Genomic DNA, 144,179 nt, shown 5'->3' with positions numbered 1-144,179 from the left:
ATTAATTGCTTCTATAAATGATAAATACCATGAAGTTCTTTAAGGTTATTCTTCATAACTCTTTAAGTGTCTCAAAATAATCAAGGTTTGTTTCTCTGATATTCTCTGCTGGCAGTTTCGTGCTTACTTCAGTATAACAGATATGGAAATTCTTTAAAAAACTAGAATCAAAGCACAGCAATTGTTTTTCAAATAGCCTACTGAGAAATGTGTGTTCTGTTTGCATTTAGTGCTTCAGCATCTTTTTATTTCGATTTTTAAAACTATTTGTCATTTTTTCCCCTTTAGTAAGGAGTACATATATATATATATATATATACATATATATATATATGTATATGTATATATATACAGTACAGACCAAAAGTTTGGACACACCTTCTTAATTAAAGTTTTTTCTGTATTTTCATGGCTATGAAAATTGTACATTCACACTGAAGGCATCAAAACTAAGAATTAACACATGTGGAATTATATACTTAACAAAAAAGTGTGAAACAACTGAAAATATGTCTTATATTCTAGGTTCTTCAAAGTAGCCACCTTTTGCTTTGATGACTGCTTTGCACACTCTTGGCATTCTCTTGATGAGCTTCAAGAGGTAGTCACCGGAAATGGATTTCACTTCACAGGTGTGCCCCGTCAGGTTTAATAAGTGAGATTTCTTGCCTTATAAATGGGGTTGGGACCATCAGTTGTGTTGTGCAGAAGTCAGGTGGATACACAGCTGATAGTCCTACTGAATAGACTGTTAGAATTTGTATTATGGCAAGAAAAAAGCAGCTAAGTAAAGAAAAATGAGTGGCCATCATTACTTTAAGAAATGAAGGTTAGTCAGTCCGAAAAATTGGGAAACCTTTGAAAGTGTCTCCAAGTGCAGTTTCAAAAACCATCAAGCGCTACAAAGAAACTGGCTCACATGAGGACCGCCCCAGGAAAGGAAGACCAAGAGTCACCTCTGCTTCTGAGGATAAGTTTATCCGAGTCACCAGCCTCAGAAATCGCAGATTAACAGCAGCTCAGATTAGAGACCAGGCCAATGCCACACAGAGTTCTAGCAGCAGACACATCTCTTCAACAACTGTTAAGAGGAGACTTTGTGCAGCAAGCCTTCATGGTAAAATAGCTGCTAGGAAACCACTGCTAAGGACAGGCAACAAGCAGAAGAGACTTGTTTGGGCTAAAGAACACAAGGAATGGACATTAGACCAGTGGAAATCTGTGCTTTGGTCTGATGAGTCCAAATTTGAGATCTTTGGTTCCAACCACTGTGTCTTTGTGCGACGCAGAAAAGGCGAATGGATGGACTCTACATGCCTGGTTCCCACCGTGAAGCATGGAGGAGGAGGTGTGATGGTGTGGGGGTGCTTTGCTGGTGACACTGTTGGGGATTTATTCAAAATTGAAGGCATAGTGAACCAGCATGGCTACCACAGCATCCTGCAGCGGCATGCTATTCCATCCGGTTTGCGTTTAGTTGGACCATCATTTATTTTTCAACAGGACAATGACCCCAAACACACCTCCAGGCTGTGTAAGGGCTATTTGATCAAGAACGAGAGTGATGGGGTGCTACGCCAGATGACCTGGCCTCCACAGTCACCAGACCTGAACCCAATCGAGATGGTTTGGGGTGAGCTGGACCGCAGAGTGAAGTCAAAAGGGCCAACAAGTGCTAAGCATCTCTGGGAACTCCTTCAAGATTGTTGGAAGACCATTTCCGGTGACTACCTCTTGAAGCTCATCAAGAGAATGCCAAGAGTGTGCCAAGCAGTAATCTAAGCAAAATGTGGCTACTTTGAAGAACCTAGAATATAAGACATATTTTCAGTTGTTTCACACTTTTTTGATAAGTATATAATTCCACATGTGTTAATTTATAGTTTTGATGCCTTCAGTGTGAATGTACAATTTTCATAGTCATGAAAATACAGATAAATCTTTAAATGAGAAGGTGTGTCCAAACTTTTGTCTGTACTGTATATATACATACAGTGGGTACTGAAATTATTCAAACCCCTTTAAATTTTTCACTCTTTGTTTCATTGCAGCCATTTGGTAAATTCTAAAAAGTTCATTTTTTTATTAATGTACACTCTGCACCCCATCTTGACTGAAAAAAAACAAATGTAGAAATTTTTGCAAATTTACTAAAAATGAAAGCCTGAAATATCACATGGTTATAAGGATTCAGACCCTTTGCTCAGTATTGAGTAGAAGCACTAGTGTTGAGCCACCCCCGTAGTGTTCGAGTTCGGTTCAGTTCGTCGAACACCCGTGTGTTCGCCGAACTGTTCGTCGAACACCTTCGAACACCGTTAAAAACAATGTCAGGCAAACAAAAACACATAGAAACACATAGAAAACACCTTCAAAGGTGTCCAAAAGCTGACAAACTGCTCAGAAGACATAACTAACACATGGAAAAGTGACAAGTACATATAGTCATGCGAAAATAAAAGAGGTGGAGGAGTAAAAGGAGGGGGAGACACAGATATAGGCATGTCATGCCCTTCTAAAATCCAAAAAGTGAGAAGCCGACACGGCCAGTCCGCTCCTGCCCGTGCCACCTCCGTGTCGCCGGGTTTGTGCCAGAGCCGCGGTGAACCCTGACGGCCAGCCCCCCTCTCCCAATACTGGTGCCTGTCCGCTGGTGGGTCGAGCGAGCCCCCCTGTGGTGGAGGCAGCTCTAAGCTTTTTAATTTAAATTGTCTCTCTAATTTGAATGAATACACTTTAAATCCATTTACAAGGATCTATTGGAGGGCAAGTCTCATGCCAGCAGCCGCGTAATTCCAGCTCCAGCAGCGTCCACTAAAGCTGCTGCAGTTAAAAAGCTTTTATAAGGATCGAGCTCGGCTGTCCACCGCAAGGCATCCTAATGCCAGTCCCAGCCCCTATGCCTTGGGGTGCCTCCTGATGCTCTTCACTAAGTATCCCATGGTCCCGAATCATTTCCTTTGAAAAAATTAAGTGTCTAAACTACAGGTGGTGTAGCTTGCTTAACAGCCGGGATAATCCGCTGACTAGCAGACACTGCTACTAGGCACAAAGTATTTCCTGGGCTAGATGCAGTTAAAAATTTGTAATTAGATACTCTCGTTGGATGCTGAGAAAGCATTCCATAGAGTCTCCTGGCACGCCATATATGATTCTCTTAAAAAGCTTGGGGTAGGGGTCTAGGGGACCCTTTTATAGCCAAAATCACGGCCCTGTATCGCAATACGTCACCTAGGCTGAAGATAAATGGAACTGTAGCACCCTGAGGGCTCGGTTGCTACAGACGTATTGCACCTCATCCAGAGGTGTGATATCTCACTCTCAGGTAAGGATGGAGTGTGGATCAGGACCCGACACCTGCATGCATTACACCACATTGCCGTGGGGCAGGGCGACCAATATGCCCCTGAGATGGGCACGACAGTCCCTGTCCCTGGCTGGAGTGGGGGGAGGGAACACTGAGGAAGGGGAACCCTGTTGTGCAGGAGCAGGGAGGAAGCAGTTCCTGGGTGCATTGAGAAGGGAGTATAAAAGGTGGGCACCATCTTAGTTCAGTGCAGAGAAGTCTGAGCAGAAGTGGCAGGGAGCAGGGGCTCTGCATGAGCTCTGCTCCGGAGGCGGGCCTAGTAACAGAGGCCCAGGCCTGGAAGAGGGAGAAGGAAGGAAGAGGAGCGGAGAAGGCTCCAGGAATGAGGAATGAAGGGATCCCAGGGGTGCGCACGGGCGAGTCGCCACCGCACGCCCGAATCCCCGAACTAGTGGAGGCAGGAAACGACCCTCAGCTAGAAACCGGAGGCTCTGACATTTTATGTGGCGCAGCCCCTCGCTACACCCGCTAGGAAGGCACCACATAGGGTCAGGGAAACTGGCGCCAAGTTTACCAAGAGGAGGCCCGAGGCAGCCGGACAGAAGTGTTGGTAAGAAAGGCCAGACAAAGGACACACAAAGGGGGTCCTGTGAAGTGCTCCAAAGTTATCTGGGAGTTGTCTGAGCCCCTCACCTGGTGAGCACAGTACGACGTGGGCAGCCGTTACCTGCAGACGTGGTCTGGATAATAAGAACTGTGAGTAAAGGCCCTGGACTGCATCACTGACTCCGTGTCGTTACTGCTGCTGCCCTGCACCATCACCCCCATCCTCCGCATACACTGCCCTGAGGCTCTACTCCTCCCGTGGGGAGTTATGCTACGCTCTGCTGCACCCACAACACCAGCCTCAGCGGTCTGCCCTGGAGCGGCGGTTCACTCTGACCGCAATCCACGGGTGGCATAGTCAGACATTTAAACATCAAAACCACATAAATAGTTCCGCCACTGGTTTGACCGCCCTGAGCCACGGAACCGGATTGCCGCCACGGAGACTACAACCACCAGCATCCACCAAAAAGGGTCCGGCTCCGGGTGTCCCAAGGCCCAGGGGGCGCGTCAGAACATTTTCATCACCTTTCACAATCACCAATGGGACAAGGCAGGGATGTTCTCTGTCCCCTCTCTTATACATCCTAGTGACGGAGCACCTGCTCTCATCAATTCGCCATAACCCCAATATTAGGTGGATTGAGGTGGGAGGCACCGAGTACAAGTGCTCTCTATTTGCTGATGATGTCCTAGTATATATCACTCAATCACATATATCCATCCCTGCTGTTATGGCTGAAATAGATCACTTTGTTACATGGTCAAATTTTAAAATCAATGCAGCGAAGTCTGAGGCCCTCAATGTCTCCCTCCCCAAATCCATATAGGATTCCATCCAGTCCAACTTTCCCTTTGCCTGTCCCTCACAGGGTATCAAATACTTAGGAATTCCTATTCATAGAGACCTCTCCCATCTATGTTATCTTAATTTTGGGCCCTTTATTGAACAACTCCATACAGACCACGGTTGGCAAGTTAGAACTGTAAGATTCACTACGTGAACTGCTGGTGTTTTGTGGAAAAGCACATGTACACTGCGTTCCAAATTATTATGCAAAAAGTGTTTAGGAGTGATAAGGGAAGAATTTGTTTGTTTGTCAGTTAAACTCATTGATGGTGATGTGTGTCAGGGCTCTTTATATCACTGTAAGCAATTGCAGACACCTGTGCTAATTAGTTTGGCAGGTGTGTCCAATGAAAGGCAAGACTACTTAAGAAGGCTCTCTCACATTATTAAGCAGCCTACATTTTCTGCCAAAATGGGAAAGAAAAAGGATGTGTCGGCTGCTGAGAAGCAACAAATTGTGGAGTGTTTATGTCAAGGCATGACTACAATCAACATTGTGCGATGATCAGGATGAAGTGTCTTGGCAATCAAGAAGTATGTAGCTGATTCACAGTACACACGTGTGCGTGCTGATAAGGGCAAATTGAGGACTCTTTCCTACAGGCAATTACGTCAGGTTGAAAGAGCAGCGGCCAAAAAGCCTTGTCATAGCAGCAGACAAGTTTTTGAAGCTGCTTGTGCCTCCAACGTCCCCCGAACAACAAGATGCAGGGTCCTTCAGAGGTTTGCAGCTGTGCATACGCCATCCTGTCGACCTCCTCTTTCCACTTCACACAAGCAGAAACGGCTCCAGTGGGCCAAACATTACATGAAGACTGATTTCAAAACAGTTTTGTTCACGGATGAGTGCCGTGCAGCGCTCGATGGTCCAGATGGATGGAGTGGAGGATGGCTGGTTGATGGACACCCCACGCAAACACGGCTACAGCGCCAACAAGGAGGAGGTGGAGTAATGTTTTGGGCTGGAATCATGGGGAGAGAGATTGTCGGCCCCTTTAGGATCCCTGAAGGCGCTAAAGATGAACTCCATAATGTATGTGGATTTTCTCAAACAGCACTTCCTGCCATGGTTCAAGAAGAAGAACCGTGTATTTCACAGCAAGATCATTTTTCTGCATGATAATGCACCATCTCATGCTGCACATAAAACATCTGCATCTCTGGCTGATATGGGCATAAAAGGGGACAAATTTATGGTGTGACCCCCATGCTCCCCTGACCTCTACCCCATTCAGAACCTTTGGAGCATCATTAAAAGGAGTGTCTATGATGGCGGGAGGCAGTTCACATCTAAGCAACAGCTCTGGGAGGGTATTCTGTCCTCATGCAAAACAATTGAAGCAGAAACCATCCAAAACCTGACAAATTCAATGGACGAGAGAGTTCAGAAGCTCCTTTCGAACAAGGGGTCCTATGTGAAAATGTAACATCACCTAGAATAAAGTTTTGAGTTGAAAACTGTTTGATTTCAGTTTCTAACAACCTGCTAATGCTTATAATTTCAAAAATGACCATTTTTTTGGTCTTTATTAAAATGAAAAGGTTGATCGAAAAGTTTGGGGGATCTAAGAGTGTGGCAACCCAGTAGTCATGATTACTTCGAATTCTGACAATATGAGGGTCATGCTGCAGGTAGTGCAGCAAGAAGGCACTTATGTGTCTTGCGCATCTCGGAGCCCCAAAATTATTTTCCGGGCTAGATGCAGCTAAAAATTATTTTAAATTTTAAATCTGGTGAAGCTTTAGTATAGATGGCCTAATAGGATCAGTGCTGCACACTGCTACAAAGCCCAAATTATTTTCCAGTCAAGATACAGATAAACATGATTAGTAATTTGAAAGCTTAAAACGGTTGGTAGGGTGATTTTAACCAATCATCAAGCTTTTACTCTCCCCAGGATGACACAGGGGTAGAAAAGTCGTTTCGGATCCATGATTTGTTCATCTTTATGAACGTGAGTCTGTCTACATTATCAGTGGAGAGCCGCGTGCGCTTATCTGTCAGCACACCACCAGCAGCGCTGAACACACGTTCAGACAGAACGCTGGCTGCGGGGCATGACAAGATCTCCAAGGCGTAAGTGGCTAGCTCCGGCCATTTATCCAGATTGGAAGCCGAAAAAGAGCAAGGGTCCAGTGACACAGTCGTGGCTTCAATGTTTACTTGGAGATACTCCTGTACCATCGTCTCTAGGCGTTGACTATGTGTCAGACTTCTTGTCTCCTGTGGCCTTGCAAAGGATGGGCTAAAAAAGTGGTGAAATGATTCCGCAAAATTGATGTTACCAGCAGATACTGTGGTTCTGTTACGGTTTGAGTGCTGAACACTTGACGGTCCCACGGTTGGCAAGTTGGAACTGTGAGATTCACTACGTGCACCACTGGTATTTTGTGGAAAAGCACATGTAAGATTCTGCAACAGTCTCTGCTGATACTCCTGAATGCGTGCATCCCTTTCTATGGCAGGAATAATTTCTGTAAATTTACTTTTGTACCGGGGATCTAACAGTGTGGCAACCCAGTAGTCAGGATTATTTCTAATTCTCACAATTCGAGGGTCATGTTGCAGGTAGTGCAGCAAGAAGGCACTCATGTGTGTTGCGCATCCAGGAGCACCAAGTCCCTGTTGTGTTGGTGGCGAGGTAACAATCATGCTTCCTTCCTCTGTCCTCTCCCCCCAACCTCGCACAACAGAAATGTGATCAAGGTCTCCCTCATCTGATGAGTCTTCCATCAGTTCGTCCTACACTTCTTCCTGGGCTCCTGCACCTTCCTCACTAGTTTGGCTGCTACCATGCGCCCTGGTAAAACCATCTCCCCCACCCTCACATGCCTGCCGCCTTGGTGCTGCCGACCGTCTGGACCTTGCAGATGTTAGCCCTTCCGCATACAACTCCTCCTCCTCTACTTCCTCCACCTCCTCTTGTGCCACCACCTGACTCCGAATTCTGTTTAACATGTGCTCCAGCATGTAAATCACCGGAATAGTCATGCTGATAATGGCATCGTCAGCACTAAACATCTTCGTCGCCATTTCAAAACTGTGCAGAAGGGTGCATAGGTCCCTGATCTGAGACCACTCCTCCAGCGTGATTTGCCCCACCTCTGAATCTCGTTGGCCCAGGCTATACGTCAGAACGTATTGCACCAGGGCTTGTCGGTGCTGCCACAGTCGCTGCAACATGTGCAGAGTTGAATTCCACCGGGTAGGCACATCGCATTTTAGCCGGTGAAGTGGCAGGCCCAACGACTTCTGTAGAGATGTAAGTCGCTGAGCTGCGGGATGCGAACGGCGGAAGTGAGCACACAGCGACCGTGCCCTCTGCAGAAGGCCATCTAGTCTGGGATAGTGGGCTAAAAATTGCTGGACAACCAGGTTCAACACGTGAGCCATACAAGGCACGTGTGTGACATTGCCCCGGCGAAGGGCCGCACCCAGGTTTGCAGCATTGTCGCACACGGCCTTCCCTGGTTTCAGGTCCAGTGGAGACAACCATTCATGAAATTGGTTCTCCAGAGCTGACCACAACTCCTCAGCTGTGTGACTCACATTTCCCAGACATTTCAATGTAAAAACCGCCTGATGACGTTGAGCCCTACTGCAAGCATAGTAAGGAGGTGTGCAGGATCCCTTCTGCGCAATTAGAAAGCTTGTGGCATGACCAGACAGGCTTTGGGTGCAGGTGGAAGACCGAGAGGAGGTTGAGGACGCAGAAGCAGTGGAGGAACTTTGACATAAAGAGGATTGACGCACAACTCGTGGGGACGGCAAGACTTGGACAGCAGCCCCTTGTCCTGCTGTTACCATAGTTACCCAGTGCCCAGTCAGCGACATGTAACGCCCCTGTCCATGCCTACTCGTCCAAGTGTCTGTGGTGAAATGCACCCTGTCACACACAGAGTTTCTCAAAGAAGCGGTGATGTTGTGTGCGACATGCTGGTGGAGCGCAGGCACACCTTTCTTTGAGAAGTAGTGCCGACTGGGCATCTGGTACTGGGGCACTGCGACGGACATAAGGTCTCAAAAATCCTCTGTGTCCACCAGGCGGAAAGGCAGCATTTCTGTAGCCAAGAGCTTGCAGATGGTGAAATTCAACCTCTTAGCTTTCTCATGGCTAGGAGGAAATGGTCTTTTACTTGTCCACATCTGAGGGACCGAGGGCTGGCTATTGTGCTTAGACGGGGTTGATAAGGGTGTCCCCGGCAAACTGCCGGTCTGTGAGGAAGATGCAGGCGGACATGTTAGGTTGCCTTGATCCAAAGGTGGTGCTATCGATGTCGGACAGCGCTCAACACCAGCTGGTGTTCCCACCTCCAAAGAAAATGATGACCTGCCAATCACGCTGGCTGTTGCGGGTAAAGAGGTGGCAGGTCTGTGCCCCAAAACAGGTGTGACTGCTGTCCCCCCAGTCACAGAGGATGAAGAGGCCGCGGATGCACAAGATATGGCAGACGGTGGTTGGCCCGGCCGGCTAGGCCGCATTGTAGCACACTGAGCTTCCCACTGCAACTTATGCTTCATGTCCATGTGCCGGTTCATGCATGAAGTACTCAAACTATGTATTTTTTGGCCTCTACTTAGCTTTTGCTGACAAATGTTACAGATAACACGAGTTGGGTCATCTTTATCGATCTGAAAAAATGCCCAGGCTATGCAAGGCTTAGCACCCATGCGACCTGAAGAGCCACCACGACTTGTGGTGAGAGGCAGAGTTGTGTTTGAGGATGCAGTTGTTGACGTGCTTCCAGTACTACGTCTCTGTCCAGGAAGGCGCAACCTGACCTCGTTGTCACTAGCATCTTCCTCCACCTCCTCTGCTGACCTCATCTCTTGGCTGACTGTGGGTTGACAGTAAGTGGGATCTCCAACCTCATCATCATCACCCTGTGTGTTATCACACCCGTCGTCCTCAGAGCCATCCCGTTCCTGCCCTGACAAAAAACTAAAGTTGTCGCTCCAATCAGGTATTTGAGTCTTATCATCGTCTTCCTCATTGTCTCCACCAACAGGAGTTACAGTTTGGGAATGAGGGTCTACATTTTGGTCAGAACCTTCTGAGTCTGGTCCTGGATCCGACTCATAAAGATTCTGGGTATCAGTGCAGATCATTTCCTCGTCTGGATTCACAGAAGCGCTGGAGTCGACCTCTGATTCCCAGGCTATAGTATGAGTAAACAGCTCTGCAGACTCAACCATCTGTTCTACCTCATACTCAGACGGGCAGCTGGAGATTTGGGAGCTGTGAGGAAGCAAGTGCGATTTGGGTGACACCTTTGAGGACTGGAGTATTTGTGATGTTGAAGTTGATGTGGAGGAGAGCCCACTTAAAGGAGCACTTGATATCCGTTGAAGCACCTGCTGTTTTTGTGCCTCATCTGGAATTTGTAGCGATTGGCGTGGCCGTAAGAAAGGGATCTTATCACATTGTCCGCTAAAAGAAGTAGACATTTTAGTTTGGCTGGAAGATGGTCTTTCTTCTGCAGATGTTACTGTTGCTTTAACACCTACCCCACGGACACAACCTTTTTTCCCCTTCCCAACTAGTGTTGAGCCACCCCCGTAGTGTTCGAGTTCGGTTCGTTTCGTCGAACACCCGTGTGTTCGCCGAACTGTTCGTCGAACTGTTCGTCGAACACCTTCGAACACCGTTAAAACCAATGGCAGGCAAACAAAAACACATAGAAACACATAGAAAACACCTTCAAAGGTGTCCAAAAGCTGACAAACTGCTCAGAAGACACAACTAACACATGGAAAAGTGACAAGTACATATAGTCATGCGAAAAGAAAAGAGGTGGAGGAGTAAAAGGAGGGGGAGACACAGATATAGGCATGTCATGCCCTTCTAAAATCCAAAAAGTGAGAAGCCGAGACGGCCAGTCCGCTCCTGCCCGTGCCACCTCCGTGTCGCCGGGTTTGTGCCAGAGCCGCGGTGAACCCTGACGGCCAGCCCCCCTCTCCCAATACTGGTGCCTGTCCGCTGGTGGGTCGAGAGAGCCCCCCTGTGGTGGAGGCAGCTCTAAGCTTTTTAATTTAAATTGTCCCTCTAATTTGAATGAATACACTTTAAATCCATTTACAAGGATCTATTGGAGGGCAAGTCTCATGCCAGCAGCCGCGTAATTCCAGCTCCAGTAGCGTCCACTAAAGCTGCTGCAGTTAAAAAGCTTTTATAAGGATCGAGCTCGGCTGTCCACCGCAAGGCATCCTAGTGCCAGTCCCAGCCCCTATGCCTTGGGGTGCCTCCTGATGCTCTTGACTAAGTATCCCGTGGTCCCGAAGCATTTCCTTTGAAAAAATTAAGTGTCCAAACTACAGGTGGTGTAGCTTGCTTAACAGCCGGGATAATCCGCTGACTAGCAGACACTGCTACTAGGCACAAAGTATTTCCTGGGCTAGATGCAGTTAAAAATTTGTAAGTAGATACTCTCGTTGGATGCTGAGAAAGCATTCCATAGAGTCTCCTGGCACGCCATATATGATTCTCTTAAAAAGCTTGGGGTAGGGGTCTAGGGGACCCTTTTATAGCCAAAATCACGGCCCTGTATCACAATATGTCACCTAGGCTGAAGATAAATGGAACTGTAGCACCGAGGGCTCGGTTGCTACAGACGTATTGCACCTCACCCAGAGGTGTGATATCTCACTCTCAGATAAGGATGGAGTGTGGATCAGGACCCGACACCTGCATGCATTACACCACATTGCCGTGGGGCAGGGCGACCAATATGCCCCTGAGATGGGCACGACAGTCCCTGTCCCTGGCTGGAGTGGGGGGAGGGAACACTGAGGAAGGGGAACCCTGCAGTGCAGGAGCAGGGAGGAAGCAGTTCCTGGGTGCATTGAGAAGGGAGTATAAAAGGTGGGCACCATCTTAGTTCAGTGCAGAGAAGTCTGAGCAGAAGTGGCAGGGAGCAGGGGCTCTGCATGAGCTCTGCTCCGGAGGCGGGCCTAGTAACAGAGGCCCAGGCCTGCAAGAGGGAGAAGGAAGGAAGAGGAGCGGAGAAGGCTCCAGGAACGAGGAATGAAGGGATCCCAGGGGTGCGGACGGGCGAGTCGCCACCGCACGCCCGAATCCACCTGCGTGGAGGGGTCAGGCCAAAGGGGGAGACCGGTCCCCGAACTAGTGGAGGCAGGAAACGACCCTCAGCTAGAAACCGGAGGCTCTGACATTTTATGTGGCGCAGCCCCTTGCTCCACCCGCTAGGAAGGCACCACATAGGGTCAGGGAAACTGGCGCCAAGTTTACCAAGAGGAGGCCCGAGGCAGCCGGACAGAAGTGTTGGTAAGAAAGGCCAGACAAAGGACACACAAAGGGGGTCCTGTGAAGCGCTCCAAAGTTATCTGGGAGTTGTCTGAGCCCCTCACCTGGTGAGCACAGTACGACGTGGGCAGCCGTTTCCTGCAGACGTGGTCTGGATAATAAGAACTGTGAGTAAAGGCCCTGAACCGCATCACTGACTCCGTGTCGTTACTGCTGCTGCCCTGCACCATCACCCCCATCCTCCGCATACACTGCCCTGAGGCTATACTCCTCCCGTGGGGAGTTATGCTACGCTCTGCTGCACCCACAACACCAGCCTTAGCGGTCTGCCCTGTAGCGGCGGTTCATTCTGACCGCAATCCACGGGTGGCGTAGTCGGACATTTAAACATCAAAACCACATAAATAGTTCCGCCACTGGTTTGACCGCCCTGAGCCACGGAACCGGATCGCCGCCACGAAGACTACAACCACCAGCATCCACCAAAAAGGGTCCGGCTCCGGGTGTCCCAAGGCCCAGGGGGTGCGTCAGAACATTTTCATCACCTTTCACAATCACCAATGGGACAAGGCAGGGATGTCCTCTGTCCCCTCTCTTATACATCCTAGTGAGGAAGCACCTGCTCTCATCAATTCGCCATAACCCCAATATTAGGTGGATTGAGGTGGGAGGCACCGAGTACAAGTGCTCTCTATTTGCTGATGATGTCCTAGTATATATCACTCAATCACATATATCCATCCCTGCTGTTATGGCTGAAATAGATCACTTTGTTACATGGTAAAATTTTAAAATCAATGCAGCGAAGTCTGAGGCCCTCGATGTCTCCCTCCCTAAATCCATATAGGATTCCATCCAGTCCAACTTTCCCTTTGCCTGGCCCTCACAGGGTATCAAATACTTAGGAATTCCTATTCATAGAGACCTCTCCCATCTATGTTATCTTAATTTTGGGCCCTTTATTGAACAATTCCATACAGACCACGGTTGGCAAGTTGGAACTGTGAGATTCACTACGTGCACCACTGGTATTTTGTGGAAAAGCACATGTAAGATTCTGCAACAGTCTCTGCTGATACTCCTGCATGCGTGCATCCCTTTCTATGGCAGGAATAATTTCTGCAAATTTACTTTTGTACCGGGGATCTAACAGTGTGGCAACCCAGTAGTCAGGATTATTTCTAATTCTCACAATTCGAGGGTCATGTTGCAGGTAGTGCAGCAAGAAGGCACTCATGTGTGTTGCGCATCCAGGAGCACCAAGTCCCTGTTGTGTTGATGGCGAGGTAACAATCATGCTTCCTTCCTCTGTCCTCTCCCCCCAACCTCGCACAACAGAAATGTGATCAAGGTCTCCCTCATCTGATGAGTCTTCCATCAGTTCGTCCTCCACTTCTTCCTGGGCTCCTGCACCTTCCTCACTAGTTTGGCTGCTACCATGCGCCCTGGTAAAATCATCTCCCCCACCCTCACATGCCTGCCGCCCTGGTGCTGCCGACCGTCTGGACCTTGCAGATGTTAGCCCTTCCGCATACAACTCCTCCTCCTCTACTTCCTCCACCTCCTCTTGTGCCACCACCTGACTCCGAATTCTGTTTAACATGTGCTCCAGCATGTAAGTCACCGGAATAGTGATGCTGATAATGGCATCGTCAGCACTAAACATCTTCGTCGCCATTTCAAAACTGTGCAGAAGGGTGCATAGGTCCCTGATCTGAGACCACTCCTCCAGCGTGATTTGCCCCACCTCTGAATCTCGTTGGCCCAGGCTATACGTCAGAACGTATTGCACCAGGGCTTGTCGGTGCTGCCACAGTCGCTGCAACATGTGCAGAGTTGAATTCCACCGGGTAGGCACATCGCATTTTAGCCGGTGAAGTGGCAGGCCCAACGACTTCTGTAGAGATGTAAGTCGCTGAGCTGCGGGATGCGAACGGCGGAAGTGAGCACACAGCGACCGTGCCCTCTGCAGAAGGCCATCTAGTCTGGGATAGTGGGCTAAAAATTGCTGGACAACCAGGTTCAACACGTGAGCCATACAAGGCACGTGTGTGACATTGCCCCGGCGAAGGGCCGCACCCAGGTTTGCAGCATTGTCGCACACGGCCTTCCCTGGTTTCAGGTCCAGTGGAGACAACCATTCATGAAATTGGTTCTCCAGAGCTGACCACAACTCCTCAGCTGTGTGACTCACATTTCCCAGACATTTCAATGTAAAAACCGCCTGATGACGTTGAGCCCTACTGCCAGCATAGTAAGGAGGTGTGCAGGATCCCTTCTGCGCAGTTAGAAAGCTTGTGGCATGACCAGACAGGCTTTGGGTGCAGGTGGAAGACCGAGAGGAGGTTGAGGAGGCAGAAGCAGTGGAGGAAAAATGACATAAAGAGGATTGACGCACAACTCGTGGGGACAGCAAGACTTGGACAGCAGCCCCTTGTCCTGCTGTCACCATATTTACCCAGTGCCCAGTCAGCGACATGTAACGCCCCTGTCCATGCCTACTCGTCCAAGTGTCTGTGGTGAAATGCACCCTGTCACACACAGAGTTTCTCAAAGAAGCGGTGATGTTGTGTGCGACATGCTGGTGGAGCGCAGGCACACCTTTCTTTGAGAAGTAGTGCCGACTGGGCATCTGGTACTGGGGCACTGCGACGGACATAAGGTCTCGAAAATCCTCTGTGTCCACCAGGCGGAAAGGCAGCATTTCTGTAGCCAAGAGCTTGCAGATGGTGAAATTCAACCTCTTAGCTTTCTCATGGCTAGGAGGAAATGGTCTTTTACTTGTCCACATCTGAGGGACCGAGGGCTGGCTATTGTGCTTAGACGGGGTTGATAAGGGTGTCCCCGGCAAACTGCCGGTCTGTGAGGAAGATGCAGGCGGACATGTTAGGTTGCCTTGATCCAAAGGTGGTGCTATCGATGTCGGACAGCGCTCAAGACCAGCTGGTGTTACCACCTCCAAAGAAAATGATGACCTGCCAATCACGCTGGCTGTTGCGGGTAAAGAGGTGGCAGGTCTGCGCCCCAAAACAGGTGTGACTGCTGTCCCCCCAGTCACAGAGGATGAAGAGGCCGCGGATGCACAAGATATGGCAGACGGTGGTTGGCCCGGCCGGCTAGACCGCATTGTAGCACACTGAGCTTCCCACTGCAACTTATGCTTCATGTCCATGTGCCGGTTCATGCATGAAGTACTCAAACTATGTATTTTTTGGCCTCTACTTAGCTTTTGCTGACAAATGTTACAGATAACACGAGTTGGGTCATCTTTATCGATCTGAAAAAATGCCCAGGCTATGCAAGGCTTAGCACCCATGCGACCTGAAGAGCCACCACGACTTGTGGTGAGAGGCAGAGTTGTGTTTGAGGATGCAGTTGTTGACGTGCTTCCAATACTACGTCTCTGTCCAGGAAGGCGCAACCTGACCTCGTCGTCACTAGCATCTTCCTCCACCTCCTCTGCTGACCTCATCTCTTGGCTGACTGTGGGTTGACAGTAAGTGGGATCTCCGACCTCATCATCATCACCCTCTGCGTTATCACACCCGTCGTCCTCAGAGCCAACCTGTTCCTGCCCTGACAAAAAACTAAAGTTGTCGCTCCAATCAGGTATTTGAGTCTTATCATCGTCTTCCTCATTGTCTCCACCAACAGGAGTTACAGTTTGGGAATGAGGGTCTACATTATGGTCAGAACCTTCTGCGTCTGGTCCTGGATCCGACTCATAAAGATTCTGGGCATCAGTGCAGATCATTTCCTCGTCTGGATTCACAGAAGCGCTGGAGTCGACCTCTGATTCCCAGGCTATAGTATGAGTAAACAGCTCTGCAGACTCAACCATCTGTTCTACCTCATACTCAGACGGGCAGCTGGAGATTTGGGAGCTGTGAGGAAGCAAGTGCGATTTGGGTGACACCTTTGAGGACTGGAGTATTTGTGATGTTGAAGTTGATGTGGAGGAGAGCCCACTTAAAGGAGCACTTGATATCCGTTGAAGCACCTGCTGTTTTTGTGCCTCATCTGGAATTTGTAGCGATTGGCGTGGCCGTAAGAAAGGGATCTTATCACATTGTCCGCTAAAAGAAGTAGACATTTTAGTTTGGCTGGAAGATGGTCTTTCTTCTGCACCTACCCCACGGACACAACCTTTTTTCCCCTTCCCAACACGCCTATTCCCCTTTCCACCAGCAGCAGGCCTTTTTCCACTCATTTTGGTGGTTAACTAATTCACAACTCTGGAGTTGTTTGCACAAAAAAACAATGGATGGTAACCGAGCAGAGCTGAGTGGCCAAACTGTGGTATTAGGCCAAAACTATTGGCTGGGTTAGATGCAGAAAAAAATTATTTTTAATTTGCAACCTGATGGAGGTCAGTATAGATGGACTAATAGACCAAGTCCCACACACCGCTAGAAGCCCAAATATTTTTTCAGAGCTAGATGCAGAAATTTTTTTTATTCAATTTGCAACCTGATGGAGGTCAGTATAGATGGACTAATAGACCAAGTCCCACACACTGCTAGAAGCCCAAATATTTTTTCAGAGCTAGATGCAGAAAAAAATTATTTTTAATTTGCAACCTGATGGAGGTCAGTATAGATGGACTAATAGACCAAGTCCCACACACTGCTAGAAGCCCAAATATTTTTTCAGAGCTAGATGCAGAAAAAAATTATTTTTAATTTGCAACCTGATGGAGGTCAGTATAGATGGACTAATAGAACAAGTCCCACACGCTGCTAGAAAGCCAAATATTTTTTCAGAGATAAATGAAGAAAAAAATTATTTTTAATTTGCAACCTGATGGAGGTCAGTATAGATGGACTAATAGACCAAGTCCCACACACCGCTAGAAGCCCAAATATTTTTTCAGAGCTAGATGCAGAAAAAAATTATATTCAATTTGCAACCTGCTGGAGGTCAGTATAGAAGGACTAATAGAACAAGTCCCTCACACTGCTAGAAGCCCAAATATTTTTTCAGAGCTAAATGAAGAAAAAAATTATTTTTAATTTGCAACCTGATGGAGGTCAGTATAGATGGACTAATAGACCAAGTCCCACACACTGCTAGAAGCCCAAATATTTTTTCAGAGCTAGATGCAGAAAAAAATTATATTCAGTTTGCAACCTGATGAAGGTCAGTATAGATGGACTAATAGAATGATGCTATGCCCAAAAGATTTTACTTCACTAGGTGCAGTAAAAAAATTGGTGTTCTATACACAGGTGGTATATCTTGCAACACAGATAGGCTACTCCACTGACTAACACACTCTGCAATAGGCCAAAAAGGATTAGCTTTGCTAGATTCAGCCAAATGCTGTGAAAAAAACTTGCACAGCACTGGCACAGACCTGCCTGGCAAAAACTGATAGGAACTGATGTAACCTAGTCCTGAAAAGGACTCTAATTACAATTAGTCTTTACTCCCACAATCTATCTATTTAAGAGCACAGACCTGCCTGATAAAAGTCGTAGGAAATGCTGTAACCTAGTCCTTAAAAGGACTGCAATCACAACTATTCCCTACTCCCAAGCTATCTGTATATTTGTGCGAAAATTGGCTTGAAATTAACAAGGTATAGCGCACACAGCAACAGCGGTGCCGTCTAACACGCAGCTGCAGCAGTGAGAAAATGGTGGCGACGGGGAAAATGGCTTGGTCTTATAGGGCAAGGACATGTGACATACACTGCCAATCACACATGCCCTTGCTTGTGTGAAAAAAAGCACTTCGCTCCGTGTGTGCGCTGCTGATAGGCTGACAGATTGCACCTCCCCACTGCAAATGCGGGAAAGAGAAAAAAAAATGGAGATCTTCATTGTTCCTGCAGAGATCCATCCCCTGCCCCTCCCCCCGCCCCGCTGTACACTCAAACTGCGTATTAACATTAATTTTCATCATTACTGAGAAAAAATCCAGTTATGATCTTGGTGCACGAACAGTTATCGAACATAACCTCGAACAGCCGAATTTTTCTCAAATTGTTCGTGTTCGCCGACCGGCTCGAACACCGCCCAAAACAGCTCGAATTTGAGATTGGCGAACAGTTCGAGTAGAACAACGCTCATCTCTATTCCCAACACGCCTATTCCCCTTTCCACCAGCAGCAGGCCTTTTTCCACTCATTTTGGTGGTTAACTAATTCACAACTCTGGAGTTGTTTGCACAAAAAAACAATGGATGGTAACCGAGCAGAGCTGAGTGGCCAAACTGTGGTATTAGGCCAAAACTATTGGCTGGGTTAGATGCAGAAAAAAATTATATTCAATTTGCAACCTGATGGAGGTCAGTATAGATGGACTAATACAACAAGTCCCGCACACAGCTAGAAGCCCAATATTTTTTCAGAGGTAGATGCAGAAAAAAATATATTCAGTTTGCAACCTGATGGAGGTCAGTATAGGTGGACTAATAGAACAAGTCCCACACACTGCTAGAAGGCCAAATATTTTTTCAGAGCTAGATGCAGAAAAAAATTATATTCAGTTTGCAACCTGATGGAGGTCAGTATAGATGGATTAATAGAACAAGACCCACACACAGCTAGAAGCCCAATATTTTTTCAGAGCTAGATGCAGAAAAAAATTATATTCAGTTTGCAACCTGATGGAGGTCAGTATAGATGGATTAATAGAACAAGACCCACACACAGCTAGATGCCCAATATTTTTTCAGAGCTAGATGCAGAAAAAAATTATATTCAGTTTGCAACCTGATGGAGGTCAGTATAGATGGATTAATAGAACAAGACCCACACACAGCTAGAAGCCCAATATTTTTTCAGAGGTAGATGCAGAAAAAAATATATTCAGTTTGCAACCTGATGGAGGTCAGTATAGATGGACTAATACAACAAGTCCCACACACAGCTAGAAGCCCAATATTTTTTCAGAGGTAGATGCAGAAAAAAATATATTCAGTTTGCAACCTGATGGAGGTCAGTATAGGTGGACTAATAGAACAAGTCCCACACACTGCTAGAAGGCCAAATATTTTTTCAGAGCTAGATGCAGAAAAAAATTATATTCAGTTTGCAACCTGATGGAGGTCAGTATAGATGGATTAATAGAACAAGACCCACACAGAGCTAGAAGCCCAATATTTTTTCAGAGCTAGATGCAGAAAAAAATTATATTCAGTTTGCAACCTGATGGAGGTCAGTATAGATGGATTAATAGAACAAGACCCACACACAGCTAGAAGCCCAATATTTTTTCAGAGCTAGATGCAGAAAAAAATTATATTCAGTTTGCAACCTGATGGAGGTCAGTATAGATGGATTAATAGAACAAGACCCACACACAGCTAGAAGCCCAATATTTTTTCAGAGCTAGATGCAGAAAAAAATTAGATTCAGTTTGCAACCTGATGGAGGTCAGTATAGATGGACTAATAGAATGATGCTATGCCCAAAAGATTTTACTTCACTAGGTGCAGTAAAAAAATTGGTATTCTATACACGGGTGGTATATCTTGCAACACAGATAGGCTACTCCACTGACTAACACACTCTGCAATAGGCCAAAAAGGATTAGCTTTGCTAGATTCAGCCAAATGCTGTGAAAAAAACTTGCACAGCACTGGCACAGACCTGCCTGGCAAAAACTGATAGGAACTGATGTAACCTAGTCCTGAAAAGGACTCCAATTACAATTAGTCTTTACTCCCACAACCTATCTATTTAAGAGCACAGACCTGCCTGATAAAAGTCATAGGAAATGCTGTAACCTAGTCCTTAAAAGGACTGCAATCACAACTATTCCCTACTCCCAAGCTATCTGTATATTTGTGCGAAAATTGGCTTGAAATTAACAAGGTATAGCGCACACAGCAACAGCGGTGCCGTCTAACACGCAGCTGCAGCAGTGAGAAAATGGTGGCGACGGGGAAAATGGCTTGGTCTTATAGGGCAAGGACATGTGACATACACTGCCAATGACACATGCCCTTGCTTGTGTGAAAAAAAGCACTTCGCTACGTGTGTGCGCTGCTGATAGGCTGACAGATTGCACCTCCCCACTGTAAATGCGGGAAAGAGAAAAAAAAATGGAGATCTTCATTGTTCCTGCAGAGATCCATCCCCTGCCCCTCCCCCCACCCCGCTGTACACTCAAACTGCGTATTAACATTAATTTTCATCATTACTGAGAAAAAATCCAGTTATGATTTTGGTGCACGAACAGTTATCGAACATAACCTCGAACAGCCGAATTTTTCTCAAATTGTTCGTGTTCGCCGAACGGCTCGAACACCGCCCAAAACAGCTCGAATTTGAGATTGGCGAACAGTTCGAGTAGAACAACGCTCATCTCTAAGAAGCACCCTTTTGAGCTAGTACAGCCAAGTCTTCTTGGGAATGATGCAACAAGTTTTTCACACCTGGATTTGGGGATCCTCTGCCGTTGATGGACAGCCATTTTCAGGTCTCTCCTGAGATGCTGAATTGGATTTAGGTCAGGGCTTTGGCTGGGCCAGCCAAGAATGGTCACAAATTTGTTCTGAAGCCACTCCGTTGTTATTTTAGCTGTGTGCTTAGGGTCATTGTCTTGTTGGAAGGTGAACCTTCGGCCAAGTCTGAGGTCCAGAGCATTCTGGAAGAGGTTTTCATTCAGGATATCTCTGTACTTGGCCGCATTCATGTTTCCTTCAATTGCAACCAGTTGTCCTGTCCCTGCATCTGAAAAACACCTCCATAGCATGATGCAGCCACCACCATGTTTCACTGTTGGGATTGCATTGGGCACGTGATGAGCAGTGCCTGGTTTTCTCTACACATACCGCTTAGAATTATCACCAAAAGTTCTATCTTCGTCTCATCAGACCAGAGAATCTTATTTCTCATAGTCTGGGAGTCCTTCATGTGTTTTTTGAGGTAACTCTATGTGCTCTTTCATATGTCTTTCACTGAGGAGAGGCTTCCGTCAGGCCACTCTGCCATAAAGGCCCGACTGGTGGAGGGCTGCAGTGATAGTTGACTTTGTGGAACTTTCTCCCATCTCCCTACTGCATCTCTGGAGCTCAGCCACAGTGATCCTGGGGTTCTTTTTTACCTCTCTCACCAAGACTTTTCTCCCACGATTGCTCAGTTTGGATGGACGGCCAGGTTTAGGAAGACTTCTGGTGGTCCCAAACTTCTTTCATTTAAGGATTATGGAGGCCACTGTGCTCTTAGGAACCTTGAGTACTGCAGAAATTATTTTGTATCCTTTGCCAGATTGGTGCCTTGCCACAATTCTGTCTCTGAGCTCCTTGGGCAGTTCCTTTGAGCTCATGATTCTCATTTGGTCTTGAGGTCTTATATAGACAGGTGTGTGCCTTTCCAAATCAAGTCCTATCAGTTTAATTAAACACAGCTGGATTCCAGTGAAGGAGTAGAACCATCTCAAGGAGGATCACAAGGAAATTAACAGCATGTGACTTAATTTTGAGTATCTGAGTAAAGGATCTGAATATTTATGACCATGTGATATTTCAGTTTTTCTTTTTTAATAAATTTGCAAAAATGTCTACATTTCTATTTTTTTCAGTCAAGATGGGATGCAGAGTGTACATTAATGAAAAAAAAATGAACTTTTTAGAATTTACCAAATGGCTGCAATGAAACAAAGAGTGAAAAATGTAAAGGGGTCTGAATACTTTCCGTACCCACTGTATATATCTATAGTTTGTTTAGAGGAAAATTAGATCGGAGTCACATAATGTATATAGTTTTTCATTCATCTATTTTAACCAAAATGGTTGTGGTAATAGAATACGATTGGGGTATCTTGGGCCACCTGATCAAATGATTCTAAATATGCACTAGATTAAACAAGATGTAATAAAAAAAATATGTATTAGCTAGCTATTCCTTTAAATTTTGTCATTTCAATAAACTTATAAACTTAGGCTCATCTGATGGCCAATGAAGTTAATAACAAAGTTGGAAAGTGCTATTATTTATCTAAAATAATGTTTCAGCCCCTCAAAAACCACTCTAAAAGGCTGGCCACTATGTGCCACCCTGCTGTCTATCTTGCTGTCTATTGCCTGTTACCCACTGTAATCTGCCTCTTGCAGCTCTGATTTCATTGGCAATCCCATAGACTATGAATTGAGCAAAGGTCGGACATGCACACCTCCTTTCCATTCATGATGGAGCTCTACAAAGCCCTGTTCCTAGATTCCACAGCCATGGTCTTTTCGAGATCTCGTGGAATCCCAGCAGTCAAACCCCCAGCAATCAGTAAATTATCCTCTATCCTATGGAGGGGTAAGTAAACATTTTAATAATAATCCCTTAATAAAACATACAATGAATCATACCGTGATTTGTTTTCCAGGGTGCTATATGAATCAGTTAAAAAATCCTTTGTGTAAATTCTTATCAATAAAACACAGATCTGTAAAAGATCTGTACTTATCGGCCCTGCCCATCACAACTCCAACATGAAAGACAGTTGCATGATTATTAAATTTATGCTAAATACTGGACTGCTATTGTTTTGCATATTTCTGTAGCTAGAAGAAGTAAACCATATGCTAGCAAAATAAATTACCTCCTTAGTAAATTTTACAGAACTCCATTTTCTTTCAGACAGTGCAAAGCAAAAACAAAGTGTGGTCATGGGCCTGATGACAGGTAACCTTTGCCTGTCAATAATAAGTAAACCATGATGATCACTGTCAATGATAATTAATATTTTAGGATTCTGTTGCTACTGTACATAGTTTCTTGTTCTCTCTTTGAAGTATATTGTCAGTACAATAGGGTGGGGACTAAAAATTCCACTTATGTAAACAAGACATGCATAGTGTAACAATCAGTTATCTATATAAAACCTGTCAAAACATTTCTAGGCGTTTACTTGCATAAAAACATCTATAAAACAAAAATAAAAAGTCAAAATAAAAACAATAAAAATTAGGAAGATATGTTAACTCCACAGAAGAGTGAATCAATTTGAAACCAATTATTTTTGACAAAAAAGTTGTATTTGGCAGAATCTGAATTTTTTTTTGCTATTAGATTCGCTTGAATACAGCAAAATGCCGATGTCTCATTACCTTTAGTCAGTGCCTGAGGTGGCTAAGAGTGAAAACTAGAGGTGATTAAGTCTTTTGAAAATTGAATATACTGGGTTCAACAAAGTCTTCCAAAAAGTTAGATACACAGCGAAGTTATTTGCTGCAAATCCCGATACTGGAAAGCTTCTAATTGTCCTGGAAAGACATCTTTAAGGGTACATGCCCACGATCAGGAATAGCTCACCTGCGCTGCGTCCAAAATGCTGCATTCTACAGTACAAGCACGGGTTTATGAGCCGCAGCATGTCAATTTATGCAGATTTTGACTGATTGAATGTCATTACATGCAGTGGATCCACTTGTACTGTCAAAACAAGTGCAGCATTAGTATTTTAAACGCAGCGAAAATTCGCTGCTTCCAAAGCGCTGCTGGTTCCTGATCGTGGGGACATAGCCTAACACTGATGTTTCCTAGGACAGTATCCAACCCATTTGAAGTGCTTTAACACAAACACAGCCTTTGTAATGTCAAAGTAAACTTTCTATAGAAATGGATGGTAACATGGTAGTAGGTATGGCTTATACAGTTTTCAAATTGGATGAGTATAACATGTGGGCAAAAACAGACATGCACAAGCAAATGTCTACATTTAAAAAAATTCTATATCACATTTTCCCAAAAATGATGAAATAAGAAATGCTAGGTAGGCACACATTCAAAAAGCCAACACCTGCAACAGAGTGCTGTATTGCTGTTGTGTGTATGGACAGAAAATTTGTCTAGTAAAACAGATGTGCAAAAAAAAATTGTTTGTGACATGCATACTTTGTGTGATAGACCATTAAGTACCTGGATGTTACCAAACTTTCCTTTGCATTTTTAAAAAACAATTATTCCCCTTTTTAGAAAAAATCGATTGAACAAGAAATGCAAAAACTTTTCAACAACCAAGCATAAAATTTCTGACTGAAATTGATTTAAGAATTTTTCCTGTAAAACATATTGTGCTGTCATGCTGCTGCTTTCTAGTGCATTAAGTGTGAAGAACCCTTCAAACCTTGGTTCTTTGGCTATATCTATTTTTTTTCAACTAGAAACATACATACATATATACATACAGTACAAACATTTTAAAATCTTGCTTGAGTTCCTTAAACACAAATTTGTGTGGTTCTGCAACAAAATTTACATAGCCAGTATAGTGCTTACCTATGTGCCAAAAGTGAATATCAACTAAGTAGTGAAGGACAGAAGAAATTGTCTATTTTTTTAAATGAAAATTGGCATTATAGTTTCAGTATTAAAAAGTCTTCCATTCTATTTTGCCATATAGTGATTAGACCATTAAATGACTTGTCTTAAAAAGAGAAACAATTTTGTATATTTATTTATACTATTGAAATTGCAACACCAAGAATGAAAATATGTGGGATTATGGAAATTACAGGAACAATAGACATGTTAATGATATGCAAATGATGGAAAAATAATAGCAAGATTTTAAAAACAGCTCAATCAATTCAGCATTGAGTATAAGTGGTGATGAGCGAATTTGTTCAAAATCTGAACTTACAACTTAAATTCAACACAAATATGGCACATTCAGATTCGTGATCGGAAATGCGAGCAAAATTCCTGAATTCGGGAAAAATCTGCAATGTTCGGCGAATAAATGCGGGAACGTGATTGTGGGGAAACTACAGCGTTTTTAACAGTTTTGCTAGTATAGTGCTTGTGTATGATGACCGGGGGGACGTGGTAGATGAATGGGGGGCTGGTGATAACTCAGAACAGATCAGATCAGCGGCGCGTTTGTAATTTTTTTCTTCCTGTAGGTGGTAACTTTAAGTCAGGAAAGCACGGCTAGCCAATCAGAGCGCAGGAAGCATCCAGACTGTCCAGACACAAGGGCTTCTTCAATTGGCTGTTAAAATCACATGTCCTATAAAAAGCGCTCATGTTCCCTCAGTGCCATTTTATGCATGTCACTGCTGGAGACAGACGCTGCTGAGTGTGCGCCTTTGTACTGAGAGATATTAGCTAGATAAATGGGCACTTGTGTGGAAGTCAGATAGTGTAGATAAGTCCTGTGCTGTGTACCTGTTCAATCGACCTTGCAGCACATTTTTTTTTCTTGTGCTATTACTGAGATTCTGACAGAAAGAGCAGGGCCCATGCCATAGAACAGTGTTGTGCACCGGTTGTATTGTGCTCCATGCAGGAGTATACCTTCAATCAATTTTTGCACTTGCTAAAGTGATAAAGCAAGCAAGCAAGCCCTATTAGGCCACTTTTTGATTTTGTGGGGTTGAAATTCAGCTATCAGCAGAGCTTGTCAGTGCAGAGCTTCTGAGTACAGAGCACAAAAACCTTCTTTTTCATTTGCTAATGGGATAGTGCAAGCTGTTTTAGCCCAGTTTGTCATTTTTTTGGTGGTTGAACTTCAGCTGTATGTACAGTAAAACAAATATATTTTTTTCTGTTGGCAGGCAGAGCCCTCAAAAAAAATTTTTGTGTCGCAAATGGCGTTACATCTCGCTGACTGGGCACTGGGTGACTTTGGTGGTTGTGGGGGCAGGAAGGGAAGGGGTCCACTGTTTCTGCCTCCTCCACCTCCTCTAGGCCCTCCACCTGCGCAATCAACCTCTGCCTTAATGAGACAGGCGTTCCAACAGTGCAGAGTGAATCCACACCACCTCCATACTGCACAGCCAGGGCTCACTGCAATCAGGCAGTCTTCAAATTAATATGTCTTCGAGATCGCAGTCATACAGCTAAAGAGTTGTGGACAGTGCTCCACGTTTCAGCAATGGCTGTCTTCACTGAACCTGGAGCCACGGAAGGCCGTGTGCGATAACAGTGCGAACCTGTTGGCGGCCCTACGCCGAGGCGAGCTCACATATGTGCCTTGCATGGCTCACGTTATCAACCTGGTGGTACATATCGATTTCTCTGCCACTATCCCGGCCTGGATAAACTGCTTCAGAAAGTACAGAAACTGTGTGCTCCCTTCCGCGGTTCGCACCCCTCATGTCATTGACTTGCATCGATACAGAGGTCTTTCTCCATGCCAGTTAACAGGTTGATAATGGATGTGCCGACATGGTGGAATTCCACTGTGCACATGTTGCAGCGACTGTGGCAGCAGCAACGAGCCCTGACGCAATATGTCATGTCGTGTAGCCTGGGCCAACGCAGTACGGATGGGATGCATATCACGTTTATAGAGTTGGAACAGATTAAGGACCTCTGAACCCTTTTGCACAGTTTTGAAATGGCTATTAAATTAGTTAGCGCTGACTATGCCATCATCAGCATCACTATTCCGGTTATCTACATGCTGGAGCAGACTTTGAATAGCGTGCAGCACGAGGTGGTTGTACCAGAAGAAGAGGAGGATGCGGAAGGGATAAGAATGTCTCAAAGTTCCAGACTGTCGTCAGACACGCGGATGTCAAGTGACGGTGGATTCCTTCGATTGAGGGGGTTTGATGACACCAGACATACTGTTAGTGAAGGTGCAAGAGCAGAGGAACATATGGAGGAGGAAGAGGTAATGGGCAAGCAACAGTCATAAGATGAAGAGGATGATCATCACCTCTCTGTTGAATGTGGTTGGCAGGAGGGGAGGGAGGAAACATGCATCAGTGTTATGCAGCCAACAATAGATCCTGGCCTTGGACCACCTGGAAGAGCCCGACATATGAGTGCCTTCTTGATGCACTATCTGCAACATGATCCCCGTATTGTTAGGATTCGAAATAATGCTGACTACTGGGTTGCCACTCTGTTAGATCCATGTTATAAGAGTAAATTTTTCCAGATGCTTCCCGCCCTGGAAAGGGACCCGCTAATGTTGGAGTATCGAAACAAGCTTTTAAGCAACTATAATAGAGCTTTTCCCCAAGATAGGAGTGAGGAACACAGTGAGCATTGCAGCTGTAGTCTTTCAACCTCCGACACGTCAGTTAGTGAATGCCAAAACATTAGCAGCAGCAGAGTAATTGGCAGCAGCGATTTCTGTGAGTCCTTTCACACATTTTTTAGACCAGCTTGTGCAGTAGCACAATAGAGTACAAGTATGACATGTGGTGAACGACTGGAGCGGATTGTGGAGGAGTATCTAGAGCTCAATATGAATACCATCAGGGAGGATTATGACTCTTTAACATTTTGGTCTTCAAAAATGGATGAATGGCCTGTGCTCGCCTGTCATGCCTTGGAGGTTTTATCATGCCCGGCAGCCAGCATTCTCTCAGAACGTGTCTTCAAGCTGCTGGTGGTGTCCTGATGGATAAGCGCAGTCAGCTATCCCATGAAAGTGTTGACCGCCTAACTTTCATCAAGATGAACAAGTCATAGATCTCAAAGGACGTTTGCACCAAAATTGCAGACTGTACAGAGTAGGCGATGTTGCTGTAGTTTTTATTGTGCTGCAATGATCTTGCAGAATTGCAGTCTGTGATATGGCTTGTGTGCCTGCTCTTGCTGCTGCTACAGGTTTTAGGCCCTAATTTTTTGAAATGTGGAGAATACTGATTTGGTCTCTCAATCCATTGAGTTGGCTGTAGTGGAAAAGGTGTCATTCCTAATTCTACAATTTCTACTGTACTCAAATTTATGCCACTTTGTTGGTGTTAAGCCCTAATTTTGGGAAATGTGAGCACTCCATGTTAGGTCTCCATCTCCGGATTGACTGTAGTGGGAGAGGTGTCATTCCTAATTTTACAATTTCTACTTGTAATGGGTCTGGGAGGCGGAACCTCTGAGCTACTATACAAGGGGGCGGTCCTTGTAAGGAAGCGGGTGGCGACCAGGGTAGACGGGCAGGCAGTCACAGCAGGTGACTGGGACAGTCTCTGAATGAATGGACAGGAGGTCACGGCAAGTGACCGGGGCAGTCTCTGGATGAACGGGCAGGAGGTCACGGCAAGTGACCGGGGCAGTCTCTGGATGAACGGGCAGGAGGTCACGGCAAGTGACCGGGGCAGTCTCTGGATGAACGGGCAGGAGGTCACGGCAAGTGACCGGGGCAGTCTCTGGGTAAAGGATTGGTACGACCTGTGGCGGCAGATGATAGACGTGAGCTCCCAGGTGAGCAGGCGAGAGTCTCTGGATAAACGGGTGGTCACAGCATGTGACGGCGGAGCCTCCAGGAAGACCAACAGACAGGTAGCAGATGAGCGCTCCCAGGTGAGCGAGCAGGAGTCTCTGGACAGGCGGGTGGTCACAGCACATGACGGCAGAGCCTCCTGGTAGGCTAGCAGACAGGCAGCAGATGAGCGCTCCCAGGTGAGCGGGCAAGCTGGTCCTTAGACAGACTGACAGGAGTTGGAAGGCAGACCGTCGGACTTCAGGCAAGCAGGCAGGTAGAAGATGTGCGCTCCCAGGTGAGCGGGCAAGCTGGTCCTTAGACAGACTGACAGAAGTTGGAGGGCAGACTGTCGGACCTCAGGCTAGCAGGCAGGTAGCAGGATATCAGGCAGGAATTAGACAGCAGACTGGCAGGAATCTGGCAGGTATCTGGCAGGTAACTGGCAACGGGACCTGAGGGCTGAAGCAGAGTAGTGAACAGTGCTACAACATTGCTCGGGCACCTCCATTTTGGAGGAGGTGCCTTTTATATGGGAGGTCCTCCGGCAATTGGCCGGGGACTCCTTAGGACGGCGCGCGCGGTCCCTTTAAGAGAGGGGGAGCGCGCGCGCCCTAAGCACACTGCCGGGGAAGGAGCGCGTGCCGGAAGCAGCGGGGAGAGAAGCGCTGGAGGACGCCGCGCCAGGAGCGGGGAGGTGAGAGGGACGGCGTCTCTGCCTAGAACGGGGCAGAGACGCCGATGCTACACTACTGTACTGAAATTGATGCCACTTTGCTTGTGTCTGCCACTAGTTTTTGGAAATGTGGGGAATCCTGATTGGGTCTCCATCTATTGGGTTGGCTGTAGTGGAAGAGGTGTCGGTCCCCTTTATACTGCTTATATTCTAGTGAAATTGATGCCATTTTGGTGGTTTTAGGCCCAAATGTTTTGAAATGTGAACACTCCTGATTGGGTCTCCATCTACTCGGTTGGATGTAGGGGAAGAAGTTTTGGTCTCCATTACAATAGTTATACTCTAGTGAAATTAATTTTTTGGTGCAGATATTCTTCTCCACACAGTGGTACACAGACCTGATAAACTCAAAATTGGTATATAAAGCAGACTACATCACAGCTTAAAATTGTTTGGGCGAGATATTGGTCTCCACACAGGGGTACATAGACCTGATAAACTCAAAATTGGTATATAAAGCAGGCTATATCTCCACTTAAAATTGTTTGTGGCATATATTCTTCACACAAGGGTACACAGACCTGATAAACTCAAAATTGGTATATAAAGCATACAACATCACAGCTTAAAATTGTTTGGGCGAGATATTGGTCTCCACACAGGGGTACACAGACCTGATAAACTCAAAATTGGTATATAAAGCAGGCTACATTTCTGCATAAAATTGTTTGGGGCAGATATTCTTCTCCACACAGGGGTACAAAGACCTGATAAACGAGTATATAAAGCAGGCTACATCTCCGCTTAAAATTGCTTGGGGCAGATATTGCTCTCCAGACAGGGGTACACACACCTGATAAACTCAAAATTGATATATAAAGCATGCTAAATCTCCTCTTAAAATTGTTTGGGGCAGATATTCTTCTCCACACAGGGGTACACAGACCTGATAAACTCAAAATTGGCATATAAAGCAGGCTACATTTCCACTTAAAATTGTTTGGGGGAGATATTCTTCTTCACGCAAGGGTACACAGACCTGATAAACTCAAAATTGGTATATAAAGCAGGCTACATTTCCATTTAAAATTGTTTGGGGCAGATATTCTTCTCCACACAGGGATACACAGACTTGATTAACTCAAAATTGGTATATAAAACAGAATACATCTCCACTTAAAATTGTTTGGGGCAGATATTGTTCTCCATACAGGGGAGAAAAAAAGGTTGGGTACGAGCAGCTTCCTGACCTTCGACGGTACTGTGCTGTCAGGGCAAGAAGAAGAGGAGGGTGACTCTGTGGGCGAGGAATGGGATAACACATTGGATGATGATGAGCTTGAGTAGCTCATCTGAGGAGGTGGAGGAGGAGGAAGACAAGTAGGTTACGTTGCGTCCTATGGTGCAGACACGGAGTGATGCAAGCATGAGTAGCACTGCATCCTTAGCGTCAACCATGGCAGTAGCCAGCAGCGATCACGGGTCTGCAGCTCATAGGGGCGGCAAGGGTGGCCTAGCCTGGGCCTTTTTTGAGACCGCAAAGGATGAGCCAGCTCATGTTATTGCAAACTTTGCGATAAAAAACTCAGTAGAGGGAAAAAGTGCAATAATTTGACTACTACATGCATTAGTCTTCACATGCGCAATCAACATGCATTACTCTGGCAATCTCACTGCAATAAAATGTGGACCTCAACAAACCTCAGCCGCCCCATCAACCGCATCCGCTGCTTCTTCCTCCTCCTCTCTTACTGTGCCAAGTATTGTCATGCAGGTCTCCCACTGCAGAACCTCTGCTTCTCTACCTGCTCCAGTCAGGCTGAGTGAGAGCTTGTCAGCTGTAATGGAAGCAGACATGCCTGCTGTTTTTTTTTCACTAATCACACCACATGTTTCTCAATCCACCGTAATATCTGTGCCTGCACCTCACTCACGGTCCAGCAATTTGTTTGTTTCACCATACTCGGCCCTTAGAATGTTCGCTCATCTCTAAGTATAAGCACAACGAAAAGAAATATACACACTTACATGTCTTGGCATGCCATCAATGAGGTTATTAATAGTTGTGGAATAGGGAATGTTTTTCCATGCTCAATAGTGCACCTGGGCATACACATCATCAAGATCTGCTGCTGGCAGTTCCGTTTGCAATTACTGACCAATGACGTCTCAGATTTGCCCAATGGAACACAAGTCCGGAGATGCTGCAGGCCACGGGAAACACTTAGGCCACACAGACTGCTCAGAGTAGCACCAGCAAAATGCAGCCTGGCATTGTCATATTTAAAAATGGCTTCTGGGACACTTTGTAGAAATGGCCGTACCACTGGTTGTACAAATCAATGAATACTGGAGGTTTTCAGCTATATTATGGTATCTCACACCATAATCCTGGGAACATGACTAGTGTGACGTTCCCTTCTGAATGCCTATTGATGGCGTAACACATGTGGTCTCCAAACCAACCTCCCGATATCATTGCTTCCACTAAAGCATAATTCATCACTAAAGAGAATAGACCTTCATTCAAACTTCCAATGCTGTTCTTCTTGGCACCATGATAGCTTTTGAGAGCGATGGCTTGAAGGAACATCTGTAGCTGGATGTCAGGCTGGTAGCCTCGTGGCTTGCAAGCACCTTCTTATGGTTTGTGTACAAACTGTTTGATGCCTTAGGCTTTGTATGTGACATCCAAATCACTTTCAGCACAGAATGGATCAATTGTGGGACCAGTGGTTCGGCCATTTCTCTAAAGTTTTCCAGGAGCCGTTTTTTTCAGCGCATATCTTAAAGCACCACTTCTGCATTTTTTTATCATTTCATTATGGAAGTGGTATCACTAATGTAAGTTTTCTACCCCTTGTAATATACTTACCAGCCGTAGTCTTCTGTTGCTATTGGCACAGATCCGGTTGTCTTCTGCAGCTTGTGACCTGCCGAATTGCTCTAGTGATTACTGTGTGAGCCAAAGGTTACTTCTCAATGTAAGTCAGAGCCAGAACGAGGCCAGAATGAGGTTCTTAGTGACTTACCTTGAGAGATTGTGACTGCTGCCTCTGACTTCGTCAGTTAGAAACTATGGTAAAAAAATATCGGATCGGGACCGTAGTTACGCCAGAAGAAGCAAAATACGGCAGCTGGTAAGTATATTACTAGGGGCAGGCAATTTACATTATAATTGCCACTCCAGTGGTGAAATAAAAAAATGCTGGAGTGGTTCTTTCAATGTGCTGCCATGGCTTGCAATATCTCTGGACATTTCTAATATCAAGCATATCTGGGATGTCATTGGTTGACAATTGCACAGAGAGCTGCCAGCAGCAGATCTTGTTGGTTTGCGTGCCCAAGTTCTTTAAGTGTGGCAGAACATTTCTCAGACAACCCTTAATTTTCTGTTTTAAGAGCCAGCGCTAGAGTCAAAGTTGGCACCCTCTTGTTCCATTTGGTCTTGTGCTGTTAAGAAAGGCAGTGAGGCATTTGCACTGTGGCTTGCATTTTCATCTTGTCATGATCAACATAATAATGGTTAAAGGAGCTGTATTTAAATGAGTAATGGGATCACTGGATCTCGTGATCCTTTTAAATACCTTTTTTGTGGAGTGAACTGCAGATAACTTAGTGTGTGGTCATCCACACTCAAGCCCAGTTATGTACACTACCAGGGCAAATCAATGCAGAATGCAAAGATCCCTTCCTAGATTTTCATCTTAGAGTGGTACAGATATGTTCATCTGTTCATATGTTGTCTAGTGGGGAGTAGATAAAAAAAATGCAAAAGCTGTACTTGCTTCACCAATTCCCTGCCACTTCTGTCTTGATTCTAGAGTTCACATCTGCCAGTCTTGCACATTCTTTATTCATGTTTATTCAACTTATTGAGCCATACATCTTGAGATGTCTTGGGTAGAGATGAGCGTTGTTCTACTCGAACTGTTCGCCAATCTCAAATTCGAGCTGTTTTGGGCGGTGTTCGAGCCGGTCGGCGAACACGAACAATTTGAGAAAAATTCGGCTGTTCGAGGTTATGTTCGATAACTGTTCGTGCACCAAAATCATAACTGGATTTTTTCTCAGTAATGATGAAAATTAATGTTAATATGCAGTTTGAGTGTACAGCGGGGCGGGGGGAGGGGCAGGGGATGGATCTCTGCAGGAACAATGAAGATCTCCATTTTTTTTTCTCTTTCCCGCATTTGCAGTGGGGAGGTGCAATCTGTCAGCCTATCAGCAGCGCACACACGGAGCGAAGTGCTTTTTTTCACACAAGCAAGGGCATGTGTGATTGGCAGTGTATGTCACATGTCCTTGCCCTATAAGACCAAGCCATTTTCCCCGTCGCCACCATTTTCTCATTGCTGCAGCTGCGTGTTAGACGGCACCGCTGTTGCTGTGTGTGCTATACCTTGTTAATTTCAAGCCAATTTTCGCACAAATCTACAGATAGCTTGGGAGTAGGGAATAGTTGTGATTGCAGTCCTTTTAAGGACTAGGTTACAGCATTTCCTACGACTTTTATCAGGGAGGTCTGTGCTCTTAAATAGATAGGTTGTGGGAGTAAAGACTAATTGTAATTGGAGTCCTTTTCAGGACTAGGTTACATGAGTTCCTATCAGTTTTTGCCAGGCAGGTCTGTGCCAGTGCTGTGCAAGTTTTTTTCACAGCATTTGGCTGAATCTAGCAAAGCTAATCCTTTTTGGCCTATTGCAGAGTGTGTTAGTCAGTGGAGTAGCCTATCTGTGTTGCAAGATATAACACCTGTGTATAGAATACCAATTTTTTTACTGCACCTAGTGAAGTAAAATCTTTTGGGCATAGCATCATTCTATTAGTCCATCTATACTGACCTCCATCAGGTTGCAAACTGAATATAATTTTTTTCTGCATCTAGCTCTGAAAAAATATTTGGGCTTCTAGCGGTGTGTGGGACTTGGTCTATTAGTCCATCTATACTGACCTCCATCAGGTTGCAAATTAAAAATAATTTTTTTCTGCATCTAGCTCTGAAAAAATATTTGGGCTTCTAGCGGTGTGTGGGACTTGGTCTATTAGTCCATCTATACTGACCTCCATCAGGTTGCAAATTAAAAATAATTTTTTTCTGCATCTAGCTCTGAAAAAATATTTGGGCTTCTAGCAGTGTGTGGGACGTGGTCTATTAGTCCATCTATACTGACCTACATCAGGTTGCAATTTAAAAATAATTTTTTTCTGCATCTAGCTCTGAAAAAATATTTGGGCTTCTAGCGGTGTGTGGGACTTGGTCTATTAGTCCATCTATACTGACCTCCATCAGGTTGCAAATTAAAAATAATTTTTTTCTGCATCTAGCTCTGAAAAAATATTTGGGCTTCTAGCAGTGTGTGGGACTTGGTCTATTAGTCCATCTATACTGACCTCCATCAGGTTGCAAATTAAAAATAATTTTTTTCTGCATCTAGCTCTGAAAAAATATTTGGGCTTCTAGCGGTGTGTGGGACTTGGTCTATTAGTCCATCTATACTGACCTCCATCAGGTTGCAAATTAAAAATAATTTTTTTCTGCATCTAGCTCTGAAAAAATATTTGGGCTTCTAGCAGTGTGTGGGACTTGGTCTATTAGTCCATCTATACTGACCTCCATCAGGTTGCAAATTAAAAATAATTTTTTTCTGCATCTAGCTCTGAAAAAATATTTGGGCTTCTAGCAGTGTGTGGGACTTGGTCTATTAGTCCATCTATACTGACCTCCATCAGGTTGCAAATTGAATAAAAAAAATTTCTGCATCTAGCTCTGAAAAAATATTTGGGCTTCTAGCGGTGTGTGGGACTTGGTCTATTAGTCCATCTATACTGACCTCCATCAGGTTGCAAATTAAAAATAATTTTTTTCTTCATTTAGCTCTGAAAAAATATTTGGGCTTCTAGCAGTGTGTGGGACTTGGTCTATTAGTCCATCTATACTGACCTCCATCAGGTTGCAAATTAAAAATAATTTTTTTCTGCATCTAGCTATGAAAAAATATTTGGGCTTCTAGCGGTGTGTGGGACTTGGTCTATTAGTCCATCTATACTGACCTCCATCAGGTTGCAAATTAAAAATAATTTTTTTCTGCATCTAGCTCTGAAAAAATATTTGGGCTTCTAGCAGTGTGTGGGACTTGGTCTATTAGTCCATCTATACTGACCTACATCAGGTTGCAAATTAAAAATAATTTTTTTCTGCATCTAGCTCTGAAAAAATATTTGGGCTTCTAGTGGTGTGTGGGACTTGGTCTATTAGTCCATCTATACTGACCTCCATCAGGTTGCAAATTAAAACTAATTTTTTTCTGCATCTAGCTCTGAAAAAATATTTGGGCTTCTAGCAGTGTGTGGAACTTGGTCTATTAGTCCATCTATACTGACCTCCATCAGGTTGCAAATTAAAAATAATTTTTTTCTGCATCTAGCTCTGAAAAAATATTTGGGCTTCTAGCAGTGTGTGGGACTTGGTCTATTAGTCCATCTATACTGACCTCCATCAGGTTGCAAATTGAATAAAAAAATTTTCTGCATCTAGCTCTGAAAAAATATTTGGGCTTCTAGCGGTGTGTGGGACTTGGTCTATTAGTCCATCTATACTGACCTCCATCAGGTTGCAAATTAAAAATAATTTTTTTCTGCATCTAACCCAGCCAATAGTTTTGGCCTAATACCACAGTTTGGCCACTCAGCTCTGCTCGGTTACCATCCATTGTTTTTTTGTGCAAACAACTCCAGAGTTGTGAATTAGTTAACCACCAAAATGAGTGGAAAAAGGCCTGCTGCTGGTGGAAAGGGGAATAGGCGTGTTGGGAAGGGGAAAAAAGGTTGTGTCCGTGGGGTAGGTGCAGAAGAAAGACCATCTTCCAGCCAAACTAAAATGTCTACTTCTTTTAGCGGACAATGTGATAAGATCCCTTTCTTACGGCCACGCCAATCGCTACAAATTCCTGATGAGGCACAAAAACAGCAGGTGCTTCAACGGATATCAAGTGCTCCTTTAAGTGGGCTCTCCTCCACATCAACTTCAACATCACAAATACTCCAGTCCTCAAAGGTGTCACCCAAATCGCACTTGCTTCCTCACAGCTCCCAAATCTCCAGCTGCCCGTCTGAGTGTGAGGTAGAACAGATGGTTGAGTCTGCAGAGCTGTTTACTCATACTATAGCCTGGGAATCAGAGGTCGACTCCAGCGCTTCTGTGAATCCAGACGAGGAAATGATCTGCACTGATGCCCAGAATCTTTATGAGTCGGATCCAGGACCAGACGCAGAAGGTTCTGACCATAATGTAGACCCTCATTCCCAAACTGTAACTCCTGTTGGTGGAGACAATGAGGAAGACGATGATAAGACTCAAATACCTGATTGGAGCGACAACTTTAGTTTTTTGTCAGGGCAGGAACAGGTTGGCTCTGAGGACGACGGGTGTGATAACGCACAGGGTGATGATGATGAGGTCGGAGATCCCACTTACTGTCAACCCACAGTCAGCCAAGAGATGAGGTCAGCAGAGGAGGTGGAGGAAGATGCTAGTGACGACGAGGTCAGGTTGCGCCTTCCTGGACAGAGACGTAGTACTGGAAGCACGTCAACAACTGCATCCTCAAACACAACTCTGCCTCTCACCACAAGTCGTGGTGGCTCTTCAGGTCGCATGGGTGCTAAGCCTTGCATAGCCTGGGCATTTTTTCAGATCGATAAAGATGACCCAACTCGTGTTATCTGTAACATTTGTCAGCAAAAGCTAAGTAGAGGCCAAAAAATACATAGTTTGAGTACTTCATGCATGAACCGGCACATGGACATGAAGCATAAGTTGCAGTGGGAAGCTCAGTGTGCTACAATGCGGCCTAGCCGGCCGGGCCAATCACCGTCTGCCATATCTTGTGCATCCGCGGCCTCTTCATCCTCTGTGACTGGGGGGACAGCAGTCACACCTGTTTTGGGGCGCAGACCTGCCACCTCTTTACCCGCAACAGCCAGCGTGATTGGCAGGTCATCATTTTCTTTGGAGGTGGTAACACCAGCTGGTGTTGAGCGCTGTCCGACATCGATAGCACCACCTTTGGATCAAGGCAACCTAACATGTCCGCCTGCATCTTCCTCACAGACCGGCAGTTTGCCGGGGACACCCTTATCAACCCCGTCTAAGCACAATAGCCAGCCCTCGGTCCCTCAGATGTGGACAAGTAAAAGACCATTTCCTCCTAGCCATGAGAAAGCTAAGAGGTTGAATTTCACCATCTGCAAGCTCTTGGCTACAGAAATGCTGCCTTTCCGCCTGGTGGACACAGAGGATTTTCGAGACCTTATGTCCGTCGCAGTGCCCCAGTACCAGATGCCCAGTCGGCACTACTTCTCAAAGAAAGGTGTGCCTGCGCTCCACCAGCATGTCGCACACAACATCACCGCTTCTTTGAGAAACTCTGTGTGTGACAGGGTGCATTTCACCACAGACACTTGGACGAGTAGGCATGGACAGGGGCGTTACATGTCGCTGACTGGGCACTGGGTAACTATGGTGACAGCAGGACAAGGGGCTGCTGTCCAAGTCTTGCCGTCCCCACGAGTTGTGCGTCAATCCTCTTTATGTCAAAGTTCCTCCACTGCTTCTGCCTCCTCAACCTCCTCTCGGTCTTCCACCTGCACCCAAAGCCTGTCTGGTCATGCCACAAGCTTTCTAACTGCGCAGAAGGGATCCTGCACACCTCCTTACTATGCTGGCAGTAGGGCTCAACGTCATCAGGCGGTTTTTACATTGAAATGTCTGGGAAATGTGAGTCACACAGCTGAGGAGTTGTGGTCAGCTCTGGAGAACCAATTTCATGAATGGTTGTCTCCACTGGACCTGAAACCAGGGAAGGCCGTGTGCGACAATGCTGCAAACCTGGGTGCGGCCCTTCGCCGGGGCAATGTCACACACGTGCCTTGTATGGCTCACGTGTTGTACCTGGTTGTCCAGCAATTTTTAGCCCACTATCCCAGACTAGTTGGCCTTCTGCAGAGGGCACGGTCGCTGTGTGCTCACTTCCGCCGTTCGCATCCCGCAGCTCAGCGACTTACATCTCTACAGAAGTCGTTGGGCCTGCCACTTCACCGGCTAAAATGCGATGTGCCTACCCGGTGGAATTCAACTCTGCACATGTTGCAGCGACTGTGGCAGCACCGACAAGCCCTGGTGCAATACGTTCTGACGTATAGCCTGGGCCAACGAGATTCAGAGGTGGGGCAAATCACGCTGGAGGAGTGGTCTCAGATCAGGGACCTATGCACCCTTCTGCACAGTTTTGAAATGGCGACGAAGATGTTTAGTGCTGACGATGCCATTATCAGCATGACTATTCCGGTGATTTACATGCTGGAGCACATGTTAAACAGAATTCGGAGTCAGGTGGTGGCACAAGAGGAGGTGGAGGAAGTAGAGGAGGAGGAGTTGTATGCGGAAGGGCTAACATCTGCAAGGTCCAGACGGTCGGCAGCACCAAGGCGGCAGGCATGTGAGGGTGGGGGAGATGGTTTTACCAGGGCGCATGGTAGCAGCCAAACTAGTGAGGAAGGTGCAGGAGCCCAGGAAGAAGTGGAGGACGAACTGATGGAAGACTCATCAGATGAGGGAGACCTTGATCACATTTCTGTTGTGCGAGGTTGGGGGGAGAGGACAGAGGAAGGAAGCATGATTGTTACCTCGCCACCAACACAACAGGGACTTGGTGCTCCTGGATGCGCAACACACATGAGTGCCTTCTTGCTGCACTACCTGCAACATGACCCTCGAATTGTGAGAATTAGAAATAATCCTGACTACTGGGTTGCCACACTGTTAGATCCCCGGTACAAAAGTAAATTTGCAGAAATTATTCCTGCCATAGAAAGGGATGCACGCATGCAGGAGTATCAGCAGAGACTGTTGCAGAATCTTACATGTGCTTTTCCACAAAATACCAGTGGTGCACGTAGTGAATCTCACAGTTCCAACTTGCCAACCGTGGGACCGTCAAGTGTTCAGCACTCAAACCGTAACAGAACCACAGTATCTGCTGGTAACATCAATTTTGCGGAATCATTTCACCACTTTTTTAGCCCATCCTTTGCAAGGCCACAGGAGACAAGAAGTCTGACACATAGTCAACGCCTAGAGACGATGGTACAGGAGTATCTCCAAGTAAACATTGAAGCCACGACTGTGTCACTGGACCCTTGCTCTTTTTGGGCTTCCAATCTGGATAAATGGCCGGAGCTAGCCACTTACGCCTTGGAGATCTTGTCATGCCCCGCAGCCAGCGTTCTGTCTGAACGTGTGTTCAGCGCTGCTGGTGGTGTGCTGACAGATAAGCGCACGCAGCTCTCCACTGATAATGTAGACAGACTCACGTTCATAAAGATGAACAAATCATGGATCCGAAACGACTTTTCTACCCCTGTGTCATCCTGGGGAGAGTAAAAGCTTGATGATTGGTTAAAATCACCCTACCAACCGTTTTAAGCTTTCAAATTACTAATCATGTTTATCTGTATCTTGACTGGAAAATAATTTGGGCTTTGTAGCAGTGTGCAGCACTGATCCTATTAGGCCATCTATACTAAAGCTTCACCAGATTTAAAATTAAAAATAATTTTTAGCTGCATCTAGCCCGGAAAATAATTTTGGGGCTCCGAGATGCGCAAGGCACATAAGTGCCTTCTTGCTGCACTACCTGCAGCATGACCCTCATATTGTCAGAATTCGAAGTAATCATGACTACTGGGTTGCCACACTCTTAGATCCCCCAAACTTTTCGATCAACCTTTTCATTTTAATAAAGACCAAAAAAATGGTCATTTTTGAAATTATAAGCATTAGCAGGTTGTTAGAAACTGAAATCAAACAGTTTTCAACTCAAAACTTTATTCTAGGTGATGTTACATTTTCACATAGGACCCCTTGTTCGAAAGGAGCTTCTGAACTCTCTCGTCCATTGAATTTGTCAGGTTTTGGATGGTTTCTGCTTCAATTGTTTTGCATGAGGACAGAATACCCTCCCAGAGCTGTTGCTTAGATGTGAACTGCCTCCCGCCATCATAGACACTCCTTTTAATGATGCTCCAAAGGTTCTGAATGGGGTAGAGGTCAGGGGAGCATGGGGGTCACACCATAAGTTTGTCCCCTTTTATGCCCATATCAGCCAGAGATGCAGATGTTTTATGTGCAGCATGAGATGGTGCATTATCATGCAGAAAAATGATCTTGCTGTGAAATACACGGTTCTTCTTCTTGAACCATGGCAGGAAGTGCTGTTTGAGAAAATCCACATACATTATGGAGTTCATCTTTAGCGCCTTCAGGGATCCTAAAGGGGCCGACAATCTCTCTCCCCATGATTCCAGCCCAAAACATTACTCCACCTCCTCCTTGTTGGCGCTGTAGCCGTGTTTGCGTGGGGTGTCCATCAACCAGCCATCCTCCACTCCATCCATCTGGACCATCGAGCGCTGCACGGCACTCATCCGTGAACAAAACAGTTTTGAAATCAGTCTTCATGTAATGTTTGGCCCACTGGAGCCGTTTCTGCTTGTGTGAAGTGGATAGAGGAGGTCGACAGGATGGCGCATGCACAGCTGCAAACCTCTGAAGGACCCTGCATCTTGTTGTTCGGGGGACGTTGGAGGCACAAGCAGCTTCAAAAACTTGTCTGCTGCTATGACAAGGCTTTTTTGCCGCTGCTCTTTCAACTTGACGTAATTGCCTGTAGGAAAGAGTCCTCAATTTGCCCTTATCAGCACGCACACGTGTGTACTGTGAATCAGCTACATACTTCTTGATTGCCAGGACACTTCATCCTGATCATCGCACAATGTTGATTGTAGTCATGCCTTGACCTAAACACTCCACAATTTGTTGCTTCTCAGCAGCCGACACATCCTTTTTCTTTCCCATTTTGGCAGAAAATGTAGGCTGCTTAATAATGTGAGAGAGCCTTCTTAAGTAGTCTTGCCTTTCATTGGACACACCTGCCAAACTAATTAGCACAGGTGTCTGCAATTGCTTACAGTGATATAAAGAGCCCTGACACACATCACCATCAATGAGTTTAACTGACAAACAAATTCTTCCCTTATCACTCCTAAACACTTTTTGTATAATAATTTGGAACGCAGTGTACATGTGCTTTTCCACAAAACACCAGTGGTTCACGTAGTGAATCTTACAGTTCTAACTTGCCAACCGTGGTCTGTATGGAGTTGTTCAATAAAGGGCCCAAAATTAAGATAACATAGATGGGAGAGGTCTCTATGAATAGGAATTCCTAAGTATTTGATACCCTGTGAGGGCCAGGCAAAGGGAAAGTTGGACTGGATGGAATCCTATATGGATTTGGGGAGGGAGACATCGAGGGCCTCAGACTTCGCTGCATTGATTTTAAAATTTTACCATGTAACAAAGTGATCTATTTCAGCCATAACAGCATGGATGGATATATGTGATTGAGTGATATATACTAGGACATCATCAGCAAATAGAGAGCACTTGTACTCGGTGCCTCCCACCTCAATCCACCTAATATTGGGGTTATGGCGAATTGATGAGAGCAGGTGCTCCGTCACTAGGATGTATAAGAGAGGGGACAGAGGACATCACTGCCTTGTCCCATTGGTGATTGTGAAAGGTGATGAAAATGTTCTGACGCACCCCCTGGGCCTTGGGACACCCGGAGCCGGACCCTTTTTGGTGGATGCTGGTGGTTGTAGTCTTCGTGGCGGCGACCCAGTTCCGTGGCTCAGGGCGGTCAAACCAGTGGCGGAACTATTTATGTGGTTTTCATGTTTAAATGTCCGACTACGCCACCCGTGGATTGCGGTCAGAGTGAACCGCCGCTACAGGGCAGACCACTGAGGCTGGTGTTGTGGGTGCAGCAGAGCGTAGCATAACTCCCCACGGGAGGAGTATAGCCTCAGGGCAGTGTATGCGGAGGATGGGGGTGATGGTGCAGGGCAGCAGCAGTAACGACACGGAGTCAGTGATGCAGTTCAGGGCCTTTACTCACAGTTCTTATTATCCAGACCACGTCTGCAGGTAACGGCTGCCCACGTCGTACTGTGCTCACCAGGTGAGGGGCTCAGACAACTCCCAGATAACTTTGGAGCACTTTACAGGACCCCCTTTGTGTGTCCTTTGTCTGGCCTTTCTTACCAACACTTCTGTCCGGCTGCCTCGGGCCTCCTCTTGGTAAACTTGGCGCCAGTTTCCCTGACCCTATGTGGTGCCTTCCTAGCGGGTGTAGCGAGGGGCTGCGCCACATAAAATGTCAGAGCCTCCGGTTTCTAGCTGAGGGTCGTTTCCTGCCTCCACTAGTTCGGGGACCGGTCTCCCCCTTTGGCCTGACCCCTCCACGCAGGTGGATTCGGGCGTGCGGTGGCGACTCGCCCGTCCGCACCCCTGGGATCCCTTCATTCCTCGTTCCTGGAGCCTTCTCCGCTCCTCTTCCTTCCTTCTCCCTCTTCCAGGCCTGGGCCTCTGTTACTAGGCCCGCCTCCGGAGCAGAGCTCATGCAGAGCCCCTGCTCCCTGCCACTTCTGCTCAGACTTCTCTGCACTGAACTAAGATGGTGCCCACCTTTTATACTCCCTTCTCAATGCACCCAGGAACTGCTTCCTCCCTGCTCCTGCACTACAGGGTTCCCCTTCCTCAGTGTTCCCTCCCCCCACTCCAGCCAGGGACAGGGACTGTCGTGCCCATCTCAGGGGCATATTGGTCGCCCTGCCCCACGGCAATGTGGTGTAATGCATGCAGGTGTCGGGTCCTGATCCACACTCCATCCTTACCTGAGAGTGAGATATCACACCTCTGGGTGAGGTGCAATACGTCTTTAGCAACCGAGCCCTCAGGGTGCTACAGTTCCATTTATCTTCAGCCTAGGTGACGTATTGCGATACAGGGCCGTGATTTAGGCTATAAAAGGGTCCCCTAGACCCCTACCCCAAGCTTTTTAAGAGAATCATATATGGCGTGCCAGGAGACTCTATGGAATGCTTTCTCAGCATCCAACGAGAGTATCTAATTACAAATTTTTAACTGCATCTAGCCCAGGAAATACTTTGTGCCTAGTAGCAGTGTCTGCTAGTAAGCGGATTATCCCGGCTGTTAAGCAAGCTGCACCACCTGTAGTTTAGACACTTAATTTTTTCAAAGGAAATGCTTCGGGACCATGGGATACTTAGTGAAGAGCATCAGGAGGCACCCCAAGGCATAGGGGCTGGGACTGGCAGTAGGATGCCTTGCGGTGGACAGCCGAGCTCGATCCTTATAAAAGCTTTTTAACTGCAGCAGCTTTAGTGGACGCTACTGGAGCTGGAATTACCGCGGCTGCTGGCATGAGACTTGCCCTCCAATAGATCCTTGTAAATGGATTTAAAGTGTATTCATTCAAATTAGAGAGACAATTTAAATTAAAAAGCTTAGAGCTGCCTCCACCACAAGGGGGCTCGCTCGACCCACCAGCGGACAGGCACCAGTATTGGGAGAGGGGGGCTGGCCGTCAGGGTTCACCGCGGCTCTGGCACAAACCCGGCGACACGGAGGTGGCACGGGCAGGAGCGGACTGGCCGTGTCGGCTTCTCACTTTTTGGATTTTAGAAGGGCATGACATGCCTATATCTGTGTCTCCCCCTCCTTTTACTCCTCCACCTCTTTTATTTTCGCATGACTATATGTACTTGTCACTTTTCCATGTGTTAGTTATGTCTTCTGAGCAGTTTGTCAGCTTTTGGACACCTTTGAACGTGTTTTCTATGTGTTTCTATGTGTTTTTGTTTGCCTGCCATTGGTTTTAACGGTGTTCGAAGGTGTTCGACGAACAGTTCGACGAACAGTTCGGCGAACACACGGGTGTTCGACGAACCGAACCGAACTCGAACACTACGGGGGTGGCTCAACACTAGTCTTGGGTTTAAAAACATGTTAAAGGGGTGGTCTGTAGTCCAAATTAATTTTCATCCTAAAATCCTATCTATTTAGTGCCATAGTCTAAGCTAATTTCAAGTATACTTGAATTACAAATTCCCTACCTTCCCTAACTACACTATCTAACTGTTTATTTTTATTGCACTTGCTTTTGATGATGCTTCGTTTGAGAATCCCAGTGCTTGCTGTGATACTGAAATGAAGCATCATCAGGGAGTAAAGGCTGAGGTCACTGCCGCAGTCCCTGCTCCCTCCCTGAAATGTAGCATCATCAGTGACACTAATTTCAGGGCCTAAGCTACTGCACTGTGCACAAATACAGCTCACTTTCTGTTGCTGGCTCAGATCAGCAGTAACGAGCCAGCAACAGAGCACATTGCTGGAATACCCGGCGTTCAGACACAAGCGCTGTCCGCAAGTGATGTCACTGGTCTCTGCATGTCAGGTATTCTGACAATGTGCTCTGTTGACTGCTTGTTACTGCTGATCTGAGCTGGCAACAGAGCGCGCTGTCATTGTGCACATCATACAGTGCACAGAGCCCCTGAATCTAGCGTCACTGATGACACTTCGTTTCAGGGAGGTGGCAGTGGCTGATGATGCTTCATTTGAGTTTTCTAGCATGCACTGAGATTCTCAAACAAAGAATCATCAAAAAGGAAGTGGTGATTAAACAAAAAGAAAAGCAGTTAGTGTGATTAGTAGTGATGAGGGAACGAGATGCTCGAACGATGATGCGAACGAGATGCTCGGCACTTGACAAGTATTTCCGGGTTGCTTGAACGGGAGCTTGGGTCCCTGCATGTTTGAGCTCTTTAGAGAGCCAATGAACATGCAGGGATTACCTGCCATGCACTGTAATGCCAAAGCCATGTTGGTTGTGGGCATTACAGTGATTTGCTGGCAGCACAGCATCATCAGGTGTACATAAGACCGGGCGCCGCCATGCTCGTCACATTCTACCCTGGAATAAGGCTGAGTAGGGGGAGGTGCTGCTGCGCCAGGGAGAGATTTGCTTGTTTAGAGTTAGTATAGGTATTCCACAACATTTATCTTTAATATTCATCTGAACTAACAGTCCTTCTGAGTACTAATCCAGCTGCATATGAACAGTGCTAGGCAGGCAGACAGTGTATATGGCAGACTGCATTGCATATAGTGCAAGCGGGTCCACTGAACGTTCCTGCTGCTGCTGTTCTTACAGATATTTGTAGACATAGCCCCAGATATCAGGGGCCAGGGAAAATTTGTTTTTTATTTTAATCCTGGTTATTTGCTTAAAAAGCAATCCAGAGTACACCATTTTTCTGCTCCATTTACTTGTTGACACTACAGAATACAGCCAGATCCTTTCCATATTGCAGCGATAAAAACCCAGAAATTTGTAGTGAACGTGGAAAATATTGGCCTCCATTTAAATGTTGTTGCAGTGTGTCAGTGAAGTTATTGACACGAGGTCGCTGTGAAAAATCGTAACCTACAGGCCAGCTATTTAAAACTGTGGATTTCCTTCACACGTATCATATATCACTGCGGTTCAAATCCAGCCATTTGTAGTTAACTTGGAAAATATTGTCCTCCATTTAAAATGGGCAAGGCGCGTGGCAAGGGATGGGGAAGTTGACGTGATGGTGATGTTGCATGTGACTCGCCCCCTGGGCCGTGGGGCACTCGGATCCGGGAAGTAGGGGAACGATGGGAGTAGTAGTGGCAACCCGGTTCCGTGGCTCAGGGTGGTCAGGCCAGTGGTAGTCCGTTATGTGCTGATGATTATGTCCGACTACGCCACCCGCGGATTGCGGTTATTAGGAACCGCCGCTGCATGCAGACCGCTGGGGCTGATGAGGTGTGCAGCTAGGGTAGTGTGACTCCCCACGGGAAGAGTGCGGCCCCAGGGCAGTATAATGGATGTTGGGAGTGATGGTAGTGAGAGTCCCAGTGCTGATAGTGCTGGAGGAGCAAGGAGCACGCAGACAACAGGTTGCAGTCCAGGGTCTTTACTAGAACAAGTAAACTGACCCACAAATAGTCCCAGCTAGGAGGGGACCTGGATGTCTGAGAGCAACGGGGAAATTGGCCCTGGTCAGGGTGAGGGTGTAGGCCTACCGTGCTTTCTGTGCTCCTTCTGGCTATCTCCTCGTTATAGGGTAACAGCCCACGTTTTCGAGCTTTCTGTGTATTCTCGCCTGTATGGCCTGCGACGTGGGTTCCTTTCTGCTCCCAGCCTTGTACAGCTTTTCTGGTCCCTTCTGGTCCCTTCTCCTGATGAGTGTCGCCTTGCTACACTCATCAGGAGAGCTTTAAACTAGAACAATGTGGGAAGGGAAGCAAAAGGCCAGAAAAAGCCATACAGCTGACAAATACTATTGAGATCTCTGCTACTGGAAGTGGAAAGGAAGAACAAAGACAAAACAATTTAAATAATAAAAATATGGGAGGAAGAGAAACCAATCACAAACTAAAATGTTTTTATACAAATGAACAAAGCATGGGCAACAAACAAGGAGAATTGGAACTACTAATGCAGGAAAAGAAATATGATGTCATTGGAATCACTGAAACTTGGTGGGACGATACACATGATTGGAATAAAAGGCTAAAAGGATACAACTTATTTGCAAGAAACAGACTTGATAAACGAGGAGGAGGTGTCGCATTGTATGTTAGAAAAGCGTATATCTGCACAGAGATTGAAGCTTCAGAGACTGGGAGTTCTGTGGAAACTGTTTGGGTAAGAATACAAGGAGAGAACAACGGAAAGGACACCATTGTAGGCATTTACTACAGGCCACCTGGGCAAGCTGAAGATATGGATGAACTCTTTATGTATCAAATGACCAAGTTCTCAAAAAAATATGACGTAGTGGTCATGGGAGATTTCAACTATCCAGACATTTGTTGGGAATCTCTCTCAAGTAAAACTAACAGGTCAAGCAAATTCTTATCCTCTCTTGCTGACAACTTTATCTTCCAAAAGGTAGGGGAGAAAACAAGGTGATCTGCTACTTTGGATCTAATCCTTATAAACAGGGATGAAATGGTTGAGGAGGTAAAGGTGGCTGGGACCCTAGGAGGCAGCGATCATGCTATTATAGAATTTTCGATAACTAGAGGAGGAAGACATGTGAAGACTCAAACTTCAAGGTTAGATTTTAGAAAGGCAGATTTTAAGAGACTCAGAAAGAGAATAGGAGGGATCCAATGGCTGGATGTCCTTAAGGACAAAAATGTCCAGGAAGGATGGGAAATTTTTAAAACTGAGATTCTCAAAGCACAATCGTTAACAATCCCGAAAAGTAGGAAGAATGGGAAGCATTTAAGGAAACCAGGATGGATGAACACAGAACTTAAACACATGCTAAAAAGAAAGAAAGAAATGTTTATTAAATGGAAAGAGGGAGGCATATCTAAAGAAGATTATAATGCAGTCTGCAGATCCTGTAGGGCACGTATCAGGTTAGCTAAAGCTGACAATGAATTAAGGCTTGCAAGAGATGTCAAAAGCAACAAAAAAGGATTTTGGGGGTATGTCAAAAGTAAAAGAAAAGTCAAAGATGCTATAGGATTTTTACAGGATGAAAATGGAGAAATGGTAAGAGAGGATGTTGAGAAGGCCGAACTTTTTAATTCCTATTTTGCATCTGTTTTCTCTCAGAAAGAAAATGTATCATCAACTGATCTTCACTGTCGTTTTAAAGGAATAGAAGAATCCAAGTTATCTGTAAACAGAAAGATTGTGAGGGAATATTTAGCTAACATAAATGAGTTCAAGTCTCCAGGTCCAGATGAATTACACCCCAGAGTACTGAAGGAGATCGTAGAAGAAATTTTAGAACCACTCTCCATAATCTTTGAAAATTCTTGGAGAACAGGAGAAGTCCCAGAAGACTGGAGAAGAGCAAATGTTGTTCCTATCTTCAAAAAGGGGAAGAAGGTGGACCCAGGGAACTATAGGCCGGTGAGTCTGACTTCTATACCAGGAAAGATCTTTGAACAAATTATTAAACAACATGTAGGTAAGTACATGGATAAGAATGAAGTGATTAACCAGAGTCAGCATGGGTTTGTAACTAACAAGTCATGTCAGACAAACTTAATTTCCTTCTATGACAGAATCACTGACTGGGTGGACCAGGGAAATGCTGTAGATATAGTATATCTTGACTTCAGCAAAGCATTTGACAAAGTATCTCACACCATCCTTATTGAAAAAATGACCAAGTATGCAATGGACCAGGCAACTGTTAGATGGATTCATAACTGGCTTAGTGATCGGACTCAAAGGGTGGTTGTAAATGGCTTCACATCCAGCTGGATGAATGTCTCAAGTGGGGTACCACAGGGCTCCGTCCTGGGACCTGTATTGTTCAACATCTTTATCAATGATTTAGATGAAGGAATTGAGGGTAAACTGATTAAATTTGCTGATGACACAAAGCTAGGAGGGATAGCTAATACTAGAGAAGAGAGAGAGAGGATTCAAAAAGACCTAAATAAACTGGAGCAGTGGGCAGCAACCAACAGAATGGTTTTTAACAGGGAAAAATGCAAAGTACTACATCTGGGCAATAAAAATGAAAAAAGCATATACAGAATGGGAGGAATAGAGCTAAGCAACAGTACATGTGAAAAAGACTTAGGTATACTAATAGATCATAGACTGAACATGAGTCAACAGTGTGATGCAGCAGCAAAAAAGGCAAATACAATTCTGGGATGTATTAACAGAAGCATACAGTCTAGATCACGTGAAGTCATTATCGGACTTTACTCCTCTTTGGTCAGACCTCATCTGGAATACTGTGTACAGTTTTGGGCACCACATTTTAAAAAAGACATAGACAAACTGGAGCAAGTTCAGAGAAGAGCGACCAGAATGGTGACTGGTCTGCAAACCATGTCCTATGAGGAACGGTTGCAGGATTTGGGAATGTTTAGCTTGCAAAAAAGAAGACTGAGAGGAGACTTAATAGCTGTCTACAAATATGTCAAGGGCTGTCACATTGTAGAAGGATCATCTTTATTCTCATTTGCACAAGGAAAGACTAGAAGCAATGGGATGAAACTAAATGGGAGGAGACACAGATTAGATATTAGAAAAAACTTTTTGACAGTGAGGGTGATCAATGAGTGGAACAGGCTGCCACGAGAGGTGGTGAGTTCCCCTTCAATGGACGTCTTCAAACAGAGGCTGGACAGACATCTGTTTGAGATGATTTAGTGAATCCTGCTTTGAGCAGGGGGTTGGACCAGATGACCCAGGAGGTCCCTTCCAACTCTACATTCTATGATTCTATGATTCTATGATTCTATGTTGTGGCAGGGCCTCCAGGCTTCTTAGGCCAAGGAATATATAGTCCCCTGCGGACTGGTTATCTGCTGGGGGATGTGGAATCCTCCCAACCTCAGACACTAAAGTCTGGTAAATTAAGTCCGTTATCTGCCAAGACAGGCTCTCTTTGCCTCTTGTCTCCGGCTTGTGGCTCTCCTCCTGCCACACTTCCTCTTAGGTGCAATACAACTGTCTCTCTCTGCTCTGGGACCTGAATCCTGAGACAGGTCGTCCAGCTTTCACTAACCCTGCCCCCAGTACCAGCTTTTATAGGGGCAGCCAGCTCCCCCTACTGGCCTGAGACAGGAGGCATTGCATGCTAATGTTCCCCTGACTAGAGAACCTCCCCCTTGCTCTCAGACACAGCTTTAATATATTTTGTGGCATCCAGGCCAGGGTGACACATTCCCCCCTAGTAAAATTTAGTACTCCGGGACTAAACAATAAACAAAAACATTATGCATAACCATAAAACATTAACAGACAGACGACGCACAGCTTGAGTTCTTAAGGTCACAGTGTGGTCTGTGACCGTGTCCATATCACCAGCACAACGGGGAGCCTTAACCTGGTGGGGGTCTGTCCTACCCCAAGTCCTTTACAGTCTTAGTTCATTCCTTGGTTAGGCTCCGAATGCAGTCCATACAAGGTCCCGGTTATAAAAAGTCTATAACCTTTGAGTCCTTACGGTAGCTGCAAGAAACTGAAACACAGAATTACCAAACATGCATGTAACTTTGCAAACATTTCAACATTTGGCAACAGGGTTATTTACAATTTTAGTGCACTCTATATTTTCCAGCAAGCGGGTATCTGCCCCATTGTGCTCCTGGTTGACCTCCTTAACCCACTGTCTGGTGGTGGACCAACCTGGCTTTCCCCACTAGCGTTAGGGGTACAGCTACCAGCTGGGTGTACAGGTAGGGCAGGCAGCTGTCTGCGGGTCCTTTGGCTTACCTCAGGCATGGCAGGCTCACTGTCAGCAGAGGGTTGACTCTCCTGGGCTGCTGGTACAGGCTCTTCTGCCTCTGGAACCGCTTGCTCCTCTTCACCTTCCGGCTCTGGTGTTGGTTGTTGCTGTGCCGGTTGCAGGAAATGCAGGACGGGTACCACTATGGCATCATTTATTCGAGTCCAGGACTGAGGGAACTCTCCGAGAACGGTGCTGATCATTTCTTCCATGTCCTCTGCGGGTTCAAGGTCACTCTGATCCTCTTCTGCACTACGGAGTTGCTCGGGGCACCTTTTGAGGTGGTCTCTGGAGACGGTACTAGTAGTTTCTCCTCCGTCCTTGGTGATCACGCACACCTTCGGGTTGTCGTGGTCAGACTGCAGTACGGTGTAGGGTTCCCTTTCCCACTGGTCGTCCAACTTATGTAGCCTTCTCTTCCGCTTCAGGACTTGCTCACCAGGTTCTAGGGGACCAGCAGGGGCGTGTTGGTTGAAGAGTTTTTCTTGCCTCTCTCTCACCTGGGCCAGGCTCTTCTCCACACTCTCCTGTACCTTCTTGTACTGCAGTTGCCTTTCCGTATCCCAGTCTGCATCCGGGGAGGTGTCTTCAGGTGTTAGGATTCCCATCTCCAGGTCTACGGGCAGCTTACCTGGTCTGGCTCGCATCAGGTAAGCCGGGGTGCAGTTGGTAGCATTCACCGGGATATGATTGTATAAGTCTATCAGGTCCGGCAGTTTTTCTGGCCACAGGCTGCGTTCCTCCAGGGGCAATGTCTTCAGGAGATCAATAACTATATTGTTCATCTTCTCACACATCCCGTTGGTTTGTGGGTGGTAAGGCATTGTCCGAATCTTCTTACAGCCATAGAGGTTGCAGAACTCCTGGAAGATTTCAGCCTCGAACGCTGGACCCTGGTCTGTCAGGACCTGTTCCGGATACCCGTGTGGACCGCAGAAGTATTGCTGGAAGGCTCTGGCCGCTGTTTGGGCTGTCAAGTCCTTTACCGGGACCACCACAAGAAAACGGGAATAGTGGTCCACGATTGTCAGGGCATAGATGTATCCTGACCGGCTGGGAGCCAATTTGACATGGTCCAGAGCTACCAGCTCAAGAGGCTGCGTGGTGACGATGGGCCTCAAGGGTGTCTTCTGGCTGGCACGATCCTTCCTCCTTAGGTGACAAGGGCCACAGTCTCTGCACCATTTTTCTACAGCTCCTCTCATGCCGACCCAAAAGAACCTTCCTCTTAGCAGGAACTCCAGTTTCTTCCAACCGAAGTGTCCCGCTCTGTCATGGTAAGCCCCCAGGACCATAACTGCATAACGCCTTGCGACCTCGACTTGCCAGGTCAGCTCGTGCGTCCGGTGGTTGACAATCCTTCTGCATAACTTGCCTTCGTAGAGGAACAGCTTGCTCTTCTCTTTCCATAGCTGCTTGGCTTCCTCTGGAGCATCCGGATCTATGCGGGCATCTTCCTGGGTCAGCAGATCTTTCACCAGGCGGATGGCAGGGTCACTATCTTGGGTCTCGGCCCAGCTGTGGTGAGGTAGGGGATTTATCATCACGGTTGTTAGATCCTCCTCCTTCACGCGGTGGGAGTATTGAGCGGCTCCATACCGGTGAAACGCGGGGAGTTCTACCTCCTCCAGCTCTTCTGGGTCTTCGTCACCTTCAGGTAAGTGAGGCACCCTCGATAGGGCGTCAGCGTTGGCATTGGTTTTGCCGGCCCGGTACTTGATCACGAAGTTATAGTTGGAGAGACGGGCCATCCACCGCTGGTCTAGGGCACCCAGTCTTGCATTGTCCAGGTGTGTCAACGGGTTGTTGTCCATGTACACGGTGAACTTTGCGGAGGCCAGGTAATGCTTGAAGCGTTCCGTCACGGCCCACACCGCCGCCAAGAATTCTAGCTTGAAGGAGCTGTAATTCTCCAGGTTCCTCTTGGTGGGCCTCAGCTTCCTGCTGGCGTACGCGATCACCCTTTCTCTGCCCTGTTGGTTTTGGGACAGTACGGCTCCCAGTCCCACATTACTGGCGTCTGTGTGGAGAATAAAAGGCTGGCCATAGTCAGGGTAGGCCAGGATCTCATCCCCCGTGAGGGCCATCTTCAACTGGCGGAAGGACTCCTCTTCCGGTTTATCCCACTTGAAGGGTGGCTTTTGACTCCTGGACTTAGATTGTCTGATCAGGAGGTCCTGCATAGGAGCTGCCATCTTAGTGAACCCGGGGATGAACCTTCGGTAGTAGCCTACCAACCCGAGAAACTGTCTCACCTCTTTGATATTCGAGGGGCTTGGCCAGCTCTTGATTGCCGTAACCTTGTCAGGTTCGGGGGCTACTCCTTCCGCGCTTACCATGTGCCCTAGGTACTGGACCTTTGGTTTCAGCAGGTGACACTTCGATGGTTTCACCTTCAGGCCATAGCCTGCCAGGGCTTCGAACACCTCGGCCAGGTGCTTGAGGTGGTCCTCGTAGGTCTTCGAATAGACGATCACGTCGTCCAGGTAAAGGAGGACCGTCTCGAAGTTTCGGTGCCCTAGACAGCATTCCATCAGTCCCTGGTGCGTTGCAGAGCCCGAAGGGCATACAGTTGAACTCACTCAGCCCCATCGGGGTGGTGAAGGCGGTCTTTTCCTTGTCAGCCTCTGCCACAGGAACCTGCCAGTACCCGCTAGTAAGGTCCAAAGTAGAAAAGAAGTTAGCAGATTTTAGTGCGGCTAATGACTCCTCTATTCTAGGCAGCGGATATGCGTCTTTGAGGGTGATACGGTTGATTTGTCTATAATCCACGCACATTCTCATGGTGCCGTCTTTCTTTTTCACCAGAACCAAGGGGGCTGCCCAGGGGCTACAGCTATCTCTAATGACCCCAGCTTCATTCATTTCTCTTAGCATGCCCTTTGCGTTCTGATAATGTGCAGGGGGTACAGGTCTGTGTCTCTCTTTTATTGGTGGGTGGCTCCCTGTGGGGATGTGGTGTTCTATCCCTTTTACTCTGCCGAAGTCTAGCGGGTGCTTACTAAAGACTCTCTCGTACTCCTGTACCACCCGGTAGACTCCTTGTTTTTGGTGCAGGGGAGTGGAGTCAGCACCCACGTGGAGTTTCTGGCACCAGTCCTCCTTTTGTTTCTGGGAGCCATTACCCTCCGCCTGTGGAGATGGAGGCAAGGGTTCCACGGCCCTGATAGCTTTGTGTTCGACGACAAACAGTTTGGCGAGTGTAGCGTACCTGGGTAAGTGTACTTCCCTCTCCCCAATGTTGAGGATGCGGACGGGCACCCTCCCATGACGGACATCAACCACCCCCCGGGCTGTCAAAATGGTGGGCCTGCTGTCTGAGTACACGGGTTCTACCATGGCTTGGTAGTCTCTACCTCTCAACCCGATTGCAGTCCGACACCAGATCATCATTTCAATTTTGGGAGGCATGGAAATGGGGAATGGGTCACTCAGTCTTACGCTACCGATCTCACCACCAGACAGTTCTACCTGCTGCCGTCTCATCAGGGCTTTTATCTCCTTATTGAGGACTCTCTGTTGGCTGGAACTAGCATTCACCGCCACCTGTTGTAGAATTACAATTACCTCTGAAAGACAATTTTCAATTACATTAGTACCCACAGTTATTTTAGGGTGACTTTCACGACGGTCAATGTCCACAATAATTACTCCCTGTGCCGGTAGTTCAACTTTACCAATTTTAATGGTCATCTCCTTGAACCCCATCTGCGGCACGGGTAAGCCATTACTGGCGATGATGCTCAAGTTACTGTCCGGATAACGTGTGATATCAGCATCAGTCCAATACTGCTTAACAAGTAAATAAGGGATAGTGGTTACTTGCGACCCAGTATCCAGCAAGGCGCTCATGGGGATACCGTCCAGCACCACGGGTAAAACCGGGCGCCCCCCAACGTACTTATTACGCCAATTATAAGGGCCTGGTGATCTTATGCCTGGGGGTTGGCCCTCTGCCCCAGGTTGGACCCGTTTAAATTACAGTACCTGGAAATGTGTCCGGGCTGGTTGCATCGACGACAAATGGGCTGTCCATCCTCTGCGTAGCGGTCTGTGGGCCTCCCTCGGAATGACGGGATCCTCCTCTGTCGACGCCACGGGACATCCTCCGGACTTGAAGCCTGCTCGATGGGTCTTGACGGGTCCACTCGTAACGCCTGGACGGTCCTGGTCAACGCTGCGACGCTCCTGGTCAGCTCCTGGACTTGGTGGTGCAGATCTTTCGACGGGGCTTGGTTCAGGGCTTGTGCATCAGCCCCCACGGAGTCCATAGAGGAGGGCGCCGCCTCCTGGTGGTAGGTGATAGCAGGGCGCCGGGGGTTTATAGCGCCACTGGTTGCGGATTCATGGAGCACCCTTATGGCCCTGTCCTTAAATTGGGCAAAGGTCAGATCAGGGTTCTGAAAGAACATGAGGCGCAGTTGGGCCCTGTGGGCGCTAGACAGCAGACCTTCTATGAATTGTTCTGTTAGCAGCTTATCCGTTTCCTGCACACTGCCAGGGTCAGTTTGTTGAATAGCCCTCAAGGCTTCCTGCAGATTTAGGGCATAGTCTCTGATGCTGTCCTGTGCCCGCTGCTTACATCCATAGAACCTCATTTTAATCTCAGCGGAGGTACGTGTGTCAAAGGTACCCTGCAGCCGGGCCAGAATACCCTTCACAGTCCTTTTCTCCTCAGTGGGCCATGATTTTACCTCCCATTGGGCTGCGCCAGTTAACTGCCCTGTTAGTATGCTGACCTTCTGTTCCTCTGTCAGGGGGTAGACTTGGAACAAACTGTACAGCTTTTCCTTAAAGTCAGTTAGGGCATGGGGCTCCCCTGAGTACTTGGGCAGCCAGGCCGCTCCAGGGATGTAGGGCAGGGAAAAGGGCATCACCGCTGCTGCAGCTGCGTTGGTGGTAGTGGGCGCCTCCGTGTCCGACATCTTCCTCCCCCTAGTTAAGCGTGGCCTACCTTCCGACGATCCTCTTCTGTAGGCCGCGGCTCCGCTGCTGCTGCTCTGGACGAGGCCCTTGCGTCGCGTCCTGATGATGTAAGCGTCGCTCTCTCTCCCTTCCAGAACCTTGCGCAGCGTCGGTGCGTGGGGCGGAGCTTCGGATCTCGCGCGCTTTGGACGTCCACACCCCTCTTCTTCCCGCGCGGCGTCCTGAAGATGGCGTCCGATGGCGGGAAAGCGGCTGAAGATGGCGGGAACCGATGGAAGATGGCGGGAGACGGCTGGAAATGGCGGGAAACGGCTCCAGATGGCGGGAAACCTCTTTTCAGGTAAGTGCAAAGTCTTTTCTAGGCACGCAATACCCGTTTGTGGCGGGTTGGTTGCAATCCTGCCGACTACGCCAAAGCTGACTCGCCCCCTGGGCCGTGGGGCACTCGGATCCAGGCAGTAGGGGAACGATGGGAGTAGTAGTGGCAACCCGCTTCCGTGGCTCAGGATGGTCAGGCCAGTGGTAGTCCGTTATGTGCTGATGATTATGTCCGACTACGCCACCGTGGATTGCGGTTATTAGGAACCGCCGCTGCATGCAGACCACTGGGGCTGATGAGGTGTGCAGCTAGGGTAGTGTGACTCCCCACGGGAAGAGTGCGGCCCCAGGGCAGTATAATGGATGTTGGGAGTGATGGTAGTGAGAGTCCCAGTGTTGATAGTGCTGGAGGAGCAAGGAGCACGCAGACAACAGGTTGCAGTCCAGGGTCTTTACTAGAACAGGTAAACTGACCCACAAACAGTCCCAGCTAGGAGGGGACCTGGATGTCTGAGAGCAATGGGGAAATTGGCCCTGGTCAGGGTGAGGGTGTAGGCCTACCGTGCTTTCTGTGCTCCTTCTAGCTATCTCCTCGTTATAGGGTAACAGCCCACGTTTCCGAGCTTTCCGTGTATTCTCGCCTGTATGGCCTGCGACGAGGGTTCCTTTCTGCTCCCAGCCTTGTATGGCTTTGCTGGTCCCTTCTGTTGTGGCAGGGCCTCCAGGCTTCTTAGGCCAAGGAATATACAGTCCCCTGCAGACTGGTTATCTGCTGGGGGATGTGGAATCCTCCCAGCCTCAGACACCAAAGTCTGGTAAATTAAGTCCGTTATCTGCCAAGACAGGCTCTCTTCGCCTCTTGTCTCCGGCTTGTGGCTCTCCTCCTACCACACTTCCTCTTAGGTGCAATACAACTGTCCCTCTCTGCTCTGGGACCTGAATCCCCCAGTACCAGCTTTTATAGGGGCAGCCAGCTCCCCCTACTGGCCTGAGACAGGAGGCATTGCATGCTAATGTTCCCCTGACTAGAGAACCCCCCCTTGCTCTCAGACACAGCTTTAATATATTTTGTGGCATCCAGGCCAGGGTGACACACATGCAGAGGACGAGACCGAGGCCGTGGGCAAGGTGAAATTGTGCCACAACAAACACCCACATCTTGTTGCTCGACCTTCATGTCCCAATTAATAGGGGATCGCAGAACACCACTATTGAACACAGAGCAGTGTGAAAAGGTTATTGGCTGGATAGCAGATAATGCTTCCAGTCACTTAGCCACCACCACTATCCTGTCTTCCACACGGTCAAGTCTCAGTAGCCGTGAGTCTGGACTGCATATTCCTCACCCTGATCCTCCTTCCTCCCATCATGCAGAGTGCCCGGAGATAACTGATATCACACTTGTACACTCCAAAGAGCTGTTTAGTTTTCCATTTATAGACTCGGGCCTCTTGCCCAGTATACTTGAAGTGGGGCAAGAGGAGATTGCATGTAGTGATGCCCCAATATTTGAGCAGCTATGATCACATGAAAGCGACAGTGGGAAACTGTCACAAGAGGTGGATGATGATGAGACACAATTGCCAGAAAGTCAGGAGGAGGACAAGGCTGCGGAAGTGGAAGATGAGGTGGTGAATGATGAAGTCACTGACCCAACCTGAGAAGGTGACATGTAGAGCGTGGACAGCAGCTCACAGGGGGAGGGAGGCGTAGCACCACAACAGGCAAGAACAAGCAGTGTGGTGGCCGCAGACAGAAGGCGTGCAACCGTTTGCTGTAACATCAACACGATGGAAGTTGCCAGTACAACTGTTAGGTTGTAACCCCAAAAAGGCCATTTGCATGACCTGCCAAGCCAGCATCAGCAGGGGTAGCAAAACAAGCAGCCTGACCACCACCAGCATGATCAGGCACATGGCAACAAAGCACCCGACTAAGTGGGCCGAACCCCAGGGTCCAGCAACAGTGTCTGTGGGTGACACCACTGCTTGTTCCGCTGTTGTTCATGCACGCCAATCCCCTGTCCATGGTGCATGTGAAGATGTCTCCTGCCCTGCACCTGTTGTTGAACACTCTCAACTAGCACCATCAGCAAGCACGTCCACTTCCTTGCCCCAGCGCAGCAATCAGTTGTTCTTACCCCAGTCCTTGGAATGCAAGCGCAAATATGCAGCCAACTCCCCACAGGCCACACTACTAACTTCACACATTTCGCGAATGCTTGGGCTCGAAATTTTGCCTTTAGGCTCATGGAGACGGAAGCTTTCTGCAACCTGATGGCGGTAGCCATTCCTCGGTACTTGGTCCTCAGCCGCCACTATTTCTCCCAGTGTGCCATCCCCGCATTACACAAGCACGTATCCCACAACATTAGCCGTGCCCTCAACAATGCAGTTACTAGGAAAGTCCACCTAACCACGGACACGTGGACATGTGCTTGTGGGCAGGGATGGTACATCTCGCTGACAGCACATTGGGTTAACATTGTGGAAGCTGGGACCCAAGGCCGAGGATTGCGGGCCCTAGGTCAATCAGGGTTCCCCCACATTCTGCAGCTCTTGCACCTCATCCTCCTCTTCAGCCTCCATCTCTGAAATGACCACATCAGTCACAAGCTGGAAGCACTGCAGAACTGCCTCAGCCAAGCGGCAACACGCTGTGCTGAAGCTAATATGCTTAGGTGACAAACCCCACAATGCTGACGAGTTGTGGACAGGTCTGAAAGAGCAGGCAGATCTGTGACTCACACCGCTGAACCTACAGCCAGGCATGGTCATGTGTGACAATGGCCAGAACCTGGTGGCGGCTCTGAGGCAAGGTGAGCTCACACACGTACCATGCCTTGCCCATGTGCTTAACCTCGTGGTTCAGCGGTTTCTCAAAACCTACCCGGATCTGCTTGTCAAAGTACTCCGCCTGTGTGCCTATTTTAGAAAATCAACTACAGCTTCCTCCGCCCTTGCCGAGCTTCAGCAGCATTTGCAGCTCCTGGCTTACCGACTGGTGTGTAATGTCCCCATGCATTGGAACTCTACATTGAATGAGAAGGATTTGTGAGCAGAAGAGGGCAGTTGTTGAGTACCAGCATCAACAAGGCAGTCGGTATTCAGGTCAGACTCCACACATAAGACCTCAGGAGTGGACATGGATGTCAGACATCTGTATCATCCTCCAAAATTTTGAGGACTCCACCAAGATGGTGAGCGGCGATGATGCCATAATTAGCGTCACCATCCCACTTCTCTGTCTTCTGAAACGCTCTCTGCTTTCAATTAAAGAGGATGCATTGCAGGCAGAGCATGATGGGTTGGAGCAAAGAACCATACAGGGTGATTACACACATCCCAGCCTCATCTCATCCCAATGTGGATTGGCTGACAATGAAGAAGAGGAGGAGTAAGAACAGGAGCTAGTTTCCTGCGCTATAGACTACTACCTGCACAACTGTCATACCGTCTGTTCAGCGTGGATGGCCTGAGGACAAGGAGGAGGAGGAAGAGGAGGAGGATGAGGAGGAGAACATGGTCAGTTGTCCTCTTGGTGAAAACACGGAAGTCTTGCCTCTTTGCAGTCTGGCACACATGGCTGAGTTTATGTTATGCTGCCTTTCCCGTGACTCTCGCATTGTCCAAATTTTGGGTGACAGTCATTACTAGTTGGTGACGTTTCTAGACCCATGCTACAGGGAGAACTTTATTTCTCTTATTCCTTTGCAGGACAGGCCTAATAAAATGGTGTAGTACGAGAAGGCCCTTGTTGTGGAATTATTAAAAAAAATCCCATCTGAAAACGCTGGCGGCAGAGGTCACAGCTTGTTGGACAACCAAGGAGTACAGGCGAGAGAGCCACAAATGCAATCCAGCAGAGGCAGGGAAACACTGTGAAAGTTCTGGGACAGTTTTATCAGACCCTCCCATCTTTCAGGCCCTGAGGCATGGGGCATTCTCCCAAGGAGTGCAAAGTTTCGGCAGATGGTGAGGGAGTACATTGCCGACCGTACCAACATCCTCCGTGATTCCTTTGTGCCTTACAATTATTGGGCATCCAAGCTGGACACGTGGCATGAACTGTCTCACTACGCCTTGGAGGTCCTGGTCTGCTAGCTTTTTGTCAGAGCGTGTTTTTAGTGCCGCTGGTGGAATTATAACCAATAGGCGCATCCGCCTGTCAACTGAAAATGCTGACAGGCTGACTTATAAAAATGAACAAGGGCTGGATTGGACCAGACTTCTCAACACCACCGAATGATAGCAGTGTAACATAAACTCAAATACATTGACTTTTTTTGGGGAGGTCTAACTCTATTCCTATGCACCTCTGTCTTCACACCCAGACATGGGTATATGCTTCCTGATTTTGTCTTTTTGCTCTTGTCCCTCTCCTTCTCCGTATCCTCATCCTCCACCACCATATTACCACTATATGTACCATATCAACATATCTACGTCTCTTGAAAGGGTGATTTGGAGTTCCTCCAAATTTTTGCCAGCCGTTGCTTCAGTGCATAGGCAAACAGTATGGGAGACCCACTTCCTAATAATGGGAAAATTGTTTTCAGGAGGCCCTCCGACCTCTACGTCTCTTGCAAGGGGTATTGGAATTCCTCCAAATTTTTGGCAGCTGTTGATGATTCACTGCATAGGCAAACAGTATGGGAGACACTCTTCCTAATAATGGGAACAGTTTTTTCAGGAGACCCTCAAACCTCTACGTCTCTTGCAAGGGGCATTGGAGTTCCTCCAAATTTTTGGCAGCCATTGCTTCACTGCTGTAACATCCCTGGTGGCGTGCTGGCATGGCTTACCACCTCCCACCATGCCAGACCGCCATCTTATCTATCAGTCCAGGCTGCACACTTTGCTCCAGTACCTGCTGTGTGCATGTCTCTTGTCTGATTGCTTAGGGCGGCGGCGTGGTTACTGCCTGATTCTTATAGTTACTGTGTGTGTGCACTCCTAATGCGTCCCCAGCCTATTGTTGTGAGTCACTGGATACTTAAACCCCCTCCACCCAGTAGGAGGTGCCTGAGCAACACTTTCTTTCAGTGTGTTCCTTGCAACTGAGTTGCCAGGTCCTGTCCTGTATCGTGTCTGTTTCCGCCACCCTGGGGGCTGTATACCGAGGCATGTTGCCTGTATCTGTGACTTCTAGTCTGTTTCCGCCACCCTGGGGGCTGAGTTCCCAGGCTCGTTCCTGTATCTTGTTCCTGGTTCAGTTCCTGTCTGAACTGTGTCCTAGCCCGTTACCTGTTTGTCTCTATGTCCGTATCTTCCCTTTTCCTGCACCTAACTCCAACTCGTTGTCTCTGTACTTCTGTTTGTGAGTTTAGTGTCCACTCTACTTCATTGTAAGTACCTTGTGTGTATCTGCTCTGCTTGTCTGCCGCACCTGCAGTTTTGCTCTGCTCTGCTTGTCTACCGCACCTGCGGGCTTTGTACTGCTCTGCTTGTCTACCGCACCTGCGGGTTTTGCTCTGCTCTGCTTGTCTTCCGCACCTGCGGGTTTTGCTCTGCTCTGCTTGTCTACCGCACCTGCGGGTTTTGCTCTGCTCTGCTTGTCTACCGCACCTTCGGGTTTTGCTCTGTTCTGCTTGTCTACCGCACCTGTGGGTTTTGCTCTGCTCTGCTTGTCTACCGCACCTGCGGGTTTTGCTCTGTTTGTCTACCGCACCTGCGGTTTTGCTCTGCTCTGCTTGTCTACCGCACCTGCGGATTTTGCTCTGCTTGTCTACCACACCTGCGGGTTTTGCTCTGCTCTGCTTGTCTACCGCACCTGCAGGTTTTGCTCTGCTCTGCTTGTCTACCGCACCTGCGGGTTTTGCTTTGCTCTGCTTGTCTACCGCACCTTTGGGTTTTGCTCTGCTCTGCTTGTCTAGCGCACCTGTGAGTTTTGCTCTGCTCTGCTTGTCTACCGCACCTGCGGGTTTTGCTTTGCTCTGCTTGTCTACCGCACCTTTGGGTTTTGCTCTGCTCTGCTTGTCTAGCGCACCTGTGAGTTTTGCTCTGCTCTGCTTGTCTACCGCACCTGCTGATTTTGCTCTGCTTGTCTACCGCACCTGCGGGTTTTGCTCTGCTCTTCTTGTCTACCGCACCTGCAGGCTTTGCTCTGCTCTGCTTGTCTACCGCACCTGCGGGTTTTGCTTTGCTCTGTTTGTCTACCGCACCTGTGGCTCTGTTCCTGTATCCCAGTCTGTACTGGTCCCTATCCTGCCTGCGTTCCTACCTGCCAATACCCACCTGTCTGCATACCAGCCATGCCTGCCAGTACCCACCTGTCTGCATACCAGCTGTGCCTGCCAGTACCCACCTGTCAGTATGCCAGCCTAACCTGCCTGTTCCTGCATTCCCTGGTGTGGGTCAACAGCTGTGACCGGGGTCTGACCTGGAGTAGTACCTGGTCCCTCTGCTCGGTTCCTTCCTGTTTCACGGAGTCGATTGAGCGGCTGTACGACCTTGGTCGGACCGAGTTGATACTTTGTCATGCCCCTCGAGGCACTCCTCTGTTCATGGTCCAGTGGGATCACTAACCACGCTCACGCCAGTCAGTCCGGGCATGTGCGTAACAACTGCATAGGCAAACAGTATGTTAGACACACTTCCTAATAATGGGAACATTTTTTTCAGAAGGCCCTCCGACCTCTACTTCTCTTGCAAGGGGCATTGGAGTTACTCCAAATGTTTGGCAGCCGTTTCAGTCACTGCATAGGCAAACAGTATGGGAGATCCGCTACTTTCTAAAGGGAATATGTCGTTACCGTGGCCCTGCTCTATGTGTCTTTAATTTGGTATTGGGGTTTTTCCTAATTTTTGGCAGCCGTTGGACTCACTGCATACCCTATAATTGTATAGGAGACCCTCTCCTTTCTAATGGGAACATGTCATCACTGTGGCCCTGCTCTATGTGTCTTTAATTTGTTAGTGGGGTTTTTCCTAAATTTTGGCAGCGGTTGGACTCACTGCATATCCTATAACTGTATAGCTGACCCTCTCCTTTCTAATGGAAACATGCCGTTACTGTGGCCCTGCTCTGTGTCTTTAAATTGTTAGTGGGGTTTTTCCCAAATTTTGCCAGCCATTGCTGTCACAGCATGGTCATTACCACTATAGGAGACCTGCTCCTTTATAATGGGAATATTTTTTTTACTGAGACCCTCCTCTATGTCTCTTCAAAGGGGTATTGGGTTGCGTCCAAATTTTTGGCAGCCCTTGCAGTCACTGCATACGCAATAACAGTATAGGGGACCCACTCGTTAATAATGGGAACAACAAAGCATAGTCAGCTGATGGCTCTCTAACAATAGTGAGGGCCGACTGCTGGCCCTTTAAAAATAGTCTTTGTGACTTTCAGAATCCCTTCATCATAAATGAAGCAGGATGTGTCTGATGATGTGTCACACACCACATGATCAGATAAGGTTGTAAAATGTTAAAATTACATTTCCCGGTGAATGCATTTGTCTTAAAAAATAACGAAAAAAAAAAAAAAAATAAATAAATAAAAACACAGTAGGATATTTGTTTAATCTAAAAACCAGACTCACCAATGTAACCTCAATGTAATCACATTGTTCAGCTCCTGCACCTCCTCCTCCAGTTCAGCCTCCATCTCCGAAATGAACACATCAGTCACAAGCTGAAAGCACTGCAGCACTGCATTGGCCAAGCGGCAACAGGCTGTGCTGAAGATAACATGCTTAATACTTAGGTGATAAACCGCCCACCGCTGCAGAGTTGTTGAAAGCTGTAACACAGCAGCCTGATCTGTGGCTCTCACCACTGAACATACCGCCAGGCATGGTCGTATGTGACAATGGGCAGAACCTGGAGATGGAGAAATGACAGCAGGAGTAGATACGGTTTTCCTCTATGAAAGTCTTTTCACCGAGTTAAAGAATATGGCTGTGGTGAAATACAACTCCCACTGAGAAGCAGTTTCAAACTGAAAAACATTGGGCCCACCAGAGGATTTGATTCTGAGGGCTCACCTTTCTCCCCCGCTCAAGAGCCCCATAGCTGCTGCAAAGTTTGTGCTATCATGAACTCTCCTGATGGAGAAGCCAGGGCCCACCCGAGGATTCTCTGGTGGGACCGTCCAACCCTGTTGAGAAGCAGTCCTGGCTAAGAAAAATGTGTGGGAAGGTTTCCGCACACTCTATGGCTGCTTTTTTCAATGTGGATTGGACGTGCTTAATTGCATGTTATTTCTGAAATCACATTGCAGATCAGGCCATTGCCCAACTCTGTAGTCATGAAATTAAAGGGCAAAGAAAGATGTTTGTGTGTCGAAGCACCACCGAGAAGTGCGAGCTGATGTTGGATGGGATGCCATTGCTTATACGCCAAGCTGCATTAGAGAGCTTCCTGGGAGAAATGACAGCTGGAGTAGATATGGTTTCCCAAGTCAATCCTTTCACCGAGCTAAAAAATATGGCTGTGGTGAAATACAACTCTCACAAAAAGTTGTGGACTGGCTCTGTACCCTCCCTGGCCACATTCACTTGTCCACGTGTTTGTAGCTAGGTGGTCCTTCCCAGTAAGTGCACTGGGGAGGGCACGGGTAATGTTGTAGGACCCGTGCTTGTGGAAGGCAGAGATGACACCGGGACAAATAGTGGTGACTGGGGACCGAGTATGGACACCCGGACGACGACACCATAAGGTTGTAGACAGCTTCCGCCTCCACGAGTCTAAAAGGCCACATTTCAAGTACAAGCAGCTGTCAAAAATTTGGCAGTATAGTATTGCAGCCTGTGGGTTTGTGGGTGGCTGGCTGCATACTTGTGCTTGCATTCCAGGGAATGGGGTAGAGGCAACTGAACGCTGCACTGGGACAAGGACGTGGACGGTGATTGTTGCAAGTCTGCAATGACAGGTGCATGGCGGGAGGCATCTTCGCATGCGCCAAGGATCACTTATGATGGGCACACTTTTAGGCAGGGACCTGGGAGTCAGAGATGCTTCCAGGGGTCTTCCCCATGCTGTTCCCATGTCTTTTCAGCACTGTATGCATGTGTCTGATGATGTGTCACACACCACATGGCCAGATAAGGTTTTAAAACGTTAAAATGACATTTCCCAGTGAATGCATTTGTGTTGGTTGAAAGCAATGCAAAAGTGCAAACACGCATCAAGAATGCTACGTGTGAACATAGCCCAAGGTGTTGTGGAGCATTTTTGGTTTTGGTTATTTATTTTGCCTTATATACAAGTCATTGCCCTGGAAAGGATGTTCCTTAACATATTTCCCAGGAAAATCCATTTTGGTTTCATTTTTGTATGTTTTCTTGTGAGTCTGTAAAAGTGGCGTAATACCTCTGACAATGTTGTTGACAGCAGTGACCTGGGAATCAGAAATGCTTTCAGGGGTCTTTCCCATGCTGTTACCATGTCATTTAAGCACTGTTCCCATCGATTTGGGCAATTTTTAGGCCCTCTGCAGACCGCCGGGGGGAACCGCCTGAAAAATGCTTGAGTTTCCTATAGACTTACATTGGGCTCGTTACTCGGACCAAGCACTCGAGCATTCCAATTTGCTCGACTCGAACAATGGGTACCCGAGCATTTTAGTGCTCGCTCATCACTAGTAGTTAGGGAAGGATATGGAATTTTTAATACAAGTATATTAAAAATTAATTTAAATTATGGCACTAAGTAGATAGGGATTTAAGATGAAAATTACTTTGGACCACCCCTTTACAGATGTATACATCTGTACTATAGTGAAAATAGAGGCAGGAGGAATAGTTTACAAAATTAAAACCTATGAACTATGGTGATTTCTTCAAATATGTTATTTAATTATTAATTTGACATTAACATAAATATCATATCATGCAACCTTGTATAAGTAAATGTTTAATATTATTTTAACTATTCTTTTCTGATGACAATGTGATTCAGAAATATCTACAGTAATTCAATTAGGTTTGGTAATAAAAGTAGACACAGATCTATGAATAGTGCATTGCTTCCTACATATATTACATGTATATGCACTTTGGAAATTTCCAGCTTTGGCTCAATGATGCTTATAATTGAAGAACTTGTCTAGTTTTCTAACCTTGGTGCCATTACAATTGATTATTTAAATACTTTTTATTTCATGGAGAAATACTGATTTTGGCTGGATTATTGAGTTGAAGTGTAGCCAAAAGAACAAACACTGGAATTACTGGATTTGAATGTTGGTCATGTTACACAATGACTTATTTCTCTTTCTTGAGAGGAATTTGTAGAGGAAAGGAGTACATGAGCCTGTGAAAATGGAGACCCCAATTCAAGACCAGCGCAAGCCCCATTGACCTTGGGCAAGTCACTTTATTTCCTCTAGCCCCAGGCACAAAATAGGCATTTGTGATCCTTGTATCATGACTTGTTTTGTTCCAAAGAGCAGAAATTTACACTAGTGCCATTATATAAAACGTAGGAAAATATATTGAATTCCTAACAATAATTTCATTTTATAGCACTGCTTTTGAGCAGTTATATGGCTGGGAAAATCTGTCTACTATTCTCATTTATAAAATAAGATTCTTGTAATTGTTGTTGTTTTCAGAAGCCACAAATGTTTTGTTGAAGCATAAAAAACATTCCATCAGTAATGCAATTTCTCCTGGAATCTCTTAGCATGACCTTGTCCGAGTGAAATATACAGGACCCTATTCAGTATTTAGTGTCTGGAAATGCTGATAACAGCACTGATTCCTATCGAAAATTCGAAGGGAATCACCTTATTGTCAACATTTATACATGATGCAAAAATCCAAGGACCTTTAAAAATCTACTGTAATTCACATATAGATTATTTTTGACAAATAATGCCTCATGATAAATAAGTGCTTTTATATAGTTATTTATAAAGTGACTGAGACTTTCATAAAATCTTTAGATTAGTTTTGCACAGTGTATGAAACATGGACACATATGAAAGTAATACAAAATGATAAACATTCCTAACTTTAGATTGATAAAACAATGCTATTATATTAAAGCTGGCAGAATGATTAACAGACTTTGCTTACAACCACACATTTATATGAAAATTAGTTTACAATATCATAGGATTATGGAGTGAAATCCCCTCCAATTGTCAAGTATAATTTTTGTAGACGGGTACTAGGAACCTCAAGTTTCAACTGCTTTTCATTACCTTAAATAAACCTTATTAACTTGCTTTTAATTTAAAAAAATTTGCATTGGAAACTGCACCCACTAAATAACCTCCCAAACAATGACTTGGAAGCAAACTACCATGCACTGCCTCTTGCTATTTCCCTTAGGCCAGTCGGAAGTCATGACAGGGTTCAAATATAGCCTCTTCATTGTTGTTTCTACTAGGTCAGAAAGTGTTTCAGACATCTTAATGGGATATTCCGTTGGGCCACTCAATTCCTTTCACTGAGTGACAGTGATCAGAAAGAGGATGGACATTCTGTATACATATAGCAAATACTTAATTATGAACCTGTGATCTGCAGTTTAGAGAAGCTATAAAACTCTATCTTTAATATTTAAAGGGGTTTTCCCATGAACAAAGTTAATTTTCAATCAATATATCTTGGAATAACAATAAGTTCCACAATTGGATGTGATTAAAAAAATGTTCATGTGCTGAGATAATCTTATAAATGTGCCCCTGCTATGTACTGTATAATGGCTGTGTCTGACCGTGCAGGAACATGGTCTGATCATACCACATTTCCTGGGCAGGGGAGGAAGCAAAAGAGAGTATACAGATAGCACAGCATGGGATCGCAAGGATTCTTTCTTTGAAGTAAAATGTTGTTTAAAAACAGGCAGGAAATTGTTTTAACTCACAAAAAGAATCAGCCTTGATCCCATGCTGTAATGTCTACATACTCTTTTGCTTCCTCCCTGGCCAGGAGCTGTGGTATGATCAGACCATGTTCCTGCAAAGGCAAAGCCATTACACAGTATTTTTTTTAATCATATCCTTTTGTGGAACTTATTATTATTCCAAGATCTATTGATTAAAGTTAACTTTGTTCATGGGACAGTCCATTTGAATACTTAGTGATTACAGAGTTTATTTTGAAGGACTAGATGACAGTAAAAATGAACATATCAGCCTGGGCTCAAACTCAGCAAATCACATGAATTTCACAGGGATATAAAATTTGCAGTGAAGTTGTGATAGTGAGGAAGAGTGCAGCCTTCCCCTAGGACTGAAGTAGTTAGAATTACATATCCCCATAGCAAGGCACTCTCTGAACTGCTATTAGGTCGTTACGGAGTTAATTTCAGTGGCGCAGGCAGTGGAGTAAGGGGGAAACATAGTGATAGAGCTAGACATTGGGCATGTCTAGAGGTTAGATATAATTCCTTGTGGGACTGCAGTACTTTTCATCAGCCACAAGATGCCCTTCTGGGCACAATTGTCAGTGAGAGGCAAGGAAGTTGCTAAGCAGATGGCTTAGTGGGTGGAGCCTCTGGGTGTGCTAAAAATTGCTGCAGCTGTTATTTTTGAGTCAGTTGAAGCCCTGTCAGGGATGTGACAGGAACTCTTACGTACAGACAGTCAGGGAAATTGGCTGCTAGGGTAGATGGGGACTCTCTACCCTCAGACAGTGAATCCATAGTGTGAATATCTCCTCACAAAGGAGTCCCATTAGCCGGCTGGAGAAACTCAACGAAGGTATTGAGGACCCGGGGCACTTCTAGACTGCAGGTAGCAGAGGAAAATAGAACTCCTGGATAAGCCGTGAGGGAGATAAAGGATCTGGGCACACTGTCACTGGTGAGGAACCGTCTCTTAGGCTAAGGAAGAGAAACAGAGAGATGCTTCAGCTAAAGAGAGCACCAGGGCTGAAGATTATTTTAGCACCTGAATTGGAGGCAAGAACCTGTTGTACCTTTTCCAATCTACCATACTGTAAATATTGTAATTACTCCTTTCTCCCAAGTAAAACCCCAGATATGGTTAATAACTTTGTGTCCTCTGAAATTATTATTGCCCTGGTCACAGAATAGAAAGTCTGGAGACAGCCGCGACCGGATGGTGTGAAGTAAGTGAAGAAAGTCACATGCACAGCCACATATCAGAGGGAGGACACAAATTGTCTGTAAGGTGTCAAAGCGAGCAGGGGCTACAACTTGCCCACGACTAACTAGCAGACAAAGTGATGCTCTGCGAATTGAATATTCCTTATTAGGCTCTGGAACAGTCACTCGTCTGTCGTGACGTTCTTGCAGCCTACTGACACTTATTTTTCTCTTCACCCGTCACACACATTCTCTTCTATTTCTTCACTATAGGTCTTGGTTTCTAGCATTTCAAGGACTTCTATGCTATGCCATCACTATGGAGGCACACACTGTAATGTTGTGATGGCACGGTGCACAGGGACATTATAGGCCTATTCATACCAAAACTTCTGGCCTGGAGTTAGAGGTTGAACAAGATGCAAGTAAAAGGGAAGAAGAAAAGAGGAGGCATAGATGATCACCTGTCCAACGTGATGAAATAATCCAGATTGTTCCATGATGATCAGATCATTGATAGAACAGCCACATCCGGAAATGTGACTGCTCTTCCTGGCAGCCAGCGATACACTGACAGAAGGGTCATTGCTTCTGCAGTGTATAGCGCTGAGCTATCATGAGAGAGGTCACTTGAGTTCATCAGATGATAAACTCCTGTGACCTCACTTACAGCACCACCGCTGCGTGAGAATTTTCTATATATACAAATTAGAGTATTTCGTAAATCTTTTAGGGGTTATCTCCCAGTTCCATTTGATGAGTTGTAACGCAATCACACTAGACTAATATGGCTGCTGGATTCCCTAGCCAGTTTTTATACAAGGTCTGATAATTTCCCAAAGCATAAAAAACATATGTAAAAAATATTTAAAAAATTACCTTACTTCTCACCTCTCCAGCAACTCTGCTCCTCATTATCACCTGTCTGGTCCTAGTTGCATCTTCTGATCACTGCTGCAAACGCAGAAATGCTCGGAACTCTCCTGTTAGGCTTGGACTTCCGGCTCTGTTGAGATGCAGGAGGGTTCTGCATAAGCGTGGGAAAGGTCATGACTTCATGTTGTTATGTTGTACACTGTGACTCTGCATACGCATGCACAGAACCATCCTGATTTTAGTGCTTGCGACAGAAAGTGCAACGAAGACTGGACCAGTGATGAGGCCAGAGAGTTGAGTGATTAAGTGAGTATGAATATTTTTTTTCTTTTTTAATCTTTTAATGGTCATTTGTGGGTCAGAAAAATGGTGACCAGCCACCATGTTTCTGAATACACGCGGATGTGAATTACAAAAGAATCTGTATTTTGACAAGCATGGATTGTTGTAACATTTTTGTAGAATTCAATCCCACTCAGATATATTCATTCAACTCCAGTAACAATTAAGTGGCTTAGTGAACAAAATATTGAAATTTTGGTTTCATATCCAAGAAACTCACCAGATCTCATTCCTATTGAGTACCAGGGTCAATTTTTCAAAAATCGAGTTGACAAACAAAAACACAGAAATTGTGATAAACTCCAAGCACTGATTAAGCAAGAATGAGTTGCCATCAGTGAGGCTTTGACACAGAAGCTCACATACAGCATGCCAGGGCGAATTACAGAAGTCATGAAAATATTGTAAATATTGAGTCTTTGCATAAACTTGAACTAGATGCACTTGTCAATAAAAGTTTAAAAACTTCTGAAAAATGTATAAATGTAGTTCAGTAACCACGGAAGCATTTGACTAAAAGATCTAAAAACACTGAAGCAGCAAACTCTGTGAATACCAAAATCTGTATCAGTTTCAAAACTATGGCACTTGACTGTACAGTACAAATTTAGATAAAAGTAAATCAAGATAGAGAACAAGAAGTCATAAATAAAAAAAATAATTCAAGCAATAAATCCCACTATAAAACAAATGGTGGATATTTTAGAGGTAAACAACTTTTTAATTATACACAATTGGCCATTGAGTGGGTACCTTCATATAGTGACTCATCTACAAATATATGACCAGCATAGCTTAACAAGCATTGGAAGCATTGACACGTCCAGCTGACCACTTATACTTTCCTGATGAAATAGTATAGCAGTTCTCAGCTTGCATTAAGTAAACTGCCATGTACATGGAGTATATACATGTAGTAAAAAAGCCATGGCACTCTCCAATCATGATTGGGACCAGGAATAAGCATATTTAGTGCTACAGCTGTCAATCATGTTCTGACAGTTAATATCCACTGCTCTGTTGACTTTTTAAAGAAGTGGAATATAAGAAAATGTTTTTATGGAACGGTGAGTTCTGCAGCGTTTCTTCTACAACAATGTTTCACAAACTCCAGTCCTCACGGTCCCCTTATGTTTTCAGGATTGTTTTCAGGATTTCAGGTGAGAACTCCTGATGTCTTGATGATACTTCCACCACTTGTGCAATACTAAGAAAATCCTGAAAACATGACATGCTGGGAGACGTGAGGACTGGAGTTTGGAAACACTATTCTTCATGCATGGATAATCATCACGTGACAAAACAGAACACCTATTGGACCTATTATTTCTACAGGTTCTTCTACAACTGTTTACTAGAAATCAGTTTCTGGACAATTATTTACTGTAAAGACTCATCATGTACACTTTATAGACAGCTACTGTCTATATTTCACCCAACCTGTCAGCTTTAGAATACCTGCTGCTACGCTCATTGTCTTTGCTCCTGTTTAGTGGGGAATCTGCTGTGTACCCTGGGGAAATAAATGCCAGGATCTGCTTTGCATTTTTCATTAACTCTGCAACTTCGCCCTGCCCCAATTTTCTGTTTGCTTCAAATTTGCCTCTGTTTTTAAAGTGTAAGATTGTAGGTAGCGTATACTGCTATGTTTATTTCCATTTGTGCAGAATTGTACATAGAATATGCACATATAATTGTGCCATTAATAAAATAATTTCTAGTTAAAAACTAAGACATTATATTAACATTATATCAAAAGTTCAAAAAGAGTTAATTTCAAGGTACAGTCTATTTTTTTTTGTATGTTGCTTTTATCTTACAGCTAGATACTAGCAGTATACAAAAAAAAATGTTTGCATGTCTAAAACCCCCATAAAAATAATGATTTTATTGAATATGAAAGAATCCACAATAAAGTCACTTCTCAAACAATTAAAAATAATTACACCACACCTAATCTATACTACCAGTTGCATACCTACTATATATAATGGATTGGAACCATAGCATGAAAATCCTAAATTGGATAGCTCACAATAAGAGCATGTAAATGACCTAGAGTGGATATAAAAAGTTTACATACCCCTGATAAAATGTCAGGTTTTTGTCATGCAAAAAATCTTATTAAGAAGAATAATTTCAGAATTTTCTCCTTCTTTAACATCACCCATGATCTGTACAAATCCCTGTAGAGATAAAATGAAATCATCTTGAGGGGGGAAATAAAAATAACTAAAATAAAATAGCCAGGAATTGGCTTAATTTTGGCACAATAGTGACATTACCTATAACTGGATGTAGCTGCAAAAATTAATGAAAAGACAATAAGAAAATTGGTCTAGGAGGCTGCCAAGAGACCTACAGCAACATTAAAGGAGCTGTAGAAACTTCTGGCAATTATTAGCTGTATACTGCATGTTAGAACAATCTCCCGTATACTTTATATATCTGGATTGTGAAGTAGGGTAGCAAGATAGAAACCTTTTCTTACAAAGAAAAACATCCAAGCCTGGCTATGTTTTGGCAAAACCTACATCAACTCTGCCAAAAGCACGTGGTAAAATGAGTTATGGTCTGATGAAACTAAGGTTCAATTTTTTGCCATAATTCCCAAAGGTATGTTTGGCTCAAAACCAACACTGCACATCATCGATAGAACACCATACCTACGGTGAAGCATAGTGGAGGCAGCATTATGGTTTGGGGTTGGCTTTCAGTAGCTGGAACTGGGACTTCAGTCAAGTTGGATGTATATCAGTCAATTTTACATTAATACCTACAGGCCTCTGCTAAAAAGCTGAAGATGAGGAGGAATTTATCTTTGCAGCAAGACAACAACCCTTACCATTAGTGTTGAGCAATACCTTCCGATATCAGGAAATATCGGATCGGATTGGATCGGGCCGATACCCAAAAAGTATCGGATATCGATGATTCCGATACCGAAAACCAATGCAAGTCAATGGGACACAAATATCGGAATGAAAATAAACCCTTTCTTTCCTTGTAGGTTAATTCTACATGAAGGAAAACAACTAACAATAATGTAGAATGTATTGGGGGAGGTGGTTGCCCAAATCGATGGGAACAGTGCTCACAGTGAAACATGAAAAGCCGGCAATTGAGCAGCGGCATATACCAGTACCCGACAATTTAGAACAGAAAGAATAGAGCTTCACACATAGATTAGATAGATAGAAACATGTCAGTCACATATATAATAAGTACAGTGACAGTGTTGGTTACTGTACTTGTCATTTAGTGTTAAAATAAAGGATTTATTTAAAAAAAAATTGGCGTGGGGTTCCCCGTAATTTTAGTCTCTAGCGGAGGTTAAGCAGATGGCTGGGGCAGATGCTTGAAGCCTGGGAAGGGGGTAATACCCACGGAGCTTCCCAGGCTACAAATATCAGCCCCCAGCTGAATACCTAGCCTTTACTAGCTATTAAAATGGGGGACCCTCCAAAAAAATGACGTGGGGTCCCCCCTATTTTAATAGCTAGCAAAGGCTAGGCAGACAGCTGGGGGCTGATATTAATAGCCCAGGAAGGGTGCCATGAATATTGGCCCCCTCCCAGGCTAGAAACACCAGCCGTCATTTTAAAAAAATTGCCGTGGGGCTTCGCACTATATTTCTGTCCAGCCAGGTACAGCAGGCAGGAACGGACTGCCCCCAACCACCAGTTGCCTATTTGTACCTGGTTGGACACAACAATATAGGGAAGCCCTTTTTTTCTTAATTATTTCATGAATTTCATGAAATAATAAAAAAAAAAATATGTGGGGCTTCGCCTTATTTTTATGTCCAGCCAGGTACAACTAGGCAGCTGGGGGCTGGAATCTGCAGCACAGGGAGACCCAAGCTTTCTGGGCCCCCCCTGCTGCAAATTGCAGTCCGCAGCCACCCCGGAAAATGGCGCGTTCATAGAAGCGCCATCTTATGGCGCTGTACCCGACTCATCCAGGGCCCTGGTGCGGTGGCTCACTGGGTAATAAAGGGGTTAGGGCCAGCTTGGTATTATCAGCTGGCCCTAAGCCCGAAATTCATGGGGTCACGCCAATATTAGACATGACCGCCATGAATTTCTAGTAAAGTATTTAAAAAAACACAACACCCAGAATAAAGTCCTTTAATTGAAATAAACACACAATTCTTTATTGTTCTAAATTAAACCATACTTACCGTCATGCCCATTCCAGCTGAAGCCAATGATCTCCTGCAATAAAAGAAAAATAATAAACCAACATCATCCTTACCTTTCGATGGTTCCCAGGACAGCTCCAGCTCTGCTACATCGAGATGACAGGCTGGATCGCAGCATCCAGCCTGTCATGCCTCAGGCAGACACTGAGAAGCGCAGGCATGCTTGCGCTCCTCAGTGTCAGGCTGTGACGGCATCCAGATGAGCCGAGTCTCTCACGCTCACCGCATGCGCAGGAGAATTCTCCCACGCTGTCAGTGACGTACATGAGGTGAGCTGAGTTCATTGTCGGCTCATCTGGATGCCGTCACAGCCTGACACTGAGGAGCGCAAGCATGCCTGCGCCTCTTAGTGTCTGCCTGTGGCATGACAGTCTGGATAGCAGCTTTCTGCTGTGATCCAGCCTGTCATCTCGATGTAGCAGAGCTGGAGCTGTCCTGGGAACCATTGAAAGGTAAGGATGACGTTGATATATTATTTTTCTTTTATTGCAGGAGATCGTTGGCTTCAGCTGGAATGGGCGTGACGGTAAGTATGGTTTTTTTTTAACTTTGACAATGGGGTTAGTAATGGGGGTGCCTTATAGACGCCTCTCCATTACTAACCTGGGCTTGATGTCAGCTGGCATTATAAGCTGACATCAACCCCAGCCCTATTACCCCACTGCCACCGCTACAGGGCAGTGGGAAGAGCGAGGCTAAGTGCCAGAATTGGTGCATCCTATAGATGCGCCATTTCTGGGGCGGCTGACGGCTGGTGTTTCTAGCCTGGGAGGGGGCCAATATTCATGGCACCCTTCCTGGGCTATTAATATCAGCCCCCAGCTGTCTGCCTAGCCTTTGCTAGCTATTAAAATCGGGGGGACCCCACGTCATTTTTTTGGGGGTCCCCCATTTTAATAGCTAGTAAAGGCTAGGTATTCAGCTGGGGGCTGATATTTGTAGCCTGGGAAGCTCCGTGGGTATTACCCCCTTCCCAGGCTTCAAACATCTGTCCCAGCCGTTTGCTTAACCTCCGCTAGAGACTAAAATTACAGGGAACCCCACGTCAATTTTTTTTTAATAAATCCTTTATTTTAACACTAAATGACAATTACAGTAATCAACACTATCACTGTACTTCTTATATATGTGACTGACATGTTTCTATCTATCTAATCTATGTGTGATGCTCTATTCTTTCTGTTCTAAATTGTCGGGTACCGCTGCTGAATTGCCGGACGGCTTTTTTAAAGAGACGGTGCATGAAAACACTATTATTTTTTTAAATAAATCCTTTAACACTAAATGACAAGTACAGTAACCAACACTGTCACTGTATTTATTATATATGTGACTGACATGTTTCTATCTATCTAATCTATGTGTGAAGCTCTATTCTTTCTGTTCTAAATTGTCGGGTATCGGTATATGCCGCTGATGAATTGCCGGCTTTTCATGTTTCACTGTGAGCACTGTTCCCATCAATTTGGGCATCCACTGTAATGCCACAACCACCATGGCTGTGGCATTAACGTCTTAAAAAAATATTAATTCCTGCTATTCCATTTAATTGTAATGTAAGGGAGATAATGTAATGTCAGCGCTTGAGCAGGAGAATTCTCCCACGCTGGGATGGCATTCTGATGACAGGCTGGATCGCAGCTGAGCGCTGCCATCCAGCTTGTCATCCTTCAGAGACACTGCAGAGCGCAGGCATTATGTGAACTTCCGATTCCGGTATTCGATATTGTAAAAGTATCGGAACTCCGATACCGCGAATATCGGTCGATACCCGATATTTCAGTATCGGAATGCTCAACACTACTTACCATACTTGCAAATCAACAAAAGAATGGCTTTGTCAGAATAAGATCATAGTTTTGGAATGTCCTACTACAAGGAAGAGTGGCCAATTATAGATGTGCCATGCTGAATGACTCCTACCCAGAAATGACTGAATGCTGTCATAAATTCAAAGGGTACTTCAACAAAGTATTAGTTTAAGGGTGTGCATATTTATGAAATCACATTATTTTAGCTTTTTATTTTTTTTTCATCCAAAAAGTTTTCAGTTTAATTTTAAATTGAATTGTACAGATTCTAGGTGATATTAAAGGTACAAAACAATTCTGAAATAATTCTTCTTGGTATGATTTTTTTGGTTAATAAAAATCTGTAATTTTAACCGATTTAATACACTGATTAAAAATATATATATTTTATTGGGGGGGGTGGGGGTCGCCAAATTCTGAGAGCTATGACTTTCATATTTTTTCATCAGTGGACCTATATGAGGGCTTATTTTTTTCATAACAAGCTTTAGTCTTCATTTTTGACACTTTATGGTACATGCATTTTTTTGATCACTTCACTGGCATCTTAACAGGGGTGTGTAGATTTTTTTTATATCCACTGTATATATTGAGGAAATAGATATAAAGCAAAGCAGCAATACATACTAAAATATGAACGATGGGTGTAATATCAAACCAATAAATAAGGAATTGTGTGAAGGTTTCCAGAAAGAATAATAATACTAATAATAATAATTATAATAATGTGACATCCAAATATGGAAAAGAGAATAACAAATCCAGCAGCAGAAACGACTTGATATGAAAATATGTCTCCTTGGAGCAAATACGGTAGCTGCAAAACTTGGGGCTTCATCAAGGATGTTTCTTTTTTGCTATGGCAATTTTCGGTTAAAAAAATAATTATCTTGCATTATTATTCTTGTAAGAATTTAATTTTAATTTTTGAGGGTTCTGATTCAATTCTTGTCTATGATTCTATTAGGGTATGTGCCCACGATGCAGATTTGAAGCAGAAATTTTCTGATCATTTCAGCATCCCTTGGCAGAAAAAACGCATGCGGATTTTACATGTGTTTTTCAGCATTTTTACATGAATTTATGCATGCTTTTTTTTCAAGCGTTTTTCCAAGTGATTTTGAGCATCACTTGGAAAAGGGCTTGACAAGTTAGTCACACTATATAAATCCATGCAACTGGCATGGATTTATATTGTGTGACCAACTTAGATGAAGTTTCTACTATCAATTGCTGCATCTAAAGTAAAAAAAATAATTAAAAAGTAAAAAGAAATAAAAAATTTTTATATTCACCTAACCGGTGGCCCCCGGTCTCCTCCCGGCAGCGTCCTCTGTCCTCGGCGTCCCGTGGTGTACTGGCAGGACCTGCGGTGACGTCATTTAGTCAGCTGATGGTCACGCGACCATCACCTGACCACTGATGTCAGCGGTTGCATCACCGTCAGCTGACAAAATGACGTCACCGCATGTCCTGAATAGAGATGAGCGTTGTTCGACTCGAACTGTTCGCCAATCTCAAATTCGAGCTGTTTTGGGCAGTGTTCGAGCCGTTCGGCGAACACGAACGATTTGAGAAAAATTCGGCTGTTCGAGGTTATGTTCGATAACTGTTCGTGCACCAAAATCATAACTGGATTTTTTCTCAGTAATGATGAAAATTAATGTTAATACGCAGTTTGAGTGTACAGCGGGGTGGGGGGAGGGGCAGGGGATGGATCTCTGCAGGAATAATGAAGATCTCCATTTTTTTTTCTCTTTCCCGCATTTACAGTGGGGAGGTGCAATCTGTCAGCCTATCAGCAGCGCACACACGGAGTGAAGTGCTTTTTTTCACACAAGCAAGGGCATGTGTCATTGGCAGTGTATGTCACATGTCCTTGCCCTATAAGACCAAGCCATTTTCCCCGTCGCCACCATTTTCTCACTGCTGCAGCTGTGTGTTAGACGGCACCGCTGTTGCTGTGTGCGCTATACCTTGTTAATTTCAAGCCAATTTTTGCACAAATCTACAGATAGCTTGGGAGTAGGGAATAGTTGTGATTGCAGTCCTTTTAAGGACTAGGTTACAGCATTTCCTACGACTTTTATCAGGCAGGTCTGTGCTCTTAAATAGATAGATTGTGGGAGTAAAGACTAATTGTAATTGCAGTCCTTTTCAGGACTAGGTTACATCAGTTCCTATCAGTTTTTGCCAGGCAGGTCTGTGCCAGTGCTGTGCAAGCTTTTTTCACAGCATTTGGCTGAATCTAGCAAAGCTAATCCTTTTTAGCCTATTGCAGAGTGTGTTAGTCAGTGGAGTAGCCTATCTGTGTTGCAAGATACACCACATGTGTATAGAATACCAATTTTTTTTACTGCACCTAGTGAAGTAAAATCTTTTGGGCATAGCATCATTCTATTAGTCCATCTATACTGACCTCCATCAGGTTGCAAATTGAATATAATTTTTTTCTGCATCTAGCTCTGAAAAAATATTTGGGCTTCTAGCAGTGTGTGGGACTTGTTCTATTAGTCCATCTATACTGACCTCCATCAGGTTGCAAACTGAAAATAATTTTTTTCTGCATCTAGCTCTGAAAAAATATTTGGCGTTCTAGCAGTGTGTGGGACTTGTTCTATTAGTCCATCTATATTGACCTCCATCACGCTGCAAATTCAAAATAATTTTTTGTCTGCATCTAGCTCTGAAAAAATATTTGGCCTTCTAGCAGTGTGTGGGACTTTCTCTATTAGTCCATCTATACTGACCTCCATCAGGTTGCAAATTAAAAATACTTTTTATCTGCATCTAGCTCTGAAAAAATATTTGGCCTTCTAGCAGTGTGTGGGACTTTCTCTATTAGTCCATCTATACTGACCTCCATCAGGTTGCAAATTAAAAATATTTTTTTGTCTGCATCTAGTTCTGAAAAAATATTTGGCCTTCTAGCAGTGTGTGGGACTTTCTCTATTAGTCCATCTATACTGACCTCCATCAGGTTGCAAATTAAAAATCATTTTTTGTCTGCATCTAGCTCTGAAAAAATATTTGGCCTTCTAGCAGTGTGTGGGACTTTCTCTATTAGTCCATCTATACTGACCTCCATCAGGTTGCAAACTGAATATATTTTTTTTCTGCATCTACCTCTGAAAAAATATTGGGATTCTAGCTGTGTGTGGGACTTGTTCTATTAATCCATCTATACAGACCTCCATCAGGTGTGTGGGACTTGTTCTATTAGTCTATCTATACTGACCTCCATCAGGTTGCAAACTGAATATAATTTTTTTCTGCATCTAGCTCTGAAAAAATATTTGGCCTTCTAGCAGTGTGTGGGACTTTCTCTATTAGTCCATCTATACTGACCTCCATCAGGTTGCAAATTAAAAATATTTTTTTGTCTGCATCTAGCTCTGAAAAAATATTTGGCCTTCTAGCAGTGTGTGGGACTTTCTCTATTAGTCCATCTATACTGACCTCCATCAGGTTGCAAACTGAATATATTTTTTTTCTGCATCTACCTCTGAAAAAATATTGGGCTTCTAGCTGTGTGTGGGACTTGTTCTATTAATCCATCTATACAGACCTCCATCAGGTTGCAAACTGAACATAATTTTTTTCTGCATCTACCTCTGAAAAAATATTTGGGCTTCTAGCTGTGTGTGGGACTTGTTCTATTAGTCCATCTATACTGACCTCCATCAGGTTGCAAACTGAATATAATTTTTTTCTGCATCTAGCTCTGAAAAAATATTTGGCCTTCTAGCAGTGTGTAGGACTTTCTCTATTAGTCCATCTATACTGACCTCCATCAGGTTGCAAATTAAAAATAATTTATATCTGCATCTAGCTCTGAAAAAATATTTGGCCTTCTAGCAGTGTGTGGGACTTTCTCTATTAGTCCATCTATACTGACCTCCATCAGGTTGCAAATTAAAAATATTTTTTTGTCTGCATCTAGCTCTGAAAAAATATTTGGCCTTCTAGCAGTGTGTGGGACTTTCTCTATTAGTCCATCTATACTGACCTCCATCAGGATGCAAACTGAATATATTTTTTTTCTGCATCTACCTCTGAATAAATATTGGGCTTCTAGCTGTGTGTGGAACTTGTTCTATTAATCCATCTATACAGACCTCCATCAGGTTGCAAACTGAATATAATTTTTTTCTGCATCTACCTCTGAAAAAATATTTGGGCTTCTAGCTGTGTGTGGGACTTGTTCTATTAGTCCATCTATACTGACCTCCATCAGGTTGCAAACTGAATATAATTTTTTTCTGCATCTAGCTCTGAAAAAATATTTGGCCTTCTAGCAGTGTGTGGGACTTTCTCTATTAGTCCATCTATACTGACCTCCATCAGGTTGCAAACTGAATATATTTTTTTTCTGCATCGACCTCTGAAAAAATATTGGGCTTCTTGCTGTGTGTGGGACTTGTTCTATTAATCCATCTATACAGACCTCCATCAGGTTGCAAACTGAATATAATTTTTTTCTGCATCTACCTCTGAAAAAATATTTGGGCTTCTAGCTGTGTGTGGGACTTGTTCTATTAATCCATCTATACAGACCTCCATCAGGTTGCAAACTGAATATAATTTTTTTCTGCATCTACCTCTGAAAAAATATTTGGGCTTCTAGCTGTGTGTGCGACTTGTTCTATTAGTCCATCTATACTGACCTCCATCAGGTTGCAAACTGAATATAATTTTTTTCTGCATCTAGGTCTGAAAAAATATTTGGCCTTCTAGCAGTGTGTGGGACTTTCTCTATTAGTCCATCTATACTGACCTCCATCAGGTTGCAAATTAAAAACAATTTTTATCTGCATCTAGCTCTGAAAAAATATTTGGCCTTCTAGCTGTGTGTGGGACTTTCTCTATTAGTCCATCTATACAGACCTCCATCAGGTTGCAAACTGAATATAATTTTTTTCTGCATCTACCTCTGAAAAAATATTTGTCCTTCTAGCTGTGTGTGGGACTTGTTCTACTAATCCATCTATACAGACCTCCATCAGGTTGCAAACTGAATATAATTTTTTTCTGCATCTACCTCTGAAAAAATATTTGGCCTTCTAGCAGTGTGTGGGACTTTCTCTATTAATCCATCTATACAGACCTCCATCAGGTTGCAAACTGAATATAATTTTTTTTCTGCATCTACCTCTGAAAAAATATTTGGGCTTCTAGCTGTGTGTGGGACTTGTTCTATTAGTCCATCTATACTGACCTCCATCAGGTTGCAAACTGAATATAATTTTTTTCTGTATCTAGCTCTGAAAAAATATTTGGCCTTCTAGCAGTGTGTGGGACTTTCTCTATTAGTCCATCTATACTGACCTCCATCAGGTTGCAAACTGAATATAATTTTTTTCTGCATCTAGCTCTGAAAAAATATTTGGCCTTCTAGCTGTGTGTGGGACTTGTTCTATTAGTCCATCTATACTGACCTCCATCAGGTTGCAAATTAAAAATAATTTTTTGTCTGCATTTAGTTCTGAAAAAATATTTGGCCTTCTAGCAGTGTGTGGGACTTTCTCTATTAGTCCATCTATACTGACCTCCATCAGGTTGCAAATTAAAAATAATTTTTTGTCTGCATCTAGTTCTGAAAAAATATTTGGCCTTCTAGCAGTGTGTGGGACTTTCTCTATTAGTCCATCTATACTGACCTCCATCAGGTTGCAAACTGAATATATTTTTTTTCTGCATCGACCTCTGAAAAAATATTGGGCTTCTTGCTGTGTGTGGGACTTGTTCTATTAATCCATCTATACAGACCTCCATCAGGTTGCAAACTGAATATAATTTTTTTCTGCATCTACCTCTGAAAAAATATTTGGGCTTCTAGCTGTGTGTGCGACTTGTTCTATTAGTCCATCTATACTGACCTCCATCAGGTTGCAAACTGAATATAATTTTTTTCTGCATCTAGCTCTGAAAAAATATTTGACCTTCTAGCAGTGTGTGGGACTTCCTCTATTAGTCCATCTATACTGACCTCCATCAGGTTGCAAACTGAATATATTTTTTTTCTGCATCGACCTCTGAAAAAATATTGGGCTTCTTGCTGTGTGTGGGACTTGTTCTATTAATCCATCTATACAGACCTCCATCAGGTTGCAAACTGAATATAATTTTTTTCTGCATCTACCTCTGAAAAAATATTTGGGCTTCTAGCTGTGTGTGGGACTTGTTCTATTAATCCATCTATACAGACCTCCATCAGGTTGCAAACTGAATATAATTTTTTTCTGCATCTACCTCTGAAAAAATATTTGGGCTTCTAGCTGTGTGTGCGACTTGTTCTATTAGTCCATCTATACTGACCTCCATCAGGTTGCAAACTGAATATAATTTTTTTCTGCATCTAGCTCTGAAAAAATATTTGGCCTTCTAGCAGTGTGTGGGACTTTCTCTATTAGTCCATCTATACTGACCTCCATCAGGTTGCAAATTAAAAACAATTTTTATCTGCATCTAGCTCTGAAAAAATATTTGGCCTTCTAGCTGTGTGTGGGACTTTCTCTATTAGTCCATCTATACAGACCTCCATCAGGTTGCAAACTGAATATAATTTTTTTCTGCATCTACCTCTGAAAAAATATTTGTCCTTCTAGCTGTGTGTGGGACTTGTTCTACTAATCCATCTATACAGACCTCCATCAGGTTGCAAACTGAATATAATTTTTTTCTGCATCTACCTCTGAAAAAATATTTGGCCTTCTAGCAGTGTGTGGGACTTTCTCTATTAATCCATCTATACAGACCTCCATCAGGTTGCAAACTGAATATAATTTTTTTTCTGCATCTACCTCTGAAAAAATATTTGGGCTTCTAGCTGTGTGTGGGACTTGTTCTATTAGTCCATCTATACTGACCTCCATCAGGTTGCAAACTGAATATAATTTTTTTCTGTATCTAGCTCTGAAAAAATATTTGGCCTTCTAGCAGTGTGTGGGACTTTCTCTATTAGTCCATCTATACTGACCTCCATCAGGTTGCAAACTGAATATAATTTTTTTCTGCATCTAGCTCTGAAAAAATATTTGGCCTTCTAGCTGTGTGTGGGACTTGTTCTATTAGTCCATCTATACTGACCTCCATCAGGTTGCAAATTAAAAATAATTTTTTGTCTGCATCTAGTTCTGAAAAAATATTTGGCCTTCTAGCAGTGTGTGGGACTTTCTCTATTAGTCCATCTATACTGACCTCCATCAGGCTGCAAATTAAAAATAATTTTTTGTCTGCATCTAGTTCTGAAAAAATATTTGGCCTTCTAGCAGTGTGTGGGACTTTCTCTATTAGTCCATCTATACTGACCTCCATCAGGTTGCAAACTGAATATATTTTTTTTCTGCATCGACCTCTGAAAAAATATTGGGCTTCTTGCTGTGTGTGGGACTTGTTCTATTAATCCATCTATACAGACCTCCATCAGGTTGCAAACTGAATATAATTTTTTTCTGCATCTACCTCTGAAAAAATATTTGGGCTTCTAGCTGTGTGTGCGACTTGTTCTATTAGTCCATCTATACTGACCTCCATCAGGTTGCAAACTGAATATAATTTTTTTCTGCATCTAGCTCTGAAAAAATATTTGGCCTTCTAGCAGTGTGTGGGACTTCCTCTATTAGTCCATCTATACTGACCTCCATCAGGTTGCAAACTGAATATATTTTTTTTCTGCATCGACCTCTGAAAAAATATTGGGCTTCTTGCTGTGTGTGGGACTTGTTCTATTAATCCATCTATACAGACCTCCATCAGGTTGCAAACTGAATATAATTTTTTTCTGCATCTACCTCTGAAAAAATATTTGGGCTTCTAGCTGTGTGTGGGACTTGTTCTATTAATCCATCTATACAGACCTCCATCAGGTTGCAAACTGAATATAATTTTTTTCTGCATCTACCTCTGAAAAAATATTTGGGCTTCTAGCTGTGTGTGCGACTTGTTCTATTAGTCCATCTATACTGACCTCCATCAGGTTGCAAACTGAATATAATTTTTTTCTGCCTCTAGCTCTGAAAAAATATTTGGCCTTCTAGCAGTGTGTGGGACTTTCTCTATTAGTCCATCTATACTGACCTCCATCAGGTTGCAAATTAAAAACAATTTTTATCTGCATCTAGCTCTGAAAAAATATTTGGCCTTCTAGCTGTGTGTGGGACTTTCTCTATTAGTCCATCTATACAGACCTCCATCAGGTTGCAAACTGAATATAATTTTTTTCTGCATCTACCTCTGAAAAAATATTTGTCCTTCTAGCTGTGTGTGGGACTTGTTCTACTAATCCATCTATACAGACCTCCATCAGGTTGCAAACTGAATATAATTTTTTTCTGCATCTACCTCTGAAAAAATATTTGGCCTTCTAGCAGTGTGTGGGACTTTCTCTATTAATCCATCTATACAGACCTCCATCAGGTTGCAAACTGAATATAATTTTTTTTCTGCATCTACCTCTGAAAAAATATTTGGGCTTCTAGCTGTGTGTGGGACTTGTTCTATTAGTCCATCTATACTGACCTCCATCAGGTTGCAAACTGAATATAATTTTTTTCTGTATCTAGCTCTGAAAAAATATTTGGCCTTCTAGCAGTGTGTGGGACTTTCTCTATTAGTCCATCTATACTGACCTCCATCAGGTTGCAAACTGAATATAATTTTTTTCTGCATCTAGCTCTGAAAAAATATTTGGCCTTCTAGCTGTGTGTGGGACTTGTTCTATTAGTCCATCTATACTGACCTCCATCAGGTTGCAAATTAAAAATAATTTTTTGTCTGCATCTAGTTCTGAAAAAATATTTGGCCTTCTAGCAGTGTGTGGGACTTTCTCTATTAGTCCATCTATACTGACCTCCATCAGGTTGCAAATTAAAAATAATTTTTTGTCTGCATCTAGTTCTGAAAAAATATTTGGCCTTCTAGCAGTGTGTGGGACTTTCTCTATTAGTCCATCTATACTGACCTCCATCAGGTTGCAAACTGAATATATTTTTTTTCTGCATCGACCTCTGAAAAAATATTGGGCTTCTTGCTGTGTGTGGGACTTGTTCTATTAATCCATCTATACAGACCTCCATCAGGTTGCAAACTGAATATAATTTTTTTCTGCATCTACCTCTGAAAAAATATTTGGGCTTCTAGCTGTGTGTGCGACTTGTTCTATTAGTCCATCTATACTGACCTCCATCAGGTTGCAAACTGAATATAATTTTTTTCTGCATCTAGCTCTGAAAAAATATTTGGCCTTCTAGCAGTGTGTGGGACTTCCTCTATTAGTCCATCTATACTGACCTCCATCAGGTTGCAAATTAAAAACAATTTTTATCTGCATCTAGCTCTGAAAAAATATTTGGCCTTCTAGCTGTGTGTGGGACTTTCTCTATTAGTCCATCTATACAGACCTCCATCAGGTTGCAAACTGAATATAATTTTTTTCTGCATCTACCTCTGAAAAAATATTTGTCCTTCTAGCTGTGTGTGGGACTTGTTCTACTAATCCATCTATACAGACCTCCATCAGGTTGCAAACTGAATATAATTTTTTTTCTGCATCTACCTCTGAAAAAATATTTGGGCTTCTAGCTGTGTGTGGGACTTGTTCTATTAGTCCATCTATACTGACCTCCATCAGGTTGCAAACTGAATATAATTTTTTTCTGTATCTAGCTCTGAAAAAATATTTGGCCTTCTAGCAGTGTGTGGGACTTTCTCTATTAGTCCATCTATACTGACCTCCATCAGGTTGCAAACTGAATATAATTTTTTTCTGCATCTAGCTCTGAAAAAATATTTGGCCTTCTAGCTGTGTGTGGGACTTGTTCTATTAGTCCATCTATACTGACCTCCATCAGGTTGCAAATTAAAAATAATTTTTTGTCTGCATCTAGTTCTGAAAAAATATTTGGCCTTCTAGCAGTGTGTGGGACTTTCTCTATTAGTCCATCTATACTGACCTCCATCAGGTTGCAAACTGAATATAATTTTTTTCTGCATCTAGCTCTGAAAAAATATTTGGCCTTCTAGCTGTGTGTGGGACTTGTTCTATTAGTCCATCTATACAGACCTCCATCAGGTTGCAAACCAGACCTCCATCAGGTTGCAAACTGAATATAATTTTTTTCTGCATCTACCTCTGAAAAAATATTTGGGCTTCTAGCTGTGTGTGGGACTTTCTCTATTAGTCCATCTATACTGACCTCCATCAGGTTGCAAATTAAAAATAATTTATATCTGCATCTAGCTCTGAAAAAATATTTGGCCTTCTAGCAGTGTGTGGGACTTTCTCTGTTAGTCCATCTATACTGACCTCCATCAGGTTGCAAACTGAATATATTTTTTTTCTGCATCTACCTCTGAAAAAATATTTGGGCTTCTAGCTGTGTGTGGGTCTTGTTCTATTAATCCATCTATACAGACCTCCATCAGGTTGCAAACTGAATATAATTTTTTTTCTGCATCTACCTCTGAAAAAATATTTGGACTTCTAGCTGTGTGTGGGACTTGTTCTATTAGTCCATCTATACTGACCTCCATCAGGTTGCAAACTGAATATAATTTTTTTCTGCATCTAGCTCTGAAAAAATATTTGGCCTTCTAGCAGTGTGTGGGACTTTCTCTATTAGTCCATCTATACTGACCTCCATCAGGTTGCAAATTCAAAATAATTTTTTGTCTGCATCTAGCTCTGAAAAAATATTTGGCCTTTAACCAGTGAGTGGGACTTTCTCTATTAGTCCATCTATATTGTTCTCCATCAGGCTGCAAATTAAAAATAATTTTTATCTGCATCTACCTCTGAAAAAATATTTGGCCTTCTAGCTGTGTGTGGGACTTGTTCTATTAGTCCATCTATACTGACCTCCATCAGGTTGCAAACTGAATATAATTTTTTTCTGCATCTAGCTCTGAAAAAATATTTGGCCTTCTAGCAGTGTGTGGGACTTTCTCTATTAGTCCATCTATACTGACCTCCATCAGGTTGCAAATTAAAAATAATTTATATCTGCATCTAGCTCTGAAAAAATATTTGGCCTTCTAGCAGTGTGTGGGACTTTCTCTATTAGTCCATCTATACTGACCTCCATCAGGTTGAAAATTAAAAATATTTTTTTGTCTGCATCTAGCTCTGAAAAAATATTTGGCCTTTTAACAGTGTGTGGGACTTTCTCTATTAGTCCATCTATACTGACCTCCATCAGGTTGCAAACTGAATATATTTTTTTTCTGCATCTACCTCTGAAAAAATATTGGGCTTCTAGCTGTGTGTGGGACTTGTTCTATTAATCCATCTATACAGACCTCCATCAGGTTGCAAACTGAATATAATTTTTTTCTGCATCTACCTCTGAAAAAATATTTGGGCTTCTAGCTGTGTGTGGGACTTGTTCTATTAGTCCATCTATACTGACCTCCATCAGGTTGCAAACTTAATATAATTTTTTCTGCCTCTAGCTCTGAAAAAATATTTGGCCTTCTAGCAGTGTGTGGGACTTTCTCTATTAGTCCATCTATACTGACCTCCATCAGGTTGCAAATTAAAAATAATTTATATCTGCATCTAGCTCTGAAAAAATGTTTGGCCTTCTAGCAGTATGTGGGACTTTCTCTATTAGTCCATCTATACTGACCTCCATCAGGTTGCAAACTGAATATATATTTTTTCTTCACCTACCTCTGAAAAAATATTGGGCTTCTAGCTGTGTGTGGGACTTGTTCTATTAATCCATCTATACAGACATCCATCAGGTTGCAAACTGAATATAATTTTTTTCTGCATCTACCTCTGAAAAAATATTTGGGCTTCTAGCAGTGTGTGGGACTTGTTCTATTAATCCATCTATACAGACCTCCATCAGGTTGCAAACTGAATATAATTTTTTTCTGCATCTACCTCTGAAAAAATATTTGGGCTTCTAGTTGTGTGTGGGACTTGTTCTATTAGTCCATCTATACTGACCTCCATCAGGTTGCAAACTGAATATAATTTTTTTCTGCATCTAGCTCTGAAAAAATATTTGGCCTTCTAGCTGTGTGTGAGACTTGTTCTATTAATCCATCTATACTGACCTCCATCAGGTTGCAAACTGAATATAATTTTTTTCTGCATCTACCTCCGAAAAAATATTTGGGCTTCTAGCTGTGTGTGGGATTTGTTCTATTAGTCCATCTATACTGACCTCCATCAGGTTGCAAACTGAATATAATTTTTTTCTGCATCTAGCTCTGAAAAAATATTTGGCCTTCTAGCTGTGTGTGGGACTTGTTCTATTAGTCCATCTATACTGACCTCCATCAGGTTGCAAACTGAATATAATTTTTTCTGCATCTAGCTCTGAAAAAATATTTGGGCTTTCTAGCAGTGTGTGGGACTTTCTCTATTAGTCCATCTATACTGACCTCCATCAGGTTGCAAATTAAAAATAATTTTTTGTCTGCATCTAGCTCTGAAAACATATTTGGCCTTCTAGCAGTGTGTGGGACTTTCTCTATTAGTCCATCTATACTGACCTCCATCAGGTTGCAAATTAAAAATCATTTTTTGTCTGTATCTAGCTCTGAAAAAATATTTGGCCTTCTAGCAGTGTGTGGGACTTTCTCTATTAGTCCATCTATACTGACCTCCATCAGGTTGCAAACTGAATATATTTTTTTTCTGCATCTACCTCTGAAAAAATATTTGGCCTTCTAGCTGTGTGTGGGACTTGTTCTATTAATCCATCTATACAGACCTCCATCAGGTTGCAAACTGAATATAATTTTTTTCTGCATCTACCTCTGAAAAAATATTTGGGCTTCTAGCTGTGTGTGGGACTTGTTCTATTAGTCCATCTATACTGACCTCCATCAGGTTGCAAACTGAATATAATTTTTTTCTGCATCTAGCTCTGAAAAAATATTTGGCCTTCTAGCAGTGTGTGGGACTTTCTCTATTAGTCCATCTATACTGACCTCCATCAGGTTGCAAATTAAAAAAAATTTTTATCTGCATCTAGCTCTGAAAAAATATTTGGCCTTCTAGCAGTGTGTGGGACTTGTTCTATTAATCCATCTATACAGACCTCCATCAGGTTGCAAACTGAATATAATTTTTTTCTGCATCTACCTCTGAAAAAATATTTGGGCTTCTAGCTGTGTGTGGGACTTGTTCTATTAGTCCATCTATACTGACCTCCATCAGGTTGCAAACTGAATATAATTTTTTTCTGCATCTAGCTCTGAAAAAATATTTGGCCTTCTAGCTGTGTGTGGGACTTGTTCTATTAATCCATCTATACTGACCTCCATCAGGTTGCAAACTGAATATAATTTTTTTCTGCATCTACCTCTGAAAAAATATTTGGGCTTCTAGCTGTGTGTGGGATTTGTTCTATTAGTCCATCTATACTGACCTCCATCAGGTTGCAAACTGAATATAATTTTTTTCTGCATTTAGCTCTGAAAAAATATTTGGCCTTCTAGCTGTGTGTGGGACTTGTTCTATTAGTCCATCTATACTGACCTCCATCAGGTTGCAAACTGAATATAATTTTTTTCTGCATCTAGCTCTGAAAAAATATTTGGCTTTCTAGCAGTGTGTGGGACTTTCTCTATTAGTCCATCTATACTGACCTCCATCAGGTTGCAAATTAAAAATAATTTTTTGTCTGCATCTAGCTCTGAAAACATATTTGGCCTTCTAGCAGTGTGTGGGACTTTCTCTATTAGTCCATCTATACTGACCTCCATCAGGTTGCAAATTAAAAATCATTTTTTGTCTGCATCTAGCTCTGAAAAAATATTTGGCCTTCTAGCAGTGTGTGGGACTTTCTCTATTAGTCCATCTATACTGACCTCCATCAGGTTGCAAACTGAATATATTTTTTTTCTGCATCTACCTCTGAAAAAATATTTGGCCTTCTAGCTGTGTGTGGGACTTGTTCTATTAATCCATCTATACAGACCTCCATCAGGTTGCAAACTGAATATAATTTTTTTCTGCATCTACCTCTGAAAAAATATTTGGGCTTCTAGCTGTGTGTGGGACTTGTTCTATTAGTCCATCTATACTGACCTCCATCAGGTTGCAAACTGAATATAATTTTTTTCTGCATCTAGCTCTGAAAAAATATTTGGCCTTCTAGCAGTGTGTGGGACTTTCTCTATTAGTCCATCTATACTGACCTCCATCAGGTTGCAAATTAAAAATAATTTATATCTGCATCTAGCTCTGAAAAAATATTTGGCCTTCTAGCAGTGTGTGGGACTTTCTCTGCTAGTCCATCTATACTGACCTCCATCAGGTTGCAAACTGAATATATTTTTTTTCTGCATCTATCTCTGAAAAAATATTGGGCTTCTAGCTGTGTGTGGGACTTGTTCTATTAATCCATCTATACAGACCTCCATCAGGTTGCAAACTGAATATAATTTTTTTCTGCATCTACCTCTGAAAAAATATTTGGGCTTCTAGCTGTGTGTGGGACTTGTTCTATTAGTCCATCTATACTGACCTCCATCAGGTTGCAAACTGAATATAATTTTTTTCTGCATCTAGCTCTGAAAAAATATTTGGCCTTCTAGCAGTGTGTGGGACTTTCTCTATTAGTCCATCTATACTGACCTCCATCAGGTTGCAAATTAAAAATAATTTATATCTGCATCTACCTCTGAAAAAATATTTGGCCTTCTAGCAGTGTGAGGGACTTTCTCTATTAGTCCATCTATACTGACCTCCATCAGGTTGAAAATTAAAAATATTTTTTTGTCTGCATCTAGCTCTGAAAAAATATTGGCCTTCTAACAGTGTGTGGGACTTTCTCTATTAGTCCATCTATACTGACCTCCATCAGGTTGCAAACTGAATATATTTTTTTTCTGCATCTACCTCTGAAAAAATATTGGGCTTCTAGCTGTGTGTGGGACTTGTTCTATTAATCCATCTATACAGACCTCCATCAGGTTGCAAACTGAATATAATTTTTTTCTGCATCTACCTCTGAAAAAATATTTGGGCTTCTAGCTGTGTGTGGGACTTGTTCTATTAGTCCATCTATACTGACCTCCATCAGGTTGCAAACTTAATATAATTTTTTCTGCATCTAGCTCTGAAAAAATATTTGGCCTTCTAGCAGTGTGTGGGACTTTCTCTATTAGTCCATCTATACTGACCACCATCAGGTTGCAAATTAAAAATAATTTATATCTGCATCTAGCTCTGAAAAAATGTTTGGCCTTCTAGCAGTGTGTGGGACTTTCTCTATTAGTCCATCTATACTGACCTCCATCAGGTTGCAAACTGAATATATTTTTTTTCTGCATCTACCTCTGAATAAATATTGGGCTTCTAGCTGTGTGTGGGACTTGTTCTATTAATCCATCTATACAGACCTCCATCAGGTTGCAAACTGAATATAATTTTTTTCTGCATCTACCTCTGAAAAAATATTTGGGCTTCTAGCTGTGTGTGGGACTTGTTCCATTAGTCCATCTATACTGACCTCCATCAGGTTGCAAACTGAATATAATTTTTTTCTGCATCTAGCTCTGAAAAAATATTTGGCCTTCTAGCAGTGTGTGGGACTTTCTCTATTAGTCCATCTATACTGACCTCCATCAGGTTGCAAACTGAATATATATTTTTTCTTCACCTACCTCTGAAAAAATATTGGGCTTCTAGCTGTGTGTGGGACTTGTTCTATTAATCCATCTATACAGACCTCCATCAGGTTGCAAACTGAATATAATTTTTTTCTGCATCTATTTCTGAAAAAATATTTGGGCTTCTAGCTGTGTGTGGGACTTGTTCTATTAATCCATCTATACAGACATCCATCAGGTTGCAAACTGAATATAATTTTTTTCTGCATCTACCTCTGAAAAAATATTTGGGCTTCTAGCTGTGTGTGCGACTTGTTCTATTAGTCCATCTATACTGACCTCCATCAGGTTGCAAACTGAATATAATTTTTTTCTGCATCTAGCTCTGAAAAAATATTTGGCCTTCTAGCAGTGTGTGGGACTTTCTCTATTAGTCCATCTATACTGACCTCCATCAGGTTGCAAATTAAAAACAATTTTTATCTGCATCTAGCTCTGAAAAAATATTTGGCCTTCTAGCAGTGTGTGGGACTTGTTCTATTAATCCATCTATACAGACCTCCATCAGGTTGCAAACTGAATATAATTTTTTTCTGCATCTACCTCTGAAAAAATATTTGGGCTTCTAGCTGTGTGTGGGACTTGTTCTATTAGTCCATCTATACTGACCTCCATCAGGTTGCAAACTGAATATAATTTTTTTCTGCATCTAGCTCTGAAAAAATATTTGGCCTTCTAGCTGTGTGTGGGACTTGTTCTATTAGTCCATCTATACTGACCTCCATCAGGTTGCAAACTGAATATAATTTTTTTCTGCATCTAGCTCTGAAAAAATATTTGGCTTTCTAGCAGTGTGTGGGACTTTCTCTATTAGTCCATCTATACTGACCTCCATCAGGTTGCAAATTAAAAATAATTTTTTGTCTGCATCTAGCTCTGAAAACATATTTGGCCTTCTAGCAGTGTGTGGGACTTTCTCTATTAGTCCATCTATACTGACCTCCATCAGGTTGCAAATTAAAAATAATTTATATCTGCATCTAGCTCTGAAAAAATATTTGGCCTTCTAGCAGTGTGTGGGACTTTCTCTGTTAGTCCATCTATACTGACCTCCATCAGGTTGCAAACTGAATATATTTTTTTTCTGCATCTATCTCTGAAAAAATATTGGGCTTCTAGCTGTGTGTGGGACTTGTTCTATTAATCCATCTATACAGACCTCCATCAGGTTGCAAACTGAATATAATTTTTTTTCTGCATCTACCTCTGAAAAAATATTTGGGCTTCTAGCTGTGTGTGGGAGTTGTTCTATTAATCCATCTATACAGACCTCCATCAGGTTGCAAACTGAATATAATTTTTTTTCTGCATCTACCTCTGAAAAAATATTTGGGCTTCTAGCTGTGTGTGGGACTTGTTCTATTAGTCCATCTATACTGACCTCCATCAGGTTGCAAACTGAATATAATTTTTTTCTGTATCTAGCTCTGAAAAAATATTTGGCCTTCTAGCAGTGTGTGGGACTTTCTCTATTAGTCCATCTATACTGACCTCCATCAGGTTGCAAATTAAAAATAATTTTTATCTGCATCTAGCTCTGAAAAAATATTTGGCCTTCTAGCTGTTTGTGGGACTTGTTCTATTAGTCCATCTATACTGACCTCCATCAGGTTGCAAACTGAATATAATTTTTTTCTGCATCTAGCTCTGAAAAAATATTTGGCCTTCTATCAGTGTGTGGGACTTTCTCTATTAGTCCATAAATACTGATCTCCATCAGGTTGCAAATTAAAAATAATTTTTTGTCTGCATCTAGCTCTGAAAAAATATTTGGCCTTCTAGCAGTGTGTGGGACTTTCTCTATTAGTCCATCTATACTGACCTCCATCAGGTTGCAAACTGAATATATTTTTTTTCTGCATCTACCTCTGAAAAAATATTTGGGCTTCTAGCTGTGTGTGGGACTTGTTCTATTAGTCCATCTATACTGACCTCCATCAGGTTGCAAATTGAATATAATTTTTTTCTGCATCTAGCTCTGAAAAAATATTTGGCCTTCTAGCAGTGTGTGGGACTTTCTCTATTAGTCCATCTATACTGACCTCCATCAGGTTGCAAATTAAAAATATTTTTTTGTCTGCATCTAGCTCTGAAAAAATATTTGGCCTTCTAGCAGTGTGTGGGACTTTCTCTATTAGTCCATCTATACTGACCTCCATCAGGTTGCAAATTAAAAATAATTTTTATCTGCATCTAGCTCTGAAAAAATATTTGGCCTTCTAGCTTTGTGTGGGACTTGTTCTATTAATCCATCTATACTGACCTCTATCAGGTTGCAAACTGAATATAATTTTTTTCTGCATCTACCTCTGAAAAAATATTTGGGCTTCTAGCTGTGTGTGGGATTTGTTCTATTAGTCCATCTATACTGACCTCCATCAGGTTGCAAACTGAATATAATTTTTTTCTGCATCTAGCTCTGAAAAAATATTTCGCCTTCTATCAGTGTGTGGGACTTTCTCTATTAGTCCTTAAATACTGACCTCCATCAGGTTGCAAATTAAAAATAATTTTTTGTCTGCATCTAGCTCTGAAAAAATATTTGGCCTTCTAGCAGTGTGTGGGACTTTCTCTATTAGTCCATCTATACTGACCTCCATCAGGTTGCAAACTGAATATATATTTTTTCTGCATCTACCTCTGAAAAAATATTTGGGCTTCTAGCTGTGTGTGGGACTTGTTCTATTAGTCCATCTATACTGACCTCCATCAGGTTGCAAATTGAATATTATTTTTTTCTGCATCTAGCTCTGAAAAAATATTTGGCCTTCTAGCAGTGTGTGGGACTTTCTCTATTAGTCCATCTATACTGACCTCCATCAGGTTGCAAATTAAAAATATTTTTTTGTCTGCATCTAGCTCTGAAAAAATATTTGGCCTTCTAGCAGTGTGTGGGACTTTCTCTATTAGTCCATCTGTACTGACCTCCATCAGGTTGCAAACTGAATATATTTTTTTTCTGCATCTACCTCTGAAAAATATTAGGGCTTCTAGCTGTGTGTGGGACTTGTTCTATTAATCCATCTATACAGACCTCCATCAGGTTGCAAACTGAATATAATTTTTTTCTGCATCTACCTCTGAAAAAATATTTGGGCTTCTAGCTGTGTGTGGGACTTGTTCTATTAATCCATCTATACAGACCTCCATCAGGTTGCAAACTGAATATAATTTTTTTCTGCATCTAGCTCTGAAAAAATATTTGGGCTTCTAGCTGTGTGTGGGACTTGTTCTATTAGTCCATCTATACTGACCTCCATCAGGTTGCAAACTGAATATAATTTTTTTCTGCATCTAGCTCTGAAAAAATATTTGGCCTTCTAGCAGTGTGTGGGACTTTCTCTATTAGTCCATCTATACTGACCTCCATCAGGTTGCAAACTGAATATATATTTTTTCTTCACCTACCTCTGAAAAAATATTGGGCTTCTAGCTGTGTGTGGGACTTGTTCTATTAATCCATCTATACAGACCTCCATCAGGTTGCAAACTGAATATAATTTTTTTCTGCATCTATTTCTGAAAAAATATTTGGGCTTCTAGCTGTGTGTGGGACTTGTTCTATTAATCCATCTATACAGACATCCATCAGGTTGCAAACTGAATATAATTTTTTTCTGCATCTACCTCTGAAAAAATATTTGGGCTTCTAGCTGTGTGTGCGACTTGTTCTATTAGTCCATCTATACTGACCTCCATCAGGTTGCAAACTGAATATAATTTTTTTCTGCATCTAGCTCTGAAAAAATATTTGGCCTTCTAGCAGTGTGTGGGACTTTCTCTATTAGTCCATCTATACTGACCTCCATCAGGTTGCAAATTAAAAACAATTTTTATCTGCATCTAGCTCTGAAAAAATATTTGGCCTTCTAGCAGTGTGTGGGACTTGTTCTATTAATCCATCTATACAGACCTCCATCAGGTTGCAAACTGAATATAATTTTTTTCTGCATCTACCTCTGAAAAAATATTTGGGCTTCTAGCTGTGTGTGGGACTTGTTCTGTTAGTCCATCTATACTGACCTCCATCAGGTTGCAAACTGAATATAATTTTTTTCTGCATCTAGCTCTGAAAAAATATTTGGCCTTCTAGCTGTGTGTGGGACTTGTTCTATTAATCCATCTATACTGACCTCCATCAGGTTGCAAACTGAATATAATTTTTTTCTGCATCTACCTCTGAAAAAATATTATGGCTTCTAGCTGTGTGTGGGATTTGTTCTATTAGTCCATCTATACTGACCTCCATCAGGTTGCAAACTGAATATATTTTTTTTCTGCATCTACCTCTGAAAAAATATTTGGGCTTCTAGCTGTGTGTGGGACTTGTTCTATTAGTCCATCTATACTGACCTCCATCAGGTTGCAAATTGAATATTATTTTTTTCTGCATCTAGCTCTGAAAAAATATTTGGCCTTCTAGCAGTGTGTGGGACTGTCTCTATTAGTCCATCTATACTGACCACCATCAGGTTGCAAATTAAAAATAATTTATATCTGCATCTAGCTCTGAAAAAATGTTTGGCCTTCTAGCAGTGTGTGGGACTTTCTCTATTAGTCCATCTACTGACCTCCATCAGGTTGCAAACTGAATATATTTTTTTTCTGCATCTACCTCTGAATAAATATTGGGCTTCTAGCTGTGTGTGGGACTTGTTCTATTAATCCATCTATACAGACCTCCATCAGGTTGCAAACTGAATATAATTTTTTTCTGCATCTACCTCTGAAAAAATATTTGGGCTTCTAGCTGTGTGTGGGACTTGTTCCATTAGTCCATCTATACTGACCTCCATCAGGTTGCAAACTGAATATAATTTTTTTCTGCATCTAGCTCTGAAAAAATATTTGGCCTTCTAGCAGTGTGTGGGACTTTCTCTATTAGTCCATCTATACTGACCTCCATCAGGTTGCAAACTGAATATATATTTTTTCTTCACCTACCTCTGAAAAAATATTGGGCTTCTAGCTGTGTGTGGGACTTGTTCTATTAATCCATCTATACAGACCTCCATCAGGTTGCAAACTGAATATAATTTTTTTCTGCATCTATTTCTGAAAAAATATTTGGGCTTCTAGCTGTGTGTGGGACTTGTTCTATTAATCCATCTATACAGACATCCATCAGGTTGCAAACTGAATATAATTTTTTTCTGCATCTACCTCTGAAAAAATATTTGGGCTTCTAGCTGTGTGTGCGACTTGTTCTATTAGTCCATCTATACTGACCTCCATCAGGTTGCAAACTGAATATAATTTTTTTCTGCATCTAGCTCTGAAAAAATATTTGGCCTTCTAGCAGTGTGTGGGACTTTCTCTATTAGTCCATCTATACTGACCTCCATCAGGTTGCAAATTAAAAACAATTTTTATCTGCATCTAGCTCTGAAAAAATATTTGGCCTTCTAGCAGTGTGTGGGACTTGTTCTATTAATCCATCTATACAGACCTCCATCAGGTTGCAAACTGAATATAATTTTTTTCTGCATCTACCTCTGAAAAAATATTTGGGCTTCTAGCTGTGTGTGGGACTTGTTCTATTAGTCCATCTATACTGACCTCCATCAGGTTGCAAACTGAATATAATTTTTTTCTGCATCTAGCTCTGAAAAAATATTTGGCCTTCTAGCTGTGTGTGGGACTTGTTCTATTAGTCCATCTATACTGACCTCCATCAGGTTGCAAACTGAATATAATTTTTTTCTGCATCTAGCTCTGAAAAAATATTTGGCTTTCTAGCAGTGTGTGGGACTTTCTCTATTAGTCCATCTATACTGACCTCCATCAGGTTGCAAATTAAAAATAATTTTTTGTCTGCATCTAGCTCTGAAAACATATTTGGCCTTCTAGCAGTGTGTGGGACTTTCTCTATTAGTCCATCTATACTGACCTCCATCAGGTTGCAAATTAAAAATAATTTATATCTGCATCTAGCTCTGAAAAAATATTTGGCCTTCTAGCAGTGTGTGGGACTTTCTCTGTTAGTCCATCTATACTGACCTCCATCAGGTTGCAAACTGAATATATTTTTTTTCTGCATCTATCTCTGAAAAAATATTGGGCTTCTAGCTGTGTGTGGGACTTGTTCTATTAATCCATCTATACAGACCTCCATCAGGTTGCAAACTGAATATAATTTTTTTTCTGCATCTACCTCTGAAAAAATATTTGGGCTTCTAGCTGTGTGTGGGAGTTGTTCTATTAATCCATCTATACAGACCTCCATCAGGTTGCAAACTGAATATAATTTTTTTTCTGCATCTACCTCTGAAAAAATATTTGGGCTTCTAGCTGTGTGTGGGACTTGTTCTATTAGTCCATCTATACTGACCTCCATCAGGTTGCAAACTGAATATAATTTTTTTCTGTATCTAGCTCTGAAAAAATATTTGGCCTTCTAGCAGTGTGTGGGACTTTCTCTATTAGTCCATCTATACTGACCTCCATCAGGTTGCAAATTAAAAATAATTTTTATCTGCATCTAGCTCTGAAAAAATATTTGGCCTTCTAGCTGTTTGTGGGACTTGTTCTATTAGTCCATCTATACTGACCTCCATCAGGTTGCAAACTGAATATAATTTTTTTCTGCATCTAGCTCTGAAAAAATATTTGGCCTTCTATCAGTGTGTGGGACTTTCTCTATTAGTCCATAAATACTGATCTCCATCAGGTTGCAAATTAAAAATAATTTTTTGTCTGCATCTAGCTCTGAAAAAATATTTGGCCTTCTAGCAGTGTGTGGGACTTTCTCTATTAGTCCATCTATACTGACCTCCATCAGGTTGCAAACTGAATATATTTTTTTTCTGCATCTACCTCTGAAAAAATATTTGGGCTTCTAGCTGTGTGTGGGACTTGTTCTATTAGTCCATCTATACTGACCTCCATCAGGTTGCAAATTGAATATAATTTTTTTCTGCATCTAGCTCTGAAAAAATATTTGGCCTTCTAGCAGTGTGTGGGACTTTCTCTATTAGTCCATCTATACTGACCTCCATCAGGTTGCAAATTAAAAATATTTTTTTGTCTGCATCTAGCTCTGAAAAAATATTTGGCCTTCTAGCAGTGTGTGGGACTTTCTCTATTAGTCCATCTATACTGACCTCCATCAGGTTGCAAATTAAAAATAATTTTTATCTGCATCTAGCTCTGAAAAAATATTTGGCCTTCTAGCTTTGTGTGGGACTTGTTCTATTAATCCATCTATACTGACCTCTATCAGGTTGCAAACTGAATATAATTTTTTTCTGCATCTACCTCTGAAAAAATATTTGGGCTTCTAGCTGTGTGTGGGATTTGTTCTATTAGTCCATCTATACTGACCTCCATCAGGTTGCAAACTGAATATAATTTTTTTCTGCATCTAGCTCTGAAAAAATATTTCGCCTTCTATCAGTGTGTGGGACTTTCTCTATTAGTCCTTAAATACTGACCTCCATCAGGTTGCAAATTAAAAATAATTTTTTGTCTGCATCTAGCTCTGAAAAAATATTTGGCCTTCTAGCAGTGTGTGGGACTTTCTCTATTAGTCCATCTATACTGACCTCCATCAGGTTGCAAACTGAATATATATTTTTTCTGCATCTACCTCTGAAAAAATATTTGGGCTTCTAGCTGTGTGTGGGACTTGTTCTATTAGTCCATCTATACTGACCTCCATCAGGTTGCAAATTGAATATTATTTTTTTCTGCATCTAGCTCTGAAAAAATATTTGGCCTTCTAGCAGTGTGTGGGACTTTCTCTATTAGTCCATCTATACTGACCTCCATCAGGTTGCAAATTAAAAATATTTTTTTGTCTGCATCTAGCTCTGAAAAAATATTTGGCCTTCTAGCAGTGTGTGGGACTTTCTCTATTAGTCCATCTGTACTGACCTCCATCAGGTTGCAAACTGAATATATTTTTTTTCTGCATCTACCTCTGAAAAATATTAGGGCTTCTAGCTGTGTGTGGGACTTGTTCTATTAATCCATCTATACAGACCTCCATCAGGTTGCAAACTGAATATAATTTTTTTCTGCATCTACCTCTGAAAAAATATTTGGGCTTCTAGCTGTGTGTGGGACTTGTTCTATTAATCCATCTATACAGACCTCCATCAGGTTGCAAACTGAATATAATTTTTTTCTGCATCTAGCTCTGAAAAAATATTTGGGCTTCTAGCTGTGTGTGGGACTTGTTCTATTAGTCCATCTATACTGACCTCCATCAGGTTGCAAACTGAATATAATTTTTTTCTGCATCTAGCTCTGAAAAAATATTTGGCCTTCTAGCAGTGTGTGGGACTTTCTCTATTAGTCCATCTATACTGACCTCCATCAGGTTGCAAACTGAATATATATTTTTTCTTCACCTACCTCTGAAAAAATATTGGGCTTCTAGCTGTGTGTGGGACTTGTTCTATTAATCCATCTATACAGACCTCCATCAGGTTGCAAACTGAATATAATTTTTTTCTGCATCTATTTCTGAAAAAATATTTGGGCTTCTAGCTGTGTGTGGGACTTGTTCTATTAATCCATCTATACAGACATCCATCAGGTTGCAAACTGAATATAATTTTTTTCTGCATCTACCTCTGAAAAAATATTTGGGCTTCTAGCTGTGTGTGCGACTTGTTCTATTAGTCCATCTATACTGACCTCCATCAGGTTGCAAACTGAATATAATTTTTTTCTGCATCTAGCTCTGAAAAAATATTTGGCCTTCTAGCAGTGTGTGGGACTTTCTCTATTAGTCCATCTATACTGACCTCCATCAGGTTGCAAATTAAAAACAATTTCTATCTGCATCTAGCTCTGAAAAAATATTTGGCCTTCTAGCAGTGTGTGGGACTTGTTCTATTAATCCATCTATACAGACCTCCATCAGGTTGCAAACTGAATATAATTTTTTTCTGCATCTACCTCTGAAAAAATATTTGGGCTTCTAGCTGTGTGTGGGACTTGTTCTGTTAGTCCATCTATACTGACCTCCATCAGGTTGCAAACTGAATATAATTTTTTTCTGCATCTAGCTCTGAAAAAATATTTGGCCTTCTAGCTGTGTGTGGGACTTGTTCTATTAATCCATCTATACTGACCTCCATCAGGTTGCAAACTGAATATAATTTTTTTCTGCATCTACCTCTGAAAAAATATTATGGCTTCTAGCTGTGTGTGGGATTTGTTCTATTAGTCCATCTATACTGACCTCCATCAGGTTGCAAACTGAATATATTTTTTTTCTGCATCTACCTCTGAAAAAATATTTGGGCTTCTAGCTGTGTGTGGGACTTGTTCTATTAGTCCATCTATACTGACCTCCATCAGGTTGCAAATTGAATATTATTTTTTTCTGCATCTAGCTCTGAAAAAATATTTGGCCTTCTAGCAGTGTGTGGGACTGTCTCTATTAGTCCATCTATACTGACCACCATCAGGTTGCAAATTAAAAATAATTTATATCTGCATCTAGCTCTGAAAAAATGTTTGGCCTTCTAGCAGTGTGTGGGACTTTCTCTATTAGTCCATCTACTGACCTCCATCAGGTTGCAAACTGAATATATTTTTTTTCTGCATCTACCTCTGAATAAATATTGGGCTTCTAGCTGTGTGTGGGACTTGTTCTATTAATCCATCTATACAGACCTCCATCAGGTTGCAAACTGAATATAATTTTTTTCTGCATCTACCTCTGAAAAAATATTTGGGCTTCTAGCTGTGTGTGGGACTTGTTCCATTAGTCCATCTATACTGACCTCCATCAGGTTGCAAACTGAATATAATTTTTTTCTGCATCTAGCTCTGAAAAAATATTTGGCCTTCTAGCAGTGTGTGGGACTTTCTCTATTAGTCCATCTATACTGACCTCCATCAGGTTGCAAACTGAATATATATTTTTTCTTCACCTACCTCTGAAAAAATATTGGGCTTCTAGCTGTGTGTGGGACTTGTTCTATTAATCCATCTATACAGACCTCCATCAGGTTGCAAACTGAATATAATTTTTTTCTGCATCTATTTCTGAAAAAATATTTGGGCTTCTAGCTGTGTGTGGGACTTGTTCTATTAATCCATCTATACAGACATCCATCAGGTTGCAAACTGAATATAATTTTTTTCTGCATCTACCTCTGAAAAAATATTTGGGCTTCTAGCTGTGTGTGCGACTTGTTCTATTAGTCCATCTATACTGACCTCCATCAGGTTGCAAACTGAATATAATTTTTTTCTGCATCTAGCTCTGAAAAAATATTTGGCCTTCTAGCAGTGTGTGGGACTTTCTCTATTAGTCCATCTATACTGACCTCCATCAGGTTGCAAATTAAAAACAATTTTTATCTGCATCTAGCTCTGAAAAAATATTTGGCCTTCTAGCAGTGTGTGGGACTTGTTCTATTAATCCATCTATACAGACCTCCATCAGGTTGCAAACTGAATATAATTTTTTTCTGCATCTACCTCTGAAAAAATATTTGGGCTTCTAGCTGTGTGTGGGACTTGTTCTATTAGTCCATCTATACTGACCTCCATCAGGTTGTAAACTGAATATAATTTTTTTCTGCATCTAGCTCTGAAAAAATATTTGGCCTTCTAGCTGTGTGTGGGACTTGTTCTATTAGTCCATCTATACTGACCTCCATCAGGTTGCAAACTGAATATAATTTTTTTCTGCATCTAGCTCTGAAAAAATATTTGGCTTTCTAGCAGTGTGTGGGACTTTCTCTATTAGTCCATCTATACTGACCTCCATCAGGTTGCAAATTAAAAATAATTTTTTGTCTGCATCTAGCTCTGAAAACATATTTGGCCTTCTAGCAGTGTGTGGGACTTTCTCTATTAGTCCATCTATACTGACCTCCATCAGGTTGCAAATTAAAAATAATTTATATCTGCATCTAGCTCTGAAAAAATATTTGGCCTTCTAGCAGTGTGTGGGACTTTCTCTGTTAGTCCATCTATACTGACCTCCATCAGGTTGCAAACTGAATATATTTTTTTTCTGCATCTATCTCTGAAAAAATATTGGGCTTCTAGCTGTGTGTGGGACTTGTTCTATTAATCCATCTATACAGACCTCCATCAGGTTGCAAACTGAATATAATTTTTTTTCTGCATCTAGCTCTGAAAAAATATTTGGGCTTCTAGCTGTGTGTGGGAGTTGTTCTATTAATCCATCTATACAGACCTCCATCAGGTTGCAAACTGAATATAATTTTTTTTCTGCATCTACCTCTGAAAAAATATTTGGGCTTCTAGCTGTGTGTGGGACTTGTTCTATTAGTCCATCTATACTGACCTCCATCAGGTTGCAAACTGAATATAATTTTTTTCTGTATCTAGCTCTGAAAAAATATTTGGCCTTCTAGCAGTGTGTGGGACTTTCTCTATTAGTCCATCTATACTGACCTCCATCAGGTTGCAAATTAAAAATAATTTTTATCTGCATCTAGCTCTGAAAAAATATTTGGCCTTCTAGCTGTTTGTGGGACTTGTTCTATTAGACCATCTATACTGACCTCCATCAGGTTGCAAACTGAATATAATTTTTTTCTGCATCTAGCTCTGAAAAAATATTTGGCCTTCTATCAGTGTGTGGGACTTTCTCTATTAGTCCATAAATACTGATCTCCATCAGGTTGCAAATTAAAAATAATTTTTTGTCTGCATCTAGCTCTGAAAAAATATTTGGCCTTCTAGCAGTGTGTGGGACTTTCTCTATTAGTCCATCTATACTGACCTCCATCAGGTTGCAAACTGAATATATTTTTTTTCTGCATCTACCTCTGAAAAAATATTTGGGCTTCTAGCTGTGTGTGGGACTTGTTCTATTAGTCCATCTATACTGACCTCCATGAGGTTGCAAATTGAATATAATTTTTTTCTGCATCTAGCTCTGAAAAAATATTTGGCCTTCTAGCAGTGTGTGGGACTTTCTCTATTAGTCCATCTATACTGACCTCCATCAGGTTGCAAATTAAAAATATTTTTTTGTCTGCATCTAGCTCTGAAAAAATATTTGGCCTTCTAGCAGTGTGTGGGACTTTCTCTATTAGTCCATCTATACTGACCTCCATCAGGTTGCAAATTAAAAATAATTTTTATCTGCATCTAGCTCTGAAAAAATATTTGGCCTTCTAGCTTTGTGTGGGACTTGTTCTATTAATCCATCTATATTGACCTCTATCAGGTTGCAAACTGAATATAATTTTTTTCTGCATCTACCTCTGAAAAAATATTTGGGCTTCTAGCTGTGTGTGGGATTTGTTCTATTAGTCCATCTATACTGACCTCCATCAGGTTGCAAACTGAATATAATTTTTTTCTGCATCTAGCTCTGAAAAAATATTTGGCCTTCTATCAGTGTGTGGGACTTTCTCTATTAGTCCATAAATACTGACCTCCATCAGGTTGCAAATTAAAAATAATTTTTTGTCTGCATCTAGCTCTGAAAAAATATTTGGCCTTCTAGCAGTGTGTGGGACTTTCTCTATTAGTCCATCTATACTGACCTCCATCAGGTTGCAAACTGAATATATATTTTTTCTGCATCTACCTCTGAAAAAATATTTGGGCTTCTAGCTGTGTGTGGGACTTGTTCTATTAGTCCATCTATACTGACCTCCATCAGGTTGCAAATTGAATATTATTTTTTTCTGCATCTAGCTCTGAAAAAATATTTGGCCTTCTAGCAGTGTGTGGGACTTTCTCTATTAGTCCATCTATACTGACCTCCATCAGGTTGCAAATTAAAAATATTTTTTTGTCTGCATCTAGCTCTGAAAAAATATTTGGCCTTCTAGCAGTGTGTGGGACTTTCTCTATTAGTCCATCTGTACTGACCTCCATCAGGTTGCAAACTGAATATATTTTTTTTCTGCATCTACCTCTGAAAAATATTTGGGCTTCTAGCTGTGTGTGGGACTTGTTCTATTAATCCATCTATACAGACCTCCATCAGGTTGCAAACTGAATATAATTTTTTTCTGCATCTACCTCTGAAAAAATATTTGGGCTTCTAGCTGTGTGTGGGACTTGTTCTATTAATCCATCTATACAGACCTCCATCAGGTTGCAAACTGAATATAATTTTTTTCTGCATCTAGCTCTGAAAAAATATTTGGGCTTCTAGCTGTGTGTGGGACTTGTTCTATTAGTCCATCTATACTGACCTCCATCAGGTTGCAAACTGAATATAATTTTTTTCTGCATCTAGCTCTGAAAAAATATTTGGCCTTCTAGCAGTGTGTGGGACTTTCTCTATTAGTCCATCTATACTGACCTCCATCAGGTTGCAAACTGAATATATATTTTTTCTTCACCTACCTCTGAAAAAATATTGGGCTTCTAGCTGTGTGTGGGACTTGTTCTATTAATCCATCTATACAGACCTCCATCAGGTTGCAAACTGAATATAATTTTTTTCTGCATCTATTTCTGAAAAAATATTTGGGCTTCTAGCTGTGTGTGGGACTTGTTCTATTAATCCATCTATACAGACATCCATCAGGTTGCAAACTGAATATAATTTTTTTCTGCATCTACCTCTGAAAAAATATTTGGGCTTCTAGCTGTGTGTGCGACTTGTTCTATTAGTCCATCTATACTGACCTCCATCAGGTTGCAAACTGAATATAATTTTTTTCTGCATCTAGCTCTGAAAAAATATTTGGCCTTCTAGCAGTGTGTGGGACTTTCTCTATTAGTCCATCTATACTGACCTCCATCAGGTTGCAAATTAAAAACAATTTTTATCTGCATCTAGCTCTGAAAAAATATTTGGCCTTCTAGCAGTGTGTGGGACTTGTTCTATTAATCCATCTATACAGACCTCCATCAGGTTGCAAACTGAATATAATTTTTTTCTGCATCTACCTCTGAAAAAATATTTGGGCTTCTAGCTGTGTGTGGGACTTGTTCTATTAGTCCATCTATACTGACCTCCATCAGGTTGCAAACTGAATATAATTTTTTTCTGCATCTAGCTCTGAAAAAATATTTGGCTTTCTAGCTGTGTGTGGGACTTGTTCTATTAATCCATCTATACTGACCTCCATCAGGTTGCAAACTGAATATAATTTTTTTCTGCATCTACCTCTGAAAAAATATTATGGCTTCTAGCTGTGTGTGGGATTTGTTCTATTAGTCCATCTATACTGACCTCCATCAGGCTGCAAACTGAATATAATTTTTTTCTGCATCTAGCTCTGAAAAAATATTTGGCCTTCTAGCTGTGTGTGGGACTTGTTCTATTAGTCCATCTATACTGACCTCCATCAGGTTGCAAACTGAATATAATTTTTTTCTGCATCTAGATCTGAAAAAATATTTGGCTTTCTAGCAGTGTGTGGGACTTTCTCTATTAGTCCATCTATACTGACCTCCATCAGGTTGCAAATTAAAAATAATTTTTTGTCTGCATCTAGCTCTGAAAACATATTTGGCCTTCTAGCAGTGTGTGGGACTTTCTCTATTAGTCCATCTATACTGACCTCCATCAGGTTGCAAATTAAAAATAATTTATATCTGCATCTAGCTCTGAAAAAATATTTGGCCTTCTAGCAGTGTGTGGGACTTTCTCTGTTAGTCCATCTATACTGACCTCCATCAGGTTGCAAACTGAATATATTTTTTTTCTGCATCTATCTCTGAAAAAATATTGGGCTTCTAGCTGTGTGTGGGACTTGTTCTATTAATCCATCTATACAGACCTCCATCAGGTTGCAAACTGAATATAATTTTTTTTCTGCATCTACCTCTGAAAAAATATTTGGGCTTCTAGCTGTGTGTGGGACTTGTTCTATTAGTCCATCTATACTGACCTCCATCAGGTTGCAAACTGAATATAATTTTTTTCTGTATCTAGCTCTGAAAAAATATTTGGCCTTCTAGCAGTGTGTGGGACTTTCTCTATTAGTCCATCTATACTGACCTCCATCAGGTTGCAAATTAAAAATAATTTTTATCTGCATCTAGCTCTGAAAAAATATTTGGCCTTCTAGCTGTTTGTGGGACTTGTTCTATTAGTCCATCTATACTGACCTCCATCAGGTTGCAAACTGAATATAATTTTTTTCTGCATCTAGCTCTGAAAAAATATTTGGCCTTCTATCAGTGTGTGGGACTTTCTCTATTAGTCCATAAATACTGATCTCCATCAGGTTGCAAATTAAAATAATTTTTTGTCTGCATCTAGCTCTGAAAAACTATTTGGCCTTCTAGCAGTGTGTGGGACTTTCTCTATTAGTCCATCTATACTGACCTCCATCAGGTTGCAAACTGAATATATTTTTTTTCTGCATCTACCTCTGAAAAAATATTTGGGCTTCTAGCTGTGTGTGGGACTTGTTCTATTAGTCCATCTATACTGACCTCCATCAGGTTGCAAATTGAATATAATTTTTTTCTGCATCTAGCTCTGAAAAAATATTTGGCCTTCTAGCAGTGTGTGGGACTTTATCTATTAGTCCATCTATACTGACCTCCATCATGTTACAAATTAAAAATATTTTTTTGTCTGCATCTAGCTCTGAAAAAATATTTGGCCTTCTAGCAGTGTGTGGGACTTTCTCTATTAGTCCATCTATACTGACCTCCATCAGGTTGCAAATTAAAAATAATTTTTATCTGCATCTAGCTCTGAAAAAATATTTGGCCTTCTAGCAGTGTGTGGGACTTGTTCTATTAATCCATCTATACTGACCTCCATCAGGTTGCAAACTGAATATAATTTTTTTCTGCATCTACCTCTGAAAAAATATTTGGGCTTCTAGCTGTGTGTGGGACTTGTTCTATTAGTCCATCTATACTGACCTCCATCAGGTTGCAAACTGAATATAATTTTTTTCTGCATCTAGCTCTGAAAAAATATTTGGCCTTCTAGCTGTGTGTGGGACTTGTTCTATTAATCCATCTATACTGACCTCCATCAGGTTGCAAACTGAATATAATTTTTTTCTGCATCTACCTCTGAAAAAATATTATGGCTTCTAGCTGTGTGTGGGATTTGTTCTATTAGTCCATCTATACTGACCTCCATCAGGTTGCAAACTGAATATAATTTTTTTCTGCATCTAGCTCTGAAAAAATATTTGGCCTTCTAGCTGTGTGTGGGACTTGTTCTATTAGTCCATCTATACTGACCTCCATCAGGTTGCAAACTGAATATAATTTTTTTCTGCATCTAGCTCTGAAAAAATATTTGGCTTTCTAGCAGTGTGTGGGACTTTCTCTATTAGTCCATCTATACTGACCTCCATCAGGTTGCAAATTAAAAATAATTTTTTGTCTGCATCTAGCTCTGAAAACATATTTGGCCTTCTAGCAGTGTGTGGGACTTTCTCTATTAGTCCATCTATACTGACCTCCATCAGGTTGCAAATTAAAAATAATTTATATCTGCATCTAGCTCTGAAAAAATATTTGGCCTTCTAGCAGTGTGTGGGACTTTCTCTGTTAGTCCATCTATACTGACCTCCATCAGGTTGCAAACTGAATATATTTTTTTTCTGCATCTATCTCTGAAAAAATATTGGGCTTCTAGCTGTGTGTGGGACTTGTTCTATTAATCCATCTATACAGACCTCCATCAGGTTGCAAACTGAATATAATTTTTTTTCTGCATCTACCTCTGAAAAAATATTTGGGCTTCTAGCTGTGTGTGGGAGTTGTTCTATTAATCCATCTATACAGACCTCCATCAGGTTGCAAACTGAATATAATTTTTTTTCTGCATCTACCTCTGAAAAAATATTTGGGCTTCTAGCTGTGTGTGGGACTTGTTCTATTAGTCCATCTATACTGACCTCCATCAGGTTGCAAACTGAATATAATTTTTTTCTGTATCTAGCTCTGAAAAAATATTTGGCCTTCTAGCAGTGTGTGGGACTTTCTCTATTAGTCCATCTATACTGACCTCCATCAGGTTGCAAATTAAAAATAATTTTTATCTGCATCTAGCTCTGAAAAAATATTTGGCCTTCTTGCTGTTTGTGGGACTTGTTCTATTAGTCCATCTATACTGACCTCCATCAGGTTGCAAACTGAATATAATTTTTTTCTGCATCTAGCTCTGAAAAAATATTTGGCCTTCTATCAGTGTGTGGGACTTTCTCTATTAGTCCATAAATACTGATCTCCATCAGGTTGCAAATTAAAATAATTTTTTGTCTGCATCTAGCTCTGAAAAAATATTTGGCCTTCTAGCAGTGTGTGGGACTTTCTCTATTAGTCCATCTATACTGACCTCCATCAGGTTGCAAACTGAATATATTTTTTTTCTGCATCTACCTCTGAAAAAATATTTGGGCTTCTAGCTGTGTGTGGGACTTGTTCTATTAGTCCATCTATACTGACCTCAATCAGGTTGCAAATTGAATATAATTTTTTTCTGCATCTAGCTCTGAAAAAATATTTGGCCTTCTAGCAGTGTGTGGGACTTTATCTATTAGTCCATCTATACTGACCTCCATCATGTTACAAATTAAAAATATTTTTTTGTCTGCATCTAGCTCTGAAAAAATATTTGGCCTTCTAGCAGTGTGTGGGACTTTCTCTATTAGTCCATCTATACTGACCTCCATCAGGTTGCAAATTAAAAATAATTTTTATCTGCATCTAGCTCTGAAAAAATATTTGGCCTTCTAGCTTTGTGTGGGACTTGTTCTATTAATCCATCTATACTGACCTCCATCAGGTTGCAAACTGAATATAATTTTTTTCTGCATCTACCTCTGAAAAATATTTGGGCTTCTAGCTGTGTGTGGGATTTGTTCTATTAGTCCATCTATACTGACCTCCATCAGGTTGCAAACTGAATATAATTTTTTTCTGCATCTAGCTCTGAAAAAATATTTGGCCTTCTATCAGTGTGTGGGACTTTCTCTATTAGTCCATAAATACTGACCTCCATCAGGTTGCAAATTAAAAATAATTTTTTGTCTGCATCTAGCTCTGAAAAAATATTTGGCCTTCTAGCAGTGTGTGGGACTTTCTCTATTAGTCCATCTATACTGACCTCCATCAGGTTGCAAACTGAATATATTTTTTTTCTGCATCTACCTCTGAAAAAATATTTGGGCTTCTAGCTGTGTGTGGGACTTGTTCTATTAGTCCATCTATACTGACCTCCATCAGGTTGCAAATTGAATATTATTTTTTTCTGCATCTAGCTCTGAAAAAATATTTGGCCTTCTAGCAGTGTGTGGGATTTTCTCTATTAGTCCATCTATACTGACCTCCATCAGGTTGCAAATTAAAAATATTTTTTTGTCTGCATCTAGCTCTGAAAAAATATTTGGCCTTCTAGCAGTGTGTGGGACTTTCTCTATTAGTCCATCTGTACTGACCTCCATCAGGTTGCAAACTGAATATATTTTTTTTCTGCATCTACCTCTGAAAAATATTTGGGCTTCTAGCTGTGTGTGGGACTTGTTCTATTAATCCATCTATACAGACCTCCATCAGGTTGCAAACTGAATATAATTTTTTTCTGCATCTACCTCTGAAAAAATATTTGGGCTTCTAGCTGTGTGTGGGACTTGTTCTATTAATCCATCTATACAGACCTCCATCAGGTTGCAAACTGAATATAATTTTTTTCTGCATCTAGCTCTGAAAAAATATTTGGGCTTCTAGCTGTGTGTGGGACTTGTTCTATTAGTCCATCTATACTGACCTCCATCAGGTTGCAAACTGAATATAATTTTTTTCTGCATCTAGCTCTGAAAAAATATTTGGCCTTCTAGCAGTGTGTGGGACTTTCTCTATTAGTCCATCTATACTGACCTCCACCAGGTTGCAAATTAAAAATAATTTTTATCTGCATCTAGCTCTGAAAAAATATTTGGCCTTCTAGCTGTGTGTGGGACTTGTTCTATTAATCCATCTATACTGACCTCCATCAGGTTGCAAACTGAATATAATTTTTTTCTGCATCTAGCTCTGAAAAAATATTTGGCCTTCTAGCAGTGTGTGGGACTTTCTCTATTAGTCCATCTATACTGACCTCCATCAGGTTGCAAATTGAATATAATTTTTTTCTGCATCTAACCCAGCCAATAGTTTTGGCCTAATACCACAGTTTGGCCACTCAGCTCTGCTCGGTTCCCATCCATTGTTTTTCTTTGCAAACAACTCTAGAGTTGTGAATCAGTTAATCACCAAAATGAGTGGAAAAAGGCCTGCTGCTGGTGGAAAGGGGAATAGGCGTGTTGGGAAGGGGAAAAAAGGTTGTGTCCGTGGGGTAGGTGTTAAAGCAACAGTAACATCTGCAGAAGAAAGACCATCTTCCAGCCAAACTAAAATTTCTACTTCTTTTAGCGGACAATGTGATAAGATCCCTTTCTTACAGCCACGCCAATCGCTACAAATTCCAGATGAGGCACAAAAACAGCAGGTGCTTCAACGGATATCAAGTGCTCCTTTAAGTGGGCTCTCCTCCACATCAAATTCAACATCACAAATACTCCAGTCCTCAAAGGTGTCACCCCAATCGCACTTGCTTCCTCACAGCTCCCAAATCTCCAGCTGCCCGTCTGAGTATGAGGTAGAACAGATGGTTGAGTCTGCAGAGCTGTTTACTCATACTATAGCCTGGGAATCAGAGGTCGACTCCAGCGCTACTGTGAATCCAGACGAGGAAATGATCTGCACTGATGCCCAGAATCTTTATGAGTCGGATCCATGACCAGACGCAGAAGGTTCTGACCATAATGTAGACCCTCATTCCCAAACTGTAACTCCTGTTGGTGGAGACAATGAGGAAGACGATGATGAGACTCAAATACCTGATTGGAGCGACAACTTTAGTTTTTTGTCAGGGCAGGAACAGGTTGGCTCTGAGAACGACGGGTGTGATAACGCACAGGTTGATGATGATGAGGTTGGAGATCCCACTTACTGTCAACCCACAGTCAGCCAAGAGATGAGGTCAGCAGAGGAGTTGGAGGAAGATGCTAGTGACGACGAGGTCAGGTTGCGCCTTCCTGGACAGAGACGTAGTACTGGAAGCACGTCAACAACTGCATCCTCAAACACAACTCTGCCTCTCACCACAAGTCGTGGTGGCTCTTCAGGTCGCATGGGTGCTAAGCCTTGCATAGCCTGGGCATTTTTTCAGATCGATAAAGATGACCCAACTCGTGTTATCTGTAACATTTGTCAGCAAAAGCTAAGTAGAGGCCAAAAAATACATAGTTTGAGTACTTCATGCATGAACCGGCACATGGACATGAAGCATAAGTTGCAGTGGGAAGCTCAGTGTGCTACAATGCGGCCTAGCCGGCCGGGCCAACCACCGTCTGCCATATCTTGTGCATCCGCGGCCTCTTCATCCTCTGTGACTGGGGGGACAGCAGTCACACCTGTTTTGGGGCGCAGACCTGCCACCTCTTTACCCGCAACAGCCAGCGTGATTGGCAGGTCATCATTTTCTTTGGAGGTGGTAACACCAGCTGGTGTTGAGCGCTGTCCGACATCGATAGCACCACCTTTGGATCAAGGCAACCTAACATGTCCGCCTGCATCTTCCTCACAGACCGGCAGTTTGCCGGGGACACCCTTATCAACCCCGTCTAAGCACAATAGCCAGCCCTCGGTCCCTCAGATGTGGACAAGTAAAAGACCATTTCCTCCTAGCCATGAGAAAGCTAAGAGGTTGAATTTCACCATCTGCAAGCTCTTGGCTACAGAAATGCTGCCTTTCCGCCTGGTGGACACAGAGGATTTTCGAGACCTTATGTCCGTCGCAGTGCCCCAGTACCAGATGCCCAGTCGGCACTACTTCTCAAAGGAAGGTGTGCCTGCGCTCCACCAGCATGTCGCACACAACATCACCGCTTCTTTGAGAAACTCTGTGTGTGACAGGGTGCATTTCACCACAGACACTTGGACGAGTAGGCATGGACAGGGGCGTTACATGTCGCTGACTGGGCACTGGGTAACTATGGTGACAGCAGGACAAGGGGCTGCTGTCCAAGTCTTGCCGCCCCCACGAGTTGTGCGTCAATCCTCTTTATGTCAAAGTTCCTCCACTGCTTCTGCCTCCTCAACCTCCTCTCGGTCTTCCACCTGCACCCAAAGCCTGTCTGGTCATGCCACAAGCTTTCTAACTGCGCAGAAGGGATCCTGCACACCTCCTTACTATGCTGGCAGTAGGGCTCAACGTCATCAGTAGTGTTGAGCCACCCCCGTAGTGTTCGAGTTCGGTTCGGTTCGTCGAACACCCGTGTGTTCGCCGAACTGTTCGTCGAACACCTTCGAACACCGTTAAAACCAATGGCAGGCAAACAAAAACACATAGAAACACATAGAAAACACCTTCAAAGGTGTCCAAAAGCTGACAAACTGCTCAGAAGACACAACTAACACATGGAAAAGTGACAAGTACATATAGTCATGCGAAAAGAAAAGAGGTGGAGGAGTAAAAGGAGGGGGAGACACAGATATAGGCATGTCATGCCCTTCTAAAATCCAAAAAGTGAGAAGCTGAGACGGCCAGTCCGCTCCTGCCCGTGCCACCTCCGTGTCGCCGGGTTTGTGCCAGAGCCGCGGTGAACCCTGACGGCCACCCCCCCTCTCCCAATACTGGTGCCTGTCCGCTGGTGGGTCGAGAGAGCCCCCCTGTGGTGGAGGCAGCTCTAAGCTTTTTAATTTAAATTGTCCCTAATTTGAATGAATACACTTTAAATCCATTTACAAGGATCTATTGGAGGGCAAGTCTCATGCCAGCAGCCGCGTAATTCCAGCTCCAGTAGCGTCCACTAAAGCTGCTGCAGTTAAAAAGCTTTTATAAGGATCGAGCTTGGCTGTCCACCGCAAGGCATCCTAGTGCCAGTCCCAGGCCCTATGCCTTGGGGTGCCTCCTGATGCTCTTCACTGAGTATCCCGTGGTCCCGAAGCATTTCCTTTGAAAAAATTAAGTGTCCAAACTACAGGTGGTGTAGCTTGCTTAACAGCCGGGATAATCCGCTGACTAGCAGACACTGCTACTAGGCACAAAGTATTTCCTGGGCTAGATGCAGTTAAAAATTTGTAAGTAGATACTCTCGTTGGATGCTGAGAAAGCATTCCATAAGGTCTCCTGGCACGCCATATATGATTCTCTTAAAAAGCTTTGGGTAGGGGTCTAGGGCACCCTTTTATAGCCAAAATCACGGCCCTGTATCACAATACGTCACCTAGGCTGAAGATAAATGGAACTGTAGCACCGAGGGCTCGGTTGCTACAGACGTATTGCACCTCACCCAGAGGTGTGATATCTCACTCTCAGATAAGGATGGAGTGTGGATCAGGACCCGACACCTGCATGCATTACACCACATTGCCGTGGGGCAGGGCGACCAATATGCCCCTGAGATGGGCACGACAGTCCCTGTCCCTGGCTGGAGTGGGGGGAGGGAACACTGAGGAAGGGGAACCCTGCAGTGCAGGAGCAGGGAGGAAGCAGTTCCTGGGTGCATTGAGAAGGGAGTATAAAAGGTGGGCACAATCTTAGTTCAGTGCAGAGAAGTCTGAGCAGAAGTAGCAGGGAGCAGGGGCTCTGCATGAGCTCTGCTCCGGAGGCGGGCCTAGTAACAGAGGCCCAGGCCTGCAAGAGGGAGAAGGAAGGAAGAGGAGCGGAGAAGGCTCCAGGAACGAGGAATGAAGGGATCCCAGGGGTGCGGACGGGCGAGTCGCCACCGCACGCCCGAATCCACCTGCGTGGAGGGGTCAGGCCAAAGGGGGAGACCGGTCCCCGAACTAGTGGAGGCAGGAAACGACCCTCAGCTAGAAACCGGAGGCTCTGACATTTTATGTGGCGCAGCCCCTTGCTCCACCCGCTAGGAAGGCACCACATAGGGTCAGGGAAACTGGCGCCAAGTTTACCAAGAGAAGGCCCGAGGCAGCCGGACAGAAGTGTTGGTAAGAAAGGCCAGACAAAGGACACACAAAGGGGGTCCTGTGAAGCGCTCCAAAGTTATCTGGGAGTTGTCTGAGCCCCTCACCTGGTGAGCACAGTATGACGTGGGCAGCCGTTACCTGCAGACGTGGTCTGGATAATAAGAACTGTGAGTAAAGGCCCTGAACTGCATCACTGACTCCGTGTCGTTACTGCTGCTGCCCTGCACCATCACCCCCATCCTCCGCATACACTGCCCTGAGGCTATACTCCTCCCGTGGGGAGTTATGCTACGCTCTGCTGCACCCACAACACCAGCCTTAGCGGTCTGCCCTGTAGCGGCGGTTCACTCTGACCGCAATCCACGGGTGGCGTAGTCGGACATTTAAACATCAAAACCACATAAATAGTTCCGCCACTGGTTTGACCGCCCTGAGCCACGGAACCGGATCGCCGCCACGAAGACTACAACCACCAGCATCCACCAAAAAGGGTCCGGCTCCGGGTGTCCCAAGGCCCAGGGGGTGCGTCAGAACATTTTCATCACCTTTCACAATCACCAATGGGACAAGGCAGGGATGTCCTCTGTCCCCTCTCTTATACATCCTAGTGACGGAGCACCTGCTCTCATCAATTCGCCATAACCCCAATATTAGGTGGATTGAGGTGGGAGGCACCGAGTACAAGTGCTCTCTATTTGCTGATGATGTCCTAGTATATATCACTCAATCACATATATCCATCCCTGCTGTTATGGCTGAAATAGATCACTTTGTTACATGGTAAAATTTTAAAATCAATGCAGCGAAGTCTGAGGCCCTCGATGTCTCCCTCCCTAAATCCATATAGGATTCCATCCAGTCCAACTTTCCCTTTGCCTGGCCCTCACAGGGTATCAAATACTTAGGAATTCCTATTCATAGAGACCTCTCCCATCTATGTTATCTTAATTTTGGGCCCTTTATTGAACAATTCCATACAGACCACGGTTGGCAAGTTGGAACTGTGAGATTCACTACGTGCACCACTGGTATTTTGTGGAAAAGCACATGTAAGATTCTGCAACAGTCTCTGCTGATACTCCTGCATGCGTGCATCCCTTTCTATGGCAGGAATAATTTCTGCAAATTTACTTTTGTACCGGGGATCTAACAGTGTGGCAACCCAGTAGTCAGGATTATTTCTAATTCTCACAATTCGAGGGTCATGTTGCAGGTAGTGCAGCAAGAAGGCACTCATGTGTGTTGCGCATCCAGGAGCACCAAGTCCCTGTTGTGTTGGTGGCGAGGTAACAATCATGCTTCCTTCCTCTGTCCTCTCCCCCCAACCTCGCACAACAGAAATGTGATCAAGGTCTCCCTCATCTGATGAGTCTTCCATCAGTTCGTCCTCCACTTCTTCCTGGGCTCCTGCACCTTCCTCACTAGTTTGGCTGCTACCATGCGCCCTGGTAAAATCATCTCCCCCACCCTCACATGCCTGCCGCCCTGGTGCTGCCGACCGTCTGGACCTTGCAGATGTTAGCCCTTCCGCATACAACTCCTCCTCCTCTACTTCCTCCACCTCCTCTTGTGCCACCACCTGACTCCGAATTCTGTTTAACATGTGCTCCAGCATGTAAATCACCGGAATAGTCATGCTGATAATGGCATCGTCAGCACTAAACATCTTCGTCGCCATTTCAAAACTGTGCAGAAGGGTGCATAGGTCCCTGATCTGGGACCACTCCTCCAGCGTGATTTGCCCCACCTCTGAATCTCGTTGGCCCAGGCTATACGTCAGAACGTATTGCACCAGGGCTTGTCGGTGCTGCCACAGTCGCTGCAACATGTGCAGAGTTGAATTCCACCGGGTAGGCACATCGCATTTTAGCCGGTGAAGTGGCAGGCCCAACGACTTCTGTAGAGATGTAAGTCGCTGAGCTGCGGGATGCGAACGGCGGAAGTGAGCACACAGCGACCGTGCCCTCTGCAGAAGGCCATCTAGTCTGGGATAGTGGGCTAAAAATTGCTGGACAACCAGGTTCAACACGTGAGCCATACAAGGCACGTGTGTGACATTGCCCCGGTGAAGGGCCGCACCCAGGTTTGCAGCATTGTCGCACACGGCCTTCCCTGGTTTCAGGTCCAGTGGAGACAACCATTCATGAAATTGGTTCTCCAGAGCTGACCACAACTCCTCAGCTGTGTGACTCACATTTCCCAGACATTTCAATGTAAAAACCGCCTGATGACGTTGAGCCCTACTGCCAGCATAGTAAGGAGGTGTGCAGGATCCCTTCTGCGCAGTTAGAAAGCTTGTGGCATGACCAGACAGGCTTTGGGTGCAGGTGGAAGACCGAGAGGAGGTTGAGGAGGCAGAAGCAGTGGAGGAAAAATGACATAAAGAGGATTGACGCACAACTCGTGGGGACGGCAAGACTTGGACAGCAGCCCCTTGTCCTGCTGTCACCATAGTTACCCAGTGCCCAGTCAGCGACATGTAACGCCCCTGTCCATGCCTACTCGTCCAAGTGTCTGTGGTGAAATGCACCCTGTCACACACAGAGTTTCTCAAAGAAGCGGTGATGTTGTGTGCGACATGCTGGTGGAGCGCAGGCACACCTTTCTTTGAGAAGTAGTGCCGACTGGGCATCTGGTACTGGGGCACTGCGACGGACATAAGGTCTCGAAAATCCTCTGTGTCCACCAGGCGGAAAGGCAGCATTTCTGTAGCCAAGAGCTTGCAGATGGTGAAATTCAACCTCTTAGCTTTCTCATGGCTAGGAGGAAATGGTCTTTTACTTGTCCACATCTGAGGGACCGAGGGCTGGCTATTGTGCTTAGACGGGGTTGATAAGGGTGTCCCCGGCAAACTGCCGGTCTGTGAGGAAGATGCAGGCGGACATGTTAGGTTGCCTTGATCCAAAGGTGGTGCTATCGATGTCGGACAGCGCTCAAGACCAGCTGGTGTTACCACCTCCAAAGAAAATGATGACCTGCCAATCACGCTGGCTGTTGCGGGTAAAGAGGTGGCAGGTCTGCGCCCCAAAACAGGTGTGACTGCTGTCCCCCCAGTCACAGAGGATGAAGAGGCCGCGGATGCACAAGATATGGCAGACGGTGGTTGGCCCGGCCGGCTAGACCGCATTGTAGCACACTGAGCTTCCCACTGCAACTTATGCTTCATGTCCATGTGCCGGTTCATGCATGAAGTACTCAAACTATGTATTTTTTGGCCTCTACTTAGCTTTTGCTGACAAATGTTACAGATAACACGAGTTGGGTCATCTTTATCGATCTGAAAAAATGCCCAGGCTATGCAAGGCTTAGCACCCATGCGACCTGAAGAGCCACCACGACTTGTGGTGAGAGGCAGAGTTGTGTTTGAGGATGCAGTTGTTGACGTGCTTCCAGTACTACGTCTCTGTCCAGGAAGGCGCAACCTGACCTCGTCGTCACTAGCATCTTCCTCCACCTCCTCTGCTGACCTCATCTCTTGGCTGACTGTGGGTTGACAGTAAGTGGGATCTCCGACCTCATCATCATCACCCTGTGCGTTATCACACCCGTCGTCCTCAGAGCCAACCTGTTCCTGCCCTGACAAAAAACTAAAGTTGTCGCTCCAATCAGGTATTTGAGTCTTATCATCGTCTTCCTCATTGTCTCCACCAACAGGAGTTACAGTTTGGGAATGAGGGTCTACATTATGGTCAGAACCTTCTGCGTCTGGTCCTGGATCCGACTCATAAAGATTCTGGGCATCAGTGCAGATCATTTCCTCGTCTGGATTCACAGAAGCGCTGGAGTCGACCTCTGATTCCCAGGCTATAGTATGAGTAAACAGCTCTGCAGACTCAACCATCTGTTCTACCTCATACTCAGACGGGCAGCTGGAGATTTGGGAGCTGTGAGGAAGCAAGTGCGATTTGGGTGACACCTTTGAGGACTGGAGTATTTGTGATGTTGAAGTTGATGTGGAGGAGAGCCCACTTAAAGGAGCACTTGATATCCGTTGAAGCACCTGCTGTTTTTGTGCCTCATCTGGAATTTGTAGCGATTGGCGTGGCCGTAAGAAAGGGATCTTATCACATTGTCCGCTAAAAGAAGTAGACATTTTAGTTTGGCTGGAAGATGGTCTTTCTTCTGCACCTACCCCACGGACACAACCTTTTTTCCCCTTCCCAACACGCCTATTCCCCTTTCCACCAGCAGCAGGCCTTTTTCCACTCATTTTGGTGGTTAACTAATTCACAACTCTGGAGTTGTTTGCACAAAAAAACAATGGATGGTAACCGAGCAGAGCTGAGTGGCCAAACTGTGGTATTAGGCCAAAACTATTGGCTGGGTTAGATGCAGAAAAAAATTATTTTTAATTTGCAACCTGATGGAGGTCAGTATAGATGGACTAATAGACCAAGTCCCACACACTGCTAGAAGCCCAAATATTTTTTCAGAGCTAGATGCAGAAAAAAATTATTTTTAATTTGCAACCTGATGGAGGTCAGTATAGATGGACTAATAGACCAAGTCCCACACACCGCTAGAAGCCCAAATATTTTTTCAGAGCTAGATGCAGAAAAAAATTATTTTTAATTTGCAACCTGATGGAGGTCAGTATAGATGGACTAATAGACCAAGTCCCACACACCGCTAGAAGCCCAAATATTTTTTCAGAGCTAGATGCAGAAAAAAATTATATTCAATTTGCAACCTGCTGGAGGTCAGTATAGAAGGACTAATAGAACAAGTCCCACACACTGCTAGAAGCCCAAATATTTTTTCAGAGCTAAATGAAGAAAAAAATTATTTTTAATTTGCAACCTGATGGAGGTCAGTATAGATGGACTAATAGACCAAGTCCCACACACTGCTAGAAGCCCAAATATTTTTTCAGAGCTAGATGCAGAAAAAAATTATTTTTAATTTGCAACCTGATGGAGGTCAGTATAGATGGACTAATAGACCAAGTCCCACACACCACTAGAAGCCCAAATATTTTTTCAGAGCTAGATGCAGAAATTTTTTTTATTCAATTTGCAACCTGATGGAGGTCAGTATAGATGGACTAATAGACCAAGTCCCACACACTGCTAGAAGCCCAAATATTTTTTCAGAGCTAGATGCAGAAAAAAATTATTTTTAATTTGCAACCTGATGGAGGTCAGTATAGATGGACTAATAGACCAAGTCCCACACACTGCTAGAAGCCCAAATATTTTTTCAGCGCTAGATGCAGAAAAAAATTATTTTTAATTTGCAACCTGATGGAGGTCAGTATAGATGGACTAATAGAACAAGTCCCACACGCTGCTAGAAGCCCAAATATTTTTTCAGAGATAAATGAAGAAAAAAATTATTTTTAATTTGCAACCTGATGGAGGTCAGTATAGATGGACTAATAGACCAAGTCCCACACACTGCTAGAAGCCCAAATATTTTTTCAGAGCTAGATGCAGAAAAAAATTATTTTTAATTTGCAACCTGATGGAGGTCAGTATAGATGGACTAATAGACCAAGTCCCACACACCGCTAGAAGCCCAAATATTTTTTCAGAGCTAGATGCAGAAAAAAATTATATTCAATTTGCAACCTGCTGGAGGTCAGTATAGAAGGACTAATAGAACAAGTCCCACACACTGCTAGAAGCCCAAATATTTTTTCAGAGCTAAATGAAGAAAAACAATATTTTTAATTTGCAACCTGATGGAGGTCAGTATAGATGGACTAATAGACCAAGTCCCACACACTGCTAGAAGCCCAAATATTTTTTCAGAGCTAGATGCAGAAAAAAATTATATTCAGTTTGCAACCTGATGGAGGTCAGTATAGATGGACTAATAGAATGATGCTATGCCCAAAAGATTTTACTTCACAAGGTGCAGTAAAAAAATTGGTATTCTATACACAGGTGGTATATCTTGCAACACAGATAGGCTACTCCACTGACTAACACACTCTGCAATAGGCCAAAAAGGATTAGCTTTGCTAGATTCAGCCAAATGCTGTGAAAAAAACTTGCACAGCACTGGCACAGACCTGCCTGGCAAAAACTGATAGGAACTGATGTAACCTAGTCCTGAAAAGGACTCCAATTGCAATTAGTCTTTACTCCCACAATCTATCTATTTAAGAGCACAGACCTGCCTGATAAAAGTCGTAGGAAATGCTGTAACCTAGTCCTTAAAAGGACTGCAATCACAACTCTTCCCTACTCCCAAGCTATCTGTAGATTTGTGTGAAATTTGGCTTGAAATTAACAAGGTATAGCACACACAGCAACAGCGGTGCCGTCTAACACGCAGCTGCAGCAGTGAGAAAATGGTGGCGACGGGGAAAATGGCTTGGTCTTATAGGGCAAGGACATGTGACATACACTGCCAATCACACATGCCCTTGCTTGTGTGAAAAAAAGCACTTCGCTCCGTGTGTGCGCTGCTGATAGGCTGACAGATTGCACCTCCCCACTGCAAATGCGGGAAAGAGAAAAAAAAATGGAGATCTTCATTGTTCCTGCAGAGATCCATCCCCTGCCCCTCCCCCCGCCCCGCTGTACACTCAAACTGCGTATTAACATTAATTTTCATCATTACTGAGAAAAAATCCAGTTATGATTTTGGTGCACGAACAGTTATCGAACATAACCTCGAACAGCCGAATTTTTCTCAAATTGTTCGTGTTCGCCGACCGGCTCGAACACCGCCTAAAACAGCTCGAATTTGAGATTGGCGAACAGTTCGAGTAGAACAACGCTCATCTCTAGTCATCAGGCGGTTTTTACTTTGAAATGTCTGGGAAATGTGAGTCACACAGCTGAGAAGTTGTGGTCAGCTCTGGAGAACCAATTTCATGAATGGTTGTCTCCACTGGACCTGAAACCAGGGAAGGCCGTGTGCGACAATGCTGCACACCTGGGTGCGGCCCTTCGCCGGGGCAATGTCACACACGTGCCTTGTATGGCTCACATGTTGAACCTGGTTGTCCAGCAATTTTTAGCCCACTATCCCAGACTAGATGGCCTTCTGCAGAGGGCACGGTCGCTGTGTGCTCACTTCCGCCATTCGCATCCCGCAGCTCAGCGACTTACATCTCTACAGAAGTCATTGGGCCTGCCACTTCACCGGCTAAAATGCGATGTGCCTACCCGGTGGAATTCAACTCTGCACATGTTGCAGCGACTGTGGCAGCACCGACAAGCCCTGGTGCAATACGTTCTGACGTATAGCCTGGGCCAACGAGATCCAGAGGTGGGGCAAATCACGCTGGAGGAGTGGTCTCAGATCAGGGACCTATGCACCCTTCTGCACAGTTTTGAAATGGCGACGAAGATGTTTAGTGCTGACGATGCCATTATCAGCATGACTATTCCGGTGATTTACATGCTGGAGCACATGTTAAACAGAATTCGGAGTCAGGTGGTGGCACAAGAGGAGGTGGAGGAAGTAGAGGAGGAGGAATTGTATGCGGAAGGGCTAACATCTGCAAGGTCCAGACGGTCGGCAGCACCAAGGCGGCAGGCATGTGAGGGTGGGGGAGATGGTTTTACCAGGGCGCATGGTAGCAGCCAAACTAGTGAGGAAGGTGCAGGAGCCCAGGAAGAAGTGGAGGACGAACTGATGGAAGACTCATCAGATGAGGGAGACCTTGATCACGTTTCTGTTGTGCGAGGTTGGGGGGAGAGGACAGAGGAAGGAAGCATGATTGTTACCTCGCCACCAACACAACAGGGACTTGGTGCTCCTGGATGCGCAACACACATGAGTGCCTTCTTGCTGCACTACCTGCAACATGACCCTCGAATTGTGAGAATTAGAAATAATCCTGACTACTGGGTTGCCACACTGTTAGATCCCCGGTACAAAAGTAAATTTGCAGAAATTATTCCTGCCATAGAAAGGGATGCACGCATGCAGGAGTATCAGCAGAGACTGTTGCAGAATCTTACATGTGCTTTTCCACAAAACACCAGTGGTGCACGTAGTGAATCTCACAGTTCCAACTTGCCAACCGTGGGACCGTCAAGTGTTCAGCACTCAAACCGTAACAGAACCACAGTATCTGCTGGTAACATCAATTTTGCGGAATCATTTCACCACTTTTTTAGACCATCCTTTGCAATTCCACAGGAGACAAGAAGTCTGACACATAGTCAACGCCTAGAGACGATGGTACAGGAGTATCTCCAAGTAAACATTGAAGCCATGACTGTGTCACTGGACCCTTGCTCTTTTTGGGCTTCCAATCTATATAAATGGCCGGAGCTAGCCACTTACGCCTTGGAGATCTTGTCATGCCCCGCAGCCAGCGTTCTGTCTGAACGTGTGTTCAGCGCTGCTGGTGGTGTGCTGACAGATAAGCGCACGCGGCTCTCCACTGATAATGTAGACAGACTCACGTTCATAAAGATGAACAAATCATGGATCCAAAACGAGTTTACTACCCCTGTGTCATCCTGGGGAGAGTAAAAGCTTGATGATTGGTTAAAATCACCCTACCAACTGTTTTAAGCTTTCAAATTACTAATCATGTTTATCTGTATCTTGACTGGAAAATAATTTGGGCTTTGTAGCAGTGTGCAGCACTGATCCTATTAGGCCATCTATACTAAGCTCCAACAGATTTAAAATTAATAATAATTTTTAGCTGCATCTAGCCCGGAAAATAATTTTGGGGCTCCGAGATGCGCAAGACACATAAGTGCCTTCTTGCTGCACTACCTGCAACATGACCCTCATATTGTCAGAATTCAAAGTAATCATGACTACTGGGTTGCCACACTCTTAAATCCCCCAAACTCTTCGATCAACCTTTTCATTTTAATAAAGACCAAAAAAATGGTCATTTTTTAAATTATAAGCATTAGCAGGTTATTAGAAACTGAAATCAAACAGTTTTCAACTCAAAACTTTATTCTAGTTGTTGTTACATTTTCACATAGGACCCCTTGTTCGAAAGGAGCTTCTGAACTCTCTCGTCCATTGAATTTGTCAGGTTTTGGATGGTTTCTGTTTCAATTGTTTTGCATGAGGACAGAATACCCTCCCAGAGCTGTTGCTTAGATGTGAACTGCCTCCCGCCATCATAGACACTCCTTTTGATGATGCTCCAGAGGTTCTGAATGGGGTAGAGGTCAGGGGAGCATGGGGGTCACACCATAAGTTTGTCCCCTTTTATGCCCATATCAGCCAGAGATGCAGATGTTTTATGTGCAGCATGAGATGGTGCATTATCATGCAAAAAAATGATCTTGCTGTGAAATACACGGTTCTTCTTCTTGAACCATGGCAGGAAGTGCTGTTTGAGAAAATCCACATACATTATGGAGTTCATCTTTAGCGCCTTCAGGGATCCTAAAGGGGCCGACAATCTCTCTCCCCATGATTCCAGCCCAAAACATTACTCCACCTCCTCCTTGTTGGCGCTGTAGCCGTGTTTGCGTGGGGTGTCCATCAACCAGCCATCCTCCACTCCATCCATCTGGACCATCGAGCGCTGCACGGCACTCGTCCATGAACAAAACAGTTTTGAAATCAGTCTTCATGTAATGTTTGGCCCACTGGAGCCGTTTCTGCTTGTGTGAAGTGGAAAGAGGAGGTCGACAGGATGGCATATGCACAGCTGCAAACCTCTGAAGGACCCTGCATCTTGTTGTTCGGGGGACGTTGGAGGCACCAGCAGCTTCAAAAACTTGTCTGCTGCTATGACAAGGCTTTTTTGCCGCTGCTCTTTTAACCTGACGTAATTGCCTGTAGGAAAGAGTCCTCAATTTGCCCTTATCAGCACGCACACGTGTGTACTGTGAATCAGCTACATACTTCTTGATTGCCAAGACACTTCATCCTGATCATCGCACAATGTTGATTGTAGTCATGCCTTGACCTAAACACTCCACAATTTGTTGCTTCTCAGCAGCCGACACATCCTTTTTCTTTCCCATTTTGGCAGAAAATGTAGGCTGCTTAATAATGTGAGACAGCCTTCTTAAGTAGTCTTGCCTTTCATTGGACACACCTGCCAAACTAATTAGCACAGGTGTCTGCAATTGCTTACAGTGATATAAAGAACCCTGACACACATCACCATCAATGAGTTTAACTGACAAACAAACAAATTCTTCCCTTATCACTCCTAAACACTTTTTGCAAAATAATTTGGAACACAGTGTACATGTGCTTTTCCACAAAACACCAGTGGTTCACGTAGTGAATCTTACAGTTCTAACTTGCCAACCGTGGTCTGTATGGAGTTGTTCAATAAAGGGCCCAAAATTAAGATAACATAGATGGGAGAGGTCTCTATGAATAGAAATTCCTAAGTATTTGATACCCTGTGAGGGCCAGGCAAAGGGAAAGTTGGACTGGATGGAATCCTATATGGATTTGGGGAGGGAGACATCGAGGGATCGAGGGCCTCAGACTTCGCTGCATTGATTTTAAAATTTGACCATGTAACAAAGTGATCTATTTCAGCCATAACAGCATGGATGGATATATGTGATTGAGTGATATATACTAGGACATCATCAGCAAATAGAGAGCACTTGTACTCGGTGCCTCCCACCTCAATCCACCTAATATTGGGGTTATGGCAAATTGATGAGAGCAGGTGCTCCTTCACTAGGATGTATAAGAGAGGGAACAGAGGACATCCCTGCCTTGTCCCATTGGTGATTGTGAAAGGTGATGAAAATGTTCTGACGCACCCCCTGGGCCTTGGGACACCCGGAGCCGGACCCTTTTTGGTGGATGCTGGTGGTTGTAGTTTTCGTGGCGGCGACCCGGTTCCGTGGCTCAGGGTGGTCAAACCAGTGGCGGAACTATTTATGTGGTTTTGATGTTTAAATGTCCGACTACGCCACCCGTGGATTGCGGTCAGAGTGAACCGCCACTGCAGGGCAGACCGCTGAGGCTGGTGTTGTGGGTGCAGCAGAGCGTAGCATAACTCCCCACGGGAGGAGTATAGCCTCAGGGCAGTGTATGCGGAGGATGGGGGTGATGGTGCAGGGCAGCAGCAGTAACGACACGGAGTCAGTGATGCAGTCCAGGGCCTTTACTCACAGTTCTTATTATCCAGACCACGTCTGCAGGTAACGGCTGCCCACGTCGTACTGTGCTCACCAGGTGAGGGGCTCAGACAACTCCCAGATAACTTTGGAGCGCTTCACAGGACCCCCTTTGTGTGTCCTTTGTCTGGCCTTTCTTACCAACCCTTCTGTCCGGCTGCCTCGGGCCTCCTCTTGGTAAACTTGGCGCCAGTTTCCCTGACCCTATGTGGTGCCTTCCTAGTGGGTGTAGCGAGGGGCTGCGCCACATAAAATGTCACAGCCTCCGGTTTCTAGCTGAGGGTCGTTTCCTGCCTCCACTAGTTTCGAGGACCGGTCTCCCCCTTTGGCCTGACCCCTCCACGCAGGTGGATTCGGGCATGCGGTGGCGACTCGCCCGTCCGCACCCCTGGGATCCCTTCATTCCTCGTTCCTGGAGCCTTCTCCGCTCCTCTTCCTTCCTTCTCCCTCTTCCAGGCCTGGGCCTCTGTTACTAGGCCCGCCTCCGGAGCAGAGCTCATGCAGAGCCCCTGCTCCTTGCCACTTCTGCTCAGACTTCTCTGCGCTGAACTAAGATGGTGCCCACCTTTTATACTCCCTTCTCAATGCACCCAGGAACTGCTTCCTCCCTGCTCCTGCACTACAGGGTTCCCCTTCCTCAGTGTTCCCTCCCCCCACTCCAGCCAGGGACAGGGACTGTCATGCCCATCTCAGAGGCATATTGGTCGCCCTGCCCCACGGCAATGTGGTGTAATGCATGCAGGTGTCGGGTCATGATCCACACTCCATCCTTACCTGAGAGTGAGATATCACACCTCTGGGTGAGGTGCAATACCTCTGTAGCAACTGAGCCCTCAGGGTGCTACAGTTCCATTTATCTTCAGCCTAGGTGACGTATTGTGATACAGGGCCGTGATTTTGGCTATAAAAGGGTCCCCTAGACCCCTACCCCAAGCTTTTTAAGAGAATCAAATATTGGCGTGCCAGGAGACTCTATGGAATGCTTTCTCAGCATCCAACGAGAGTATCTAATTACAAATTTTTAACTGCATCTAGCCCAGGAAATACTTTGTGCCTAGCAGCAGTGTCTGCTAGTCAGCGGATTATTCCGGCTGTTAAGCAAGCTACACCACCTGTAGCTTGGACACTTAATTTTTTCAAAGGAAATGCTTCGGGACCACGGGATACTCAGTGAATAGCATCAGGAGGCACCCCAAGGCATAGGGGCTGGGACTGGCAGTAGGATGCCTTGCGGTGGACAGCCGAGCTCGATCCTTATAAAAGCTTTTTAACTGCAGCAGCTTTAGTGGACGCTACTGGAGCTGGAATTACGCGGCTGCTGGCATGAGACTTGCCCTCCAATAGATCCTTGTAAATGGATTTAAAGTGTATTCATTCAAATTAGAGAGACAATTTAAATTAAAAAGCTTAGAGCTGCCTCCACCACAGGGGGGCTCGCTCGACCCACCAGCGGACAGGCACCAGTATTGGGAGAGGGGGGCTGGCCGTCAGGGTTCACCGCGGCTCTGGCACAAACCCGGCGACACGGAGGTGGCACGGGCAGGAGCGGACTGGACGTGTCGGCTTCTCACTTTTTGGATTTTAGAAGGGCATGACATGCCTATATCTGTGTCTCCCCCTCCTTTTACTCCTCCACCTCTTTTCTTTTCGCATGACTATATGTACTTGTCACTTTTCCATGTGTTAGTTGTGTCTTCTGAGCAGTTTGTCAGCGTTTGGACACCTTTGAAGGTGTTTTCTATGTGTTTCTATGTGTTTTTGTTTGCCTGCCATTGGTTTTAACGGTGTTCGAAGGTGTTCGACGAACAGTTCGACGAACAGTTCGGCGAACACACGGGTGTTCGACGAACCGAACCGAACTCGAACACTACGGGGGTGGCTCAACACTAGTCCTGAATGTACACCATGGGACGCCGAGGAGAGAGGATGCTGCTGGGAGGAGACCGGGGGCCACCGGATAGGTGGCTATGAATATTTTTTTTTATTTTTTACTTTAATAATTCTTTTTTAACTTGCAGGTACCATGGTACCCGGGTTGGAGGAGAGTCTCCTCTTCTCCAGACCCTGGTACCATCCGCGCATTGAACCGCATATCCGCATGTATACAATGCAAGTCAATGGGCGCAATTTTGCTGCGAAATCGTGCCCAAATTGGTTGCGCTGCGGATTTTTCAGCGATGATAATTCGCAGTGGAAATTTCTGCAGCATGTACAGAGCACATGCGGAATATTATTGGGATACATCCCAGACCTCTTAACAAGCGATTTTAAAGCGTTTCCGTGGCGGAAAAGCATTAAATCCGCATCGTGGGCACTCAGCCTTAGTCTGACCTTGGCTTTTTTAATGAGTTCCATCAGCTTGTTCCACCAGTCTGTGATTATTCTGAAGATGCAACCTGGGAGACAATGTAGCAAAGTTCAGATTCCTGTGGATGTCTTACAGAGTAATTACCAGGTTTATCGTTACATTTTGAGTTGACATAATTACATAGTTAAATAGGTTAAAACAAGACATAGGTCCATCAAGTTCAACCTTTCTTCACCAGTTATACAGTACAGACCAAAAGTTTGGACACACCTTCTCTTTTAAAGATTTTTCTGTATTTTAATGACTTTGAAAATTGTACATTCACACTGAAGGCATCAAAACTATGAATTAACACATGTGGAATTATATACTTAACAAAAAAGTGTGAAACAACTGAAAATATGTCTTATATTCTAGGTTCTTCAAAGTAGCCACCTTTTGCTTTGATGACTGCTTTGCACACTCTTGGCATTCACTTGATGAGCTTCAAGAGGTAGTCACCGGAAATGGTTTTCACTTCACAGGTGTGCCCTGTCAGGTTTAATAAGTGGGATTTCTTGCCTTATAAATGGGGTTGGGACCATCAGTTGTGTTGTGCAGAAGTCTGGTGGATACACAGCTGATAGTCCTACTGAATAGACTGTTAGCTTCTTTTTTCTTGCCATAATACAAATTCTAAGTAAAGAAAAACGAGTGGCCATCATTACTTTAAGAAATGAAGGTCAGTCAGTCTGAAAAATTGGGCAAACTTTGAAAGTGTCCCCAAGTGCAGTCTCAAAAACCATCAAGCGCTACAAAGAAACTGGCTCACATGAGGACCGCCCCAGGAAAGGAAGACCAAGAGTCACCTCTGCTTCTGAGGATAAGTTTATCCGAGTCACCAGCCTCAGAAATCGCAGGTTAACGGCAGCTCAGATTAGAGACCAGGTCAATGTCACACAGAGTTCTAGCAGCAGACACATCTCTTCAACAACTGTTAAGAAGAGACTTTATGCAGCAGGCCTTCATGGTAAAATAGCTGCTAGGAAACCACTGCTAAGGACAGGCAACAAGCAGAAGAGACTTGTTTGGGCTAAAGAACACAAGGAATGGACATTAGACCAGTGGAAATCTGTGCTTTGGTCTGATGAGTCCAAATTTGAGATCTTTGGTTCCAACCACCGTGTGTTTGTGTGATGCAGAAAAGGTGAACGGATGGACTCTACATGCCTGGTTCCCACCATGAAGCATGGAGGAGGAGGTGTGATGGTGTGGGGGGGCTTTGCTGGTGACACTGTTGGGGATTTATTCAAAATTGAAGGCATACTGAATCAGCATGGCTACCACAGCATCTTGCAGCTGCATGCTATTCCATCTGGTTTGCGTTTAGTTGGACCATCATTTATTTTTCAACAGGACAATGACCCCATACACACCTCCAGGCTGTGTATGGGCTATTTGACCAAGAAGGAGAGTGATGGGGTGCTACGCCAGATGACCTGGCATCCACAGTCACCAGACCTGAACCCAATCAAGATGGTTTGGGGTGAGCTGGACCGCAGAGTGAAGGCAAAAGGGCCAACAAGTGCTAAGCATCTCTGGGAACTCCTTCAAGATTGTTGGAAGACCATTTCCGGTGACTACCTCTTGAAGCTCATCAAGAGAATGCCAAGAGTGTGCAAAGCAGTCATCAAAGCAAAAGGTGGCTACTTTGAAGAACCTAGAATAAAAGACATATTTTCAGTTGTTTCACACTTTTTTGTTAAGTATATAATTCCACATGTGTTAATTCATAGTTTTGATGCCTTCAGTGTGAATGTACAATTTTCATAGTCATGAAAATACCGAAAAATCTTTAAATGAGAAGGTGTGTTCAAACTTTTGGTCTGTACTGTACATTTTCTATCACTTTGTTACTTATACAACAGAGTGCCATTTGAAGTAAAAATAGCATCTAGCCCTAGCTGATATAGTCTCTGCTTTTACTACCTCTTGCAATAGGATATTCCACAGCCTGGCTACTCCAACTGTAAAGAACCCTTTCCAATTTAGCTAACAGTTTTACCATATGTATCATAGGGGACCGATATGGATGCACTTGTTTACCTTTTTGTCAAGATGGGAGTCACAACAGAAATAAAAACAGTCAGTTGTCATGGAAAAGATGATTATAACAATCAGTTATTGATAGTGTTGAGCGAGCATGCTCGACACTGCTCGGTACTCGCCCGAGCATCTTACTACTCGGGATGTTCGGCGAGCACCGAGCATTTCCGGGTTACTCGGGCGGGAGCTCGGGTCTCCGCCCTGCACGTTTGGCGCTCTTTACTGTTAGAACCCTCCTGTTAGTTTTTTTATATTTCGTGGTCACGTGACCTGCTGCCTATTTATTCCAGCTCTGCCCTCCTGGCTTTGCTGGACTTCAGTGTTACTTTGACTCTTAATCTAGCCAGGTGCTTTGTACCTATCTCTATAGTTTGCTTGGTCCTTGGACCTCTTAGTACTTTTTGTCTGTTTGTCTTTTTGCTCCGCTACAACTTCTGCTAGAAGGTGTCCAATTTTGTCCCAGTCCTTAGTACTTTTAGGGACCCCTCCCTTATATCTATAGGTCTGCGTTCAGACTAGCTGAGGACGAAGGCGGGTCTGTTCACAAGGAACAGGTTGCCCGCTGCATCATAGGGAATCAGCTTAGTCCTATTGTAGGGACAGTTTTCATTTCTTTCCTTAGTTCTTGCAGCAGATCATAACAGTAAGTCCAGCCCAAAACAAAACAAAAAAACTCTTAGGAAAGAAATCCGGAGATCAGCATGGTGTCTGTTCAGGAATTGGCTCAACGCCTGCAGGGATTGTCTCTTGAGGTGGCCGAGCTCCAGCAACACGTGAGTAGCTGTCCTGAAGCGCATTTTGTGGAACCGAAAGTAGGACTGCCTGATTTTTTTTATGGTAAACAACAAGATTTTTTTTTCCTTTAAAAATGTTTGTTTATTATATTTTCGTTTGAGACCCAGATCCTCTGGGAATGAATCACAGCGCATTGGGTTTATCATGTCACTTTTGCGCAAGGAACCACAGGGATGGGCCTTTTCTCTCCAACCTAATGATCCGTGTTTTAGATCAGTGGAAGATTTTTTTTCTGCTATGGGGTTGTTGTATGACGATCCTGATCGAGTCTCATCTGCTGAGACAGAATTGAGACGTTTGAAGCAGGGGTCAGGTGATGTTGAAAATTATTGTACACACTTCAGAAGGTGGTCTTCTGAAGTGGAATGGAATGATTCGGTGTTAAAATGTTTGTTTCTTGCTGGTCTAAGTGAAAGGGTTAAGGATCTGCTGATTGCTTTCCCAGCACCTGGAACCTTACAAGAAGCCATGCAATTAGCTATACGTGTGGACAGGAGACTGCGTGCCAGGGTTAATGAGGAGAAAACTCCTGCTATGGCAGCTCTTAGTCATCAGAGGGTCTGCTCGGATGACGGGGAACCGATGGAGATTGGGGCGATGTCACTCCGCTCTCAGGAAAAAGACCGCAGGTTTTCCAAGGGATTGTGTTTTTATTGTGGTAAATCTGACCATTTTGTTAAGAACTGTGAGCTTCGGTTAAACAAAGAAAAATAAAGGTCTGTTACGCCCATATTGCTTGTTTAAACTCTAAGGGAGTATTTCTTTCAGGGAGTACCTCATTGCAGGAGGAGTTGATTGAATTTCAGGTATTTGTGGATTGTGGTTCAACACTGAATGTGATTGATAAGGGATTTTTGGAAAAACTTAAATTAGAATCCAAACCTTTGTCATCTCCTATTTCTGTGGTTGCTGTTAAAAATACTCCTTTGAAATGTATTACTCACAAGGTTGCTGAATTTCCCCTCACTATTAATGGTATTCACCAAGAGAATTTGGATTTGGTGGTATTGGATAATTTACCTTCTCCAGTAGTTTTAGGTTTGCCTTGGTTAATACTGCACAATCCTTTACTAGACTGGTCTATTAATGAGATTAAGTCTTGGAGTCCCAAGTGTTATGATAAATGTTGTAACGGTCGCATTGCTGCTGTGGAAAAAGGGGAATTACCTGTACCCATTCAGGATTTTTGGAAGGTTTTTTCAGAGGAGGAGTCGCAAATTTTACCTCCTCATAGGGATTATGATTGCACCATTGAGTTTATTCCGGGAGATACTCTTCCCAAGAGTCGTTTATTTAATCTGACTATCCCTGAAAGAAAGGCCTTGGAGGAATACATACAGGTGAGCTTGGCTGCTGGTCACATTAGACCTTCTAAGTCACCTGTGGCTGTTGGTATTTTTTTGTAAAAAAAAAAAGGACTGCGGTTTACGTCTATGTCTGGACTTTCGAGAAATTAATAAAATTACCGTACGCAATACCTACCCACTGCCGTTAATTCCTGACTTGTTTAACCAGTTAATGGGGGCCAAGTGGTTCTCTAAAATTGATCTCCGGGGGGCATACAATTTGTTGCGAATGAAGGAGGGTGATGAATGGAAAACTGCTTTTAACACTCCGGTGGGTCATTTTGAGAATCTGTTTTTGCCTTTAGGTCTTACCAATGCACCAGCGTTTTTTCAGAACCTTATTACTGACATCCTGAGACCTTTGATTGGTAAGAATGTGGTTGTGTATTTGGATGACATCTTGATTTATTCGCCGGATCTGGAGTCTCATTGGCAGAGCGTACGTGAGGTATTGCAGTTATTAAGTGACAATTCACTTTTTGCTAAGCTGGAGAAATGCGAGTTCGCTGTGCAGAGGATTAGTTTTTTGGGCTACATTATCTCCAGCGAGGGCTTTGAGATGGACCCGGTGAAGGTTCAGGCTGTGCAGGAATGGCCTAGGCCTATTGGTTTGAAATCGATACAGAGATTTTTGGGTTTCGCCAGTTATTACAGAAAATTCATTAAGAATTTTTCTATAATTGTTAAGTCACTGACCGATCTCACCAGGAAAGGTGCGAATACAGTCCAGTGGACTACTGAGGCCATTGAAGCTTTTGTGTATCTCAAGGAGAGGTTCAGCTCTGCCCCCATCCTTATGCAGCCTGAAGAGACCAAGTCGTTTTTGGTCGAGGTTGATGCTTCTTCGGTGGGGGTCGGTGCAGTTTTGTCTCAAGAGAACAAGGATGGAGTTCATCCCTGTGACTTTTTTTCGAAAAAATTTTCTGAAACCGAACTTAATTACGATGTTGGTAATCGGGAATTGCTGGCTATTAAACTCGCATTTGAACATTGGCGTCATTTCTTGGAAGGTGCTAAATTTCCCATTCAGGTTTTCACTGATCATAAGAATCTGATCTATCTAGATGCTGCCAAGCGCTTGAATGCCCGTCAGGCTAGGTGGGCACTTTTTTTTTGCGGTTTCATTTTTCTGTTACTTACATCCCGGGTACTAAGAATGTTAAAGCTGATGCTTTATCTCGCAGCTTTTCTCCCATGGTTGGTACCGAGGAGGAGAAGAGCATTTTACAGGAAGGAGTTGTGATAGCAGAATTGGACTCCGTTTTGGAAGATGGGATTCTGAAAGTCCAGGAGGATGCCCCATCTAACACTCCCCATGGGAGGTTGTTTGTGCCTAGAACCTTTAGGAGAGATTTGTTTGTTGAGTATCATGAGTCTCGGTTGGCAGGTCATCCAGGAATTTCTGAGACTGAGAGACTTGTAGGTCGCAGTTTTTGGTGGACTGAGTGGCAGAAGGAAGTCATTAAGTGGGTGTGTCAATGTACTGTGTGTGCTAGATCAAAGGCTTCACATGCTCCTGCTGCGGGATTGCTTTGCCCTCTGGAGGTTCCTAGTGCACCTTGGACACATCTTGCAATGGATTTATTACTGACCTTCCTGTGTCCGAGGGTTTCACTGTCATCTGGGTGGTCGTGGACCGTTTTAGCAAGATGTGTCACTTGGTTCCTTTCATTAAACTATCCTGCGCTAAGACACTCGCTAAGGCTTTTGTTAAGGAAATTGTCAGGCTCCATGGCGTCCCCACCGACATTGTTTCTGATAGGGGACCCCAGTTTGTGGCTCATTTTTGGCGGGCCTTTTGCGACAGGTTGGGGAGTCCATTTGTCATTTTCGTCTGGTTATCATCCTGAGTCTAATGGACAGACAGAAAGAAAGAACCAGGATGTTGAACAGTTTTTGCTTTGTTTTGTGGCAGACAATCAAGAGGGGTGGTCTGAGTTTCTGCCACTCGCTGAATTTGCTCTTAACAACCATACATCCTCTTCTGCTGGGTGTTCTCTGCTTTTTTGTTGTAGTGGGAGACATCTGTCGTTTGGTTCGTTCTCCAAATTAATGTCGGCCGTGCCGGAGGAGGAGAATTTTTCCGGTGATTTGGAGAGAATTTGGACTGATGTACGTTGTAACCTTCAAGAGGCTAACAAAAAGTCCAAGAAGTATTTTAGCAGGAAACGTCAAGAGGTTTTGTTTATGGTTGGTGACATGGTTTGGTTGTCCTCAAAGAATCTGAGGTTGAGGATCCCTTCTAAGAAATTGGGTCCGAAATTTGTGGGACCATTTAAGGTGCTTCAGGTGGTGAACCAGTCTGCTGTTAGGTTGGAGGTTCCCACCTCCTGGAAGATTAATCCGATGTTTCATGTTTCCTTGTTGAAAAAAGCTGATGTATCGGATAGGGATGCCACTGTCACAGTTCCTCCGGTGGTGGAAGACGGTGAATATGAAATTTCTCGTATCCTGAATTCCAGAAGGCATAGAGGGAGATTGCAGTATCTCGTCGCTTGGAAAGGTTTCTGTCCTGAGTAGTGTTGAGCCACCCCCGTAGTGTTCGAGTTCGGTTCGGTTCGTCGAACACCCGTGTGTTCGCCGAACTGTTCGTCGAACTGTTCGTCGAACACCTTCGAACACCGTTAAAACCAAAGGCAGGCAAACAAAAACACATAGAAACACATAGAAAACACCTTCAAAGGTGTCCAAAAGCTGACAAACTGCTCAGAAGACATAACTAACACATGGAAAAGTGACAAGTACATATAGTCATGCGAAAATAAAAGAGGTGGAGGAGTAAAAGGAGGGGGAGACACAGATATAGGCATGTCATGCCCTTCTAAAATACAAAAAGTGAGAAGCCGACACGGCCAGTCCGCTCCTGCCCGTGCCACCTCCGTGTCGCCGGGTTTGTGCCAGAGCCGCGGTGAACCCTGACGGCCAGCCCCCCTCTCCCAATACTGGTGCCTGTCCGCTGGTGGGTCGAGCGAGCCCCCCTGTGGTGGAGGCAGCTCTAAGCTTTTTAATTTAAATTGTCTCTCTAATTTGAATGAATACACTTTAAATCCATTTACAAGGATCTATTGGAGGGCAAGTCTCATGCCAGCAGCCGCGGTAATTCCAGCTCCAGTAGCGTCCACTAAAGCTGCTGCAGTTAAAAAGCTTTTATAAGGATCGAGCTCGGCTGTCCACCGCAAGGCATCCTACTGCCAGTCCCAGCCCCTATGCCTTGGGGTGCCTCCTGATGCTCTTCACTAAGTATCCCATGGTCCTGAAGCATTTCCTTTGAAAAAATTAAGTGTCTAAACTACAGGTGGTGCAGCTTGCTTAACAGCCGGGATAATCCGCTTACTAGCAGACACTGCTACTAGGCACAAAGTATTTCCTGGGCTAGATGCAGTTAAAAATTTGTAATTAGATACTCTCGTTGGATGCTGAGAAAGCATTCCATAGAGTCTCCTGGCACGCCATATATGATTCTCTTAAAAAGCTTGGGGTAGGGGTCTAGGGGACCCTTTTATAGCCAAAATCACGGCCCTGTATCGCAATACGTCACCTAGGCTGAAGATAAATGGAACTGTAGCACCCTGAGGGCTCGGTTGCTAAAGACGTATTGCACCTCACCCAGAGGTGTGATATCTCACTCTCAGGTAAGGATGGAGTGTGGATCAGGACCCGACACCTGCATGCATTACACCACATTGCCGTGGGGCAGGGCGACCAATATGCCCCTGAGATGGGCACGACAGTCCCTGTCCCTGGCTGGAGTGGGGGGAGGGAACACTGAGGAAGGGGAACCCGGTAGTGCAGGAGCAGGGAGGAAGCAGTTCCTGGGTGCATTGAGAAGGGAGTATAAAAGGTGGGCACCATCTTAGTTCAGTGCAGAGAAGTCTGAGCAGAAGTGGCAGGGAGCAGGGGCTCTGCATGAGCTCTACTCCGGAGGCGGGCCTAGTAACAGAGGCCCAGGCCTGGAAGAGGGAGAAGGAAGGAAGAGGAGCGGAGAAGGCTCCAGGAACGAGGAATGAAGGGATCCCAGGGGTGCGGACGGGCGAGTCGCCACCGCACGCCCGAATCCACCTGCGTGGAGGGGTCAGGCCAAAGGGGGAGACCGGTCCCCGAACTAGTGGAGGCAGGAAACGACCCTCAGCTAGAAACCGGAGGCTCTGACATTTTATGTGGCGCAGCCCCTCGCTACACCCGCTAGGAAGGCACCACATAGGGTCAGGGAAACTGGCGCCAAGTTTACCAAGAGGAGGCCCGAGGCAGCCGGACAGAAGTGTTGGTAAGAAAGGCCAGACAAAGGACACACAAAGGGGGTCCTGTGAAGTGCTCCAAAGTTATCTGGGAGTTGTCTGAGCCCCTCACCTGGTGAGCACAGTACGACGTGGGCAGCCGTTACCTGCAGACGTGGTCTGGATAATAAGAACTGTGAGTAAAGGCCCTGAACTGCATCACTGACTCCGTGTCGTTACTGCTGCTGCCCTGCACCATCACCCCCATCCTCCGCATACACTGCCCTGAGGCTATACTCCTCCCGTGGGGAGTTATGCTACGCTCTGCTGCACCCACAACACCAGCCTCAGTGGTCTGCCCTGTAGTGGCGGTTCACTCTGACCGCAATCCACGGGTGGCGTAGTCGGACATTTAAACATGAAAACCACATAAATAGTTCCGCCACTGGTTTGACCGCCCTGAGCCACGGAACTGGGTCGCCGCCACGAAGACTACAACCACCAGCATCCACCAAAAAGGGTCCGGCTCCGGGTGTCCCAAGGCCCAGGGGGTGCGTCAGAACATTTTCATCACCTTTCACAATCACCAATGGGACAAGGCAGTGATGTCCTCTGTCCCCTCTCTTATACATCCTAGTGACGGAGCACCTGCTCTCATCAATTCGCCATAACCCCAATATTAGGTGGATTGAGGTGGGAGGCACCGAGTACAAGTGCTCTCTATTTGCTGATGATGTCCTAGTATATATCACTCAATCACATATATCCATCCATGCTGTTATGGCTGAAATAGATCACTTTGTTACATGGTAAAATTTTAAAATCAATGCAGCGAAGTCTGAGGCCCTCGATGTCTCCCTCCCCAAATCCATATAGGATTCCATCCAGTCCAAATTTCCCTTTGCCTGGCCCTCACAGGGTATCAAATACTTAGGAATTCCTATTCATAGAGACCTCTCCCATCTATGTTATCTTAATTTTGGGCCCTTTATTGAACAACTCCATACAGACCACGGTTGGCAAGTTAGAACTGTAAGATTCACTACGTGAACCACTGGTGTTTTGTGGAAAAGCACATGTACACTGCGTTCCAAATTATTATACAAAAAGTGTTTAGGAGTGATAAGGGAAGAATTTGTTTGTTTGTCAGTTAAACTCATTGATGGTGATGTGTGTCAGGGCTCTTTATATCACTGTAAGCAATTGCAGACACCTGTGCTAATTAGTTTGGCAGGTGTGTCCAATGAAAGGCAAGACTACTTAAGAAGGCTCTCTCACATTATTAAGCAGCCTACATTTTCTGCCAAAATGGGAAAGAAAAAGGATGTGTCGGCTGCTGAGAAGCAACAAATTGTGGAGTGTTTAGGTCAAGGCATGACTACAATCAACATTGTGCGATGATCAGGATGAAGTGTCCTGGCAATCAAGAAGTATGTAGCTGATTCACAGTACACACGTGTGCGTGCTGATAAGGGCAAATTGAGGACTCTTTCCTACAGGCAATTACGTCAGGTTGAAAGAGCAGCGGCAAAAAAGCCTTGTCATAGCAGCAGACAAGTTTTTGAAGCTGCTTGTGCCTCCAACGTCCCCCGAACAACAAGATGCAGGGTCCTTCAGAGGTTTGCAGCTGTGCATGCGCCATCCTGTCGACCTCCTCTATCCACTTCACACAAGCAGAAACGGCTCCAGTGGGCCAAACATTACATGAAGACTGATTTCAAAACTGTTTTGTTCACGGATGAGTGCCGTGCAGCGCTCGATGGTCCAGATGGATGGAGTGGAGGATGGCTGGTTGATGGACACCCCACGCAAACACGGCTACAGCGCCAACAACGAGGAGGTGGAGTAATGTTTTGGGCTGGAATCATGGGGAGAGAGATTGTCGGCCCCTTTAGGATCCCTGAAGGCGCTAAAGATGAACTCCATAATGTATGTGGATTTTCTCAAACAGCACTTCCTGCCATGGTTCAAGAAGAAGAACCGTGTATTTCACAGCAAGATCATTTTTCTGCATGATAATGCACCATCTCATGCTGCACATAAAACATCTGCATCTCTGGCTGATATGGGCATAAAAGGGGACAAACTTATGGTGTGACCCCCATGCTCCCCTGACCTCTACCCCATTCAGAACCTTTGGAGCATCATTGAAAGGAGTGTCTATGATGGCGGGAGGCAGTTCACATCTAAGCAACAGCTCTGGGAGGGTATTCTGTCCTCATGCAAAACAATTGAAGCAGAAACCATCCAAAACCTGACAAATTCAATGGACGAGAGAGTTCAGAAGCTCCTTTCGAACAAGGGGTCCTATGTGAAAATGTAACATCACCTAGAATAAAGTTTTGAGTTGAAAACTGTTTGATTTCAGTTTCTAACAACCTGCTAATGCTTATAATTTCAAAAATGACCATTTTTTTGGTCTTTTTTAAAATGAAAAGGTTGATCGAAAAGTTTGGGGGATCTAAGAGTGTGGCAACCCAGTAGTCATGATTACTTCGAATTCTGACAATATGAGGGTCATGCTGCAGGTAGTGCAGCAAGAAGGCACTTATGTGCCTTGCGCATCTCGGAGCCCCAAAATTATTTTCCGGGCTAGATGCAGCTAAAAATTATTTTTAATTTTAAATCTGGTGAAGCTTTAGTATAGATGGCCTAATAGGATCAGTGCTGCACACTGCTACAAAGCCCAAATTATTTTCCAGTCAAGATACAGATAAACATGATTAGTAATTTGAAAGCTTAAAACGGTTGGTAGGGTGATTTTAACCAATCATCAAGCTTTTACTCTCCCCAGGATGACACAGGGGTAGAAAAGTCATTTCGGATCCATGATTTGTTCATCTTTATGAACGTGAGTCTGTCTACATTATCAGTGGAGAGCCGCGTGCGCTTATCTGTCAGCACACCACCAGCAGCGCTGAACACACGTTCAGACAGAACGCTGGCTGCGGGGCATGACAAGATCTCCAAGGCGTAAGTGGCTAGCTCCGGCCATTTATCCAGATTGGAAGCCCAAAAAGAGCAAGGGTCCAGTGACACAGTCGTGGCTTCAATGTTTACTTGGAGATACTCCTGTACCATCGTCTCTAGGCGTTGACTATGTGTCAGACTTCTTGTCTCCTGTGGCCTTGCAAAGGATGGGCTAAAAAAGTGGTGAAATGATTCCGCAAAATTGATGTTACCAGCAGATACTGTGGTTCTGTCACGGTTTGAGTGCTGAACACTTGACGGTCCCACGGTTGGCAAGTTGGAACTGTGAGATTCACTACGTGCACCACTGGTATTTTGTGGAAAAGCACATGTAAGATTCTGCAACAGTCTCTGCTGATACTCCTGCATGCGTGCATCCCTTTCTATGGCAGGAATAATTTCTGCAAATTTACTTTTGTACCGGGGATCTAACAGTGTGGCAACCCAGTAGTCAGGATTATTTCTAATTCTCACAATTCGAGGGTCATGTTGCAGGTAGTGCAGCAAGAAGGCACTCATGTGTGTTGCGCATCCAGGAGCACCAAGTCCCTGTTGTGTTGGTGGCGAGGTAACAATCATGCTTCCTTCCTCTGTCCTCTCCCCCCAACCTCGCACAACAGAAATGTGATCAAGGTCTCCCTCATCTGATGAGTCTTCCATCAGTTCGTCCTCCACTTCTTCCTGGGCTCCTGCACCTTCCTCACTAGTTTGGCTGCTACCATGCGCCCTGGTAAAACCATCTCCCCCACCCTCACATGCCTGCCGCCTTGGTGCTGCCGACCGTCTGGACCTTGCAGATGTTAGCCCTTCCGCATACAACTCCTCCTCCTCTACTTCCTCCACCTCCTCTTGTGCCACCACCTGACTCCGAATTCTGTTTAACATGTGCTCCAGCATGTAAATCACCGGAATAGTCATGCTGATAATGGCATCGTCAGCACTAAACATCTTCGTCGCCATTTCAAAACTGTGCAGAAGGGTGCATAGGTCCCTGATCTGAGACCACTCCTCCAGCGTGATTTGCCCCACCTCTGAATCTCGTTGGCCCAGGCTATACGTCAGAACGTATTACACCAGGGCTTGTCGGTGCTGCCACAGTCGCTGCAACATGTGCAGAGTTGAATTCCACCGGGTAGGCACATCGCATTTTAGCCGGTGAAGTGGCAGGCCCAACGACTTCTGTAGAGATGTAAGTCGCTGAGCTGCGGGATGCGAACGGCGGAAGTGAGCACACAGCGACCGTGCCCTCTGCAGAAGGCCATCTAGTCTGGGATAGTGGGCTAAAAATTGCTGGACAACCAGGTTCAACACGTGAGCCATACAAGGCACGTGTGTGACATTGCCCCGGCGAAGGGCCGCACCCAGGTTTGCAGCATTGTCGCACACGGCCTTCCCTGGTTTCAGGTCCAGTGGAGACAACCATTCATGAAATTGGTTCTCCAGAGCTGACCACAACTCCTCAGCTGTGTGACTCACATTTCCCAGACATTTCAATGTAAAAACCGCCTGATGACGTTGAGCCCTACTGCCAGCATAGTAAGGAGGTGTGCAGGATCCCTTCTGCGCAGTTAGAAAGCTTGTGGCATGACCAGACAGGCTTTGGGTGCAGGTGGAAGACCGAGAGGAGGTTGAGGAGGCAGAAGCAGTGGTGGAAAAATGACATAAAGAGGATTGACGCACAACTCGTGGGGACGGCAAGACTTGGACAGCAGCCCCTTGTCCTGCTGTCACCATAGTTACCCAGTGCCCAGTCAGCGACATGTAACGCCCCTGTCCATGCCTACTCGTCCAAGTGTCTGTGGTGAAATGCACCCTGTCACACACAGAGTTTCTCAAAGAAGCGGTGATGTTGTGTGCGACATGCTGGTGGAGCGCAGGCACACCTTTCTTTGAGAAGTAGCGCCGACTGGGCATCTGGTACTGGGGCACTGCGACGGACATAAGGTCTCGAAAATCCTCTGTGTCCACCAGGCGGAAAGGCAGCATTTCTGTATCCAAGAGCTTGCAGATGGTGAAATTCAACCTCTTAGCTTTCTCATGGCTAGGAGGAAATGGTCTTTTACTTGTCCACATCTGAGGGACCGAGGGCTGGCTATTGTGCTTAGACGGGGTTGATAAGGGTGTCCCCGGCAAACTGCCGGTCTGTGAGGAAGATGCAGGCGGACATGTTAGGTTGCCTTGATCCAAAGGTGGTGCTATCGATGTCGGACAGCGCTCAAGACCAGCTGGTGTTACCACCTCCAAAGAAAATGATGACCTGCCAATCACGCTGGCTGTTGCGGGTAAAGAGGTGGCAGGTCTGCGCCCCAAAACAGGTGTGACTGCTGTCCCCCCAGTCACAGAGGATGAAGAGGCCGCGGATGCACAAGATATGGCAGACGGTGGTTGGCCCGGCCGGCTAGACCGCATTGTAGCACACTGAGCTTCCCACTGCAACTTATGCTTCATGTCCATGTGCCGGTTCATGCATGAAGTACTCAAACTATGTATTTTTTGGCCTCTACTTAGCTTTTGCTGACAAATGTTACAGATAACACGAGTTGGGTCATCTTTATCGATCTGAAAAAATGCCCAGGCTATGCAAGGCTTAGCACCCATGCGACCTGAAGAGCCACCACGACTTGTGGTGAGAGGCAGAGTTGTGTTTGAGGATGCAGTTGTTGACGTGCTTCCAGTACTACGTCTCTGTCCAGGAAGGCGCAACCTGACCTCGTCGTCACTAGCATCTTCCTCCACCTCCTCTGCTGACCTCATCTCTTGGCTGACTGTGGGTTGACAGTAAGTGGGATCTCCGACCTCATCATCATCACCCTGTGCGTTATCACACCCGTCGTCCTCAGAGCCAACCTGTTCCTGCCCTGACAAAAAACTAAAGTTGTCGCTCCAATCAGGTATTTGAGTCTTATCATCATCTTCCTCATTGTCTCCACCAACAGGAGTTACAGTTTGGGAATGAGGGTCTACATTATGGTCAGAACCTTCTGCGTCTGGTCCTGGATCCGACTCATAAAGATTCTGGGCATCAGTGCAGATCATTTCCTCGTCTGGATTCACAGAAGCGCTGGAGTCGACCTCTGATTCCCAGGCTATAGTATGAGTAAACAGCTCTGCAGACTCAACCATCTGTTCTACCTCATACTCAGACGGGCAGCTGGAGATTTGGGAGCTGTGAGGAAGCAAGTGCGATTTGGGTGACACCTTTGAGGACTGAAGTATTTGTGATGTTGAAGTTGATGTGGAGGAGAGCCCACTTAAAGGAGCACTTGATATCCGTTGAAGCACCTGCTGTTTTTGTGCCTCATCTGGAATTTGTAGCGATTGGCGTGGCCGTAAGAAAGGGATCTTATCACATTGTCCGCTAAAAGAAGTAGACATTTTAGTTTGGCTGGAAGATGGTCTTTCTTCTGCACCTACCCCACGGACACAACCTTTTTTCCCCTTCCCAACACGCCTATTCCCCTTTCCACCAGCAGCAGGCCTTTTTCCACTCATTTTGGTGGTTAACTAATTCACAACTCTGGAGTTGTTTGCACAAAAAAACAATGGATTGTAACCGAGCAGAGCTGAGTGGCCAAACTGTGGTATTAGGCCAAAACTATTGGCTGGGTTAGATGCAGAAAAAAATTATTTTTAATTTGCAACCTGATGGAGGTCAGTATAGATGGACTAATAGACCAAGTCCCACACACCGCTAGAAGCCCAAATATTTTTTCAGAGCTAGATGCAGAAAAAAATTATTTTTAATTTGCAACCTGATGGAGGTCAGTATAGATGGACTAATAGACCAAGTCCCACACACCGCTAGAAGCCCAAATATTTTTTCAGAGCTAGATGCAGAAAAAAATTATATTCAATTTGCAACCTGCTGGAGGTCAGTATAGAAGGACTAATAGAACAAGTCCCACACACTGCTAGAAGCCCAAATATTTTTTCAGAGCTAAATGAAGAAAAAAATTATTTTTAATTTGCAACCTGATGGAGGTCAGTATAGATGGACTAATAGACCAAGTCCCACACACCGCTAGAAGCCCAAATATTTTTTCAGAGCTAGATGCAGAAATTTTTTTTATTCAATTTGCAACCTGATGGAGGTCAGTATAGATGGACTAATAGACCAAGTCCCACACACTGCTAGAAGCCCAAATATTTTTTCAGAGCTAGATGCAGAAAAAAATTATTTTTAATTTGCAACCTGATGGAGGTCAGTATAGATGGACTAATAGACCAAGTCCCACACACTGCTAGAAGCCCAAATATTTTTTCAGAGCTAGATGCAGAAAAAAATTATTTTTAATTTGCAACCTGATGGAGGTCAGTATAGATGGACTAATAGAACAAGTCCCACACGCTGCTAGAAGCCCAAATATTTTTTCAGAGATAAATGAAGAAAAAAATTATTTTTAATTTGCAACCTGATGGAGGTCAGTATAGATGGACTAATAGACCAAGTCCCACACACTGCTAGAAGCCCAAATATTTTTTCAGAGCTAGATGCAGAAAAAAATTATTTTTAATTTGCAACCTGATGGAGGTCAGTATAGATGGACTAATAGACCAAGTCCCACACACTGCTAGAAGCCCAAATATTTTTTCAGAGCTAGATGCAGAAAAAAATTATTTTTAATTTGCAACCTGATGGAGGTCAGTATAGATGGACTAATAGACCAAGTCCCACACACCGCTAGAAGCCCAAATATTTTTTCAGAGCTAGATGCAGAAAAAAATTATTTTTAATTTGCAACCTGATGGAGGTCAGTATAGATGGACTAATAGACCAAGTCCCACACACTGCTAGAAGCCCAAATATTTTTTCAGAGCTAGATGCAGAAAAAAATTATTTTTAATTTGCAACCTGATGGAGGTCAGTATAGATGGACTAATAGACCAAGTCCCACACACTGCTAGAAGCCCAAATATTTTTTCAGAGCTAGATGCAGAAAAAAATTATTTTTAATTTGCAACCTGATGGAGGTCAGTATAGATGGACTAATAGACCAAGTCCCACACACCGCTAGAAGCCCAAATATTTTTTCAGAGCTAGATGCAGAAAAAAAATATTTTTAATTTGCAACCTGATGTAGGTCAGTATAGATGGACTAATAGACCAAGTCCCACACACTGCTAGAAGCCCAAATATTTTTTCAGAGCTAGATGCAGAAAAAAATTATTTTTAATTTGCAACCTGATGGAGGTCAGTATAGATGGACTAATAGACCAAGTCCCACACACCGCTAGAAGCCCAAATATTTTTTCAGAGCTAGATGCAGAAAAAAATTATTTTTAATTTGCAACCTGATGGAGGTCAGTATAGATGGACTAATAGACCAAGTCCCACACACCGCTAGAAGCCCAAATATTTTTTCAGAGCTAGATGCAGAAAAAAATTATATTC

Source organism: Phyllobates terribilis, unplaced genomic scaffold, assembly GCF_046119375.1.
Source record: "Phyllobates terribilis strain yellow unplaced genomic scaffold, ASM4611937v1 Scaffold_4__5_contigs__length_816908805, whole genome shotgun sequence".
In the NCBI taxonomy this organism is placed as follows: domain Eukaryota; kingdom Metazoa; phylum Chordata; class Amphibia; order Anura; family Dendrobatidae; genus Phyllobates; species Phyllobates terribilis.
The sequence above is the reverse complement of the archived record's forward strand: the minus strand, read 5'-3'. Positions refer to the sequence as shown.